Consider the following 144,179-nt stretch of genomic DNA (forward strand, 5'->3'; position numbering starts at 1 on the left):
ACAAATGCTAAAGCAGTCAATACTCTGTTGGGATGCTTATCTCAATCAGAATTTGTAAAGGTTATGCAATATAAATCCGCAAAAGAAATATGGGACAAGATTGTCTTGAGCTACGAAGGAGATGAACAAGTAAAGCGTGCTAAACTTCAAACCCTCAGGATTCAGTATGAGAATCTCAGAATGTATAATGATGAAAGTGTGGCTAACTATTTCCTTAGGGTAGATGATATTGTTAACTGCATGAAAAACTTGGGTAAAGAAATAAAAGAGGCTATTGTGGTTGAAAAAGTTCTAAGATCCTTGTCCCCCAAGTTTGAATCTAAAGTGTCCGCCATAGAAGAAAAGGAGAATCTACGAACTCTCACCATGTCACAGCTGCATGGAATTCTAACTGCTTATGAAATGAAAAAAGGAGGTCCTTCAGACAGGAGAGAAGCTGCCTTCAAGGCTTCAGGCAAAGGAGAGTACTTTGAATCAAATCATGCGTCTGAAGAAGAAGAAGAATCAAATTTTGTCAGAAATCTTCAACGAGGTACTGGCAGATTCAGAAGTAAGTTACCCTTCAAATGTTTTGCTTGTGGAAGAGTAGGTCACTATGCTGCCAAATGTCCTCATAAGGATAAGATTGACAAGGGAAAGGAACCTGTTAGATGGAACAAGAAATAGAATGCAAATAAGAAGAGCTATTACACCCATGAAGACAGTGATGGTCTATCAAATAGCGATGAAGATGAACGAGGTAATCCCTATAAACTTTTAATGGCTTTTGAAGATGATGATTACATGGATGCTCTAGATATAGATAACTATTATGAGAAGATGTCTAGACTCAAGACATGCTTAGAAGAAAAGAATGTGATCATTGAGACTCTGCAAATCCAACTTGATGAAAAGGAACAATCTCTTGAAAAGTTAGAATGTGAAATTGTTGGGCTTCGAAAAGAAATTGAGAAAACAAAGGCTCTCAATCTTAAATTTGTTAAAGGATCTGAAACTTTGGATGAGATCATCAATGTACAGTGCTCTCCTCTAATTAAGACAGGTCTGGGGTATAATGGAGAAACATCTCAAGCATCCACCTCGAAGAGTTATCTCGATGCTGCAAGAAGATATGAGAAAAAGCCAAACAGAGATCACCAGGTAAAACAGGGACACATTTCATCAAGAATAAACAGAGACTACCAGACAAATCAGGGACAATTCACCTTAAGGATGAACAAAAGCTACAATCAGCCAAGATCCTCTCAATTTACCTCAAGAATGGATGAAAATAGAAATCACAATCATATGACTAGTAAATTTGATAATCGCAGAAGTTTCTTCAATGGCCGATGTTTCTCTTGCCATAGCTTCGGTCACAAAGCAGCTCAATGTGTTGCCTACAAAACAATCATGACTAGAGAAGCTCAAAAGCAAAGAAGTATGACTGGGATTACAAAAAGGACCTATAACAACCTCTCGGCTCTTGAAAATGAAATTGAATGCTCTATCTGTAATAACTTTGGTCATGAAGACTCTGAATGTAGGAGTAGGTTTCGGCAAACAAAGGAACAAGATTCAAGCACCAGAACATGGAGAATAAAGGAACCTCAACCAAAAAGATGTGGGATAGCATTTTATGTAGAAGGACAGGAAAATCAATGGTACATCGACAGAAGATGTTCGAAGCATATGACAGGTGATAAAGAAAAACTTGAATCATACACTGCTTTAGAAAAAGGAAAGAAAGTTTCATTTTGGAATGATACTCCTGCTGCCATAAAAGGAAAAGGTATTGCTCAATTGAAAGAAAAGGTCAAAGCAGGAAATGTTTTGTACGTTGATGGATTGAAACATAATCTTCTAAGTCTCAGTCAGATGTGCGATCAAGGAACCGAGGTAATATTTAGATCAAATGGATTTCGTGTTCGTGATCTTGATACAAGTGAAACAGTGATCAAAGGCAAAAGAACTCCAAACAATCTATACATATTTGAAGAAGGACAACAACAATGCTATATGAGCAAGGATGGTGAGCACTGGTTATGGCACCGGAGGTTGGGGCATCTAAGTTTTTCACAAATAATGAAAGCATGCAAGTATCAGGCAGTTCGTGATCTTCCAGATATCAAAATTCCAGAGAATACAATATGCAAATCATGTCAGCTTGGTAAACAAACCAGGACTAACTTCCCTGAGAAGGAAGGATCAGCTAGCAAACCTCTCGAACTTATTCATACAGATGTATGTGGTCCATTTAGGACAAGGACACCTCGAGGAGAGGAATACTTTATATTATTCATTGACGACTTCTCCAGGTTTGTTTGGTTAGGACTTATGAAACACAAAGACGAAGCATTTGAAAAATTCAAATCCCTCAAAGCCTTGGTTGAAAATGAATCAGATCACAAAATTAAGTGTCTCAGGTCTGACAGAGGTGGGGAATTTACCTCAAATGAATTTTTCAATTTCTGTGAAGAGCATGGAATAAAAAGGGAATTCTCTACAGCAAGGACTCCTCAGCAAAATGGAGTGGTGGAAAGGATGAACAGAACAGTCCAACAAATGGCTCGTGCCATGCTTGATGAGTCTGGAACTCCCGCAACCTTCTGGCGTGAAGCTGCAGATGCCACGGTTGTTATTCTCAACAAAACAAATGTCCGAGTGAACAACACTCAAACTCCTCATGAGCTCTGGTATGGTAAGACTCCTTCGGTAAAGCATTTTAAAATTTTTGGAAGCAAATGCTATATTAAGAATACTGATGAACAGCTTGGCAAACTTGAGCCTAGAGCAGATGAAGGCATTCTCCTTGGTTATTCGCCTTATAGTAAAGCATATAAGTGTTACAATAAAAGACTTGGAAGAATTGTTGACAGCATTGATGTAGTGGTTGATGAAAAAGGATACATTCCTAGGCAAGTAAATAATGAAAATATCGAAGAAGATGAAGACTACCCTCAAAGACAGAATGATGAAGAAGAAGAACCTCAAGAAGCACCAGAGGAACAGATAAGGATAGAAGAAAAGACTCCATCCAGGTATGTACAGAAGAATCATCCAGAATCTCAGATTTTGGGACAAAAAGAGGCAAGCATACAAACTAGAAGAACAACTGCAGAAGCTTCAAGCTATTTGGCATTACTCTCCTCCACTGAACCACAAAATGTAAGAGAGGCATGCAAGGATGAATGTTGGGTCAAGTCAATGGATGAAGAACTTGAACAGATCGAAAAGAACAACACTTGGGAGTTGGTTCCTAGACCAAAGGATAAGAATGTCATAGGAACAAAATGGATCTTCAAAAATAAGTTGAACGAAAATGGGGAGGTAATTAGAAACAAGGCGAGACTGGTGTGTAAAGGGTATGCCCAGCAAGAAGGAATAGATTTTGAAGAAACATTTGCTCCTATTGCAAGACTTGAGGCCATCCGAATTTTCCTTGCTCTCTCAAGCTTTCAAAAGTTCAAAGTATTTCAAATGGATGTGAAATCAGCTTTTCTGAATGGAGACTTAGAAGAAGAAGTATACATTGAGCAGCCAGATGGTTTCATTCTTGGGAATGATCTAAATCTTGTATGCAGATTAAAAAAGGCTCTCTATGGTCTTAAACAGGTTCCAAGGGCTTGGTACTACCGTTTGGACAAATATCTTCATCAACAAGGTTTTTCAAAAGGATCAGCAGATAGCAATCTTTATATAAAAATTGAAAATGACAAGTTGCTAATACTTGTTGTGTATGTAGATGATATTATCTTTGGCAGCAATGAAGAAGCTATGAGTCAAAACTTTGCCTCAGTAATGCAGAAAGAATTCGAAATGTCCCTACTAGGTGAACTGACATACTTTCTTGGATTGCAAATCCAACAAAATAAAGACGGTATCTTCTTGTCACAAACCAAGTGCCTCAAGCAGATTTTGAAGAAGTATGGCATGGAAGATTCAAAGCCAGTATGTACCCCCATGGTTACAGGATGCAGTCTTAGTGCGAATGATGAATCAGTTGCAGTTCATCAACCAACATACAGATCTATGATTGGAAGTCTTCTTTATTTGACAAGTACCTCACTAGACATCATGCATGCAGTTGGAATAGTTGGAATATTTCAGGCAAATCCAAAGGAAACTCATCTTCAGGCAGTAAAGAGAATCTTCAAATATCTTCAAGGAACTCAAAACTATGGTTTATGGTATCCTACAGACACAGATCTCACACTTCATGCTTACACAAATGCAGATTGGGCTGGAAGTGTGGATGAAAGGAAAAGCACAAGTGGTGGTGCTTTCTTTATGGGTTCCATATTAGTATCATGGTTCAACAAGAAACAGAGTTCAATTGCCTTATCTACAGCTGAAGCAGAATATGTAGCTGCTGCATCTTGTTGAACCCAACTTCTTTGGATGATGCAGACCTTACAGGATTTCCAAATCACTTGTACTCCACCTATCTCCATCTTATGTGATAATACAAGTGCAATCAGCATTTCAAAGAACCCAGTCATGCATTCAAAAACCAAGCACATACCGATCAAGTATCATTTTCTCAGGGAACAAGTGCTTGAACAAAAGGTCAAGTTGGAATATGTTTCTTCTAAGGAACAAGTGGCTGATATATTTACCAAACCATTGCCCAGGGAGACTTTTGAATACCTCAGGCAAAAGCTGGGGGTTGTCGACGCATCATCCTGTTGTTAATTCTCATATTGATGCTTGTACGCAAGGTTCGTATGGGGTATACGTGTACAAGGTTCAGGGGGAGCATAATTCATTATTGGCATTATCGTATTACAGAAGGAGGAACATGTTGGGTAAATGAACTGTATCTATCCATGGCAATAAAGATGCTGAATTATATTATATGTAGGCAGTATAGCGTGGTTCCTATTTTATATATAGCCAGAATAGCTCGACTTTCTGTCCTAAAGTCAGAGGGGAAAAATCAGGAGGAGCAAGCTCTCAGGGGGAGAAATAGTTAGGAGAAGCAGATATCCGCCCTTTGCCCTTGATGTCAAAGGGGGAGAGTGCTTTTTGGATGATGTTGTTGCCATCAAGTCCAAAGGGGGAGTTGTTGGCATTATGGCATTATGAACATATGTTGAACTTGATGGCAACCCTCTCTTAGACGGTCAATTCTCTTATATACACCATGATGGGGACAAGAAGAGCCAAGAGGAGAAACGAAAGGCCATATACTCATGTATTAGAGAAGAAAGGCCATATACGCATGTATTAATGTTATCGGAGGTATTTGGGCACCTAAAACCCATATATACATGCATTTATATTATCGGGAGTTGGTTGGGTGCGTAAAACCCATATATATATATATACTTTTACAATAATCAAAGGCATTTTTCCTTTTTGGCGGAAACAACACAAGTTAAATATGTTTTGGCACATATGGACCCAATGGCATATCGCAACGGACCTGATGGTGGCATTAAAAATTGGTTTATATTAATATCGCATCCATGCGCGTCGGGGGTCCGGCTAAGTGACTTTGTTGAAACCTCCGATTGAGAGTGGACCCGATGAAGGCATCAAAACATGGTTTATAAAAATATCACATCCACAGTATATCGAAATACATAAAGGGTCGCCCACCCCAATCCTCCGATTGCGATAAGAGGGGTCTGACCCGATGAAGGAATTAAAAGCATTTCATATTAAATCGCATCCGCGGTAGCGATGAAAGGAGCGGACCCGATATATAAATAAAGACTGGTTAATGGGGCATATCGCATCCGATCCATCGGATCGGACGCCGGGCATGTATTGTTAGCGATGAGGAGGGGACCCAATATATAAATAAAGGCTGGTTAATGGGGCATGTCGCATCCGATCCATCGGATCGTACGTCATGAATAAACCATGAGATGGGCAGGCGCCGATAGCAATAAGGATTGGACCTGATATATTATTAGTTTGGATGCATTAAGTTAAAAGCCCACCTTTTGTGGTTTTGGACCGCTATCATAGTTTTCCCGCTTAAGCCTTCTCTTAAGAGAATTGGTCAAAACAGTTGCGCCTCAAGTTTCGGATCCTCTGGTTTCGATTCATGGTATTATCAAAAGCATGACTATATAAAGAAAAAGGGGATCCGGTGGCAAGGCATCGATTATGAATTGAAGATCTTAAGGAAACTATGCAGCCGCAGACACGCAAAAGACAGAAGTCTCTTCGGGTGTGGAGAATCGCTATTCAGGAGGTGATGTGGGAGCGGTCACCCACAGGTTCTTTTTAACAAAGCTGCAATCATTTCTTATATATGCTCTAGCCGCTTCTGCTATTTACTAAAGGGTTCTAAGTGCGCAATATTAAGTTTTTTCTTGTTTAGCCTCCGGGTGTGCAGCAGTATGTAAATCCTCTGTTTGGGTCTTAATATCAGCCTCTGTTGACTAAATCGGGTGATAACTGTCATGTATATGGATCTGATGCTTGGGTAACTAGATCTGATTGTGATCATACATACTATCCTTGTAAAGTGTATTAATCTGGTGATTGGGTGATTCAAAAGAATTATGTGCTTCAATGATATTAAAGGGTCCAGTATGAAAATTGGATGAAACGTGGCCTTTCAGATTATGTATTGTGCTTCAGGTGTATCCAGTCTGAAAATGTATGAAACATGGTACCCGGAAGAGAGAAGATTGTAGGCTGGCACCTACGTACTAGTATCTTAGCTAGTACAAGAGCTAAGGGGGTGGTAGCTCCCTTCTAGTAGCAGTTGAGAACTTTGGAGCATTGTAGCAGGTAGCAGCCTGCGTACTAGTACATCGGCTAGTACAAGAGCAAAGGGGGTCGTAGCTCCCTTCCAGGAGAGTCTGGAGAACGAGAGGAGGGTTGTAGCTCTCTGCAGGTAGAAGCCTGCGTACTGGTATAAGACTGCACCAGTACATAAATATTGTAAAAGGATTTTCTTATTAAGAAGAAGATTGAGATGACTTGCAGCAGGTGGTTTTCTCCCACATTGGGTTTCCACCTTATATCATGGTGTTCATGTGTGTGACTTATGTGTGATGATCTGTTCTATTTTACTGCACCAGTTTACTGTTAATATGGTTGATAATGTTCTAATGCACTCATTAAGGATCAACTAACTGAATCATAAGAAGTTGTGGAAGTAGCATATATGAATCTGAATATGGAAATGAAAAAGTTTTATTAATGTGATAACACTGATTCACCCCCCCCCTCTCAGTATTATTTCCAACATCCTCTCGATGGTGGCAATGGCGGCGATGGCGGCTCTCTTCTTAACAGTCGAGCGCCTCCGGACCTTATGGTCGAGCACCTAAAGGTCCTTGCCTTAACAGTCGAGCCTGCTTACGCATCCTTATGGTCGAGCGATAAATCGATGGTGGACTTAACAGTCGAGCCCCTGCCGGACCTTATGGTCGAGCGATAAATCGATGGCGGCCCGGGGGTCGAGCGTTCGTTACCTCACCCTCACCATATGAATAGTGAGTGACTCCGTCCCTCTGGTCCTCTCCTTAACAGTCGAGCCCCTGCCGGACCTTATGGTCGAGCGATAAATCGATGGCGGCCTTGACAGTCGAGTGTACTAACGCACCCTCACCATATGAATAGTGAGTGACTCCATCCCTCACCCATATGATGAGTGAGCGTTAAAACCCTCACCATATGAATAGTGAGTGACTCCGTCCCTTTGGTCGAGCACTGCTTCGCACCCCTCATGAGCTGGGTCACAGAAACTGACATTTTGGTGTTCCAATAGGGTCGTTCACTAATGGCTCTGCCCATAGCACTACCCCTCACACTATAGCCTTAACCCCTCCCTACAAGCGACCCTGCCTCTTTCCCGATCGATTTCATGTGGGCAAGCAGCTTTCGAAGGGAGTAAAGTAAGCCCCAAGGGTAAGAGAGAGTCCTTGGAAACCTACATACAACCCATAGCTGTAAAGTGAATAAATAGAAAGGTGGGGTGAGAGGCAAAAGGCTATAGGTTCGAAGAAAGGTTACAGCTGATATGATATTCTCAAGGCTCTTGGCTTTTGGCTACTAGTTCCTGGCAAAAGGTGAGAGGTTTATGATATCAAATCCATTGGAATATTCACATCAGTATTACCATAACAATGGGCTCACCACATGTAATTGACACAAATTGAATACGTACGTGTTCTTAGTGTGTGGAAATGTTTCTATAGGGTTAATATTGTCTGTACTTGTTATTTATTATGGAAGACACACTGCTCTAGTTATAGCTCTTACATATCACAATCTACCTATTTAGTGTGATCTAAGAGTTAAGCTAATACCTAATGACAATGGGGTAACATAACTTCATTCACTTCCGCTTCAGCTTCAGCTTCTGCACTGACTGGCAAGCATGGGGAATATGGCTCAGACTGTCGGCTATGATCTCCTATAGCTGTAGTGAATAATCTCTCTTTCTCATTAGCTGTTCAATCTTAAAGATAGAGTGAAAAAAGCTTCCTGAAAGGTATCCATTCTTTGAGGTCCCCATTCCATGGTAAAAAGAAAGATCAAAAGAAGCCCGTGCCTGTGCCGTAATTAGAAGCCTTAGTAAGGTAAGTAAGGTTCCCGCTGAGGTAAGGTCCTCATCCTTAAGTTCCAGTTTCCCTGAGCTCCAGCGAATAAGAATCAGGTATTGCCTTAGTAAGCTATCTGTAAGGTATTAGCCATAAGGTTCCCGTAGTCCCAGTAGTCCCACAACCATAGAGATAAAAAGAAAGTAATAGTTCCATAGAGTGCGCCGCGAATAAGCCTTATGAAAGTTCTAGCCTTAAGAGACACTAGCGGCCGTCTTACTCATAAGGTACTACTAGCTCTAGAGAAAGTCCTATTAGCTCTAATCAGTACTAGCTTTCTTGACTTCCTTCCATAGCTCTACGGGTACGGTAACGGTGATAGACTTCAGGTCTTGCTTACTTACTTGAATTAGCTTCAGTCTTACGAGTAAGGTCCATGCACTTTAGACTTACTTAAGGTGCTCCATCATGGTAAGAAGCCTTAATAGACTCTCTTAGTCCATGCACTTAGTTCCATGGAGTGAAAGCCTTAATAGACTTGCTTTAGCCCAATGGTATCCCTGTAGTGTAGTCCCTAGTCTTAGCCTTAGTCCAAGCAGTTAGTCTTAGCCTATTGGACTGGACTAGCTCCAGTTATTCTAGTCTTATTTATATATTTGAACTACTGATTCCATTGAAAGGGTTCTGGCTGCTTCTAACAAAAGGGAAATGGTTCTATTAAAAGGTTACATGCATCTTTCTATTGGGCCTATTTATTAGGCTTTTGGGGCTTGTGATGAAGGCTGAAGATGAAAGGTTCAAGGCTATATCTGTGGGACCAGGTTAAGCATCTATGGGACTTGGTGTACTTGGCAAAAGGCTCCTTCAAGGCATCATCTTTTTAAAGGTTCCTGGGTAAAGGCAGCTTCCATTTGTTGGACCTGGTTAGGCCAAAGGTGACAGTTGACAGGTTTCTTCATATGTAATGTGATATGACCACCGGTATGGTGAAGTATTGTCCTATTGGAGTTAGGCGGGTGTCCCATTGTCGTTGTGGGCAGATTAATTGTGTAGGCCCTGTGGAAACTTTCTCTTACTTGCCCTAAGGCCCCATATAGAGTCAATTATTAGCAGTAATCTGAAGTTGTAGATTAGAACTACTAGTTGTAGAGTAGTAGCGGTAGAGTAGGTCTACAGGCTGTAGATTCAAGGTTGAGAGGTTCAGTCAAAAGGTGAAGTTCCTTGCCCCCCGGAGGGACAAGCGGCTTCGCATTCCTTGGTTAGAGAAGCGGGTAGGTTAACTAAGGTAGGAACTATGGTTTCGTAGGGGTACGCCGCCCCGTCCAAATATGGGGACCTTCTCCTTTCGGCAATGACTGATTGACTATGATCGGCGGTGGATCGGCGGTGGCTATAAGCTAAGGCAACTGGGCTATGATCGGCAGGCAATGACCTTCCTTCTGGCAATGTGACTACTGTCAATGAGACTGTCTTGTCTATTGGTGACAACCACCTCCTGTCTATGATTGGCTGCTATGACTCCTGGCTATTGGCAACGACCCTATGAAGGTAAAAGATATCAGCAAGCATAAAGGCGCTAAACCGTGAAGCAAATGAATGCATCCCGGCTCTAATAGGGAAACGCTCAAAAAAGGTGCGAAGCCGCCAGAGGAGAAAAAGGAGGGGGCTCTCGGAAGAGCAAGCGATGAATCCCTTCCTCAGGCAAGGGCACTTCAGCTTAAATAATTAGAATAGTACTATTCTTATCTATTGTTAATACGTCTTACAGTTTATAGAAAGGGAGGGATTTGATGAGGAATGGTTACTGCCCTGTTTACTTCCTCCCTTAGAAAGAGTTAGTGCAATCTTTCTTAGTTAGTGTAAAGAGGAGACCTTTAGTATATTGTGAAAAATAGATAATAGACTCTACTTGTTGGTTGGGGGGGAGCTTCAATGCCTGGAAAAAAGTGAAACAGGTCGGGAGGGGTGACATGAAAACGACTCTATTTATCCCACCCCGATTCGATTGGTCTTCGCCTTCTGGGGGAAGGCGATCAAGATCAACCGATGTTCAAGCTTTTTCGTACATTCTTGGGTTGGTTGCTTTGACGGGTGGGAGAGGGAAGTAGCTAGCTTTGTTTTATAGGGCAGTTGAGAACCGACGACCGACTACCTGCTCTAGATAAGACGTAAGCAGCTTTCGAGTTCAAGGGTGGTGGACTCTATTTGGTGTTGGGTTCTGGGGTCTGCCATCCACCCCTCATCCTTACTCAGAACGGGGTTGGGTGGTTTCAGTGAGTCTCTATAGCTCTATAGAATAGATAGTAGCTCACCTTTCTCGAAAAGTGAGCAGGGCATGCTTGCGGGAGCAGGACTCAAACCTACAGTATCCAGGTCATGAGCCTGGCAGCGAGTTGACTGATTACTCCATCCCGCTTTCTGAATAAATTGAATGCATATAGAGTGGATGCCAAGGTGGGTGGTACAAGAATTGAGGATGCTTTTGAAAGGGTAAGGGTATATGCCCGCCTATTTCATATGTATGTCCGCTGCCATTCTCAGAATCAGGTGAGTCACTCCATTAAGGGTACCAAGACCCGTGCTCCCCACCACATTGCCTCTGCAGAGGAACAACCACAAACCAAAGGTATAACTAGACTGAGGATGGTGGGATGATTTGTCCCCACCCAAACTCTCTAGACCCGGAGTGGTACCCCTAGTTGCAATTGCTAATGAATTCCTCCCCTGGATCCCATGACCAAATTGGCTGCAGATTCCAATCCTCCACATGTCCGCATTCATCGAGCTCTCCTTACACTATCACCCCAAGCCATAACTTGAGCTAGGATGCCAATACCTTATTTCTCTATCTCTCTTAGAACTTTCTCCTTATCGCCCAACAATTACAACTGACCACCCTCCTGCCTATGATGTGCATTATGTAGTACTTGCAAGCATAGGGTCTAGATCCCAACAACCCATTAACTCATTCGTGTGGTGCATGGAGGCCCATCTGGCTCCACTCTCCAATGCACCTCCATCTATCTCTTTCCTTGGTCACCCCCATTGGGGAGAAATCCCTTCTAATGTTGAATGTTGAAAGGAAAAGTGTTAATTATTATGGATAAAGGTAAAAACACTCTACAAGTAAAGCCTTAATGTTAAAACTGTTGAATGTTAAAGTTAAGGATAAATAACTAAGGCATAGTGTAAGAAGTGAAAGGTTAAGATTTGTGTTATGGATGAAGTTTAAAATGTTTAAATATAAATAATTAAGGCATTGCATAAGGAGTGAAAGGTTAAGAGTTTTGTTAGGGATAAAGGTTAAAATGTTTAGATATAAGAGGGCATAAATGTTTAAATATAAAAAGGATAGCATTTATCAAATAGGGCTTCAAAATAATATTTTTATGAGGATGTCATATACCAAGTGGGAAGGTTTAAAAATAATATAAGGCATTTTACAAAGAAACTAAAAGATGAAGTGGTAAGGGTTAAAAATAGTACTATTTCCTTGTATCTATTATGGAGCGATATGTTTACAAACCAAGATGTATAACTGCATAGTAGCATACTCCCTGTCTTTTTGGTATTTATTGATCCATAGATTAGTTTATATATCAGTTCTTCTCTAGTATTCCATGGAAATTTACGATTATGACTTATCTGTGAGTCAGATGTCTAGTTTTGCACTATCACTGTTCCCAATTCGATCTGGCCTAGTCTAGCTATTAACTTTGCTTGACTCTACTCAACTCGAATGGTATGCCCCTTCTAGAATTTATTCAATCCATATCATTATCTCAAGTATGCATGATTATACATGAGAGTATGGGGAATACTCTCCTTGTGATGGTCCCCAGTTGACAACCTCACCAATCTCAATGTCCGAAAAATGGTTTGGATTGTACCTAGTTCAACCCCTAGGTTTATAACTTTCTTCAACAGATTCTTAACTAACCTCAACTTTTGATTTCACCTTTCCCAAAATTATTACCATAGGAAAAAAGGGTTTCTTGGGCACCAAAATGGTTCTCGTTACATGTTTTCCTCATTTTCTATGTACTTCTCAATTTATGCATAACTCAAGTTCTTGGTCATCTATCTTGGTGGAAACTAGGTGCTTTGGACTTGTATGCCTAGATGGTGGCCAAGTGCTTTGTATTAGGTGGGATCTCAACTGTGATGGCCATATTTAACTCCAAGATATCAACACTTTAACTGGCATGAAATATAGAATGATCAATTTCTTGCTAAAGGTATAAGAGTTTCTTTCCCTAAAAGGTATAAGAATTTATCTCGCTGAACTATTTTCTCTTAATTGAGGCTATTGAACTAAATAATTGAATTCTCTCATCTACTTCGTAGGCTTAAGGACCATACCAATATAGGTGTAGGCCAATTTATTTAGTTATAACACCAATAGTAGGACAAAAATCATCTCGCCTAGCATAATCCCTGATTCATTATTGTCTAGTTTCCATTGTCTCATGATGTTTCCACTAACAAATATTTTAGATGGCATGGTATTCTCTTTTGAATCCTAAATAATAATAACACTAACAAGAATTCTAAATCTCTCCATCACTTAATGTGGTGATCTCTTCTCTCCAGATCCCACTAATGGTGGTGCACCTTGCTTAGTCTTTGCCTTTGCCTTTATTTTCTTTTCCTCTGTGGGATCTATTGAGCTATATCCATGGATTGGAAAGAAATTACCTTTCGATCAATCTAGACATGAACAGCTGAAAGAGGGTTCTTGTTTTAAAAATAGTTCTACATATCCACCATCCAAAGTAACTATTTTTATCTGTTATAGTGAAAAAATTAATCTCTCTCACCTACATCCCTATCACTAGCAACCCGTACACTATCAACCATGTCAAAATGAGTGTATTATTGTGGAACCAACTCTTGAAATCCCAATAAAATTTTCTGAAAATCTTAGAATAGATAGAATTTCCTAAGTTCCAGTAAGGTAAATAGAGCAAGAAACTTACAATGGTCAGCAAGAGCACAAATATGCTTCAACAAATATGACAACATAGCCAAGATCTAGGGTTGGAATTTGACAGGAAAAATGCCCGTCACAGTGAATTTGATTGTATTTGAATTTTAAAAATCTTGTATAATCCTCTTCCCTAATGTGTTGTGAAATTTGTGAAACATATTTTTGACGGTTTATTATTTTTCGAAAACATTATTAATACTCTATAAAACAACTTTGTTCTATTTGGGTTGGGGCCTGTCAGTGTCATTACCATAGAAAATTCATAAGATTCATTGAATTTTTTCGAAGCTTGATGTTTTTTCATTTGATGTTACGCTTACCTATAATGCAAGGTATCAGATGTCCCTTCCTTTTCCTCCAAAAGGTGTAGATTAGTTGTTTTTCTTTTCGGTTTTCACATTAATCCAAATATTTTTGCATACATGTTAATTTATTTAAGCATGAAACTCTCTTCCTTTAGGTTCTATATATTAGGCATCCGGATATCGAAGTGGGTTAAATACCAATGGCATTTGTTGTCAGGAAGTCAAACAACAATCTCCATGAAGATGATATAATAAATTTTGCTACAAAATGAGTGAATGAAGAACTTGAGTTTTTCTTTGTTTCCTTACCCACTCTCAATCTAAAACTTAAAATTTCTTTTGTTTAAGACATTAATTTTAAAGATAAAATATCTGATATGGTTGAGGGCAAGTTTCACCATACAAGAATATAAGTCGAGTAGAATTTGTCAATTAAATTCCTAAGTGACCATTTGGTAAGATCTTAAGAAAATATTTGATTGATTAGTCCTTTTCCACTAATAGATTATGACTCCCTTAATCCAACATTAATCTCTATGAAGCAGTCACCTACTAGTTTTCAATTCAACCAATGTATTTTAAAACTATGTGTTTAGGTTGTGTAATCTCATAAAGTCAATTATGAACATATAAGAATTCATCAAGTTGTTTGATCATTTCTATCATGTAGACTATAGTTCTGTATTCTAAATTCCTTGGAATTTGCATGCATAGATAGTAGAAGAACTCTTCAAAAATATTTAATCGTCACTCCCTATGCTTTGTGACAACTACTTCTGTTTCTTATCTTCAGAACAACTAAACATACATATAGGCTCTGTTCGCATTAGTCGTGGATGTGCTCATCAGTATGACTAGCATTTAGTGTAAGAGGAAAATTAGCAGCGCTTCTTGAAACCATCTTTGTTTGTTATACAAAAATTTATTGATCCTACTTTTGATATTACAAAAGAATACTTCTTTAGAAAACAAAAGCAAGTTGTGTCAACTTTCTTTTGTTTTTCATCTAGAAATTTAATTTTATTGAATCTCTAAAATTATTAGATGCTCACCTTCTTTCCAAAACCTACCTCTAGGAATGAAATGTAACAAGGACATCATCAAGTGACCAGGGGTGTGCTTAAAATCGAAATAGTTGATGGTGATAGTGACTAGGATCTCACTTAAATCATGAGGGTGGATATTAAAATCCCTTTTGCGAAGGTATGTTGAATGCAGATTTGAGAAATAGAAGGGGCATAAAAAAATCAAATGGTTAATTTTGCTCTGATCTCTGAAATGTCTGTGATCAACATAAAGATGATTGTTGGAAAACATGTTTAAGCTATTTAAAATGTTGAAAGAAAATTACCTGTATTATTAAATTTATTTTAAATCTATATGACTTTCACTATTATCTGTTGTATCCCGTCAATACGACACCATTAAAACATCGAAATATCAATTGTCATAGTTGTTTCCAAATCTCAAACAATGAATTTTAGTGTGAGTGTTCCATTGGATTTCAAACCTATTCTTAGAAATTAATAAGTCATTTGTGTCTTATGGTAGTTTTATTCTTTTCTTATAATAAATATATGAATTTGTTTAACATACTGTGTTATAATTTTTTAACATATATGCATTATTTAAGGGTAATTTATTAGTCAAGATTTTATTAGTGAAGGGTTAATTTATTATCAAAAAATCACCGATGAAGGGAAAAATTTTAAACATAATGTTCCTTATGGGAAACATAAAAACTCAAAACATCAAAAAAAATTGTTTGATGGTTGAAGAGGAATCCAAATAGCAACCTTGCCAAGCTCTTTGAAGGAGTGTTATATTTTGAGGAAAATATCCCTTCCATTCTTCTGAAGTACTAAACCCATTAATTCAAAATATTCACTAATATTTCCAGAATTGATTATTGAATTATTTTTGCAATCTTATTAGAGATTCAGAATCCAAAACAAATTTTCCATGTGGCTCACATTCTTTCTCAAATTTACTTTCCATATTATTAAGTCCTTTATCAACAACATTTTATTTTCCATAATTTTACGTTCTTCATCAGTAAGATAAAGCCGTTTATTATTAGCACTCTAATATGGGAATTACATGATATCCTTTTCCCATAGAAGAAAATAATAGGAACGCTCCCTTCACCAGACCTATATGACATAACCATTCATTTCGTAGGCTTATTACAGGGGTGTCATATGTTGGGGGGAGATAATACAGGGATAAAAATGCAGACACAAACCATGCAGCGAATTTAAGGATGCAATTGGAGGACATATGTGATGGTGGCATATGAATATTGCGTTAATTATTTTAATGTAATGATTATATAATTGTAGACGTTCACCACATAAATAACTCGTGAACTTTTATATGTCACGTGTGCAAAACATTATTTACAATAATGTCATCCCATCTATGTGTTTATCACTGTAGCTATCCTTAGCCACAAGTTATAAAATTAATTATTTACAATATTCATCCCATCTATGTGTTTATCATTGTAACTATCCTTAGCCACAAGTTATAAAATTAAGAGTTACCATGTGGAGTAGCAATGGTAGCATGTCTCCTATGCCATAGATTTTAGAAACATCAACGTTGGAATAACGGTGTCTTTTACCTAAGGAGATGAGTCCATCCATTGCTGCAAATATGTCATAAACTCATATGATGTCCCTTTGTCCTTTTCTCCTACATATATAATAACATCTTTAACAAACTTGAAGCATTGTTTTCCATATTCATCCACTCAACCCTAGCTGGATCATTGGATCTAGTAGTCAGTCTTACATCAATTGTAATTAAATATTTTGTGGCTATGTTGGCATTCAATTTTCTCTATGGTTCAAGGAGAATATTTTCAAAAAATTATGATAATTATCAATTAATCCCATGATATGAAATCTTGCCTCCAAATTGACAATTCTTCAAAGCAAACTTGTTGTTGTTCTAGGCCAAGCGCCCTCACAAAAGCTATTTTGAATTGGAAACTAAAATACTATGTCCACCATTCTAATTTTCTATAGATTTTACCCACTAAGATATTGGACATGATAAAGTGGTGCATTGGATATTGGTAAATCGGTATGAGAAAATGATATGATGTAAGAAAGAGGGCTAGTTGGACCATAAGAAGTTGGAGCCCTGATTAGCTCTAGGTGATATGGAGCCATATAACAATGCATGGAGATGATTCATCATTCATAGTGATTATTTTCTATTCTAATAAGCATAAAACACTAGCAAACCCTGTTAAACTATTAGATACAATAAACTTGTTTTGTATCACTCATCAAGAATATGAATGTCCACAAAGCTATATTGTAGATTTAACCTAGTATATGGATGCTTTGTATCTCTACAAAATGAGACTTGATCAAATGAGTGCATGAAGTCTCCATCTTCCCTTTAAATCTCACCACCACTCCCAAACCAACCATAGAATTAATTCTATTATTATTTTGTGGGACTTTAGTTGCTTATGTTACCTACTACACCCTTCTACCTCATCTCATGGCTTAGAAATGGAATGAAAACCACTTTCAACCCTAGTTCCCGGAAGCGATTGTTGGGCCCTCCGCAAAGTGGTTTTGGAATAGCTATGTTGGGGGCTAATATCAAATGAGGTAAGGCCATGTCAAGAAGGCAGTAGGGGCCATCCTATGCATTGGGTCACTTAGAGAAATTAATCACCACCCTATTTTGCATCTGATGTTTTTTGTCCGTCTTTAGATGTATTCCACTCACCACATTCCATATTGATGGGGGAAAACAATGTAAACCATTTGAGAAAGGCACCAACTCTAGCGACACCTGCTAGCCATGCATAACCTTCTTGATAAAATGTTGATGGATATAGGAACTATATGGATAAATGAAAATTTCGAGTCTCATTGTGAAAATTTCAACTATTATGTTGTTTCAATGAACTTAGAGACATTGTTGATGGCACAACCACCTTAAAATAACATATTCCCCAGTTTGTCTGAAGTGAATCCATTTATTGCATGCATTTTGTCATCTAGTTGATGACTACTAGTTGGTAGGTGGAGGTGGTTTGTTGTCTAGGGACCTCTGTATAATTCATATTCATACTCCAATTCCAAATAAACAACATTCATGCAAAACTTGTGTTTATATTTTGTGGTTGTGTTATGAATCTAGCTATGGTATTTGAACTGGGTTGGAAATTTCAATTTGCTTACTAATTGAGGTTCTCAATCAAGCCTTACCTCTATTGGTACAAATAATATAGATCATAGCTAAATCAATAGGTATATATACAATATGGTCATGAGATTCCACATATGCACTAAAAACAATTCCTGAGAGTGGAAAGGGTGACATGATAGCTTGAACTACAAGTTGAACTTGTGCTCCTCATTGAAAGTCTATAGGACACTTTGGGTTAAAACCTGTAATGTTCTTGAAAAAATTCATTCTGGCTTGTTGCTGCAATATAACCTTATTGGGCTTGAAAGAAGATATATTATACAATGACAATACAATAATATTCTCTTATCAATCCATATGCTCTCTAAATGTCATTTCCATCCTTACTTTTGGCTTGTAGTATCATCGATTGTTTTGATACTCATGAATGCAAAAACCTTATTTCAAGAAAACTCTTTACCCAATATGATGTGGTAAATCTATGGGGTAAATCTAAAGTTGGTGAAGTGTTTGTGAAAGTTCTGCCTCATCATATTTAATCATGAATATTATTTGTTGGCATTTTTCTTTTGATGGATTTATTGTGCAAAAGGAGGGTTTGACTTGGCATCTAGAAGCTTAGTATTTTTTTTGTGGTCATGGGTCTTGGGTATCTCTCTTTGATGTAAATTCTATAAGAAGATAATTTTATGGGCTTTTCCCCTTGAGGGGATTTTCCCTAGCTTAGAGCCTATATATTATTTTTTCTTGTGTATTGTGATCTTCATGTTTTATGTTTGGTAATTGCTTAGTAAAAAAATCAACATAATAAGAAAATTCCAAAAAATTAACGAGTAATTATCAAAGAAAAGAGGAATCTAATTTTAATATGCTAGCTTCCTGATTTCTCAACATGGTATCAGAGCTTTGGTATGAAGAAATCATTATTTATCAACATGGTATCAGAGCTTTCGTATGAAGAAAGAAGACCTGAAGATCACTCTGTTGGCATTTTAACTCAGTTTTGTTCGGTGGTGTCTTGGAGAAGATTGCTTTACAATAAGGTTCAGATCTATTTTGAAATCTCACATTATAGTAATAAGCTCGCATTCTGTGTGGATCATTTTTGTGGAAGGCTTGCACATTCTGTAGCTCGGTCCACACAACATAGTCTCTGATGCTCACCTTTTTAAGCTCAACAACTCACACTATTATTTATGAGGGATTCTCTATGGATCGCTTGTTTTCCAGAAGCTCGTAATTTTATCTATGATTTAATTTATGTTGAAAACTAAAAACAAGGTAATGTAAATAATGTAATCGTGGGTAAATATGTTTTGTAACAAAAAGGAGTTATGTAACAAAGTAGCCCATATTAATTTGGATTTCCCAAGAGGCTTGTAAGATGGAGAATTATCCTTGATCAATGAGATTTCCAATCCCTTTCCCCGTGGAGATTTCCTTGACACATTATTAGGCTTTTACCACATAAATTTCTTGTGTTATGTTGTGTGTTTTGATTTAGTTTCTCATTCAGTTTCCTATATATATTTCTTCCTCGTTTATTTTTTATTTATAGATTTAAGTACAAGAAGTGGTATCAGAGCTAGTGAACCACACAAGGAGTCTACAGAACTTTCCAGAAAGAAAGTAGAGAAAGGGCTGCCGATTGGAGATTGAAAGACATGAAGGACCATTTTTTCAAAGCCGCCAAGAAAAAATCAACTGCTTTTGGAACAAAAACTGACTACTAGTGTTGAATATGAATTGCTATCAGTTCTCGGTTGAGGGAGCAGTGTCGATAAGATAAGTGCCCATTTCTCTGTCATTGAAGAAAACCATTGAATAATAGACATCGTGGAAAAAGAGAGAAATATGATGCAGAGCTGAATGATGCCACTACCGAAGACAAAGTATGATGCAAATTGGAACGCTCGAGTTTTAGGAGGAAGTCGTATTGTGCTAGTTCAATCAACAAAAAGCCCATGTCTGAAGTCTGGGTAATTTCTTTTTTAATTTTTTAATGACAAAAATTTGGAATTATGTTGAGCACTGGTGAATTTGTCAAAAGATAAAGGAATAGGGTTTGAAGTTTTGGGGAAACTCTGGAATTTTTTTGGTGGAAATCTCAAGATTTTTTTTTTAAATATGTGAAGTAAGGTTTAAATAATTGTATTCAGAAGCTGGAACAAGCTTGAAAGAAATACTAGAAATTTATTAATAATAAAAAAACGGGGGGAACAGAATCATAATTAGAATCAAAATTTTTTGTAGGAAATCAAATTCAGAAAGAAACCCTAGTTGAAAGCATAAGATAAACCCTAGAAGGAAAATATAGAAGCAAAATTTCATTAAGCCTATAGGAAGAAAATGGAGAAAATGACGAATATTACTAAATTTGAGCTGGAGAAGTTGACCAACAAGAACATTTTTTCTTTATGGAAATTGAAAGTTAGGGATTTGCTGGTACAACAAGGGTTGTACAAAACTTTAGATGGGGTGAAGAAGAAACCTACTAGCATGACATATTTGGATTGGGAGGACTTGGATGACCAAGATCTCAGTACCATCACGTTGTGCCAAATGGATGAAGCTCTCTTTAATATTGTTGAAGAAACCTCAATAACAGGTTTATGGGGAAAACTGGAAACATTGTATTTCACCAAACCTTTAACCGAAAGAAATCATCTTAAAAGGAAATTGTACAGTCTTCAACTGAAGCAAGGTACAAAAATTATAAAACATTTAAATTTTTTTAATACACTTGTTTTCTAATTTTCAGATATGCAATTTAAATTTAGGAATAAGGCAAAGCTATCAATTTATTCTGTTAGGTGCTCGAGTCGTGGGAACACTTCGTAACTTCTATCAGTTTGAGCACAATTGAGTATTTGGAATTTGATTCAGTTGTGGGAGCTCTATTATCTGAAGAAGTAAGGAGGAAGTCCAACATTGAAACCTCCGCTTCAGAAGCCATGGTAGCCTAAGGTTGGTCAAAGGAAAAATGGGAGAAAGCAAGGAGTTCTTCCAGATCAAAATCAAAGGGAAAAAGGTGTAAATCCAAATGCTGGTACTACAACAAAATTGGACACCTCTGGAAAAAATGTTGGAAAAGGAAGAAGTCCATTAAAAACCTAAAGAAGGAAGAAAAACAAGTTGAGTCAAGCATACTTGATGAAGTTATATCTATTGAATTGGGTATGGTAGGTGAAGCTTTACCTTCTTGTAATGTCTATCAAAGTTATGAAAATTGGTTGTTAGATTCTGGTGCTTCTCATTACATGAGTCCGCACAGAAATTGGTTTACTTAATATGAAGTTGAGAATGGTAGTTCTATATTTATGGGAAATAATGTATCTTGTCAGACTACTAGGATGGGAACTATAAGAATTAAAATTTATGATGATACAGTTAGAACATTAACTGATGTTAGAAATGTACCTGGATTGAGGAAAAAAATGATTTCTATGGGAGTATTGGACTCGGAAGATTACAAGTTTACAAGTCATAATGGGGTGTTGAAAGTTTCAAAAGGCGCCCTAGTTGTTATGAGGGAAGAAAATATCATAAATATTTGCAGACTCAAAGGAAGTACTGAGGTTAGTGAGGCAACAACTATATTAGATAAAGTAGAAGAAGGTATTCACCCATGACATTAATGGCTGGGTCACATGAGAGAGAAGGGTATTAAGGTATTGATGAATCCCAAGTTGCTTCTTGATTTGAAATCCTTGAGGTTGGATTTTTGTAAAAATTGTTTATATGGTAAAAAATGTAAACAAAAATTTAAAATTGGAAGTCATACTAGTAAAGAAATTTTGGACTATATTCATTTGATCTTTGGGGACCATATCCTTTTGTATCTTATGGAGGTACATTGTACTTCTTAACATTTATTGATGATTTCTCTAGGAAAGTTTGGGTCTATATATTGAAAAGAAAATTTGATGTATTTAATGTTTTTAAGCAACTTAAAGCTATGGTGGAAAATAAAACAGATAAATCAATTAAATGTTTAAGAACTAACAATGACGGTGAATTTAATTCCTTAGAATTTAAACAATACTATAAGGATGAAGGGATTGTTAGACATAAAATCGTTGTTTATACTCCTCAACAAATTGACGTTGTTGAATGCATGAATTAGACACTTATGGAAAGAGCCAAAAGTATGATCAACAATGCTAACTTGCAAAAGGAGTTGCAGTAAGAAGCAATATCTACTACTTGTTATTTAGTTTATAGATCACCTTCTATTACCATTAATTGTAAAATTCTTGAAGAAGTTTGGTTTGGTCAGTCTTGTGATTATTCATATTTAAGGATTTTTGGACGTGATTCTTATGCTCTTATTCCCAAGAATCAACATTCAAAGTTAGACGCAAAAGAAAAATCTTATGTATTTGTTGGGTATGACTATGTGATGAAAGGATACAGGCTGTGGGATCCTTCTTCATGGGATCATTAATACATATGTAGCATCTTATGAATCTTCTCTTATAAAATTAGATGTTGAAAAAGTTGGACAAAAATATGTATCACCGAATCAACAAATAAACCCTTTCTAGAAAGTTGAAAGGAAGGAGCGACTTCTAAAGAAAAAGGTGAAGAACATACAAAGGAAACTGTTGAAGTTCCAAAACCAGTTTAACAGCCAGTCCCTCTAAGAAGGTCTACAAGGGAAAGAAAAAAACCCAAAAGGTATGAAGATTATGCTTCATCTATTCCATTGATTACTAAAGATGGGGAACCTTCTTATTATCAGGAAGTAGTAGATGACGCAGATAGTGAAAAATGGAAAAAGGCTATGGAAAAATAAATGGGTTCCTTAGCCAAGAACAAAACTTGGGATCTTGGTGAACTTCCTAGAGGGAGAACTGTTGTTGGATGCAAATAGGTCCTCAAATTGAAACAAAAATTTGATGGAAGTATCGAAAGGTATAAGGTGAGGCTAGTTGCAAAAGGGTATTCTCAGGTTGAAGGTATTGATTTTCATGAGATTTTTTCACCAGTCGTAAAATTTGTTTCTATCTGTACTGTGTTAGTACTAACTACATTGCTTGACCTTGAGTTAGAACAGTTAGATGTTAAAACAAATTTTCTTCATTGTGATTTGGATGAAGAGATTTATATGGAACAGCTAGAAGGTTTTGTACAAGTTCGCAAAAAAATATTAGTTTTCAAGCTCAAGAAATCATTATATCGCTTGACGTAGTCTCCTAGGCATTGGTACAAGAAGTTTGACTCATTCATGGTGAGCCAAAAAATTACTAGAAGTGAGTATGATCATTGTGTATATTTTAAGAGTTTCAATGGAATATTCATTATCTTGGTCTTGTATGTTGATGATATTCTTATTACAAGAAAAATCATCAAAGAGTTCAACATGTTAAAGGCTCAACTCTCTAGGACGTTTGATATTAAGGATCTTGGAGTAGAAAAACATATCTTGGGAATGGAGATACACATAGATAGGAAAAGTGGTAGGCTCTGCTAATCTCAACAGAAATATGTGCAGAGAGTACTTAAAACGTTAGGTATGGAAAATGTGAAACATGTTAACGTTCCATTAGCTTCCCATTTTAAACTTTCTTCGGTTTTGAGTTCTAGAAGTAATGAAGAAAAGAAGTATTTGTCTCGTGTACCATGTGAAAATTTGATAGGAAACTTAATGTATGCAATGGTATCTACAAGGCCTGACATTTCACATGTAGTTGGAGTTGTCAACAGGTTCATGGAAAATCCAAGAGAAGAACACTAGTGAGTAGTGAAATGGGTGCTTCAGTATTTGAGATGCACAAGTGACCATTGCATCATCTTTAATGGTAGTGAAGGATTAGTTTGTGGATATGTGGATGTGGATTATGCAAGCAATCTGGAAAGAAGGAGATGTAATTTAGGTTATGTCTTTACTCTAGCAGGTGGAGAAATTAGCTTGATGTCAAAGCTTCAAGAAATAGTCTCTTTGTCTAGTACTTAAGTAGAATGTATAGTTGTTTCAAATGCCAGTAAAGAAGCAATCTAATTGAAAGGTCTACTTGATGAAATTGGAAGGACGCAAGACAAAGTGAATGGATTATGTGACAGTCAGAGTGTTTTTAATTTGGCTACAAGTTCAGTTTATCACAACAATACTAAGCACATTGATATCGGGTACCATTTTGTGAGACATGTGATCGAAGGCGACAAAGTAGCTCTCAAGAAGGTCCATACACAATAGAATTCTACAGATGTATTCATGAAGCCAGTTACATTCAAGAAGTTGTGATGGTGTTTGGATTCTCTTGACTTGAAGAAGAGATGATGAATGGATATGGGCAACGAATTATGAAAATTGTTGTCAAAGTGTAGATTGTTGAAAAGTGACAACAATGTAATGTAAATTATATAATTCTAGGTAGATATGCTTTTATCATTCATTCAATTTTGTAATGAAAAGAAGTTATGTAACAGAGTAGAGCATATTAATTGGGATTTCCCGAGAGGCTTGTAAGATGGAGAATTATCTTTGATCAATAGGATTTTCATTCCCTTGCCCTGTGGATGTTTCCTTGACACATTGTCAAGGTTTTACCATGTAAATTTATTGTGTTATGTAGTGTGTTTTGATTTAGTTTCCCATTAAATTTCCTCTATATATTTCTTCCTGAGTTATTTTGGTTTTATAGATTTAAGTACAAGAATTTACAGTACATTGAATCTTATATATATAATGTCGTTCGATCCTAAGGCCCAATCGACTCACTTTATATTGGCTTGTATGATTATATCTGAGGATCATATTGAAAAATCTTTGAACTCGTGAATGAATAACCAATTTTGTGGATGGATGCAATACGCATCTGGTTCTGATTTCAGTAGATGAGCTTGTTGACCAAGGTTTCTTAGTAACATTCTAAATCTTGTGGATGTCTCACTCCAGAGACAACAAGTAATACTTTATACTTGGCCTAATTGGTTTAATTGTTACATGACCATGGAAGGCATAGTTCCTAAGATCACATAGTTGGCAGGAGGGTTTAGTTGGCATATAACCAGGAGCATTTCCTTTCAAACACAATGTTCCTAGTTCTAAACTTTGACAAACAAAGGAATTTCTTTTGGTTAGCGAAGGTTGTGAAGTTCAATTATACATAGTGGAACTTTTTGGTGGAGGCGTTGCTTTTGGTTTTAATATGACAATTCTTGTACATGATATAACAAAATTTTGACTGTATTTGGAAAAGGATAATTAAACTTTTGATTATCATATAATGCAAGTCCAATAAGGGAAGAAGACAACACTTTTACTGTGAATTGACATCTCAAATTGAGTTAGTTATGCATGGTCCATGTGGAGATTGATGCATTAGAAGAAAAACAAAAATTCAATAAGATATATATATATATATATATATATATATATATATATATATATACATACATATAATGTTGTCATTATAAATGTGGATTGGCTCCTATTGACACATCGAATTTCACCTGGATACATACATTACACCACGGGAAGATGTACACATCGGTAAATATGTTATTGTATACGATATCGTATATTTTGATATGATCCAAGACATGGGATCAAATCTCGGGCTCTCCACCTTTGAATTCACTTAATTCATAACAAATCTAAATGATATGGATCAATATACAAGTGATAGTTATGGAACACCGACCTAACTATGAGGATTTCAAATTCTTGTGGATTTGTGAGATTCATACAGTATTCCTGAGTGAGGGATGACTATACTTTGCATCAGCAGTGACCAGATATGGCAGTGGCATTCACACGACAGTCAAGTGATTCTTGAAAATGTTCAATAATATAAGGAAGTAATGTGATACTTAGTGAAAAGTATATGGATCACATCTGAAAAACTAAAAAATATGGCATTAATTTGGACATGGCAATGTAACCTAGACATATTAGTGACAATATTGGAAAAAATACAAGAAAACTCAATTAACATAACCCTGCTGCATAATAATGACTTAAATGGATGACAATGACAGAAGGACTCTTTCAATGACACAAATATAGAGTATGATAATGCACAACCACAATATGATGGGAAACCATAAGATACAATTGATTTCATAAAAAATTTGTAAAGGAAACCAAGAATCTGAAGTATGTGGAGCACATCCCTAAATCTTAATTGAATCAAGATTTTTTTTAAGTTCATATCCACATCATAAATATGAGAAGCAGTCATACACATGGAATAATGAATAACTTCATTAACAAAGTTGACATGAAGAAAATTTTACTAAGATTTGTAAACTATAGATCAATGAAGCTCATTCATGCAATGAAGTTGATTAAGACCAAAGATGAAGGTAGGGTAAGGGTCCCTGAGATACAATTTTACATGCATTTATGGGTTCATATTTTCTAGGTTTTTGTAGTTGTTCATTTGCATCATGGGAATATAAGGTTTGTAGGCCTTACAGAATTGTGAAGTCTTGAAAAAACTTAGTATTTAGGGTTTCTGAACCCTAGTTCAGATTGAGTTAACCCTAGAAGCAAAAAACCTATCCTTAACTATTTGTTCCCTCTAAAGGAATCCATAACTTTTGGGATATGGAATCTAGAGATTTGTAGACTAGGTGTTCTTTGATATTAACATATCTCAAAACCCTACCATAAATGATTCATGGGAGAAAGAATCTAGGGTATATGTTAAACTGTAGTGAAAGTTGGATTAAGTCAATCCTAGGGCTTCAATTCAAAATCCTAGGACTTTGTGCTTCAGTTGAATGTAAAAACCCTAATAAGAGGAATTTCTAGGGTTTGTATCTAGAACCCTAGAATTATGCTTTTGAATAATCATAAAACCCTATATTGATAGAATAGACATCATGCACTTGACTTTATATTTTGTTGTGTTTCACTTGCTGGCGAGATTCACAGGCACATAATAAAGGTTATCAAAATTACAGAAACAAAGATGGAAGAACAAAACAAAGCAATGCTCATGCTTGATGACGACTCTTTGATAATGTTGAGCATGATGGAGAGTGAAAGCTACAAGAACCTTGATGATATTGAAGCTTTTAATCAATGAACATATTCTGGGAACACAATGATGATTTAAAGTCGAAGCCAAAACTTATTACAACATGAAGATAGAACATGCTACAGAATGTTGACTTCAGAGGGAGCAAGTAGAAAAATCTGACATGACACTCTAATTAGAGGATATTATAATTTAACAACTTTAATATTGATAATCATGGGAGATGACTTGGCTCCTTGGTAGGACATATTGCTAAAAAATGTGAAGAGGATGGAAGGAGAATTTGCTTGATGATGTTGTTCCTACAGTTGCAAGGTTTCATCATGGAACACATGAATTATGTGGATATCACTTTTAATGGCTCAATCAAGCATGAGGACATAATTGATATTAGAAAGTTGAGATGCTACTTTGAAGAATATGAGGCAGAACTCTGTTAAGAAGTAAGAAAGCATGTGCTAATGGCTATGAGGAAGATCGACTCCTTGAATATGACAAATAAACTAGTTGATGATAATGTTGTTTGATCAGATACATGAAGCTCGAAGTTTGAGATGATGTGATGTTGTTAAGAGTCGAGAAAACCTGTCATGAAGATGAAATGTGAACGAAGGATGAATCTAAAATATGATGTATTGCGAGTTATGAGTCTTTGCAACTACCATTAAGATCTCCACAAAAGAACAAGTAGTTGATGCATTGATGAAGTATGAGACCAACTAAGGATTGTGATGATGTATCCCAGATTGAAAGGGAGTAAGAAATATCCTCGATGTTTGAGGAGTAAGCATCCCCTCCCTTGTTGACAGGGATTTATGCTGGACACCATATTCTCCACATGTGTCATGAAATAGGCTAAAACTGACCACCATACGTCTAGTATATCACACTAGAAGGGAGAATGGAAAATTGATAAACATATGGGACTGGTACTCCTTGAGGGTTGGGAATCCAAGACAAGAAGTAGTCTCGTGGACCGACACTTTTTGAGGATATGATAGGGTATCCAAGATAAGAGTGGTCAAAGAGGATTGTTATTCTTTCAGGATTGGGAATCCAAGATAAGAACAGTCTTGGAAGGACATACCTTGTGAACATGTGGATGGGGTATGTTCCTTGAGAGGCTGAGGTGTCCATATGTGTGCCTCCGAGCATTGTACTCTAATATTGTGGATAATTAGAGCTTGTTAGTCAAAAGGCCTTGCTATGTTGTAATTTGACAATGTTGGTTATGATGTTGATGCACAAAGATGGCTTATTAGTTTGACTCTTCTTAGATAATATTTCAATTTGAGAAGTATCCTTGTACCGATTATGGAATTATGAATACCTCCCTAGTGAACAAGAAGTGTTAGTAAATGTAGCTAGGTTTGGCTTTCATAATGATCTTTGTACTTATATCATTGTATATTTTATGTAAAATCAAAAGAAAAAAAAGAAGAAAAATAATAATTATTGTTATTATTAAATAATTAGATAAGCATGTTCTTCATGCTTCTAGGTTTTTTAGAGTCAAAGAGTCAAAGTCCTATTTGGACCTATTGCAAAGAAAAAGGAAAAAACAATAATTTGTAAATTGGGTCAAAAACCCATCTAGATGCCAAGTCAGTGTACCTGTCAAGTCAGCCCAAATCCAAAGGAAAATGTGACTATTCACACCCTTATGGAAAGTATAAATAGAGGATGATTTGAGCTAATTTGGACACACACAATTTGCTCATTTCCTTCTGGAATCTCGGAGAAGAAGGAGGGTCAAAGTTTGAAGTTGGAGAAGGGTTTGTGAAAGTTCTGGCTTATCATATCTCATCATGAAGATTAGTTGTTGGTCTGTTGTTGTTGATGGATTTACTACGTAGGAGGTTTTGACTTGGCATCTAGAAGAATGGTATTTTTCTGTGGTCATTAGTCTTGGATATCTCACTTTGATCTCATTATGTAAGAACTGAATTTTCTAGGTTTTCCCCTTGGAGGGGTTTTGCCCTGGTTTGGAGCCTATATATTGTTCTTTTTTAGTTATTATGATCTTCATGTTTTTATGTTTGGTAACTTATTGATGAAAGGCGAACATCATAATAAGAAAATGCTAACAAATTCAAAAGTAATTATCAAAGAAAAGAGAAATCTAATTTAATGTGCTAGCCTCTTGATTTCTCAACGTGTAGTAACACCGTGACTATTGTCATGCAAGTCTGGAGAAAGCTAGAGCATCCTGACATGAAGATTGTATAAAAGAAAAACTCCAAGGTAGAAGTATCCCATCAACTTACACCAAAATTACCACTAGAAGTGCCCTCATAAGTTCACAATCGGAAGTGCCATTGGGATCAATGTTCCTGAGGGGAGTGAAACTATGCCAAATATTGTGTCATAATGGTGATAGTTTAAGGGTGCTGGAATCACATCCAGGAAAAGAGGAATTCTGAGTCTAGAGTAACCCCTCGTCTTTGCTTACATCATAAAGAATTCCCCCCGCAAACCACTCTTCTCCATAAATAAAACTCCATCATTTAATTGTGGTCATTTGGGTTTACACCCCACACAATACATAATGCTTGGTCACTATTGAGGGCAACGAGATAAGAGCACTTGGTCACCACCAGCTCGTGTGACCAAGTGTTGGAATTAGGTACAAGTGAAGCATTGCATGGAGATTGGGGTTCGCTGACAACAACCACGAGCGCAAAGATAATGTTTGGAGAAGGGGTCCCCGTAGGGAAATGCAATCTAGGGGGACTGATCTTAGTCACGAGTTTATCAAAGAAAGTTGTAAATCAAATGGGAAACAATTTGAATATTGTCTAGGCTATCAGAGTGAATGTTTCGTGGATCGGGCCTAAGGCCTTAAACACTATTGTGAAGTTTCAGATGGGTTGTAAGTCATGGGGACGAGAATGAGCTAGAGGATTTGGACCTAGCACAGAGGCACAATGAATAGTCATTTGTGGATGTAGATAAGTGAAGAGCTGAAAATTATTGAAAAGTTTCTGCAGTTTTGGAAATATAGTTGCCAAATGCAAGCTCTTTTACATGTAGAGAGGTTTCCAAAGTAACAAGAATGCAGGGGACTACAATAGTTGGTATCCACTGTGTGTCTTGATTGTAGCATCCCAAGCATTGACCAATGTGTCTCTTCATTGTGACGTCTTAGCTATTGACTATAGCCCTATAATTTCAAAAACTGCAGAACATTATCAAAGCCATTATCATGCCATTATCATGTGATTGTTCAAGTATCAAAGCTATCCATCCACCCACTCAAATAATTTAACTTAATTTCTTTTTTAAAACTAATTTAAATGTTTGAAAAATATGAAAAATAAATATCCTTATACCAAAAGCTATTTAGTCCCATCAAGTATGTTCACCCATTAAAAAACCTAAAATATTAATTTAAAAAATTCCAAAATAAAATTTGGTAATTTAAATAAACAACATTTAGAAAAACTTGAAGTTATCTTATAAAATTGGATGAATAAATCCATGGTCAAATGCCTTTTGATCCTTAGACAAAAGCTATACTCCATGCTAATAAATATTCTTTTGTTTTTTGTATTTGATAAGATTATAGTTTTCACAAATCAGTTGACTACCATTTTTAATTCCTTTTTAAAATTTCAACTTAACTTTGATGAAAATAAAACCGGATTTATTTACATAATTTGATGAAACATATTGCGTGATATCGATAAATTATGAACCTTGACCAAGAGCATGCGAACTGCTACCGTTATCCCGAGTTCTACGGCCAAGAAAACAAAGGGCAGTAACTGTAGTCGTAGCATCTCCTTATTATTCTGGGTATCTCTCCGATTTTTGCGAGATGGAACTGCCCGGTCCCATACCAAGACTTCCCCGACGTGGGGACCTGCGGCAGCCCTGTATTCAACTCTCCGAATGGAACTGATCACAACAATGTGGCGACTTGGTAATGTCATAACATAATGTGGCGACTTGGTAATGCCATAACATAATGTGGCGAATGGGCAGTGGTTAGTGCCATGTAACATTATAATATTAATGAACATAATAATTATTATTATGGTTAGATCATTCTATTCGTCACTCTCGCTGGTTTTACTTTATTGTGATGTCATGTCGCCACATCGCACGTCCTAATCACTGAACTGGTCTCACTATAGAAATGCTTCCAAACTCCACTTCCCTGCATGATCCATCCATGCCTGCCTGCCGGGCTCGGGATTCGGCGCAGGCCAGAAATTATCAAAGTGATTAACAAGGATCATGCCTGCCTGCCTGGCTCGGGATTCGGCAAAGGCCAGAAATTATCAAAGTGATTAACAAGTTGACAAACAACATAGACCAAAAAAGTCCACTGTTCTCTTTTGTTTTTGTTCTATTTTTATATCACGCGTCCCTACAACTCTAGCAATTAATCTAGATCAAGTTTGCTTGTATAGTGGCGCTCACAAAAGGCGTTGGCGTACACATTGAACATTAAAAAAACCAAAAGAGCTAAAGTTCCTTCATACTCAAAATAAGAATTTGGTTGCTATTCTAAATGACTAAATTGTTGTATAAAGCTTGGACCAAAGTTTCGTAGTTATGTGACATAAATTTCTATATATGAGAACCTATAACACAATACAAGTATAAAATACTTTTTTAATTCTATTATATATACTTTAATCTTATAGCTTTACATTAAAATAAGAATCATTATTTTTATTTTTATATTTAGGTCATTTTCTCATATTATTTAGTAATAAAAACCCAATGGGATGAAAACCTTCAACACCATTTTCACTAATATCGCAAATATTAAAATCATTAATTGGTAGAAAGTCAAGTTAGTAAACTTATTCCACTCCTCATCCAATACCATAAAATGATCAATTAATGAAAACCCAATTCAGAAAGTACGTTAGTGTCATTTCTATTCAAGTTCTAAAACTTCAAATCATCAATTAATTAAAACCCAATTCAGAAAAACCCTTTAGTCATTACAAAAAAGCAAAACTTATATCTTTGAGAAAATCCAATACAAATTTGTAAATTTTAAATAGAAAATCATTGAAATCAATATTTTAAATGGTGGTTAATTGCTACAAAGTAGAGACAAAGTGTGTAATCAATCTAGGAATGCCTATGATGGAATTCTCAAATACAAAGACAATGAGTTAGAGACAAATGAGATAGAATTAAATATTCCACAACTTTAAAAGCATTGGACTTTGATTAAATGGAAAATCAATATCCTAAAATATGCTAGAGAGCATATGAAAATATATACAAAAAAATTTAAGGTTTCAAATCTTATGGAAGTTGAATTTTAAGAAAAATAATAAGATCTAGGTGTGAAAAAATATTAGACTAGTTACTTGCAAAAACAAAAAAGGGAGAAATTGTTGATAAATTGACATATGAACCAAGGAAACAATTTCAATTACTCATAAAATATAATGATATATTGTTTTTAAACATGAATACAATATATAGGTCCTCAAGGAGGTCAAACCTAATTAGGTTGGGATTTCATGTGTATGCACTCAATATAACTCAAAAAAATTTCCCTGTATAAAACGCAAGTCAAAAATAGACTAGGAGACTCAAAATTAGCAAAATATCCTCAAATATAGAGAGCTAGAAGTAAATGGAGTTAAAAATCAATTAGAACTGACTAAGAGTGATCACATGCGAAATACAAACCAGTTAGTCAGAGAGAAAAATGGTGGTTTATTGCTACAAAGTGGGGACAAAGTGTGTACTCACTCTAGGAATACCAGTGCATGAGTTAGTATGAATTTACAATTTGAAATATCCATTGCATCCTCCAACTAGTGTCTAGTTAGAACCACATGTCATCCTAGGCACCACCACCTATTAAAGGTAAAAGGACCCTAAAATTACAAATCAACAAACTATAGGGAATGTCTAATAATGAATAGAAAGTAGTCATATGTGCCTCTCATAAAGTGTGGATGAGGGTCCAATGGTGGAAACCAAATAGGTCTCATTGAAATACTAAGTGTGATTAACCCAACAGCCCCCCATGAAGCCCAATTGAGGAGTATGCTACTGTAAGAGTCCCAATAGTTCTCAACCATGTTAGGGACTCATGTACCAAAAAAAAAAATCAATGAATCTAGATAATTTGCAGCTATGTAAGGTGCTAATGAAACAACTTACGCAATACACCATATAAGAAAGTTGAGGTAAAGAGGGAACACCATGTGGAAATAAAAATCTTTCCTCTAAATACAATGCATACTACGTCAACTATAGGAAATTGCTATGAAGAACAATGGTGTTATTAATTAACCCATCATGAATCTATCATGATATCTATCCAATACCATCATATGAGAATCTTTTTTCTATTGTTTTATCCTTGTACTTTCTAATAATAACAATGAGAGCTAGTGGAGTACCAAGAAAACGAAAGCTAGTTCGTTGTTGCTTAGCAGTTTCATCCATTAGCTAACTAGTTGATTGTAGAGTATGATGTTCCTTTCATAGCCTTGATAGACTTCTAAATTATATCCTAAAATCTATTCAAAATTTTGATTTGAAGAGTATGCAATGTCAACAAAAACATTTTGGCTTGGTAAAAAATAAAATAAAATAAAATAAAAAATAAAAAATAAAAAAAATGAAAGAATAAGAAGCACAAATATGTGGATAATTAAAATTATATATAAAAAATTACTAATTATAATTTCAACTATAAAATTATTAAGTTAAATTAGACTATAAAATTATTGTGGTTTAGAAGCCCATGATATTGCATAGTCCATAGTATTTGTTATAATGAAGCATATTTAAAAGTTTGAAGAAATTCAGAAATTCATTAAAGAATGTAACTTGATCCCTTCTAAGCTTGGTTGATCCAAATATAAAATAAATTTAAATTGGTTTATACATCATAATCAAATTTATTTTGTTATTAATATTTTTTTAAATATTAAAAAAATTATATACATATTTATATTGATTTTTTTTAATTACTTCATCTCCTTTTCTTTTCTTTTTTACAAAATTAATATTATATATATAAAAATGATATATTAATATCATATCATGTAATCTAATATTTTTAACACTAATCATTAATACTTTAAAAGTATTGTATAATTTAATTTCTTATTAAAAATTAAACATATTAAATTAATAAAAAACTAAACCTAACAAAAATTCATAAAATTTTAAAAGAATGATAATATAATAACATGGATTATTATTAACTTTAAAGGATTCCGGATGTGTTTGTTTTTTCCACTCAAAACGTTTCTTCTTACTAAACACGAAGTTGTGGCCCTCCATCTCCATCGAGTCCCAAATATTTTGGTGGACCCACCCGACATGCTGATTCAATCGATACGCCAATCGGAGCGTTCGATTACACTCAATTTCAATTTTATATATCTATATATTCATGCTTCTTCTTTTCTCTCCAAATTCATGTAATAGTGTCAAGTTGCACACGGTTTCTGGGTCCCCACGCCGCCGCCACCGCCACCGCCGCCGCGGCTGAGATATAGTTGCATAAGCGATTCCCTTGGGCTCCTCGCATGACAACTGAGATAGAAATGGGCGATTAAATTATTTGGTTCCTAGGGCCAGAAATTGATATTCAATTGATTTATTATTAGCTATTTCGATTCTTAGATATAGTCACAATAGTCACATACTTGTCTCATATATAGGTGGAGTGTTGGGTTAGTCTCAATGTTCATTGGAAAAGTTATTTATTTAAAAATAGGATATTCTTAATAAGATTAAGTAAAATTGGATTGAGTTTAAATATTTTATTTTATTAGATAATTTTAATTTTATATCTCGTTTTTACTCTCTATTTTTCTTCATAAAATTATTATTTATATTAAGTGTCAAAATACCAACACAACCCAGTTTACAAATTTTAAATATATAAAATTTTGACGAATTCTATTCAATAAACACTAAATTATAAATTGATTGAATGTATCTCTTAAAATATATATCATATAGTGAATTTGATTTATATATATATATATATATATATATATATATATAATTTTTAAATAAATGTGTTTAAATTATTGTTAAAATTATGTTTTAGAAAATTAGGAAGGTCAATGTTATAATAAATATTTTGAAATTGTGATTTAATCTAAGTATATATAAGATAAATTTAAAGGAAGTGTTGTTTATCTTTAACCTTCTTAATATTACGCCCACGGGGCTTTGGATTGACGGTGAATGGGTGCGCTGTTAAGGCACTCCTTGTGATAGCTCACCGGTTCAAATCCCCCGTCGGTACTTAGGTTAGTCTTAACTAGAAAAAAAAAAAAAAAACCTTCTAAATATTACAAATATAACAAATTCTTTTGACTCATAATGCTTTAGAAATTCTCCAACGTCCTCTTATACCATGGAGCTTGTGAGAGTTTGTTTTTATTTTAGAAATGCTAATTTTCTTCTTTACACTAAATCAAGAATAAAGAGATATTTTTGGTCTTTTACTTTACGATTGAGGGTCTTCTTAAATAATATCTTAATTTTTGTCTATCCTCTACCCAGGGTCTTCTTAAATAATATCCTAATTTTTGTCTATCCTCTACCCTTTGCTCTAGACAAAAGTTGTTTTTGACTATAGTTCGAAATGATCTTAAGAAACCCCTCATCGTCCATGTTGTTTATCTTGTTTTAGTACATTAGGTACATAGCGACATTCATGCTTTGAATGCGTAAAGACTAGCTTCTATGGGGAGGATATGATAGGGCATATTATTTTTTGTTTTGAGCTTATAAGTTATAAAATGATTTTGGATTTGCTCTATCTTTCTCCATGATTCTCAAGATATGTTGCCTCCTAAAACTTTATAGTCATATAAGATAAAAAGAGTGGCAAGAGTCTTAAAGAGAAGTTTATTTTTATTCCATGGCCAAAGGTCTATTATTTTCAAGTCCTTAATAAGCTCTCCATCCTCCATTTATCATTTTCTCAATGCTATAGTTCTAGCCAAGCTTTGGATGAAGATCAATTTTGAGATATTTGCATGAAGTTACTTCTTCCACATTGTTATTGTCATACGTGAATTGGGTATAAGTGATCCTTTTGGATTTATTATATTTTTCTTTGTTCTCTCAATGTTAATAGTCATACCCATACTAGAGTAGAAATCATAGATAATTTTAAATTGCTCATTGAGATCATGAGGATTCCTTTACATAAAAACAATATCACAATGCAAAGAAAAAATATAATTACTATATTAGAAAAAGTCTAGCTAACACAATTTGTTTTTTCAAAAACTCTCTAACTTGTTAATGTATATACCAAAAAGTATAAAAAATAAAAAACTTGATTAATTCCTATATTACAATTAATTTATTTCTAGTAACCCTTAATATTTCTTTATTCATAAACACAAACAAAACTAAAAATAAAACCAAACTGTAAAAACTAATCCCATATAATTGTGAAAACAAATTTTCATGAGATAATTAAGGGTTTCTTACAAAAAAGAAAAAAGAAAAAAAGTGTTTGGTTGGTTGTTCATCTACCTTTAGAGAGTTGCAATATTGATTTTTAACTAATAGTTGATAAATTAAATATATGGAAAATTTGTAACTTAATAATTATTGTTTTTTATTTTAAAAGATATTTATCATTTTAACATTGGATTGATATCACAATTTGACCATAGTTAAAAAAGTGTGAAACTTATCTCTTTTTTAATTATAGATCTCTCAATCTTTAAAATCACAATATTAATTCCCATATTTAAAATTATAAGCATTTTTTATTTAATTAAAAAAAATCAAATTATTAAGTATAACCATATATATTTTTTAAAATAATAATATTTTAGTTAATTTATTCATAAAATTATTAATTCCTATATTTAAAATTATAACAAATTTTTTATTTAATTCATAAAAAAATTCCAGTGATTGAGTATAACAATATCTATTTCTTAGGTTTAATATAAAAATAATTATTACATTAAAGTCCACCAAAATATCAGAAAACCAACATATAAATCTAATTAAAATAAATGTTATATTAATTTATTTTTATGTTTATTTTTAAATATAAAAATAAGTAATTTGAAAATATTTAAAAATTTATAACTAAAAAATATGGTTTAAAAATTTGTAACTAAAAGATATGATTTCAAAAAAAATTATAAAATAAAAGCTGAAAAATATGATTTAAAAGAAGTTTATAAAATAAAAGACAGAATTCATTATAGTTATCTCAAATGTATTTTTAAAAGATTTTTCAAGTCATTTCTTTTTATGTTGTTTTTATTATTATTTATTATGGCAAGTTTCATTAAAGATCGTTAAAATGTTTATTTATATATATAGATAGATATAGATATAATCCATTTTAATAAGTTTATTAATTTTTTAAATTTAAAAATAATAAATAATTATTATTTTAAATTATATATTTAAGTTTAAGTTTTTTAAAGGGTGTGAATAATTTATATTTAAACTGGTAGATTTTTAAATGATATGGATAACTTATATTTAATATGGTATTTCAAAATTTATCGATATGAATATGAATATGATTAAGATAAATTTGAATAGTGATGTAAGATGTTTTAGTAGATTAAAATGTTTTTTTTTTAATTTTTATTTTCAAAATTTTGTTAACTATAAAATTTAATATTTAACTAAAAAATATTTAGAAATTTATATTTAAAAAAGCAGTAGTCTAATCAGACAATTTTTTTGTCTTGAAAATTATGGAAGTTGTGGTCATATTTCGGTAAAATTTCCCAGAAATTTTTCTAAATCCAAGTTATAGTTGTGAAAATTGAATATTTTGGGTGCTTTAGAGGTTTTTGATGGTGTTGAATCCATTTCCACCATAAAAAACATGATTCAAACACTACTACTACAAGATTTTTTGAATTTTTTTTGCCTGAATTCCTGTCACTCTTAGCTATCTGCCCAATTCCTCCGCCTCGGTCGACGTCTCCTTAAATAATATCTTAATTTTTGTCTGTCCTCTACTCCTTGCTCTAGCCAAAAGTGGTTTTGACTATAGTTCGAAATGATCTTAAGAAACCCCTCATTGTCCATGTTGTTTATCTTGTTTTACTACATTAGGTACATAGCGACATTCATGCTTTGAATGGGTAAAGACTAGCTTCTATGAGGAGGATATGATAGGGTGTATTATTTTTTATTTTGAGCTTATAAGTTATAAAATGATTTTGGATTTGCTCTATCTTTCTCCATGATTCTCAAGATATGTTGCCTCCTCAAACTTTATAGTCATCTAAGATAAAACTAGTGGCAAGAATCTTAAAGAGAAGTTTATTTTTATTCCATAGCCAAAGGTCTATTATTTTCAAGTCCTTAATAAGCTCTCCTCCTCCATTTATCATTTTCTCAATGCTATAGTTCTAGGCAAGATTTGGATGAAGATCAATTTTGAGATATTTGCATAAAGTTACTTCTTCCACATTGTTATTGTCACACATGAATTGGATATAAGTGATCTTTTTAGATTTATTATATTTTTCTTTGTTCTCTCAATGTTAATAGTCATACCCATACTTGAGTAGAAATCATTGAGAATTTTAAATTTATCATTGAGATGATAAGGATTCCTTTACATAGGAACAATATCACAATGCAAAGAAGAAAGATAATTACTATATTAGAAAAAGTCTAGCTAACACAATTTGTTTTTTCCAAAAACTCTCTAACTTATTAATGTATATACCAAAAAATATAAAAACTAAAAAACTTGAATAATTCCTATATTACAATTAATTTATTTATACTAACCCTTAATATTTCTTTATACATAAACACCAACAAAACTAAAAATAAAACCAAACTATAAAGACTAATCCCATATAATTGTGAAAACAAATTTTCATGGGATAATTAAGGGTTTCTTACAACAACGAGTGTTTTGTTGGTTGTTCATCTACCTATAGAGAGTTGAAATATTGATTTTTAACTAATATTTGATAAATTTAAATATATGAAAAATTTGTAATTTAATAATTATTGTTATTTATTTTAAAATATATTTATCATTTTAACATTGAGTTGATATCACAATTTGAATACAGTTAGAAAAGCCTGAAACTTGTCTCTATTTTAATTATAGATCTCTCCATCTTCAAAACCACACTATTAATTCTCATATTTAAAATTATAATCACTTTTTATTTAATTAAAAAAATAAATACAATTATTAAGTATAACAATATCTATTTTTTAAACTAATAATATTTAAATTAATTTATTCTTTATAATGATAAAATTATTAATTCTTATATTTAAAATTATAATATTTTTTATTTAATTCATAAAAAAATCCAATTATTGAGTATAACAATATCTATTTTTTAGGTTTAATATAAAAATAATTATTACATTAAAGTCAAAATATCAGACACCCAACATATAAACCTAATTAAAATAAATATTAAATTAATTTATTTTTATGTTTATTTTTAAATAAAAAAATAAGTACCCCGGATGCGGGTGATTGAGGCGGCATTTACGGTGAAGAGACAGGACTGGGGCGAGGCAGTTCGACACCTGCCCACCCAGTACAAAGAGTTAAATACTTGTAAGATGGAGAGTGTCTGGCATGCGCGCAGTGTAAGGTTAAATAGCTCACATTCCAGTGGCTCTGGTTTATACTTCTTGTCTACCACGACGACTCTCCCCTCCGCACACTCTGACCTGCAAGAGATGATGGTGTTCTTCAATGCTGCAGTAATGGAAGAGGCATCTTGAGGCATGCTTTGGAAAGGTTAAGGCCAGGCTCTATCCTGGGTTAGTAATGAAGTCATTTGGGTTGTTTCACTTGGCTCATTCCCTCGCCTCAGGTCTCATTTTGGTTTGCAGGCTGTCTGAGGTTGGCTCTGTTTTCTTTGAGGTCTCTCGGCACTTGATGGGAAAAGTCTCTCTGGAGCTTGGCTCGGCCCTCCTGGAGCAGCTCCTGCTGCTCCTCTCGTTCCTCCGCTAGGTTTCGAGCTATTGTCTGGTGGTCTTAGTCTCGACATTTCATCATCCGGTCTCAGGTCTTGTCTCTGGCTTCGGGTGGTGGGTTTTGAGTTGTGTTTTCATAGCCTCTGTCCCGACGGTTAATCATCTGGTTTCAAGCCTTGTCTCTGATACAGGGTGGCGGGAGATTGGCCCTGTCAATCCTAAGGTCGCTCAAACTTTCTCTGGAGAGAATCACTTAGTGTTCAATTTGGTTTTGCGTGCGAAGGGTATCCACAGGCTCCCCTCCTGGTCTCAGTGTCTCTGTTGCTCCGCTTGCCTAATAGCTGCTCGGCCTGTTTGGCATCTCACTGCCGCACCCTCACAGATGCCTCGACTTCGCCAAAGAATGGGGTGCCGAAGAGGCCAGCCCCTGCGTGCGCCAACAAGCTAGTCCTTTGATTCGCCTTCCCTCTCCAGTGAATTGTTTACCGGACAATACCCCAGCACGCGCAGTGGGAGAGGGCAGCTCCGTGCCTCCAGACACCACCCTGGGCCTCCTTCCTTGTCTGGCTCTGTAATTTTCTCTCTTAATAGCTCCCTGCATCAGCCTAGGATAACGGCTCACATTACGGTGGTATTCCATGAGACTACTCAGATGGTGGACTTTGATTCTCATCCGGGAGGATCGGGGCAGTCTGTGTTCCTTCTCCTTCCATCCAGTTGGGAATTGGAAATGTGCCTCGACAGGATTTGAATGTTCCGGGTTGTAGCACTCAGGATGCGGAGATGATGCCGGTTGACCCTGGCCCCTCTGATCAGAACGTTGCTCAAGCTAAGGATGTGCCAGAATATGGATGGTGCCGTATCGTGGAAGAACCACAAGATGACTAGCGCGCTCTCCCCGATGTCGTTTTTTTGGTTATGCTATGTCTATCACTGGGCAAGTTTGCTATGTAAACTGTGTTGTGGATTTCTTGTGTTTTTTGATGTTTTTGTTAACTATGAAGCACCAGGAGAGTATCATCCCGGTCCCCTGCGCAGGTTCTGAATTCTGTCTTCTCACCTGTTTTTTCCTGACAGTTCTGCCTCTCATCACAACAAAGTCTTCACTTCAGTCTCTATGTAATTATATTTCTCTACTTTGTTAATAGAATTAATCTTACTCAGAAGAATAAATAAATAAATATAAAAATAAGTAATTTTAAAATATTTAAAAATTTATAGCTAAAAGATATGATTTCAAAAAAGAATTATAAAATAAAAACTGGAAAATATGATTTAAAAAAAAAATTATAAAATAAAAACAGAATTCATTATAGTTATGTGAAATGCAATTTTTAGACGATTCTTCAAGTCGTTTCTTTTATTTTGTTATTATTATTATTTATTATGCCAAGTTTCACTGAGAATCGTTAATCTATATATATAACCAATTTTAATAAGTTTATTAATTTTTTTTAATTTAAAAATAATAAATAATTATTATTTTAAATTATATATTTAAGTTGAAGTTTTTAAAATGGTGTGGATGACTTCTATTTAAACTGGTAAATTTTTAAACGGTACGGATAATTTATATTTAATATGGTATTTCAAAATTTATCCATATGAATATGATTAAGATAAATTTGAATAGTGATGTAAGATGCTTTTAGTAGATGAAGATGATTTATTTATTTTTATTTTCAAAATTTTGTTAATTATAAAAATTTATATTTATTTAGAAATTTATATTTGCAAAAGTAGTAGTTTAATCAGACTGTTTTTTCGCCTTGAAAATCATGGAAATTTTGGTTATATTTTGATAAAACCTAGTAGGAATTTTTTTAAATGGAAGTTATGGTTGTGAAAATTCAATATTTTGGGTGTTTTAGAGGTTTTTGATGGTGTTGAATCCATTTCCACCATAAAAAACATGATTCAAACACTGCTACTACAAGATTTTTTGAAGTTGTTTTGGCCAGATTCCAGTCATTTTTTGTTGTTTGCGCAATTCTTCCACCTCCATAGAGGACTCCTTTAAAAAATATATTTTATTAAAAAAATTAGTAAAATTCTAATTTATTATGATAACATGAAATAAATTTATACATACTTTAAAACATATTTATTTTGAAGTATTCTTTTTATTCAATTATTATTTTTTTTGGTTTTTTTGTTTAAATATATATATTAATAAAATTTACAAAGTATCTCTCATTTATCGAAATTATTAATGATAAGCAATTGTTTTTAATAACTTTTATATAGTTACACCATTTCAAATCATTTAGATGACAATAACAAAAGGTTTTGAAGGTCTTTAAATCTATATACTACTTCATTTAGGAAATCTACAAAGACCTTCAAAACTCTCTGTTTTCTAAAAGATTTGAAATATGTTGTTCATATTTTCCTGGGTTACTTATTCCTGCTAAAGGGGCATATGCAAGCTCCTAGAGGTTTATAGTGGAATTTCCATATAACATCCACTTAAGACCAAACATAAACCCCATAAAAAAAAATATTATTACTTTTACTAACACCCTTCAACACACAACAATTTAGTCAAGAAATCGGGTTATGATTTGTCAAGAAATTGGGCTATGGTTCTAATGCATGATTTACAAATACTATAATGTCATTCCTTTACATAATTAAACTCTATTAGGGGCATTCATGAAGGACCCTGTCTCATATTGACTTATGGCACAATGTAATATTTATGAAGTAAAGAGAGAGTAAGTTTGTTGTATAATTTTCTTAAGTTTTTCTAACCCTTGGAATGCACCTTGATCCATGGTGAGGACGATCCTTTGGAGTATTCTTATGAGTCAAAGTTGGGTTAATTGCTAACATATGGCATCATATCTGCCCCTAGGCAACCCTAACATCTATGGTCAAGGTGTTCTGAAGTGGTTTTGAGGTAACTACCTCGTAGCCATGGGTGGTCTTCGCTCTCATTCCAACCCTCTAGCTCGAGTGGAGCATCTAGACAAGGTTCAACAAACCCTATCCCGTTCTATAGAAGGGCAGTTGTGACCATCCTTTGGCAAATTATTTACTCTTTTGAGGTTTATGGATTCACATTGCTGAATTTAATCCTGGTGCATGGAGTTTAAGATTATTAAGCAGTAGGAATGGTTTCCATAAGTTGAGGTAGGCAAGGTTTCAGCAACCACATCTTTGAACAATATTAGTGCTTCATAACGACCTCCAACTTACACAGGTACGCTCAATATTATCAGGAAGAAGACTTTTCCTTTCCTTATTATGCTTATATATTTCGTTGGTTAATTTGGTAGTGTAATGAGCAAGTTCTCTATTCTGGTTTTGGGGAAAAACCTCATGTAGGAATGCCATATTTTCTAGCTCATGTACCCTTTTTTGTTTATGAAAATTATACCTTTCCTATCGGCAGATAAAGTTTTCCAATTTTCGGAACTTAGTTGCAAGGGTTCTTCCTTGGTTCAAAGGATGAATATTCGGTTTCTCTCTATGAGCACTAACAGAAATCACTCACGACTCTGAGTTTCCGACTAGTTGCAGGTTCTTTTTAAACTTCTATTGTTCAATATTTTTCCTTGTCAAGCAAATTTCCATCTTAAGGGCATTGCTCATATATTTTGTAGAGTTTAGAATAATTATAGGGTTCAAAGGGAGCCTCAGTATCTTGGAATAATTTTTATTAAAATGGTGCTGTGAGTCACACCTCTTTTGTAAATTTTAAACGTTTTGTTGTGATCCTCCCTCGGTTACGAGGGTAATATTCGATACAGGGAGTCTGAGAGGGTATTTAGCAGTAGAAACTCTTTTTGTGAACAGTTTTTGGAATTTTTTAATATGATTTGGTTCGTATTGCAACCATTGGTTATTTGTTTAATGTTGTAGTTCTATTACTTGGAATTCTTAGAGGTGGATCTTCAAAATTAAGTTAATTTCTTCTCAGGAAATCATATAGCTATGGAGTTTGGTTCTTTTATAGTTAATTTTAAGTTTCACATGATTATTATGTATGATATCTTAATTTATCGATTTTTCATTATTCCAAGAGGTTTTTTCTCGGTAAGGGTTTTAATTGTTACGTTGGACTAGGATTGTTCAAGGGTTGTTGGGTCATTGGTTGGGCCCATTGTCCAACCTGGTAGTTTGATTTCTTTTAGGAATAACGTTTACATTATGTGTTTATATATTCCATGAGCTTGGAATTACCATAGGACCCGCCTATCCATTGTGTTCTTTTCATTTTTGTTATTCTGCCACTGCATTACATCCGTAATTTAACCTATTTTTTTAGTACTATTGAAACATTTATTTTAAGACCCTCATAGCAATACTAGTTAGTACTTGTTCCCTCAGGAATGTCTAATGGTGTACAATGGTTAACTACCAAGTTTAATTAGTTTCCAAATAACCTAACATTCTTGCCAGGGTTACACTACCCTGTGTGTATTGCCTTACAATTCATTGAAAAGTTTAGTCCCAAGTTCACTTCACCCTGATATCAACCAATGTGTTTTACATACAATAGTTCTCACTCAATAGTGCAATGTACGAATAGGTACTTTGGCAAGATTTTTGTAACAGAACTTTCCCTATGAGTACATGGTTATCTACTTATTAAATATTTATGCATGATTCATTAACTACAAAAGAAAACAAGGAAGATTCAATTCCACACAGTTACATTATTTCAATGTTTCTTTGTTTCTATATCATTCATATTACTACTCTATAAATAATTACATTGTTAAAAAACATAATTAACATAAAATATGAGTTTGAATATACTCATATGGTAATTCAATCAATCAGGGAATTATTTCAGGATTAAGACCCCTCAACCCAACCAATGAGTTTGGTAATGACGTCCAAAACACACCCCGAGCCTCTTGATTTCCAGAATATCTTACAAACAATAGTTTGGTCTTAGCCCTCAAGACTCCTAGTCGATCTTAGAACTTTTAAAACTTGAGGGCTTCCACTAGCTCTTATCTAACTCAAGAATACCCTTTAGAAACATTCTTCTTCACCTTGGAAGCATCCCATTTAACGTCTATTTTGTCCTTCCGATTGTCTTCCTTTCCTCTCTCCCTTTCTTTTCCCAAACTTAGATGTTCTAATCTCTATGGGAAGAGAGAATAATCTGTCGCCAAACAAGGGGCACATCACCATTCCCAAAATTAGGTGAGTCACTCCAGTAAGGGGACCAAGACCCGTGTTCTCCACCATGTCGCCTCTCTAGAGGAACAACCAAAAACCAAAGGCATAACCAGACTAAGGATGGTAGGATGATTTCTCCCCACCCACACCCTCCAGCCTCGGACTGGCACCCCTAGTCGCACCTGCTAATGAATTCCTCATGTGGATCCCATGGTCAAATTGAATACATATTTGAATCCTCCGAACGTCCTCATTCACCGAGCTCGACCTACACTGTCATCCCAAGCCACAGCCTGAGCCAAGACGCTAACACCTTGTTGCTCTGTCTTGCCCAACACTCTCTTCTCATCGCCCAAAAATTGCAACTGACTGCCCTACTACCTATGTTGTGCATTATGTAGTACTCGAAGGTGTAGGGTCCAGGACTAATGCAGGAGCATCCAGCACCCTTGTACAAAGGGACGAATCCAAAGCAAGCGAACGTGGGCCACTGGAGAAAAACAGAGGAAAGTCTATTTTAAAGCAGAAAAATAGATTTAAAGTGGATAAGATGGATACGACTTACTATTGTTATCTGCCGTGCATGTGTTATGGAAGTCTTTTGTTGGAGAAAAACAAGGAGAGGATCCGATCGATCCTTCCAATCTAACACTTCTTGTATATATATGTGACAGAGATAGAGTGCGTAGGATATAGAATAATAGATAGGCATTTGTGAGTGGCAGGATGTAACCGAGAGCGAGCTTGTTCTAAGGATGCAATGCCTTAGATGTAAGCGATTTTTGTATATAATTAAAATAATACATTCTGTTGATTTCCTGGGTGTCGAGCTATGGATTTTGTAGTTTAAATCTATGAGTTAATTTCTATGTGAGAGTTTGTTGATCGACATTGATCACTTACAGGATCAATGGCAATCTGAATTATTGCGTAATTGTTATATATATGTTGGCTGAATATAATTGTGTGTGTATAATGCAATTCGGTTTAATGTCGAATTGCCTTAGTCGAACTTCGCATCGGAACCCAAAGGTAACCAATATCACAATAGATTGGACACAAATTTCTATAAGTCAGGTTGGAAATCAAGTCGGATCCGGGAACTTCGGATCGGAGCAGTGTAGAATTACATCAGCGTTGTGAAATTGGCGTAAGTCAGAATTTGGATTTCTTCAAATAGTTATTGATATCACATCAGTGCGCATTGGAGTATAGAGGTTGCATTGGGCTAGAATGGTGGAATCGGACGACAATTAAGTGGCATTCAATCCTAATGATTGAGACCGTCGATTGATATTATGTCAGTGCAGATCGAAGTTGGAGCGCATTGCAGTTGAGAAGGTGTAGTAATACCGTATCAAATCGTGTTTAAACGCCCAGATTCTTGTGGCATATCGTAATACAACAATTGGCAAATCAATTCGTCATCAAATAAATGAAATCTGGGTTGTTGCAATTTATGTATATATGAAATTGGTTTGAAAGCGTTCAAAGATTACTTTCTATGATAAGGGATAGTTCAATATTTAATAAATATCCATGTTTTAAAAGTTTAAAACACTTCCAATAAGGCTTTGTGGGCCATAACCCACAGGCCCAGGTTCGAGATTTTTACATGAAAAGGGATTTTGGGCTTACACCAAAACCCTTTTCATCATTTTGGTACCAGAGCAGGGAAAGTTTCCTACGAGGAGAAGGATTCCAGAGAGAAGGAAGAAGAATGCAAGCAGAAGGGGAAAGAGGTACAGTTGTGTTAAAGCTGGAGAGGTTGTGGTCTTACTGTCGTGCAGATGGTGGCAGCGGAAGGTGAGAAGATTTGCAGCAACCTAGAGAAAGGTGTGCTCAATTGGTTCCAGAAAAGAGAACTAGAAGGATGCCAAAAGACCGAGCGCGGAGGGCTTGGTGAGGTATCATGTAACAGAGGAGACTGTTACTGCAGAGGTTGATTGCAGCTCATAGAAGACCATGAAGGCAGTTCCACTAAAGATATGAAGTGGGTAGAATTGCTAAGGACAAGGAGAAGCATATGACCAGGAGGTCATAAACTTTTGTGCCTCGAGAGTCTGATGCAGGAGCATCCAACACCCTTGTACAAAGGGAGGAATCCAAAGCAAGCGAACGTGGGCCACTAGAGAAAAACAGAGGAAAGTCTGTTTTAAAGAAGAAAAACAGATTTAAAGCGGAAAAGATGGATACGACTTACTATTGTTATCTGCCGTGCATGCATTATGGAAGTCTTTTGTTGGATAAAAACAAGGAGAGGATCCGATCGATCCTTCCAATCTAACACTTCTTGTATATATATGTGACAGAGATAGAGTGCGTAGGATATAGAATAATAGATAGGCATTTGTGAGTGGCAGGATGTAACCGAGTGCGAGCTTGTTCTAAGGCTGCAATGCCTTAGATGTAAGCGATTTTTGTATATAATCAAAAAAATACATTCTGTTGATTTCCTGCATGTCGAGCTATGGATTTTGTAGTTTAAATCTATGAGTTAATTTCTATGTGCGAGTTTGTTGATCGATATTGATCACTTACAGGATCAATGGCAATCTGAATTATTGCGTAACTATTATATATATGTTGGCCGAATATAATTGTGTGTGTATAATGAGATTCGGTTTAATGTGGAATTGCTTCAGTCGAACTTTGCATTGGAACCCAAATGTAACCCATATCACAATAGATCGGATGCAAATTTCTATAAGTCAGGTCGGAAATCAAGTCGGATCCAGGAACTTCAGATCGGAGCAGTGTAGAATTACATCGGCGTTGTGAAATTGGCGTAAGTCAGAATCTGGATCGCTTTAAATAATTATTGATATCATATCAGTGCGCATTGGAGTCTAGAGGATGCATTGGGCCAGAATGGTGGAATCGGGCGACAATTAAGTGGAATTCAATCCTAATGATTGAGACCGCCGATTGATATTATGTTAGTGCATATCGAAGTTGGAGCGCATTGCAGTTGAGAAGGTGTAGTAATACCGTATCAAATCGTGGTTAAACGCCCAAATTCTTGTGGCATATCGTAATACATCAATTGGAAAATCAATTCGGCATCGAATAAATGAAATCTAGGTTGCTGCAATTTATGTATATGTGAAATTGGTTTGAAAGCGTTCAAAAACTGCTTTCTATGATAAGGGATAGTTCAATATTTAATGAAGATCCACGTTTTAAAAGTTTAAAATGCTTCCGATAAGGCTTTGTGGGCCATAACCCACAGGCCCAGGTTCGATATTTTTACATGAAAGTGGATTTTGGGCTTACACCAAAACCCTTTTCATCATTTTGGTATCAGAGCAGGGAAAGTTTCCTGCGAGGAGATGGATTCAAGAGAGAAGGAAGAAGAATGCAAGCAGAAGGGGAAAGAGGTATAGTTGTGTTAAAGCTAGAGAGGTTGTGGTCTTACTGTCGTGCAGATGGTGGCAGAGGAAGGTGAGAAGATTTGCAGCAACCTAGAGCAAGGTGTGCTCAATTGGTTCCAGAAAAGAGAACCAGAAGGATGCCAAAAGACCGAGTGCAGAGGGCTTGGTGAGGTATCGTGTAACAGAGGAGACTGTTACTGTAGAGGTTGATTGCAGCTCACAGAAGACCATGAAGGCAGTTCCACTGAAGATATGAAGTGGGTAGAATTGCTAAGGACAAGGAGAAGCATATGACTAGGAGGTCATAAACTTTTGTGCCTCGGGATTTTGATGCAGGAGCATCCAGCACCCTTGTACAAAGGGAGGAATCCAAAGCAAGCGAATGTGGGCCACTGGAGAAAAACAGAGGAAAGTCTGTTTTAAAGCAGAAAAACAGATTTAAAGCAGATAAGATGGATACAACTTACTATTGTTATCTGTCGTGCATGCGTTATGGAAGTCTTTTGTTGGAGATAAACAAGGAGAGGATCCGATCGATCCTTCCAATCTAACACTTCTTGTATATATATGTGACAAAGATAGAGTGTGTAGGATATAGAATAATAGATAGGCATTTGTGAGTGGCAGGATGTAACCGAGAGCGAGCTTGTTCTAAGGCTGCAATGCCTTAGATGTAAGCGATTTTTGTATATAATCAAAATAATACATTCTGTTGATTTCCTATGTGTCGAGCTATCGATTTTGTAGTTTAAATCTATGAGTTAATTTCTGTGTGTGAGTTTGTTGATCGACATTGATCACTTACAGGATCAATGGCAATCTAAATTATTGCGTAACTGTGATATATATGTTGGCCGAATATAATTGTGTGTGTATAATGCGATTCGGTTTAATGTCGAATTGCCTCAGTCGAACTTCACATCAGAATCCAAAGGTAACCCATATCACAATAGTTCGGACTCAAATTTTTATAAGTCAGGTTGGAAATCAATTCGGATCCGGGAACTTCAGATCAGAGCAGTGTAGAATTACATTGGCGTTGTGAAATTGGCGTAAGTCAGAATCTGGATTGCTTTAAACAATTATTGATATCATATCAGTGTGCATTGGAGTATCGAGGTTGCATTGGGCCGGAATGGTGGAATTGGGCGACAGTTAAGTGGCATTCAATCCTAATGATTGAGACTGCCGATTGATATTATGTCAGTGCAGATCGAAGTTGGAGCGCATTGCAGTTGAGAAGGTGTAGTAATACCGTATCAAATCGTGGTTAAACGCCCAAATTCTTGTGGCATATCGTAATACAACAATTGGCAAATCGATTCGGCATCGAATAAATGAAATCTGGGTTGCTGCAATTTATGTATATATGAAATTGGTTTGAAAGCGTTCAAAGACTGCTTTCTATGATAAGGGATGGTTCGATATTTAATGAAGATCCACATTTTAAAAGTTTAAAACGCTTCCGATAAGGCTTTGTGGGCCATAACCCACAGGCCCAGGTTTGAGATTTTTACATGAAAAGGGATTTTGGGCTTACACCAAAACCCTTTTCATCATTTTGGTATCAGAGCAGGGAAAGTTTCCTGCGAGGAGAAGGATTCCAGAGAGAAGGAAGAAGAATGCAAGCAGAAGGGGAAAGAGGTACAGTTTTGTTAAAGCTGGAGAGGTTGTGGTCTTACTGTCATGCAGATGGCGGCAGCAAAAGGTGAGAAGATTTGCAGCAACCTAGAGCAAGGTGTGCTCAATTTGTTCCAGAAAAGAGAACTAGAAGGATGCCAAAAGACCGAGTGCAGAGGGCTTGGTGAGGTATCGTATAACAGAGGAGACTGTTACTGCAGAGGTTGATTGCAGCTCACAAAAGACCATGAAGGTAGTTCCACTGGAGATATGAAGTGGGTAGAATTGCTAAGGACAAGGAGTAGCATATGACCAAGAGGTCATAAACTTTTGTGCCTCGGGAGTCTGATGCAGGAGCATCCAGCACCCTTGTACAAAGGGAGGAATCCAAAGCAAGCGAATGTGGGCCATTGGAGAAAAACAGAGGAAAGTCTGTTTTAAAGCAGAAAAACAGATTTAAAGTGGATAAGATGGATAAGACTTACTATTGTTATCTGTCGTGCATGCATTATGGAAGTCTTTTGTTGGAGAAAAACAAGGAGAAGATCTGATCGATCCTTCCAATCTAACACTTCTTGTATATATATGTGACAGAGACAGAGTGCGTAGGATATAGAATAATAGATAGGCATTTGTGAGTGGCAGGATGTAACCGAGAGCGAGCTTGTTCTAAGGCTGCAATGCCTTAGATGTAAGTGATTTTTGTATATAATCAAAATAATACATTCTGTTGATTTCCTGCGTGTCGAGCTATGGATTTTGTAGTTTAAATCTATGAGTTAATTTCTGTGTGCGAGTTTGTTGATCGACATTGATCACTTACAGGATCAATGGCAATCTGAATTATTGCGTAACTGTTATATATATGTTGGCCGAATATAATTGTGTGTGTATAATGCGGTTCGGTTTAATGTCGAATTGCCTCAGTCGAACTTCGCATCAGAACCCAAAGGTAACTCATATCACAATAGATCGGATGCAAATTGCTATAAGTCAGGTTGGAAATCAAGTCGGATCCGGGAACTTCGGATCGGAGCAGTGGAGAATTACATCGGCGTTGTGAAATTGGCATAAGTCAGAATTTGGATCGCTTTAAACAGTTATTGATATCATATCAGTGCGCATTGGAGTATAGAGGTTGCATTGGGCTGGAATGGTGGAATCGGGCGACAGTTAAGTGGCATTCAATCCTAATGATTGAGACTGCCGATTGATATTATGTCAGTGCAGATCGAAGTTGGAGCGCATTGCAGTTGAGAAGGTGTAGTAATACCGTATCAAATCATGGTTAAATGCCCAAATTCTTGTGGCATATCGTAATACAACAATTGGAAAATCGATTCAGCATCAAATAAATGAAATCTGGGTTGCTGCAATTTATGTATATATGAAATTGGTTTGAAAGCATTCAAAGACTGCTTTCTATGATAAGGGATAGTTCGATATTTAATGAAGATCCACGTTTTAAAAGTTTAAAACATTTCCGATAAGGCTTTGTGAGCCATAACCCACAGGCCCATGTTCGAGATTTTTACATGAAAAGGGATTTTGGGCTTACACCAAAACCCTTTTCATCAGGGACCCAACGACCCATTAAGTCATTTGTGCAGCACATGGAGGCTCATCTGGCTCAACTCTCCAACGTGCCTCCATCTATCTCTTGCCTTGGTCACCCCCATTGGGGAGAAATCAATTCTAATGTTGAATGTTGAAAGGCAAAGTGTTAATTATTGCAGATAAAGGTAAAAGCTTTCTACAAGTAAAGCCTCAATGTTAAAATTGTTTAATGTTAAAGTTAACGATAAATAATTAAGGCATAGTTTAAGGAGTGAAAGGTTAAGAGTTGTGTTATGGATGAAGGTTAAAATGTTTAAATATAAATAATTAAGGCATTGCATAAGAAGTGAAAGGTTAAGAGTTGTGTTAGGGATAAAGCTTAAAATGTTTAGATATAAGAGGGCATAAATGTTTAAATATAAAAAGGATAGTATATATTAAATGGGAGTGCTTAAAAATAATATTTTTATGAGGATCTCATATATTAAGTGGGAAGGATTAAAAATAATATAAGGCATTTTACAAATAAAGTAAAAGATGAAGTGGTAACGGTTAAAAATAAAGCTATTTTCTTGTATATATTATGGAGTGAGATGTTTACAAAACAAGTTGGATGAATGCATAGTATCATATTCCCTGCCTATTTGGTAGTTATTGATCCATAGATCAGTCTAGGCATCAGGTCTTACCTAGTATTCCAAGGAAATTTACGATTACTCATCTGTGGATCAGATGTCTATTTTGCACTATCATTATTCCCAATTCTGTCTGGCCTAGTCTAGGTATTAACTTTGCTTGACTCTACTCAACTCGGATGGTATGGCCCTTATATAATTTATTCAATCCATAGCATTATATCAAGTATACATGATTATATATGAGAGTACGGGGAATACTCTACTCGTGATGGTCCCCAGTTGACCACCTCACCAATCTCAATGTCCCAAAACTAGTCTAGATTGTACCTGGCTCAACCCCTAGGTTTACAAATTTCTTCAATGGATTATTTACTAACCTCAGCCTTGGATTTCACTTCAACAAAAATTATTACTATAGGAAAAAAAGGTTTCCCGAGCACCAAAGTGGTTCTCGTTATAGGTTGGCCCCAATTTCTATGTACTTCTCAATTTATGCATAACTCAAGTTCTCAGTCATCTATCATGGTGGCAACCAAATGCTTTGGGCTTGTAGGCCTGGATGGCGGCCATGTGCTTTGTATTAGGTGTGACCAAAAATATGATGGCCATCGTTAACTCCAACATATCAACACTTTAACTAGCATGAAATATACAATGATAAGTTTCTTGTCAAAGCTATAAGAGTTTATTTCCATAAAAGGCATAAGAAGTTATCTCATTGAACTATGTTCTCTCAATTCAGGCTATTGAACTAAATGATTGAATTGGCTCTTCTACTTCCCAAGCTTAAGGAACATACCAATATAGGTGTAGGCCAATTTATTTAGTTATAGCACGAATAGTAAGACAAAAATCATCTCACCCAGCATAACCCCTTATTCATTATTGTCTAGTTTCCATTGTCTCATGATGTTTCCACTAATAAGTATTTTAAATGGCATGTTATTCTCTTTTGAAGGCAAAATAATAATATAACTAACAAGTATTCTAACTCTCTCCATCACAAAATGTTGTGATCTCTTCTCTCTAGATCCCACTAATCGGTGATGCACCTTGCTTAGTCTCTACCTTTGGATTTATTGTCTTTGCCTCTGTGGGATCTACTAAGCTATCTCCATGGACCAGAAAGTACATTTTGATCAATCGAGCCATGAGTAGTTGAAAGAGGGTCATTTTTTAAAAATGTTTTCTACATATGCACCATCCCAAGTATCGATTTTTATGGACTATAGCGAAAAAATGATCTCTCTCACATACATCCCTATCACTAGCAACCCGTACACTGTCAACAATGTTGAACTAAGTGCACTATGGTGGAACCAACTCCTGAAATCCCAATAAAAAAAATTTACGCTCTTGGAATAGATAGAATTTCCTAAGTTCCACCAAGGTAGATAGAGCAAGAAACTTGTGATGATCAGCTATAACACAAATCCGCTTCAGCAAATATGACAACATAGCCAAGATCCAGGGTTGGAATTTGACAGGGAAAATGCCCGCCACAGGGAATTTTTACCATATTTGAAGTTTAAAAATCTTGTATAATTGTCTTCCTTGATGTGTTGTGAAATTTACAAAACGTATTTTTGATGGTTTATTATTTTTTGAAAACATTATTAATACTCTATCAAACAACTGTGTTCTATTGGGGTTGGGGCCTACCAATGTCATTACCATAAAAAATTCACAAGATTCATTGAATTTGTTTGAAGCTTGATGTTTTTCCCTTTGATGTTACACTCACCTATAATGCAGGGTATCAGATGTCCCTTCCTTTCCCTCCAAAAGGTGTACATTAGTTGTTTTTATTTTCGGGCTTAACATTAATCCAAATATTTTTGCATAATACATGTTAATTTATTTAAGCATAAAACTCTCTTCATTTTGGTTCTGTATATTAGGTATCCTGATATCAAAGCAGGTCAAATATCAATGGCATTTGTTGTGAGGAAGTCAAACAATAATCTCCATGAAGATGATAAAATAAATTTTGTTACAAAATGAGTAAATGAAAAACTTGAGTTTTTGTTTGTTTCCTTACCCACTCTCAACCTAAAACTTAAAATTTTATTTTGTTTAAGACGTTAATTTTGAAGAGAAAATATCTGTTATGGTTGAGTGCAAGTTTCACCATACAAGAAGATAAGTCAAGAAGCATTTGTCAATTCAATTTCCAAGTCCCCATTTGGCAATATCTTAAGAAAATATTTGATCGATCAGTCTTTTTCCACTAACATATCGTGACTCCCTTAATCCAACATTAATCTTCATGAAGCAGTCACCTGCTAGTTTTCAATTCAAACAACGTATTTTAAAATTATGTGTCTAGGTCATGTAATCTAATAAAGTCAATTATGAACACAAAAGCATTGATCAACTTGTTTGATCATTTGTATCATGGAGATTATAATTCTGTATTCCAAATTCCTTGGAATCTACATGCATAGTCAGTAGAAGAACACTTCGAAAATATTTAATCGTCACTCCCTATACTTTGTGACAACTACTTTTGTGTCTTGTCTTCATAACAACTAAACATACATATAGGATTTGTTTACATGGGTCTGATCCAGATTTAAACAGGAATGCAATAAATTATAGAGATAACAATAAACATAGAGATGCAGTAGAAATAATACTTCATTTCATTAATGTAAAATACTGAAATATGCTTACAAACAGCAATGGAAATAAACCAGCTAGGTCGATGGTAGCTTATCTCTGAGAAGAGATGTGGCTACTACATGCCTCTGAACTATGTTACAATGAGGCTCGAAGGCCTATTTATTGTTGAGAAACAAAGGAAAACCATAAACATCCAAAAGCCTAACCCTAGAAGATGAAACACCAAACTGTGGGCCCTATTTGGGTAAATTGGTACATCAACTTCCTGGGGTCATAACTTTGGCATACGATGTCCATTTGACGCATACAATATCTCGTTAGAAAGATCTATCCAAGAACTACAACACTAGGAGAGCAACATTTGGCCATGGACCCATGTTGCTCCCAGTTTTCCCAAAAATCGTTGTTTAGGGCCTCAAAACGGCTCCGGAAGTTCAGGACCCAAAAAACAGCTAAAAATAGTAAATTGTGCTACAATTAAGGAAACTGAAAAGCTGAAAGAAACAATGGTAGCGGTCCATGTGGACTTGGTGGGTGGCCACCAATATCCACCTGGATCAGGGTCATGGATGTGTTCACTAGTATGACTAGCATTTAGTGTCAACGGAAAATTAGAAGCAATCCTAGAAACCATCTTTGTTTGTTGTACAAAACTTTATTCGTCCTACTTTTCATATTACAAACCAATAATTCTTTATAAAAAAAAAAAAAAAAAATAAAAAATTGTGTCAAAAATTTTGTTTTTCATCTAGAAATTTGATTTTATTGAATCTCTAAAATTATTAGATGCTCACCTTCTTTCCAAAACCTGCCTCTAGGAATGCAATGTAACAAGGGTATCATCAAGTGACCAGGGGTGTGATTCACATCGAAACAGTTGACGGTGACAATGATCAGGATCTATTTCAAATTGTGAGGGTGGATAGTGAAATCCCTTTTGTGGAGGTATGTTGAATGCAGATTTGAGAAATAGAAGTGACATAAAAAAATCAAATGGTTAATTTTGCTCTGATCTCTGAAATTTCTGCGATCAACATAAGATGATATTTTGGCAACATGTTTAATCTATTTAAAATGTTGAAGGGAAACTGCCTATATTATCAAATTTATTTTAAATGTATATGACTTTCGCTATTATCTGTTATATCTCGTCTATAAGGCACCACTAAAACATCGAAATAGAAGTTGTCGTGGTTGCTTTTGACTCACAAATGATACATTTTAGTGTGAGTGTTCCCTTGAATTTCAAACCAATTTTTAGAATTCAATAAGTCATCTATGTGTTATGGTAGTTTGAGTTTTTTTCTTATAATAAATATGTGAATTTTTTTAACATAACTGTGTTATAATATTTTAACATATCTTCATTATTTAAGGGTAATTTATTAATCAAGATTTTATTAGTGAGGGGTTAATTTATTATCAAAACATCATTGATGAAGGGAAAATTTTTAAACATAATGTTCCTTGACGGGAAACATAAAAACTCAAAACCTCAAAAATAAATGTTTGATGCGTTAAGAAGAATCCAAATTCCAACCCTGCCAAGCTCTTTGATGGAGTGTTAGATTTTTAGGAAATTATCCCTTCAATTCTTTTGAAGTATTGGACCCATTAATTCAAAATATTCACTAATATTTGTAGGCATTGATTATTGAGTTATTTCTGCAATCTTGTCGAAGATTCATAATCGAAAACAAATTTTCCACTTGGCTCACATTCTTTCACAAATTTACTTTAAATATTATTAAGTCCTTTATCAACAACATTTTATTTTCCATAATTTGATGTTCTTCATCAGTAACGTGAAGCCCTTTATTAGTAGCACTCTAATATGGGAATTACATGATAACCCTTTCCTATAGAAGCAAATAATAGGAACGCTCCCTTCACCAGACCTATATGACATAACCATTCATTTCATAGCTTTATTACAGGGGTGTCACATGTTGGGTGGAGATAATACAAGGATGAAAATGCAGACACAAACCATGCAGGGAATCTAAGTATGCAATTGGAGGACAAATGTGATGGTGGCATATGAATATTGGGCTAATTAGTTTAATATAATGATTGCATAATTGTAGATGTTCACCAAATACATAACCCGTGAACTTTTATATGTCAGGTGTGCAAAACATTATTTACAATATTCATCCCATCTATGTGTTTATCATTGAAACTATCCTTAGCCACAAGCTATAAAATTAATAGTTACTGTGTGGAGTAGTGATGGTGGTGTGTCTCCTATGCCATAGATTGTAACAACATCAATGTTGGAATAATGGTGTATTTTACCTAAGGAGTTGAGTCCATCCATTGTTGCAAATATGGTATAAGCTCATATGATGTCTCTTTGGCATTTATTCCTACATATATAATAACATCTTTAACAAGTTTGAAGCATTTTTTTCCATATTGATCCACTCAACCCTAGCTACTTCATTGGCGCTAGTAGTCAATCCTACATCAAATATAATTAAATATTTTGTGGCCAACTACGCATTCAATTTTCTCTGTGGTTTGAGGAGAATATTTTCAAAAAATTATGATAATTATAAATTAGTCCCATGTTATGAAATCTTTCCTTCAAATTGACAATTTTTCAGATAAATCTTATTAGTGTTCTAGGCCAAAGACCCTCGCAAGAGATATTTTGAATTGGAAACTAAAATATTATGTCCACCATTCTAATTTTCTACATGTTTTACCCACTGAGATACTGAACATGACAAAGTGTTGCATTGGATATTGGTAAATCGGTATGAGAAAAGGATATGATGTAAGAAAGAGGGCTAGTTGGACCATAAGAATTTGGAGCCTTGATTAGCTCTAGGACATATGGAGCCATATAACAACGCATGGAGATGAGCCATCATTCATAGTGATTATTTTCTATTCTAATAAGCATAAAACACTAGCAAACCCCATCAAAGTATTAGATACAATAACCTTGTTTTGTCCCACTCATTAATAGTATTAGTGTCCACAAAGCTATATTGTAGATTTAACCTAGTATATGGATGCTTTATATCTCTACAAAAATGATATTTGATAAAAATGAGTGCAGGAAGTGTCCGTATTCCCTTTAAATTTCACCACCACTCCCAAACTAACCACATAATTAATTCTATGCTTATTTTCTAGGACTTTAGTTGCTTATGTTCCCTATTACACCCTTCTACCTCATCTCGTGGCTCGGAAATGGAATGAAAACCACTTTCAACGCTAGTTCCTGGAAGTAATTATTGGGCCCTCCGCAAATTGGTTTTGGAATAGCTATGTTGGGGAATGATATTGAATGAGGTAGGGCCATGTCAAGAAGGTAGTGGGGGCCATCCTACCCATTGGGTCACTTAGAAAAATTGATCACCACCTTATTTTGCATCTAATGTCCACGGTCTAGCTTTAGATGTATGTCACTGGCCGCATTCCATATCAGTTGGGAAAAACAATGTAAACCATGTGAGGAAGGAACCAACTCTACAGACACCTGCTAGCCATGCATAACCTTCATCATAAAATGTTTATGGATATGGAAACTACATGGAAAAATGAAAATTTGGAGTCTCATTGTGAGAATTTCAACTATTATGTTGTTTCAATGAACTCAGAGACATTGTTGATGACACAACCACCTTAAAATAAGACATTCCCTAGTTCTTCTCAAATGACTCCATTTATTTCATGCATTTTGTCGTCTAGTTGATTACTACTAGTTCGTAGGTGGTTTTTTGGCTAGGGACCTTTGTATGTTTCATTTGAATACTCTAGTTCCAAATAAACCACATTTATGAAAAACTTGTATTTATACTTTTGTGGTTGTGATGGGCCTCTAAATTAGACGTAAATTAAGGCCTATGCCCCTAAACTAGACATAAATTGAGGCCCATATGACCATCCTTCAACACATTAAACCTCTCTTTTTTCATTAGCTAATGTATTTTTAACTTTAATATGTTCACTAGGAAGGTTTATGTATAATTGCATATTTGTGCCTAATATTATTTATTTTTGTGCAATATTGTGATAATGTTGGGAAGATTATGAAGATTTAGAGGAGGAGATAATCTAGGGGCATGCTCCCTACTACATGATTATCAATATTAAATAATAAATCAATAAGATATTCTAGAATTATGGCATAGATTGTGGAGCTCCAGTGATTGAGAAAATCTAGGAATGTGTTCGCTGCCATTTAATCCAGATTCCTAGTATTGTGAAACAGATCCACTAATCAAGGGATTTTGTTGGGGAAAGCTTCCTCCTTTCATGGGGAATGATTCCTAAGCATTTGTTAAAAGTACCAAGTCGAATTTTCCTCTAGCGGTTGATTTTTATTAGTGTTCTTGTGGAGGGAACTCGTATTTCTGCAGCTCCACCTTCATTTCTTGCAGGGATGTAATTGTATTGATGGAAATAATCAAGATTGTGTTGTGGGGAAAAGTATCCGACTCGGAATGACCCTATCCCGACTCTAAGGGTGATAGTTCCTTAGCAACAACTGAAAGTAAAGCTTTGATAGTTTTCCTTTATGAAAATACAGAGAAGGAAGAAAAGATTGACCAACCGATGTCTTTCGCTTTTGTCGATCCCGTCTTCTCTCTTTGCCTCTTGCTCCCAGCTCCTTGCTCTCTTGCCGGCCCAGCTACACACAGATCCTGCAAAAACGAGAGAAGGAAACTACAAGAAACATGTACTCATAACTGATGCATGGATTAGGATGAATCAAATATACAGATGAAAACAATACATCATTGCAATACAAGTATATAGGAGAACATCAAAAGCTTTATTGATAGAAGAAAAAGGTTCTGAGAAGGTTACAACCATAAATGGCTCCAATCCAGCAGCACCTCCCCAGCAGCAAGAAATCTCCTCTTCTCCTCTATAAAAGCAATCACCCAATAGCTCTAACTGTAAACCAACAGCACTTCCTTGCTTTGCACAAAATTCCAGCCTCCCTAGACCTCATAGAAGAGCTCTATATATAGGGTAGAAGGAGAAAGGATGAGTCAGCTTGAGACTGACATAAAGCTGCCTTGTGTCCTCTCCCTCTTCAGTTAAACTTCAGTTCTTGAGTCCACTTGGAGATCCTTGCTTCCACATGGAGATCAAGTACCTCTTACTCATCATAGGGCGAATTCCTTGAACCAAGTGTCAGTTTGGAAGCTTCCTGGGCAGTTGACACCTTGCAGAATGACTGTGCCACTTGGCCAATCTCGCCCAGCGCAGGTAGCCTTCATTGGTTTTGACTTTCAGCGCAGGTACAAGGAGGAGCAGTTGACATTCAGCGCAGATGCTCAGTGGAGCAGCTGACATGATCCAAAAATAGCCTGTTTTTGAGTGTTTTCAGGTGGAGAACTGATAGGAAGTGCTGTGGTTTGCTGACCTTGTTCCTCTAGGGGTAAGAACAACATGTTTAGGGACTGAGGATCCCTGTAATTATTGACATTTCATGCTCCATGTTGCGAGGCACAAAAATGTCTATAACAGTTGCCCCCTAAAGTATGAGGCCGCTTATCGGGTGAAATGCTTTATCCAGAGGGTCCGAAGTTCATTCAAGTGCTGAGAGGTGCCCTGTAATACAATACAATACAATACATTATTTTTCATTCTGTTTTCATGATCTAGCTGAGGCGGGCATTCCCATGCTCAGCTTTATAAATACATTTTGGTACATAGAACAGACGATCGTCTGATGGTAGACTGATAATTCTCTGCTGAAATTATCATCCTTGAGTAGGATGATCATCTGCTGCAATGATGTACATGACAAATGCTTTTATATTTCCTGAATATGTATCGCAGCCCGGATGGATGAAACTAGATCCGGGGTCTTCAAACTCGTTCGATCTTCACTCTAAGTACAAGTCAATCCATGTGAGAATTTCGCTGAAGTCGAACATGGAAAGACATCGCTTGATTACCGGTCAATGATGAAAACCGTTAACAAGCGCGAGAGGAATCACCGATAATGATAATGACCCTCAAGGTACTGTAGTACAATTCACGTGGCGTGAATAAAGGACTTGGCGTCGAACGCCACGCAAAATCTTCTGGTCGAAGGTCATTGATGTATACCTGTCGCCGGAAGTGAGAAACTTGCCATTGAGGCATGCAAGCTTCAAAGTACTGATGGGGTTGTTCCTAGATCAACTTCTTGGATAATGAGCTGAAGTCGACAAGAAGCGATCCGTCAAAGGAGGGCCTTAATGAATCCCACATCAATGACACGGAACGGAGCTAATGATTTTAGTGGAGGTGAAAACAAACTGTGACATATGCTTCAGGGTGGCGATCATGAATGGATGAAGGATAATGTATGGCAGTGGATGGGACACGGTTGACACTTTCAGAAAGACCTCTCTTGAACATATAACGACACTGATGCGATGGATCGGTAGCATTACCCCAAAATGTGGATGGTTTGGCGAAGACCATGGTGATGAGACCGGTGAATGAAACAACCCAACCCGATGTGGTACGGAAGAAAAGTGTCATGTTCAAGAGCGACTTGCTACCATTAAGCTTTGATGTTCTCCCAATTTTTCCCCAGTCATTTCTGACCAGTACCTCTTTATTTTTGTCAAGCTTGAGGAGGATAACATATGCTTGTTCTATAACCTGCCCTTCGGGCAAGCCCATCGCTATGATTTAACGAGCTTAGCGATAGGGAAACTCGTTCTCGTCTAAAGACAAGTTTGTCGCTATTTAATCATTTTAACGAGTCTAACGACAAGGAAAACTCGGTCCTTTTCATTTTTAGAGAGTCTGAAAAGGTACAGAAAGTTAACTCCATAATTCCTTTTTCGTCATCTAATCCCTTAAGTCCGAAAAAGTATAAAACAATACAGAAGGGATGGGTGTTCGGTACTTTTAACGAGCCGAACAAGACAGGCGCTCGATCTTTTTGTGTAATAATCCCTCAGGTCCAAAAAGATTAAAGTCTAAAAGAGGGATAGCTCTTTCGGTCCCTTTAACGAGCTGGAAGGCCAGAACTCGGCAAACTTTTCATATTTTACGAGTCAGAAAAGAGCTCAAAGATGACTCGTCTTTTGAGGAACGAGTGATAAACAGGGATAGCAACTGATTCCAGGTACAAATTGGAATTTTCCAATCACGGTAGTTCCACAAGGATGGCTAGGTGAAATCACTCTTCGCACCTGTTCCTCAAAATGGGTAAACAATCATATGGGGGTGAACGACCGGCCAAATGACGGTGGAGGTGATGGATGAAAACACGACCAAGGCTTTTAAGGCTGATAAATTTACGATCGCAATGGTTATTTACTGGGATAGGTTTATTTTTTAATGAGCTTGAACTCTGGTGGAAACTTTTGCTCACACTTTTCTATTTTTTAACGAGCATAAATTCCGCGGTAAAACTGCTCGATTCATGGTCAAATTTGATTTTTTTACTTTTACTAGCTTTTCTCTTTTCAAATGTAGTACTTCACCTTCAATTGCTGCAACAAACTTTGTTAGAAATGGACAATATTTGCATGAAAATGAGATTATAACCTTAATATTTAACTTTAAACTGTGTAAAAAGTCATAAAAAGGTGTTTTTACCTCTCACTTACCATTTCATTTGCATTTTGCTTGTTGGAGCTCTGGAGGTGCCTCTTCTTCCTTGTTTTTCACCAGCTGATTCCGGGAGATTCTGTGGACGATTTTCGGCGCCGTTTGGACCAGGTAGGAGCTAAACCTTAGCCCTTCACTTTCATGGTTTCCTTTTTCAGTTTCATGCACATTTTTCAGGGTTTCTGAGCCTCAGGGGTTTCATCAAGGCGCCCTGGCATCAGCGCAGGTTCTCCTTTCGAAATCTGCGCTGTATGTCAGGTTGTCTTAAGGCAGACTGCGCCTCAGCGCAAGGGAGAGACTCTCTGCCTGCGCTGGGCCTAGAAAAACTGATCCTGCATGTGATTTTCGATGATTTTTCGCCAGTTTTTCATCAAAATTAGGAACTTACTCCTTCTCTTGTTTGCTTGCAGGGAACTTTGAACAAAATGTCCCTTACATGGCGAGAACGAGAACATGAAGCAGAGGACATGGTTGCACTCCATGACCCGGTCACGGTGAACGCGCTTCGGAACTGTGGCCTACTGAAGTTCTTCCGTATCTCTAGCATGAGAGCACAGATTTCTTTACTGCAGTATATGCTTGATGCTTGGGATCCTGTTAACCAAGTATTCCAGATTAGGGGGAAAACCATCCCCTTGACCATAGAGGACATGTACTTCTTGACTGGGTTGTCAAGGCGGGGTGCCCCCATTTCTTTGTCAGGTACGGCTCGAGGGACTAATTCCACCAGAGACTATATCCGTCAGTATTGCCGGGAAGGTTCACAGCCGAGCAAAGACGGCAAGATCAATATCCGTGACATCACTGACAGGTCTCTTAGGTCCATTCTGTTTACCATTGGTAGGATGGCCGGTAGCGCAGCTTTACATGTTGCCAACAGATCTTACATGCAGCACGCCTTGGAGTGTCTCCAACCGAAAGTGTTTAACTGGTGTGATGCAGTACTTGTTCAGATGAAAAGTCAATTGACCAAGGTAAAGGCCGGGAGGCTGAAGAACTTTGGATTTGGTTCTATTCTGACTGCCTTTGCCTTGGAGAAAATCCCATTGATGCAGCCTCAGTACATCATACTTGACTTGCCTTCTCCGACCGAGCCACGCATGCAGAGGTGGGTTGACCACATGTCCCGACATGCTGGTCAACCTCAGATTACTTTCACTGAGGCCTTCTTTAGGTGGTTCGAGCGTCAGGAGATGGTGTTTTCTGAGTATCCATATGTGGGTATGGACTACCGAGGTGATCCGGACTTGGTGCTACCGGATGGCGAGCAATGGGGCGCTATTGGTAAAATCTCTGACCATATCACTGTTTATTGTTTTTACTCATGATGTTACTGTGCAAAACTAATCAAACTCTTGGGTGCATGCAGATGTTGGTCCTGTTCGTCCAGCAGCCCGTCCACGATCGCCCGCTGCTGCCCCAGCAGCAAAGCCTGCTAGGAGAGTTGTTATTCGCAACCTTGGTGATACTGAGATACTTACAGCTGTGCAGGAGCAGGTTGAGAGCCTTACTCGTGGTCTTCCGGATGTACAGATTGACGAGTTACCTTTACAGTTGCAGCGGCACACTATTGGCGTGCCTAGACGATGGACTCGTCTCTTGCGCATGATTGCACAGACCGTGACGTACTATCATGAGCACCACTAGGCTAGGGTGCCCCCTAGCATCTTTTTGAGTTCTAGGTCATACGACCAATTTTGTTTTGATTACAGCACATCATGTACCAACTATAAACAGCTTTATATATTTTGATTTTCGGGGTTTATTCTGGCTTATTTGTGATCCACTTGCATAGCACCGATGCATCTCTTTTTATATATGTCGTAAATGTCTATCTAATACATAGTTTGCTAATGAATCTGTTAATGTGTTCAAGTTTCTGGAAATATGTTGGTATTGAATTGAATCAAACTCTCTTTCCAAAATCTTAACCCTTAGAAACATTCGATAAATAGCTGGATTGCGGACTGAATATATACCAGTGAGTTGTAGTATCACAAGCTGTGAGTCTAGCCTAACAATTAGTCGGCGTATACCATGAGCGATGGTATCAGAGAGGAGTTCAATCAACGCGCTATACTCAGCGATGTTGTTCGTTGACTGCCCAATACACACACCTCTGAAACTCACTAACTCGCCGCTTGGATCAAAAATGGCCTAGGCTGCGAAGGACAAATTCCGCGTACTACGACTCGCTCCGTCGGCATATCCTACATATGTCTCAGAAAAATTCGACATCTGCAACAAACGAGAAGGGTGGATTACTAAACCGAAACAAACACTTTAGCGAAAACAAAATACAACAAAAGCACTCAGGTTACTATTCAGGCATAGTAACGCTTGAGGTACAACCTGTTGCGGGGTTGCGCCAGTGGTATCCCGTCATAATCCATTAACTCGTAGGCTCCTTTTGCTAACACCCTTTTAACAATATAGGGACCCATCCATAAGGACTTAAATTTTCCTGCTCCTAATTTGTCGGATTCTTGGTCGTAAAGCAAAACCAAGTCATCCTCAGAGAAGATACGAGGTTTGACTTTCTTGTCGAACTGTGCCTTGACTCGTTTCTTATGGGCTTCGTTCGCCAAAGCGGCGTCACGACGGTTTTCATCCAACTGGATCAATTCCAAGAAACGAGCCTCTTCTTCTGAGGTTCCAGGGAGGAGGTCAATTGCGAGTTTAAGAGACGAAATTTCACACTGGATCGGTAAGACTGCCTCCAGGCCATACACCAATTGGAATGGTGTGAACCCAGTGGCGTTCTTTACCGAGGTTCGGTAAGCCCACAATGCTGAGTACAGGAGTAGGTGCCATCTTCTTTTGTGAACCCCGATCATCCTTTGCAACATACGCTTCAGGACCTTGTTGATTGCCTCAACTTGTCCGTTGGCTTGTGGATAATATGGGGTAGAGCTGTCGTGAGATAGCCCTAGTTTGGCAGCTAATTCAACCATCATGTGATTGTGAAAATGCGATCCATGATCTGTCACTATAGCCTGCGGAACGCCGAACCTGGCGACTACATGATTAAAAAAGAAAAGGGCAGCTGTTTCACCAGTGTTATCCAATGTAGGCATTGCCTCGGCCCATTTGGTAAAATAGTCAACAGCGACTATAATATACCCATGCCCCCCGGTCGAGGTGGGGTTACATTGCATGAAATCGATGCCCCACTTGGCGAAAGGCCCAACAGCAACTATAGGTTGCAAAGGTGCGGGCGGTCTCCTGGTTTTGCTATCAAAGATCCGACACGCATGGCAACTCCTGACAGCTATTATGCAATCTTTAAACATAGTTGGCCAGAAATATCCTGCTCGTAAGATTCTTTGTGATGTTGCATATCCAGATTGATGCCCCCCGCACGCGCCTGAATGACAATCATTCAGGGCTTTCTCGGCCTCCTCATGGGTAAGGCACCTCCTCAGAACCGTATCGACACCACGACGGTAAAGTGTATCACCGACGATCATGTAGTCTTTAGATTGGTATCGTATACGCTTCTGTTCCGAGTGTGAGGTATTAGGCCTAAATTTTTGGGTTTGGAGATAAACAATGATGTCTCCATACCACTCATCGCTTACTGATATCAGAAACAAATTTTCATCCACGATTGACTCTTCTGATGTTTCATCGTTGGATGACGATGGGAGATCGCATAATAATTCTGCGAAAACTAGAGCTTTCTTCGATTTGGATTTTACAAAATCCAAATCAAACTCTTGAAGGATCGCTATCCATTTTGAATATTTGCCCCCAAGCAACTGTCGCGACAGTATATACGTCATGGGGTTGCAATCTGACAGAATGGTAGTTTTCTTAAAGAGGACATAATGTCGAAACCTTTGAATCGCTTGAACAGCAGCAAGCGCTAGTTTTTCAACATAGGAATATTTACTTTCTGTGTCATTTAAGTTTTTACTTAAATAATAAATAGGATGTTCAATTCCATCGACTTCTTGCACTAAGACCATCGCAATGGTCGTATCTGCTGCAGCTAGATACAGGTTAAAATCTCTTTGATAGTCTGGGGCGTACATTAATGACGCTCTTACTAGGGAATCTTTCAGAGCGTCAAAGGAAGCTTGCGCAACCTGGTCCCAGACAAAAGGTACATCTTTTTTCAAAAGACGAGTATAACCTTTGGCAAGTTCTGCGTAATTTGGAATGAACCTTCTCAGAAAGTTTGCTTTCCCTTGGAGTTTCTGAATCTGAAGCAAATTTGAAGGTGGAGGCAAATTAATGATTGCCTGAACCTTACAGGGGTCGAGACGAATCCCATCCTTAGAGACTACAAAGCCAAGTAAACGACCAGAACCGACGCAAAACACACACTTGTGCGGATTGAGTCTTATCTTGTAGTGTCGGCAACGTAGAAATATTGCTCTCAAATGCCGTGGATGATCAGTCCGCTTCCGCGAATGAGCCGGAAGATCGTCGAGGTAAGGTTGAACGATGTTCTTGATGTCATGGAAGGCATAATTCATTGCCCTCTGAAACGTCGCCCCTGCGTTCTTTAAACCAAAGGGTAATTTTCGATAAGCGAATGTGCCCCACGGACAAATAAATGCAGTCTTAGACTGGTCCTGTGGGCGGATATTTATTTGATTATACCCGGAAAATCCATCCATAAAGGGAAAGATTTCACATCCGGCGCATTCATCAATTATCTGGTCGATGAAGGGTGTAGGGTAGTTGTCCTTTGGACAAGCTTGGTTTACATCCCTATAGTCGACGCACACTCTTATCGTCCCTTGTTTTTTCATAACAGGGACAATATTCGATACCCAATCGGTTAGAGGAACCGGGTAGATGAATCCAGCATGGAGAAGTTTTTCAACTTCTGCCTTAATGGCAGCGGCTTTCTTGGGGTGCACCTGCCGAAGCCGTTGTCTTACTGGTTTGACATCAGGATACATTTTAATCTCATGTTCAACTATGCTCGAGTCAATGCCTGGCATTTCATCATATGACCATGCAAAGACATCTCTAAATTCGCGAAAGAGAGCACCATATATTTCCAGTTCTGAAGGGGAACAACTTTTGCCGACATGAATATTCTCTACAACATCAGGTTTTGTCGAGATGTTTATGGCTACAGTCTCTTCAATATTGGATAGGTTTCGCTCTGAATCCACCGTATTTACAGTATTTGTTAGGAATTCAAACACTGAAGGGTGATATAGGTCGTGTTGAGTTTCTTCTTCACACTCTGGAAGAAGGGAACGATGGTGGTGATCATTCCATGGTGCCCCCTCAATCATCATTGATTGTAAGATTCCTTCGTCAGTCCCATGAACTTTTGACCATGGATCTAATGGGGTACCATATTCTCCAGACCTATCTACCCAAACGCTTGACGAGCGTTGATTTGGGCTCGCCTCCCATGCCTGAAACATTGATTGCTACAATATTTCTATAGGGCTAGGTGGCAAAACCACTTGATAATCCATGACGACTTTGTCTCCTGCGACCTTCGAAGAAGATACCATGTTGCATGTTGCTACAAACAGGATATCCCCTACATGGAAAGGAGGTGGCAATGCGAAAGTTCCCATCATTGTGGGATCTTTTAGCAAGCCTACTCCGATATCTTGCACTGAATGGTCGCTCCCATGGATCATGGGAATGCTTCCAGTAACTTGTGAACCATTAGGGAGGAAATTCTGTTGGTCGACGATCGTAATCCCTCCTTCAAACGGGAATGCGATCTTCCTAAAATATGTCGACACTACAGCTGCCATGGCATATATCCATGGTCTTCCCAGTAGGATGTTATAGTCAAGATTGCCATCAATGACTTCAACATCAATTTCCACTGTTTTTCCTCCTAGTTCAACCTTAAAGTTATTTAGGATACCGTACGGAGTGTACGTCCTACCGTCAAATGCTTTCAATGTCGTCGAAGATCGCGACAAGGTTGGAGATCCAAGAGTTTTCCAGCAACTCATCGACATGATACATGTCGATGCTCCCTCATCAATAATCGTTCTATGAACAGTTTTGTTGAGTGCTTTCACTTGAATAAGGAAAGCTAGTTGCGCTGGTAACTGAGGATCATATCCTCTGTGATCAAAGGATACCAGATTGGAATCTTTAGGATCCACTCCACCAATTGCTGATAACAATGCCTGCCTTTGGGATGGACAATTCTGCAGTACCTCAAGAGTCGACATAGCAGATGGCGATTGGGCCAAATCTTCCACTATGTTATAATGCTGCGCCGCTCTGGCGCGAGGATTAAATGTCGACTTGTGTACTACTCCCTTAGGTGGCTTTATTGTTAATTCATGCGTGAGGGGGGTACAGCTTCTGCCGAAGTTGTTGTCGAACTACTGGGTTGATCTTTCCCTTTGTCGTTCGACACCAGCGGATTCCCATAATCTTTATTCCTGGTCGAGATCAAAGCATCATTTTGCTTAGAAACCGACAACATAAGCACTTGTGACGGGGAAGCATTTCCACTATCAACCATATTTTGACCTGGGGTGGGAAACGGATCAGTCAACACAGCTGAAGTTTGGGAACTTTTAAAGAACCTCTTTAACTCAGCTTTGAACGGACAGTTCTTTGTCGAATGATCCTTTTCATCGCATATCTGACATGGATAAATTTCTTTCCCTTGCCCAGGAGGGTTTGAAGGAGTTTTTTGAGGGGATGACTCACCCTGTTTCTTCTTCTTCCCTTTCTTTTGTTTCTTCTTGCTTCCTGGTTGATTGGAGTTTTTGCCTTTATCCGTAGATACAGCATTTACCTCCGAAGCAAGAATCTCTTGATTTGTTTTTTGATTCGAAGTCTTACGGGCTTTCTTATTTGAATCCTTTGTCGACTTAGCGTTTGCAGTTCCAATCACGCCATCACCGGTATGAGAGTCACTATTCGATCCGGGAGGAGGAGGGATTGAAAATTCCGGTCTGGGGGCGTCAGGTATCTTATCATAGAGCGTGCCCGACTGAGTATATACTAAGTCCAAATATTGAGCACGAGCAATAACCTGCTCCTCTGTTACGACGCCTCCCTTGGCCACATCTTCTGTTATCGCAGGAAGAAGCGACTTTATAAACCACTCAGCTAATAGCTGATCTGGAACATAGGTCTTTACCATTCTGCGACGACGACGCCACTCATGTATATGATCTGATATATGTGTGGCCGTTGTCTACTTGAAATTGGTCAAGATCTCTGTTCCAGTTTCGTACCTTATAGGTAACTGAAAGTGTGTTAAGAAAGTCGTGGCTAGGGAACTAAAATTGTCGAAAGAGGCTCTAGGTAATTCAATATACCATTTAGCCGCCGGACCAGTCAATGTCCTCTGGAAAAGGCGAAGCCTTATCGAATCATTATTCAAGGTATTCGACGAACACCACAGATGGAATGTCATCACATGATTCGACGGGTCTTCGCCAGGATTTCCATTGAATTTAGGAATGTCCGAAGGAAGTTTGTGAGGAATCGCTGGCCACCAATGGGCATAGGCGATTGGATCGTTCGTCAATCGATGTAAATCTGGTAATTCTAGAGTTGCCACGAATGGCAACTACTGATTCAGGTTTGGCGAGGCATACCCAGGATACGATGGAATCGCCTGAGCAGTAGGCCTTTGCATACCAGCATAATGCAACTGATGTTGATATGACTGATATGGCTGGTGGGCTTGGCCACTGTAAAGTGGTTGATTTAACCCGTTCTGAATATAGGGTTGCCCACTATTCGCAAAGATCTGTTGTTCAGATCCCTGGTACACCTGTTGAAACTGAGGTTGTTGGTATTGCGCCATCCATGGTTGCGAAGCCATGTTTTGCTGTGCGATACTAACCGACGGACCAAGATGCGGGGTTATGGTTCCCGTTTGTGTCTGTGTCATCCCGGCAGTTGGCGATTGTGGTTGTGTTGCAGGTTCAATGGGCTGTTGCATTACAACTTGGGGTTGACATACAACAGGCATCGATTGAACTTGCGACACGGTTACAATTGCTGGCGTCGTCGGGATACTAGACATAGGTACACACTGTTGCATGGAATATACAACTCTTGGTTGTTGGGGTAACATAGGTACCCAACCACTCGTCGTTACTTCAGTCAAACCTGAATGTTGTTGAAAACTGCCGTATGGGTATCCCCCCAGAAGGGGAAGTGAAAGGGCATATTGCCCCCCATATGGTAACAATCCGGAACTCAAGGGTATAGATTGCCTTTGAGGACTGGATGGCCCAAACTGATTTCCAAAGGGATCAATTTGTCTAGTTTCAACATAAGAATTACCGGGTATTATACCGGAAGAACAAACTGGAACAGACCAAGTTGTCGTAATAGTCCCTGGGTGGACTCCTTCTAGCTGATGAGAGCTAGTCGGGACAGCTGGTATGCCGGCAAACATCGTTGGAGTGATAGCAGGAGTTTCTGCTGTCGCTGTGTCATTTGGCACAGTCCTAGATGTCGACGGTTGCTCAGACATTTTAAGTCTATCCAATAAACCGCCTAACGATTCTACAGGAACTTCCAGTGGCGATGGACAAACTTCTGATGCAGAAGGAAAAAGAGTGGCGCCTACTCCAAAATGAGTTGGAGTATTTGCTTGCTGGTCCTCTACGATTTCCTCTATTGCAATCAGACCAGGAGGAAGAGGAAGACCGTCAGGTCCGTAAAAGATTTCTGGTGCCGAAGAAGGGGTTGCTTCGACAGCGACTGTTGTTTGAGCAACAAGACTCTGTGGACCGGTTTCAGATGGAACTGGTTCAGTTATGCAAGTACTTGTCCTCAGACTAGGATCAGTACAACTGTCCCTCTGTTGCTGTTGAACTTCTTCAATAGAGGCAGGGATTCCAGAAATATTAGGAGTGACCAGAATCTCAGATGTTGTCGGAACTGTTGTTCTAACTTTAATGGGAGATTTTGACTCGGTCAAGCGAGTTCGCTTCGTCCGTACTACTCTCGATTCCAGAGACAAAGACGGTTGACTCGCGAGTCTCCTCGAACGACGGAGTTTTAATTGACTTTCCTCCACGGTTGCGGATTACTTGATCAACTAAAATACAAAAAGGGGAATTATGTTTCCGTATTGAATGAATTTTATTAGACGCTTTTAGACACAACTTTGCTTTTTCATGTTTTAAGAGTCGAGAAAAAGCTAAAGATGACTCTAGTCGCCTTCGATGTATTAACGAGCCCGAAGTGACAAATGCTCGGTTGGACTTTTTCAGTTATAGAGTTTGAAAAAGGCCAAAAGAAACTGCTCTGGAGATCTAGGCAGAGGGTGTGCCAAACCTTTCGCGAAACCACAGAATACGTTTTACGGTACGGGTGGTCGATCTTCGTGAATGCTGTGTTCACTGCATCGCGATCAGTAGGGCGGCCGACACGGCTTCCTAAGGATAAAGGATAAATGCCTATAGGGGTCTCCCAATATACGCGACGGTACGCGGGAGCACAAGTCCGTATTAGTGCTATCGTCCCTCAGGAGGAATCACCCACCTTCGTAGAGATCGACAGTCACTACGTTTAATGACGCCGGAACACGTCTCTACCTAGACCTCTATTGTGAGCGTTATGTTACAAAGCGTTTTTAGATTCATTCAATATATTTTAAGTTGATCTTGTTTAGCAGTTTGTCTTTCAGGATCACCACGAGATGTATTGGTACAAATTCCTAAATGCAGCTAAAATGATAAGCAAGCTTTACAATCTTTTTAGCTTTGAAAATCCTAACTACTGAGGGGAGAGAAAAACATTATCTTTCCACACAGAGCACAAAGCACAAACTAATGCACTTTCCCCTAGATCAATCACGCAAACTTATCAAAAAATGCAAATGCAAGATGCGTGTATTTCTTTTCTTTTCCCTTAATGTTGATGTGGACAAAAAGAAACTGTCGTATAATTTTCGAATTCAATTTGAAGCGTAAACAAACAAGTTTTGTCTAAAATCAAAAGACGCCTTACAGGTACTTGTTTCGACACTAAAAATGTATGAATTCAAACCATAAAATGAAAAACAAACAAACTCAAACAGCCATGAACAGTAATAAAACTAGCTCTTAAGATCACAAAGACACTTTTACAGTTCAGGATCTAAGAGGCCACAGCTATACTGGTTTGCTTTTCACAATGGGAAACTGTAACTGAAACAAGAAATACTAAAAGAACAATCACAGTTTCATCACACAACTGAGGCGGAATAATGTCAAGGAAAGTTGGTTTACAGCAAGTACAAATGACAAGCAATCAGCAGCAAAATAACAGTGAAAACAGGGCCAAGGCTCAGTGGGAAACCTCAGGAAGACATAGCCTAACTGGTTCAGCGCAGGCTCTGGTCTGTCAAACTGACTCTCAGCGCAGTTCCCGAAGGGAGTACCTGCGCTGAAATGCAAACTGCCTTTGGACAGCCTGCACTGAGACACGAGAGTTGCGTTTACAAGGGTTTCCGGGTCATAAAAAGCTCAAAAATTCACTGTTTTTGCTGAAATAAAAAGCTATAGGTCAAGTACAAGCTAAGGGATGATCAAGAGGATGAAAAGCTATCACAAAGAGCACAAGAGTCCTTGTGGATCAGCTCTTCAAATCATAAACTTGCTCAGAAACTGAGCCAGAGCAGCTGCCCTCTACTTTGCAATTGAAGGACTCAATTGCAGTTCGATTTGGTGCTCTCCTTGTTTATGAGATGAATAGCAAGAAACACAATAAACCAACAAAATACTAGTTTCCCCAGCGGAGTCGCCAGTTTGTTGTGGGGAAAAGTATCCGACTCGGAATGACCCTATCCCGACTCTAAGGGTGATAGTTCCTTAGCAACAACTGAAAGTAAAGCTTTGATAGTTTTCCTTTATGAAAATACAGAGAAGGAAGAAAAGATTGACCAACCGATGTCTTTCGCTTTTGTCGATCCTGTCTTCTCTCTTTGCCTCTTGCTCCCAGCTCCTTGCTCTCTTGCCAGCCCAGCTACACACAGATCCTGCAAAAACGAGAGAAGGAAACTACAAGAAACATGTACTCATAACTGATGCATGGATTAGGATGAATCAAATATACAGATGAAAACAATACATCATTGCAATACAAGTATATAGGAGAACATCAAAAGCTTTATTGATAGAAGAAAAAGGTTCTGAGAAGGTTACAACCATAAATGGCTCCAATCCAGCAGCACCTCCCCAGCAGCAAGAAATCTCCTCTTCTCCTCTATAAAAGCAATCACCCAATAGCTCTAACTGTAAACCAACAACACTTCCTTGCTTTGCACAAAATTCCAGCCTCCCTAGACCTCATAGAAGAGCTCTATATATAGGGTAGAAGGAGAAAGGATGAGTCAGCTTGAGACTGACATAAAGCTGCCTTGTGTCCTCTCCCTCTTCAGTTAAACTTCAGTTCTTGAGTCCACTTGGAGATCCTTGCTTCCACATGGAGATCAAGTACCTCTTACTCATCATAGGGCGAATTCCTTGAACCAAGTGTCAGTTTGGAAGCTTCCTGGGCAGTTGACACCTTGCAGAATGACTGTGCCACTTGGCCAATCTCGCCCAGCGCAGGTAGCCTTCATTGGTTTTGACTTTCAGCGCAGGTACAAGGAGGAGCAGTTGACATTCAACGCAGATGCTCAGTGGAGCAGCTGACATGATCCAAAAATAGCCTGTTTTTGAGTGTTTTCAGGTGGAGAACTGATAGGAAGTGCTGTGGTTTGCTGACCTTGTTCCTCTAGGGGTAAGAACAACATGTTTAGGGACTGAGGATCCCTGTAATTATTGACATTTCATGCTCCATGCTGCGAGGCACAAAAATGTCTATAACAGATTGGTGACATGTTAAGATTATAAATATTGGTCTCCTCCATAGGAATCTAATTTTCCTTAGGCTTGGATATGCCAGGAGCCTCAAATCCCTTCTGTATCATTTATTTTTCTTCTTCTCACTTCTTATTCGCATGCATCTCTTGTTCTTCTTTTTTTCTATTTCTGCATTTATTATTGATGACTTTTTGTTGTAGGATTAGGTTAAATGGTTTAAGTAAGTTATTTTCAGGTTCAAAAGGATCATTTCATCTTTGGAACAACTTTTGAAGGTCATAGTAATCATTGATTTACTCGGATTAGTTTTCTTATTCCCAAATCTAGATTTCTGAAAGTCCTTTCTGGCCAATAACAGTAAATCTCTGCTATTTTTTAGAGCATGCTAGCGAGCTTAAATCAAGTTTATTCCAATTGAATTATATCAAACGAAAATTCTAGTTAATAACAAAAAGTACCCCATTTCATTTTCACTTGATTAGGTTATCCATTTGATAGATTTACTAGCTCACTAGTTCTCGAATTTCTAGATTTTAGACTAGTAAATTTTTGCCATTTTTTAGAATGGGTTAACCGAGGTCTTTTTGAGTGATTCCACCTAGAGTGGAGACCTAAGACATCCTAGTCAATACAGAAAAAATTCCCATCCAATTTGTATTTGATTTGGTTGGTCATTCAGTGAATTATAACTCCCTATAGAAAATCAGTTGTTTCATGTAGTAAACTATAGGAAACCCTGTAGTAGCCTTCCGACATGTATATACTTGCCCATATTTCCTCAATAAGCTTGGTTATTGTCCCTTAGGGTTGAATCAAAACCCCTAGGATCTAAATCAATTATTAGGGAAGACTAAATACCACTTAGGACTTTCCTCTTTACCCAGGCAAAACATTTCAGCGATTTGGGTTAATGGACAAATTTATGAATTGGATAATACAATGATGATTTTCTTGATTCCCACATCCAATAACCTGTGTTAATGGATCTAAAATATTTGAAATATAATGGTTGACATTTAGTTCATGATATTTACTTTATGCAATTAGAATAGGTTTCTTTCGTTGTATTTTCTTTATTGCAATAGATTAAGGTTTCCATTTCCAACATTTCATTTTCCGCATTTAGTTTAGGATATGATTTTATTACATTCACTCCATTACATCATGACATCAAAGGAAGGAAACATTGTATGTTGCACATATAGTGTTGATATGTCTTAAGTTTTTACGAACCCTGGGTTGATAATTAAAGTTGGTAGCCTTAGGAGTTGCATCATTCTTGTTGCAATATAGAGGCTCGTCACTTTTTTGCACTGTTGTCGGGGTGGTGTCAAAGTATGCATTGTTTTCTTCCCTAGTTGACTCATTTTTTTATTTTTTTTTTGCAAAAACAAAAATAAAATAAAATTTATTTAGGCATATTTCATTTCAAAAAGAGAAAAGTGCATTGCATTAGTGTTTTCATTCAATCATAAAAAAAAAGAAAAAAAAAGAAAAAAAAAATTCTCCAACACCAACCCCCCCATTTGATCACGTGTTGTAGTAAGAACCACATCACCATTCATTTTTTTAGGTAAAAGAAGAAAAGATGGTAGAGAAGGAAGAAGAAATGGATGGAATGATGAAAATGAGGAAGATCCTCTTCGATTTCCCATTCAAGATTATGAAGTCAATGTGCATATGAAAAACACCCCTCCATCTTTCCTTCCAAAATTTCATGGTCTAAGGTCAGAGAATCCAGAAACCTTTCTCTTTGAATTTGAAATCCTTTCTAGATCTTATGGTTACTTACTAAACACTCAAAAGTTGAGATTGTTTCAGGCAAAATTGAAGGATAGAGCTCTTAAATGGTTCACGAGTTTAAGGACTAATTCAATAGGATCATGGTATGATATGCAAAATATATTTCTAGAAAAATACAAAGATCATGATCTTAAATAAGAAATATTTAGAATGTGTTATCACAAAACCAGTACTAGGGGCTGCAACCAAGCAAGGTTTCATGTAACTGTTTCAGACCAGACTTTAGACTAGGAATTAGCCTTCCTAATCAGAGAGGGCTCTCTCACAGGCTTTTGATAGAAAATTAATCACAACAACAGAGGGCTAACTCTTCACACATTTATAAAAATATAGCTGGCTGGACATACATCAAATTAGTCTTCATTGGGCTATGGAGTCTCTCACAGTTAATAAACAAAATCACAGTCATCTCATGGAAGTCAAGGCTCTTTGCATCATCAGATGTTCAAACATAATTTACCTAAATCAAAGCTTGCTAAACATACAGGAAGTCAGAGCATTAAAAATGAATTCTGAGTGATGTTCAAACATGCTTCACCAAAACCCACAGCTTGCCAAACACACAGGAAGTCAGAGCATATAATATGAATTCTGAGGGATTGTGCTATAACAAGGCTGTAAAAAGAACATTAAGAAACTAAACCATCATCACATTTGAACACAGTGATCCATTGAGAATCTTGAGAAGAAACAACCTGTTTTACCATTACTGTAACAGTCTTTACATATGCTCAAAAAAAACTCTGTTTTTGTATATACAGTCCAACCCTTTTTACATCCTACCTTGATCCATATATAGGCAAGCAAACTAAAACACCTCGAGCTTCCTCCTCCAGCATGAGGGGAGCCTCGAAGGTGGCTATTAACTATTCCTACATGCTACTAACTAATGCATTAATTACAAACATGCTGGGCTGTAATTACATACAATCCTAATCAAACTAAAACATTAATTCTTTTCTCCTCGCAGGCTTGATGCTTTCTTGAATGCTGTGACAGCTGTCCTCCTTTAGTTAAGTTGAGATGGTTGAGCTTACAGATGCGATGAATGCTGACTTGGGATGCTTGAAAGCGCTGATGGCTCATTTAATTGACCACAAGATGTGCTCCTATTTTAACGGTCTCTGTCTCCCAGCACTTTCCGAAAGTGTAGAAGTATGTTCCCAACTCTTTAATAACTTTGAACGCTGCTACCAAATACCATACCATGTCTTCAGATGAGCTGTATTCTGCCTTGATGTACAAGTGTCTCTCCTCTAATCATTCCTGGTCAAACTGTTCATTTTGCATTGAAAACATCACCTACAGCAGTTTCGTAGCGCGCTACGAAACTGCTGTGTGATTTAAAAACACAGTCCTCCTCACTGGTTTTCTTCTAACACTGTGCTACATTTATTAATGATCTCTTCATTCCATCAAATGAACAACAATTTGAAAATAATCCTGTTTAGCTACCAGGCTTCAATGTCAATAGCTTTTCCTAAAAACAAAACTCAAACGGCATGCCCAGATTCCTCTGCTTTCTTCATATCCAACAAAGCTACCTGTGTTTCCATAAGGCATAACTGGAGCACCCCACATACTTGAATCTGGAGTAGGTGTAGCACCATTGCCATATAACCCTCCATTCCCTGCAGTGTCTACTCCGTAGGCAACAGGACCTCCGTAGCTAATGGGTGCTCCTCCATAGATTCTCCCAGTGCTAGAAATATTGTTTACAAAACTAGTGTTATCATAGCCATTACCAGTAATGGCAGGTCCATATCCTGCAGCAGTTCCATAACTGGAAACATTAGACCCAGCAGGTCCATATGAAGAATAGCTACCTGTTTCTCCCACTGCAGCACTATAACCAGTGTTCATTGGAGGAAAATGGCCCGCTGAAGGAATTGGAGTAGAATTGAAGTCACGCGCATTGCTGAAACTAAAATTCCCTCCTTTACCTACAGGAAAACGACCATGGCCAGTAGAAAGTTCCTTGGGCACTGATCGTTTGACTTCAACCATCTTCCCATTGAGCTCATAAAAGGGTGTTTGCACAACAATATCTACAGTATCTTCTGAGTTAAATGTGATGAAGCCAAACCCTCGAGATGATTGAGTTACAGGATCATACATCACAACTGCGTGGGTGATTGTACCAAACTGGTTAAAATATTCCCTCAAGTCATTCTCAGTAACAGTGGGTGGTAGGCCACCCACAAATATCTTCTTTGTCCTACTTTGATTTTGGCCACTATAACCATGTGTAATATCCCTACTCCTATTTATGTGATTCTGCTCATCTCTGGAAATTGCTTTTCTAACTTCCACTATTCGGCCATCGATGTTGTGCTTGGAATCCAAGAGAAGTCTTTCTGCCACAGTTGGATCTGCAAAAACAAGAAAGCCAAACCCTCGTGACCTGCCTGTGAACTTATCCTTCATGATCACCACTTCCACTAAATCACCAAATGTCATAAAATAATCCTTCAGTCGCTCCTCTGTTGTCTTTGAAGATTTCAGAATATCTTTCCCAAAGGCCATATTGCCGGAACCTTTCAGGATGATTGAGAAATAATTTGTTGATGTGGCAAGGCTTGGGATCTGGAATGAAAAATTCTGAATATATGTTAATTAAGCCTTCTTTCATATAGTCACCAAGAACACCCGGCACCCAACCATAGAGATTGTAGGTACCAAAGCCAACATTTTCTATAGAGAAAAGCCCATTCTCATCAGCCTGACTCCAAAATTGGTAGCTCTTACTCTCTTTTTGCCAAGAGCCCTTTTCCCCAGGTGTGGACAATCCCAGAAAAGCAAAACGAGCAGGGTGAACATCCTCAACAGCATATTTATCATGTACTAACAGTTGTCCAGTAATATATCCTCGTTCTGGTCTCTTTCTAAATAATGGAGATTCAGGCCACCCATAAGGCCAACTTTGTACCTCCTTTATCATCTGTAACTTTGCATCTTGCTACAAGGAGAATGGGTGAGCCTCTCTTGATGAAGAATTAAGATAAATGAAGACTGGGCCAAAAACCTTTTGCCACGCTTCTCCAGAACGAAACTTAGGACATAGCTCTTTACCTGCATAATGAGCACTATGAAACATTGCAAGCGATGTTGGCCCAACATGGGATGTCAAGTTTTGTTTTATTGGACCTCCATTACGAAATTCATCGCTAGGAGTGATGACCCAGAACCCAACCATGGAATCAAAGCTGATCCATCCATGGACTCTGTTCTCCCTATTGTCACATGAGTACTGGTACTTATCATCGACCTCGCCTTGAAGACTAGGGTTCCCAGGATTTGAGAGAAAAACTGCTTCAGGATATGTAAATATGTTGCATCTGTTTGGCATCCGATCATCCGGGGATGGCATCAATCTTTGCTTGTTATCAGCAATTACCATGTAGTGAAATCTGTCTTTCCTCAATTTGAATGTAATACGAGTTTGATTGAGATTAAAATCTGGCCACCCCGTTGGACGCTCATGTATCGCATAGGTGTAAAACCCACTGCTCTCTTGATGGAAAAAACGACGGTAGCCTCTGATGAAACCAACTCGTCGTTTGTCATAGTGGAAACCCGTAACCAAACTCCCGCAGAACCATCTCCTCCGCCTTGCCGTCGACCTCCCTTCTTTCTCAGCAGAAAACGCAAGATAGAAACTTTACATCTTCGGAAATCTGAATTCATAGACTTTACGATACCAGTCACCAGTATTCATTGCTTTTTCTCTAGCAGATACAGTCACAATACCGTTTGTATCAATGTGCTGGTGGAATGACTTTAACTAATACGATCCCTTTTGCGCAATCTGCAGATGGCAATGAAAAACAAATATCAACCAGGTGTCTCTGACTTTCATCGGTGGCAGAGCAAATGAATGAACAGCTAATATCTTCGTTTGCCACATCTCTATCCCGGTGTCATTAATCATGGCGACCCTGTGGCAATCAAAACCTTTATAAAAACCACTTTACATTTGGCATTTAATCACTGCATTGCATAAGAGAAAATTCGAATGCTGATATTGTCAAACAGTTAATGCGCATCCTCCATGCTAGTTCACGGACATGGCAATATATAGCATTCATACGCGCCTTATGATCAAATGCGCCACCCTCAACCTTTGCTCTTTTTCTCATAAAATGTGCCAGGTCACTATTAATATCAAGAAGCATTGTAACCAGACTCTGTAAGTGCGGGAAGTCTTTTCTGCACTATGGCTAGTTTGGTTTTACAATCATCATCAGCTGACCGAAATGACTGAGTCATTCACTGAATCTTCTCTCCTATTTCCCATCAAGGCTCCTCATGACAATGCCATCAACAACGGGAGACTTTCTGACCTCTGCATTAGCATTGTCAGGCCCGAGTTTAAATACCTTAACATCTGTTCCCCCAGTGGGCATGAATTATTCATGTCTGTATGACCCTTCTCTTCGTACATTTCTAACATCTTGACAAAACTCACATGAATGATTTCCAACCTTTTGAAGTAGCTTTTTTCATTCCTCCACCAGCAGAACTTGGATAGTAAATCATAACACTGTGATCATATCCATGAACTGGTTTTTTCACAAAAGGCTTCATAATTCACTTTTCATGGACTTGAACAAAATCCCTTGCTCCACAAAATAGTCCAACTCTTGATAGAGGTAATCCCCGTTTACAAGTGCATACTTGGAGTGGGAATGCCAAAATTTTGAAGGCGCTCATATACCTTTTGACTATCATGGAGAGGATGTTAAGATCTAAGCTCATTCAGAAGGAAAAGCTTTCAAAGAGTAGCATAAGCTTCAACTTTTTCAAAAGGATAGCTGGTTTAATAAAAAACAATCACAAATTGACCACTTCATCGTTGTTTCTTCAAGAATGGTGATGTCTCCAAATATTATGATCTCAAATTCACCAAATTCCCTCAGCCAATCCAGGATGTACTTCTTGGCAGCAGAAGGAACCTTCTTTTCCATTACGCATACTCCAACTATGATTATGGAGGAAAAATCACCGACATTCATCTCCATATTTCTCAATTCCAAAGATTTGAAACAACAACTTGATTCCTATGTTGTTTATGTAGCTGGTATGAAGGAATGTTACTGTGCGATGCTCTTTGGCCACTGTGAGGAACTACACCATCAAATGCCTTGAGAGAATCGACAATCAACCCTAATAGCTCTTCAGATTGTTCTGGCCATTTTGCAAAATCCATAGATCAGAGTATCATATGCAACAACACCAGAGTTATATTCTTTAGTCAACCTTAGACCTTTAATCACATCAACTTCATCCACAGCAGTTGTAGTCAGCGTACAACAGACATGCTATGATTCGGGCCTCCACTGTAAACTCGAACAAATTCCCAGTTTCGTAGCACGCTACGAAACCACTCAAACAGGTAGCGCTGCGAAACTGCTAAACAGAATTCAGGCGCTGCGAAAACACCCTGACTTTAAGCTAGACTAAAAAATTTTGACAACGGCATTTTCAGTGATAACAGAATGAATCAAAATGAAGATGAGAACCTTGAGAATCTAATAGAGAGGTTCATGTATAATGTTAAGAGGGGGAAACTACATCATTTAGGATCCAACACACTAAAAACCCTCTTACTAGAATAATTAGGGATGAGTGGATTGATCTTATTCATCTCATGAGTAGAGGAGATGTATATGAATTATCATTTGAAGAAATTTTTGAAACATGCAAAAACATATCAAGAGGGAGGGAAAGAGTAAGTAAATCAACATCAAGATATGTAAGTCAAGCTAAACTCGAAAATTTGTTTGATGACTTTAAAACATAAATTCTTAGAAATCTAACCAAACAGGTAGAAATGTTAATAATGCGAGATGAAGGAAGACAATATGATGATATTTTTGTTATTAATTCATAATCACATGTTAAATATTTCCCCTCATTACCAAGGTTGAAGGAAGTTTACGAAGAGAACGATGGAGCAAGTCAATTGCTGAGGAAACTATGTTATGTTACTCCAAGAGGACCATGGCAGCCTATTCAACCTAATATGAGGCAAGAGCCTAATTCACAATTTCAATACTATGCACATCCATCTCAAAGTAATTGGAACGCACATTTTCCTTGGAAACCTTGGCCATCTCAACCCCTAAACCAATGTTGGCAACAAGGTTGGAAAGGAACTTATGGGAGCGATCCACAATATCCTCAATATTTTCTTCAATATCCTCCATACTCTACTCCATGTTATCCCTAACATTCACCTCCACGACAACCACATCCATTTAAAATATCCACTCACACTCAACTACATGTACCACCATTTCTGAACCCACACAATGAAGTACCTCAACCCACTTACAATGCTGAGCTACAACACTTCCAAACATCTCCTCTTGATCTAAATGGTATTCATCTTAGCTCAAGAAGAGTATCACAAAAAAAAAAAAATCTTGATATCATTGAAGGACAACATGTAGAAAAAGAAGATTCAAATGAGAAGACCAAATAATCATGGGCTTCACTTGATGAAGAGAAAAGATTTGAATCAGAGTTTGGGAAAGTGCCCTCATGTTTACCATCAAATCCTCTATGTGTTCAAAATAATAACCAGTGAAAAGAAGAAGATCTAAATTTCATGGAAATAGAAGACATCCAAGATGAAATCAATAAGTGCACTAGGGGTATCACAACTATATTGAAATATGGTTCCAGCAAAGTCTCAAGTTGCAACAACCCACTCTTCTTCAACAATTCCTAATCTCATCTCATTCAAAGAATTTGGTCTCTTACATTCAAGTCCATGTCAAAGAATATGTTTCGAGCCTACACATGATTTTATCTGTCATCCAGCTATGCAAGTGGATCAACTGGAAGCATTCCTACACTGGAAAATGATTTTGTTTTTTTAAGTAGAGTAGGATAAGAAAAGAAATAAAAATTGAAAAAGAAGGGAAAAAAAAATCTTAGGTGAAAACCTCCTTTGAGGCGGCTGAGATTGTCTCATTGATTGAAAACCTTCATGAGGTGGTCAATGGGTTGGAAAAAAAGAGAAAAAAAGGAAGAAGAAAAGATCCTAGGGGAAAACCTGCTTTGAGGCACCTAAGAAGACCTACTTGTTGAAAACCTCATTGAGGCGGCTAGTAGGAAGAAATAAAAGGGAAAAAAATAAAAAATATTTTCTCCATGTATCTCTCTGATGATTGCAGGTTCTCTCCAACATATGCAAGCAACAAAAACAAGTTGGAACAAAAAAAAAAAAAACTGGTCAAAATTCTAGTCAAAGGAAGTCAAACTTGGACTTTCTCCTCCTTTGCTCAGATGCTCCAAAAGGACCAATTCCATGCCAATCCATCACCCTCATCTATTTCCACCATCCACACATCATTCTAAAGATTTTCCCATTCATTTTCCTTGTTTTCCTAAAATACTACAAGAAGGCTCAGTTTTACTAAAGGGAACTCAAATACATAGAGAAAACAATAAATTTTTCATATCCTGAAAACCATGCATACATTAGCCAAGATGTTTTAGGTGGAGACTCATAGGGATGATGGTAACATGATCAAGCAATTTCAGAAAAGTCTAGTGCACAATTTTCGAGAAATCGACATCCATCACCTACAGCCAATTTTAATTTTGTCAATATTCGTGCATCCATTTGCAAAGGTGTTTCATGGGGAGATAAATATGGATGATGGTAACATGCCAAAGAAATTTAAGCAAATTCTAGTGCACGATTTCGAAGAAATCAACCTCCATCATCTTCATCCATTTTTAATTTTTCTCGAGATTCATGCATCCATTGGCCAAACTCTTTTTATGGAGAGGTTCATCAGGATTATGAAAACATGCTCAAAATTTTTTAGGTCAATCTAGTATACCATTTAGGAGATATGGGTTTAAACAAGCTATTACAAGGTTTCCTGTAGTTCTATAGGATGTCCTTGTTTACTACAGGAAATAGGTCAAAAGCTATAGGAAGGTACGAAAGGTGAGATAAAGTGTGGGAAAGGTGTCTAATGGTGGAATAGGTTATAGGGAAGGTGAACATCACCCATGGCCAAGCCCAACACTCTAAGAAGACCGTATTTGACTCAATCGCTTTCTCATGGTAACTGGGAGATGAAGGTTTGAAATCACCAAGCTATGAAGACACGTGTAGAAGAAAACAAAGGAAATTATAACCTCCATAGGACGATGGATCGATCATTAACTTAGAAGCAACATGCATGCCTCTCCAAAAATTATCAGGTGGGTAGAGGTATGAAATATTCTCGACCTCTTCTCTTGAACATATTATAGTTAGAAATGTGTTGTCAATGCATGAGAGATGAGGTTTTATAAGATAAGGATGGTTCAAAAGTCTCGGTCACCTTCAAATAGTTCATTGCAGTTCACTCCTTTACTCATGTAATGTGGAAAATCCAAATTAGGAAGGGTGATGATTTCGAGGAATGGGGACAACAGTTAAAAGAATAAATTTCTGCAAAGGCCAAGTCACCATAGCACTCCAAGTCCTCCATTTACTTTGTATCCACTATCTAGCCATCATTCATCTATCCCATTTCATAAGAAAAAATATATATTTTTCAAGAACAAACCCTACACTCTGTCTCTGGCTGAAAATTTCTTGAAAAAACAGACAAAGCACATCCTCTTGATTTTCACATTACACTACTCCCTCTATGCCCTAGCATCAACATCCAAACCCTCTACAAATTTTAGAAGAGCCTGAAAGAGGAGGAATGATTGCTACAGGAAGGAAAAATGCTGCCACAAGAAGAAGGAAAGGAACAAATTGTTCTAAAAACAAAAATGGCAATGCCTAAGAGAGACCTAATTTAAATAGAGAACTCCAAGGCCATTAGGCAATCATATAGGCCACAAAAGAGAAGGATAAGGAAACAAAAGGCAAGAAGGCATTCACCATCAAAATAGAACTTAAACTGCAGTGATGAAAAGACGCTTTCCAAGAGGTCTCTAATCTCTTTCTAACTTTTTTTCGAGGCCTAAAAGATGTTATAGAAAGGGAAGAAAGGCATGGAAGTAAAGTTGAGGGCCTACCCTAGGCTCAGACAATCATTTCTGCTCAAACATGTTTAAACAGTGTGCTACAGGGATTCCAGTAGCTACTACAAGAATTACTATAAGATGTCCTAGTTCTCATCTAAAGGTGTTCTGAAGGTTTGAGAGGTGTCCAAATGGTGGAAAAAGGTAGCAAGAGGTTGGAAAAGGATGTGGAAGGCCTTGTGAAACTGAAAAACGTTCAAGAACCCATCTTAAATAAGGGAAAGAAGGCAGACTAATGGTCTCCAGAAACACTATGAATTTTTCCATGCAAAAATAGTTTTGGAAAAATGAGTGAAAATGGAATGAAGGTTTCAAGGGAGAGGATGTGAATGAAATGGATCTGCAAGCCAACAGAGTTCACTTGCAAAGAGGAAAGTTATGTTTTTTGCTTGAAATACTGTTAAACAATCATGAAAAGAACAACTATATTTTTGTGCTTGTCCTTGCAGAACTTACTACCAAGATACTTAAGAGAAAGGTCTGAGGAATACACAAGAGAGAGGCCACCATGGCCATGAATGAGGCACAATTAGTTCACTAAGTTTCTCAGAGGATGAGCAACACTTTTGACATAAGGTATGATGGGCCTCTAAATTAGATATAAATTAAGGCCCATGGCTTTAAATTAGACATATCTTAAGGCCCATCTGACCATCCTTCAGCACATTAAACGTCTCTCTTTGCACTAGATAATGCATTTTTAACTTTAATATGTTCATTAAGAATATTAATGGATAATTGCATATTTGTGCCTAATAGTATTTGTTTTTGAGGAATATTGTGAGAATATTGGATAGATTATAAAGATTTACAGGAAATAATCTAGGGACCTACCCCCTAATATAGGAGGACCAATATTAAATAATAAATAAACAAGATATTATGGAATTATGGCATAGATTATGGAGCTCCAATGATTGAGAAAATCTAGGAATGTGTTCCCTGCCATTTAATCCAGATTCCTAGTATTGGGAACCATATCCACTGATCAAGGGATTTGGGTGGGGAAACCTTCCTCCTGTCATGGGGAATGATTCCTAATCATTTTTTATAAGTACCAAGTCGAATTTCCCTCTAGGGGTTGATTTTTATTAGTCTTCTTGTGGACAGAACTTGTATTTCTGCAGCATGAATCTCATTTCTTGCAGGGATGTAATTGTATTGATTGAAATAATGAAGATTGGTGACATTTTCAGCTTCTAAATCTTGGTTTCCTCTATAGGACTCTAATTTTTCTTGGCCTTGGCCATCTCAGGAGCCTCAAATCCATTTTGTATCATTTATTTTTCTTCTTTTCACTTCTTATTCACATGCATATCTTGTTCTTATTTTTTCCTATTTTTGCATTTAGTATTGATGATTTCTTATTGTAGGATTGGGTTAAATGGTTGAAGTAATTTATTTTACAGGATCAGAAGCATGATTTTATCTTTGAAATAGATTTTGAAGGTCATACCAATCATTGAGTTACTTGGATTAGTTTTATTATTCCCAAATCAAGATTTCTGGAAGTCCTCTATGGCAAATAACAGTAAACTTCTGCTATCTTTTAGAGCATGCTAATGAGTTTCAATCGATTTGAATCCAATTGCATTAGATCACAAACAAATTCTAGTTAATAAAAAAAATTACCCCATTGAATTTTCACTTGATTAGGTTAGAAATTTGATAGATTTACTGGCTCACTAGTTCTCGAATTTCTAGATTTGAACTAGTAATTTTCTGTCATTTTTAGCATGGGTTAATAGAGGTCTTTCTAAGTGATTCCGCTTGGAATGGAGACCTAAGACATCTTATTCAATAATAAAATTCATCAAATCCAATTTTGATTTGTTTTCGTTGGTCATTCGGTGAATTATAACACCCTATAAAAAATTTGTTGTTTCGTGTAGTAAACTACATGAAACCCTGTAACAACCTGCCAACATGTGTATACTTGCCCAGATTTTCTCAAGAAGATTGGATATTGTTATGCTCTAAATAAATTATTAGGGGAGATAAAATACCACTTAGGACTTGTCTCTTTACCCATGCAAAACATTTCAACAATTTGGGTTAATGGAGAAATTTATGAATTGGATAATACAATGATGATTTTCATGATTTCCACATCCAATGAACTCTGGTAATGGATCTAAACTCTTTGGAATATAGTGGTTGATATTTAGTTCATGATATTTACTTTATGAAATTAGAATAGGTTTCTTGCAATAGGTTAAGGTTTCCATTTCGAGCATTTTATTTTATGCAATTAGTTTAGGATATGTTTTTATTACATTCACTCCATTTCATTATGAAAAGAAAGGAATGACAAATTGTATGTTGCACATATAGTGCCGATACCTCTTAATTTTGTACGAACCCTGGGCTGATAATTAAAGGTGGTATCATTGGGAGTTGCAACATTCTTGTTGCAATACTGAGGCTCGTCAGGTTGTGTTATGAATCTATCTATCGTATCCAAACCAGGATGGAAATTTCAGTTTCCTTACTGACTGAGGTTCTCAATAAAACCTTGCTTCTATTGGTACAAATAATATACCTAATAGCTAGATCAATAGGTATATAGACAAGATGGTCATGGGATTCCACATATGCACTAAAAATATCTCCTGAGAGTGGAAAGGGTGACATGATAACTTGAATTACAAGTTGAACTTGTGCTTGTAGTTGAAAGTCTATAGGACACTTTAGGTTAAAACTTGTAATGTTCTTGAACAAATCCATTTTTTCTTCCTTCTGCAATAGAATCTTGTTGTGCTTGAAAAAAGATATATTGTACAATGACAATACAATCATCTTCTCTTATCAATCCATATGCTCTCTAAATATCATTTCCATCCTGATTTTTGGTTTGTAGAAACATCTATTATTTTGATACTGATGAATGCAAAAACCTTATTTCAAGAAAACTCTTTACCCAATATGATGTCATTCTATGAGATTGATTACTATTAATATGTTTATTCTTGATGAGTAAATTGATGATAATTTAGTGGGAAACCCCACTGAAACTTTCAATATAGATGCTCTTTAGGATTTCCAAATTTATATGAACTCTAAAGCTTGTGTTGTATAATATTTTTACATTTCAAATAGAGAGAAATATAGCAATAAATAAAGAAGACAATTAATGAAACCTAACAATGGAAAAAATGTAGCCAATTTATGATTATACACCAACTATTTTCCATGAACTCATGAATCTATTTTGAAAGGTATCATTGTTAAAAAAAAACAACTGAATTCCAACTTGTATAGCAATGAATCAGCATATTTTCTCTTTTGCATTATAAAATTGATAATATAAATCACTGGATTTTGCATAATATTGGACTAGTGTCTTCTAAATCAGTAAATGTCTAGCATAAAATCCCTCATTGCTCAATTTGTTGGGTTGTGTTATATTCTTTCCATGACTAGTTGCCCTGGTTAACTGGGGGGTTAGAGGGGGGGTGGTTAGCCCCCCTCTATGGGGTTCGGGACAGTGCCCTAGGGAAATTTTTTCGGACCCTATATTAGGCGGGCAGACCTACCTATGATTTTGTGCATGGTATTGGATGCCTCGTCATGTGTATCTATATATATATATATATATATATATATTGTAACATTGAAAGGAAAATAATGAAAAATCAATCTGGTAGTCTCGATTTTGGGATCTAGGGGAAAATCTCTCTTATATTTGTTTTATATGTTATGATCTCATTATTGTTTATTTTTTGTGTGTTAGAATTCGCATGCATGTAATATTTGTACGGGGTTAAAACCTACATTTGGTATCAGAGTTGTTTTGGCTTCAAGTGGATGCCTTTGTTGCTGAGGGGTTTCGTTCGGGCCTGTGGTAGGCCCTATTTAGTGGGAGATCTGTGGGATCGATTCTGGTGTTGAAAGAAGATGGTGAGCAATGGATAGGTAGAGATCAAGAAATTTAATGATTAGAGTTTTGAGTTATGGATGCCCAAGATGGAGGATCTTTTGGTAGATAAAGATGAGTGGATCGTAGTAGATCCAAGTACTAAACCAACGGGAGTGTCCTATTAAGAATGGAAGAAGTTGGATTGGAAGGCAAAGAGCACAATACGATTGTGTGTCTCAGATTTAGTATTGCTGAATGTATCAAGGTAAGCTACGTCTAAGGCTTTGTGGGACAAGTTAGGGACTTTGTACCAATACAAGTCTCTGGTGAATAAACTGTTCCTACAGAAAAAACTGTATAACCTGAGGATGAAAGATGGAGACTCGGTGACAGATCATCTCAACACATTTAATACTGTGGTAAGTCAGTTATTATATTTTGATATTAAAATTTCAGATGAAGATAAGTGCATAATTTTGTTGTGTTCCCTACCAGATTCATGGGATAGTCTGGTTATTACAATAGGTAGCAATGCAACTACCTTGCAGTTTGATGAAATAGTCTCATCCTTACTGATGAAGGAGATGAGACCGAAAAATATGGAGAGCTAGAATGGTGATGCCTTGTATGTACGAGGAAGGTCCTAGAACAGAAACAAAAATAAGTCATCGAGTGGGAGATCTAAATCTAGAGGGAGATCTAAATCTCTAGGAAAACCTATAAAGGTGTACTGGAAATGTAGAAATGAAGAGAACTACAAACGGGACTCTAAATTTAAAGATCCTGACAAAGGAAAGGGATCTGATGATGCTCCTTCTACAGAGGTGAAAACCACCTCAAATGAATGTGGGGATGTGTACTTGGCTTCTTCAAGTACACATGTATATCATGAGGCATGGTTGACTGACTCAGGTGCATCCTTCCACTTCACTCCCCATAGAGAGTGGCTCTGCGAGTATGAGAAATATGATGGTGGTGATGTCTTCTTGGCGGATGACAGGAAGGATTAGAGAATTGTTTTTCGCGGAAAAGTAAAGTTGTAGTTGCAAGGTGGAAGGGTTAGAACACTTTAGGTGTTCTGCATATACCTGCATTGGCCAGAAATCTGATTTCTGTAAGAAAGCTGGATGATGCAGGTGTAAAAACATTGTTCAAGAAGGATACCTGCAAGATGGTTCAGGGAGCACTGGTATTGATGCGGGGAGTTCAATTGGAACTTTGTACAAGCTGCGAGGTAGCACTATTGTTGATGGGTGCAACAGTTCTGTGGTTCCTGAAAGAGGAGCAGAAAATCTAGTGGTCTCTAGAGAAAAAAACCATGCTATGGCATCAAAGGCTTGGACATACTGGAGAGAAGGGATTTAGAATACTTCATGGTAAAGGTATGGTAGAAGGTATGACTAATAGCTCTCCGGATTTTGATTTCTGTGAAAATTGTGTATATGGGAAGCAAAATCGGGTGAGTTTCCCCTCTGGTGGTAAGAGAGTGAAACATATATTAGAGCTTGTTCACAGTGATGTGTTTGGACCTATGAAGGTTCCATCATTAGGTAAGTCTGATTACTATGTATCATTTATAAATGACTTCTCAAGGAATACATGGATATATTTCCTTAATAAGAGATCTTAAGTCTTTGACATGTTTAAAGAATTTAAGGCTCTGGTGGAAAACTAGACGGAGAAAAAGATAAAGGTGTTGAGGACAGATAATGGTGGAGCATTTTGCAAGAAGGAATTTGAAGAATTCTATAAGAAGTGTGGTATAGTATGGAAGAAGGCTACCCCATACACACGAGAGAAAAATGGAGTTGTAGAAAGAATAAACAAGACATTGATGGAAAGGGCAAGAAGCATGCTCAGTGGTGCCAGGTTAGGACAAGAATTATGGGCAGAGGCGATGGAGATTGCATGATACCTAGTTAATAGATCACCTTCATCAGTGTTGGAGGATAAGACTCCACACGAGTTATGGACTGATAAGAAATCGTCCCTTTCACATCTGAGGGTATTTAGATGTGATTCATATGTACATGTTCCAAAGGAGAAAAGAACAAAGTTGGATAGTAAATCTGAAAAGTGCATCTTTATTGGGTATAAGGATGGTTTAAAGGGTTATAAGCTTTGGAACCCAGTAACAAGGAAGGTTTTGTACAACCAAGACGTGGTGTTCAGAGAGGTGAAAGATGTTATTAAACATGAATTCCCATCAAAGGAACCTGAGAAGATAGAGTTTGAGCTTAAGGAGGAAGAATCAAACCCTACATAAGAAGAGGAATCAGGAGATGAAGAGCCACAAACTCTAGTTGTGAGAAGATCAGTTCAAGAAAGAAGGCAGCCAGAAAGGTATATTCCATCTACTTTCTGTTCAAATTTTGCTTTATCTATCACTGATGATGATCCTAGAACTGTGAAGGAAGCAGTAGATTCAAACGATGGCGAACTCTAGAAAGAGGCCATGGTTGATGAAATGGCATCTTTGCAAAAAAATGAGGCTTGGGATCTGGTGGAGTCGCCAGCTAGAAGGAAACCCATTGGCAGCAAATGGGTGTTCAAGAAGAAGACAAATGCAGAAGGAAAGGTGGAGATATACAAAGCTCGGTTGGTAGCAAAAGGTTATTCCCAGGTGCTAGAAATTGATTCTGGTGATATTGTTTCTCCTATTACCAAGTTACCTTCTATTAGATTAATTTTATATGTTGCTGCTGCTTTTGATTTTGAGGTGGAATAGATGTATGTGAAGATATAATTTCTTCACGGGGATCTCGAAGAAGAGATCTACATGAAGCAACCTGAAGGCTTTATGGTTAAGGGTAAGAAAGAACTGGGATGCAAGTTAAAGAAGTCTCTGTATGGATTAAAACACTCACCAAGGATGTGGTATCAGAAATTTGATACATTTATACGGGGACTTTGCTTCACCAGAAGTAAAGCAGATCACTGTGTGTGTTTTCAATTAATTGGTGACTGTGTTATTTATCTGGTCTTGTATGTGGATGATATGTTGTTGGTTGGAAACAACAAAGAAATTATCCAGGATTTGAGGACCCAATTGTCCTCCAAATTCAACATGAAAGATCTTGGTGCTGCAAACTATATTTTGGGCATAGAAACTAAAAGAGATCAGGCAAAGAGGAAGCTCTATTTAAAGCAGAGGAAGTATGTCAAGACAATACTGCAGAGGTTTAATATGTAGGATAATAAACCGGTGAATGTTCCCATTCCTGTAGGTCTAATGCCATCTGCTGAACAGTGTCCCAAGACACAAGAAGAGGAAGAGGACATGTCATGTCTTCCATATGCAAGTGCAGTCAGTAGCCTGATGTATGCGATGCTCTGTACTAGACTAGACATTGCACATGCAGTGGAAGTATTGTGCAGGTTTTTGTCAAAACCAAGGAAGGATTATTGGACAATAGTGAAGCGGGTTTTTAGGTATTTCCGTGGCACTAGTCATTATGGTATGTGCTACCAAGGAAGACCAATATTGGACAGAGTTTTGGATATTCATGGATTTGTTGATGCATACTGGGCCGGAGATCTAGATAAAAGAAGATCTACAAGTGGGTATGTGTTTAACCTATTTGGAGGTGTAGTTAGTTGGATGAGTAAGAAACAATCTGTAGTGGCACTATCACCTACAGAGGCAGAATACATGGCCACCACTCATGCAAGCAAGGAAGCAGTTTGGTTGCAGAGATTGTGTTTAAGTTTGGGGTTAGTACATGGAGCTATAAAGATAGACTGTGAGAACCAAAGTGCAATTTTCTTGGCAAAGAACCCTTCTTACCATTCAAAGACAAAGCACATTGATGTTTAGTATCACTTTGTGAGGGATATAATAGAAGACAAAAGGGTGTTGCTGGTAAAGGTGGACACTTTGAAGAACACTGTAGATGAATTGACAAAATATGTGAGCTCTCAGAATTTTGCTTGGTGTAGAGAAACAATGGGCATTGCAGGGTTGGATAAATATCTAAGCTCTCCTATGGCCCCTTGTGGAGAGAAAACAACAAGTAGGAGAATGTTAGGTTGTGTTATATTATTTCCATGACTAGCTGCCCTGGTTAACCGGGGGGTTAGAGGGGCAACAAATCCCCCCCTTAGTTGCACCAATTGCATACCAGGGGGGTCACAAGGAGTTTGAGGGGTGTGTTTAGCCCCCCTCTATGGGGTCTAAGGCAGTGCCCTGGGGAAATTTTTTTTGGACCCTATATTAGGTGGGCGAACCTACCTATGCTTTTCACACATGGTTTTGGGCATGATAGTTTTTGGTCCATGGTATTGGATGCTTCAGCATGTATATATATGTATTTTAACATTGAAAGGAAAATAATGAAAAAACAATCTAGTAGTCCCAGTTTTTGGATCTAGGGGAAAATCTCTGTGTATATTTGTTTTATGTATGTTAGAATTTGTATGAAGGTAATTTATGTATGGGGTTAAAACCTATAGAATTTTTCATCTCGATACGAGGTCAAGGTTGAGTCGCAACACCAACTACTATAGGGTAAATCTAATGTCAAAACAAAACTAATCCCACAAACCTATGTAGTAATAGAAAATATAACTATGTTTGGTCTTCATAATGATGTTTGGCTTATATCATTATATATTTTATGTAAAGGAAAAGAAAAAAAAAAGCGGAAAATTATTTATTATTATCATAGTTTTATTATATAAGCACGTTCTTCATCTTTCTAGGCCTTCTTGAGTCAAAGAGTCAAATTCCTATTTGGACCTACTTTGAATAAAAAAATGAAAAATAAATATATAATTTGGGTCAAAAGCCCTTCTAGATGCCAAGTCAACCTACTTGTCAAGTCATCCCAGCCACAAAGGACATGACTATTCACACCCCTCTCAAAAATATAGATAGAGGATGAATTGAGCTCATTTGGTTCCAAAATATCACAAAAGAAGGATGGTGTAAGTATAAAGTTGGCGAAGGGTTTGTGAAAGTTTTGCCTCATCATATTTCATCATGAAGATTATTTATTGGCATTTTTCTCTTGATGGATTTACTGTGAAAAAGGACGGTTTCACTTGGCATCTAGAAGGCTGGCACTTTTTTTGTGGTCATGGATCTTGGGTATCTCTCTTTGATGTAATTCTATAAGAAGATAATTTTATGGGTTTTCCCGCTATAGGGGATTTTCCCTTGCTTGGAGCATATATATTATGTTTTCTTGACTATTTTGATCTTCATGTTTTTATATTTGGTAATTTCTTAATATAAAAAACAACATAATAAAAAAATGCCAACAAATTAACAAGTAATTGTCAAAGAAAAGAGAAATCTAATTTAATCTGCTAGCTTCCTCATTTTCAACATGGTATCAGAGCTTTGGTATGAAGAAATCTTGAGAACATGAAGAAATCCTGATTTATCAACATGGTATCAGAGCTTTGATATGAACAAAGAAGACTTGAAGATCATTTTGTTCGCATTTTAACTTAGTTTTGCTATGTGGTGTCTTCGAAAAGATTGCTTTACAATAAGGTTCAAATCTATTTTGAAATCCCACATTACAATAATAAGCTTGCATTCCCTATGGATCATTTTCTTGGAAGGATTACACATTCGGTAGCTCAGTATACACAACATAGTCTCTGATTCTCACCTTTTTAAGCTCAACAACTCGCACTATTATTTTTTAAGCATTCTCTGTGGATTTTTTTCCAGAAGCTCGCGATTTTACTTATGATTTGATTCATGTTGAAAAGTGAAAACAATGTAATGAAAATAATGTAATTGTGTATAAATATGTTTTGTAACGAAAAGGAGTTATGTAATGAAGTAGACCATATTAATTGGGATTTCCGAAGAGGTTTGTAAGATGGAGAATTATATTTGATCAATAAGATTTCCAATCCCTTTCCCTGTAGAGGTTTCCTTGACACATTGTCAGGGATTTACCACATAAATTTCTTGTGTTATGTTGTGTGTTTTGATTTAGTTTGCCATTTAATTTCCTTTATATATTGATTCCTCGTTTATTTTTTACTTATATATTTAAGCACAAGAAGTGGTATCAGAGATAGTGAAACGCGTCGTTAAGTATGGCCAGCGAGTCTGCAGGATCATCTAGAAAGAAAGTGGAGAAAGGGCTGACAACTGGAGATTGAAAGACATGAATGATTCTTTTTTCAAAGTCGTCGATCCAAAATCAATCGTTTCCGGAACAAAAACCAACTGCTGTTGTTGAATCCAAATCTCTATCAGATCTTGGTTGAGGGGGAACCATCGATGAGGTAGAGATCCCATATCCATGCTATCAAAGAGAACCATTGAATAATAGCTGTCGAGGACATAGACACAGTATAACCCATTTTGGGGTGTTTCCACTGGTTAAACTACAGTTGAATAAACCCTTCTTGCATGAGCAGACGCCGAAGGAGCCACTGAAACAAAAGAAAATTTCTACTATGAGCCTGCCATTCAAGAGACCATTCGATATACTACTTCCCCCTGAGAGAAGGAATATGGCACAGAGTTGAACGTTGCCACTGCCGAAGAGAAAGGAGGATGCAGAGTTGAATTCTCAGGTTTTAGGAGGAAGTCATATCGTGTAGTTCGATCAACAGAAAGCCCCTATTTGAAGTCCAGGTATTTTTATTTTTATTTTTTAACAACTGAAAATTTGGAATTCGATTGGGCACTGGTGAATTTTTGGAAAGATAAAGGAATAGGGTTTGAAGTTTCGAGAAAATTCTAGATTTTTTTTTTTGTGGGCAATCACAAGATTTTTTTTTTTTAAATCTGTGCAGTAGGGTTTAAATAATTGTATTCATAAGCCTGAAAAAGCTTGAAAGAAATTATGGAAATTTATTAATAATTTAAAAAGGTGGGGGGGGGGGGGGACAAAATTAGAATTAGAATCGAAAGTCTTTGTAGGAAACCAAATTGAGAAAGAAACCCTAGTGGAAAGAAGAAGATAAACCCTAGAAGAAAAATATAGAAGCATATTTTTATTAAGCCTATAGGAAGAAAATGGAAAAAATGATGAATGTTAAATTTGAGGTGGAAAAGTTAACCAGCGAGAACAATTTTGCTTTATGGAAACTGAAAGTTAGGGATTTGCTAGTGCAACAAGGGTTGCACAAATATTTAGATGGGGTGAAGAAGAAACTTGTTGGCATGACAAATTTGGATTGGGAGGACTTGGATCCTCGAGCTCTCAGTACCATCACGTTGTGCCTGGAAGATGAAGTTCTATTCAATATTGTTGAAGAAACCTCACTAATAAGTTTATGGGAAAAACTGGAAACGTTGTATATGATAAAATATTTAACCAATAGAATTTATCTATAAAGGCAATTGAACAGTCTTTGGATGAAGGAAGGTACAAAGATTGCAAAACATTTAAATGTTTCTAATACACTTTTTTTCTAAGTGTCAGATGTGGAAATTAAGTTTTAGGAAGAAGAAAAGGTATCATTTTGTTGTGTTCTCTGCCCGAGTCATGGGACCACTTCGTATCTTCTATCAATTTGAGCACAACCGAGTCTTTAAATTTTGATTCAGTTGTGGGAGCTCTATTATCTGAAGAAGTAAGGAGGAAGTCTAGCATTGAAACCTCCACTCTAGAAGCCATAGTAGCCTGAGGTCGGTCAACAGAAAGAGGGGAGAAAGAAAGGAGTTCTTCAAGATCAAAATCAAATGGAAAAAATGTGTAAATCCAAATGATGGTACTACAACAAAATTGGACACCCCAAGAAAAACTTTTGGAAAAGGAGGGAGTCTGTTGAAAACCTAAAGAAGGAAGAAAAAAAAGTTGAGTTAGGTATAATTGATGAATTTTTATCTGCTGAATTTGGTATGGTAGATGAAGCTTTACCTGTTTGTAATGTCTCTCAGAATTATGAAAATTTGTTATTAGATTCTGGTGCTTTTGATCACATGAGTCTGCATAGAAATTGATTTACTTCATATGAAGTTGTGAATGGTAGTTCTTTGTTTATGGGAAATAATGTATGTTGTTAGAATATTGGGGTGGGAAATATAAGAATTAAAATGTATGATGACACAGTTAGAACATTAAATGATGTTAGAAATGTACATGAATTGAGAAAAAAATTGATTTCTTTGGGAGTGTTTGACTTAGAAGGTTACAAGTTTACAGGTTAGAATGGAGTGTTGAAAGTTTCAAAAGGTGCCCTCATTGTTATAAAGGAAGAAAATATCAAAAATATTTACAAACTCAAAGGAAGTACAAATGTTAATTAGGAGGCAACTATATCAAAGAAAGAAAAAGAAGGTATTTTCCTCTGGCTTCAATGACTGGGTCACATGAGCGAGAAAGGCATTCACATACTGATGAATCGCAGGTTTCTTCCTGATTTGAAATCCTTGAGGTTGGATTTTTGTAAACATTGTGTATATGGTAAACAATGTAAACAAAAATTTAAAATTGGAAGTCATAATAGTAAAGAAATTTTGGACTATATTCATTCTAATCTTTGGGGACCATATCCTATTGTATCTTATGGAGGTGCATTATGCTTCTTAATGTTTATTGATGATTTCTCGAGGAAATTTTGGGTCTATATATTGAAAAGAAAACCTAATGTTTTTAATGTTTTAAAGAAATTTAAAGCTATGGTAGAAAATAAAACAGACAAATCAATTAAATGTTTAAGAACTGACAATGGTGGTGAATTTAATTCCTCATAATTTAAACAATAATGTAAGGATGAAGGGATTTTTAGGCATAAAATTGTTTTTTATACTCAACAAAATGGAGTTGTTGAATGCATGAATTGGATTCTTATGGAAAGAGCCAGAAGCATGATGAACATTGCGAACTTGCAAAAGGATTTGTGGTCAGAAGCAGTATCTACTGCCTGTTATTTAGTTTACATATCACCTTCTGTTACCATTAATTGTAAAATTCCTAAAGAAGTTTGGTCGGATCAGTCTTATGATTATTCAAATTTAATGATTTTTGGTTGTGATGCCTATGCTCTTATCAAGGATAATTTTAGGGGCGAATGTTCGCCCTTTGGCGAAATTAAGGGGTTTTAAATTTTTAGTGGGCGAATATTTTGTATCATAGTACATTTTTACAAATCACCTCAAATAGCCCACCTTATTTTAAGGGAGAGGGTAAAAAAGGTAAATTTAGCCCTTGAAATTAGGACTTACAACCTTCCATTCGCCCATTTTCAAGAATAGGTTTTATTTAAGTGAATCCTATGGGCCAAATACCATATTTATAAAAGAGGCATGGTAAATTAGTAAAAATATAAATAAATGAGAGGTATGGTAAATAAATAAAACATTTTTTATATTTACTCCATAAGTCACCTTATATACATGTAAGGGTGTAAACAAATAAAAATATAAGTAAAGTGGAGGTATGGTAAATAAATAAAACGTCTTTTTATACTTACTCAAAAGGTATGGTAAATAAATAAAAATATAAATAAACTAGACATATCGTAAATAAATAAAACCTCTTTTTATATTTAGTCCATAACCCTCGTTCTATTTATGAAGGCTCAAGAAAGAGGTTTTATTTAAGTGAATCCTATGGGCCAAATACCATATTTGTAAAAGAGGTATGGTAAATTAATAAAAATATAAATAAACGAGAGGTATGGTAAACAAATAAAACATTTTTTTATGTTTACTCCATAAGTCACCTTATATTTACGAACACCCAAAAAATGGGTTATATTTAGGTGAAACCTATGGCCAAAATACTATGGGACAAATACCATGGACTAGATTGTTATTAATACCATGCAAAAAACCATTATTAACCCTAATATTAGAATTAATAAAAATAAAAATGGCACATGGTATTGACCCATGGTATTCACCAAAATGGCACATGGTATTGACCCATGGTATTCACCTGGAATGTAGCCTATTTAAATGGGGGAATTAAACCAGCATGTAGCCTATGCTAAGATTCACTAGGACTTTACAAAGTTTGATTATTTAGTGAAAGACTCGCCAAGATCTTACAAGATTTTATAATTGAGTAAAATATTCGCCATGCATGGTGAGAGATTCGCCAAAAAATTATATATACATATTATATTATTGATAAAATCGCCTTCCATTTTTCCTATATACCATGGAGGTTCGCCCATTTATTATATTTATAAATTTAGGGGGGGTTCTTAAAATTTTCGCTGGCTCTTATTCCCAAGAATCAGCACTCAAAGTTAGACCGAAAAGAAAAATGTTATGTCATTTTTGGGTATGACTATGTGGTGAAAGCATAGAGGTTGTGGGATTGTTCTTCACAAAAGATATTCATTAATGGAGATGTAACATTTGATGAATCTTCTCTTCTAAAATCAAGTGATGAAAAAGTTGAATACAAACAAGTATCACTGAATAAGAAAATCCAGTTAAAGGCTAAACCTTTTCTAGAAACTCAAAAGGAAGGATACCTCTAAAGAAAATGGTGAAGAAGATGCAAAGGAAATTGTTGAAGTTCCAGAACCAGTTCAGTAACCAGTCACTCTAATAATGTCTACAAGGGAAAGAAAAAGACCCAAAAGGTATGAAGGTTATGATTCATCTATTACATTGATTACTAAAGATGGGGAACCTTCTTTTTATCAAGATGAAGTGGATGATGTAGATAGTGAAAAATTGAAAAAGGCTATGGAAGAAGAAATTGATTCCTTAGTCAAGAAGAAAACTTGGGATCTTGTATAACTTCCTAAAGGGAGAAGTGTTGTTCGATGCAAATGGGTCTTCAAATTGAAATTGAATTTTGATGGAAGTATCGAAAGGTATAAGGTGAGGCTAGTTGAAAGAGGGTATTCTCAGGTTGAAGATATTGATTTTCATGTGATTTTTTCACAAGTCATAAAACTTGCTTCTATCCGTACTGTGTTAGTACTAACTGCATTTCTTGACCTTGAGTTAGAAAAATTAGATGTTAAAACAAATTTTATTCATGGTGATTTGGATGAAGATATTTATATGGAACAACCATAAGGTTTTATACAAGGTTGCAACAAAATATTAGTTTGCAAGCTTAGGAAATCATTATGTGGCCTGAGGCAGTCTCCCAGGTAATGGTACAAGAAGTTTTACTCATTCATGGTGAGCCAAAGCATATTAGGCCCTAAGCATATGAGGCCCAATGAGGTCCTTTTTCACTAGATCACTCCGACTGATAGGAGTATTATGTTTCCTCCCATAGAGAGCCTCAAATGGATTCATTTTCAAGGATTCTTTATAACCATTATTATAAGCAAACTCCACAAGTGGAATATACTCTTCCCACTTCCTTGGTTGGTGCATCACATACATTTGAATCATGTCCTCCAATATTCTATTTTTCCTCTCTATTAGCCCATCCATTTGTAGTGGGTATGTTGTGTTAAATGCCAACCCTATCCCTACGGCAAAAATAACTCTTTCCAAATTTTTGAAGTAAATTTAGCATCTCTATCTAAGATAATTATCTTGGGCGCTCTATGTAGCCTCACAACTTCTTTTAAAAAAACTTGAGCCACGTCACTTTTTGTATAAGTTGATTTAACAGCCACAAAGTGAGCAACCTTGCTCAATTTGTCTACCGCTACTGCATCATTGTGTGGCCTGAGGCAGTCTCCCAGGTAGTGGTACAAGAAGTTTGACTTGTGTATATTTTAATACTTTCAATGGAATATTCATTATCTTAGTCTTGTATGTTGATGATATGCTTATTACAAGCAAAATTATGGAAGAGATCAACGGGTTAAAGGCTTATCTCTCTAGGAAGTTTGATATGAAGGATATTGGAGTGGAAAAAAATATCTTGGGAATGGAGATACAAAAAGACAACAAAAATGGTAAGTTCTACTAATCACAACATAAGAATGTGGAGAGAGTACTTGAAAAGTTAGGTATGAAAAAATGTGAAACCTGTTAGTGTTCAATTAGCTTCCCATTTTAAGATTTCTTTGGTTTTGAGTCCTAGAAGTAATGAAGAAAATAAGTATTTGTCTCGTGTACCATATGAAAATTCAATAGGAAACTTAATTTATGCGATGGTATCTACAAGACTTGACATTTCACATGCAGGTGGAGTTGTCAGCAGGTTCATGGAAAATTTAGGAGAAGAACACTAGTGAGCAGTGAAATGGGTGCTTCGATATTTGAGAGTCACAAGTGACCATTACATCATCATTAATGGTAGTGAAGGATTAGTTTGCATATATGTGTATGTTGATTATGAAAGCGATATGGACAAAAGGAGATCTACTATAAAATATGTATTTACTCTTAGAGGTGGAGAAATTAGCTTGATGTCAAAGCTTCAGGAAACAGTTCCTTTGTCCACTGCTGAGGAAGAATATATCGCCTCTTTAGATGCTAGTGAAGAAGTAATCAAATTGAAAGGTCTGCCTAATGAAATTTGAAGGATGTAGGAGAAAGTGAATGTATTATGTGATAGTTAGATTGTTATTCATTTGGCTACAAATTCAGTTTATCACAGCAAGACCAAGCACATTGATGTCAGGTACCATTTTGTGAGACATGTGATCGAAGGCAGCAAAGTAGCTCTCAAGAAGGTCCATACACAAGAGAATCGTGCAAACATATTCACGAAGCTAGTTACAATAGAGAAGTTGTGAAGGTGTTTGGCTTCTCTTTGCTTGTAGAAGAGATGATGAATGGGTATGGGAAAGGGATTAAGAAAATTATTGTCAAGTTGTATATTGTTGAAAAGTGACAAGAATGTAATGTAAATAACCTGATTATAGGTAAATGTGTTTTTACCATTTAGTCAGTTTTGTAATGAAAGGGAGTTATGTAACGGAGCAGCCCATATTAATTGGGATTGCCCAAGAGACTTGTAAGATGGAGAATTATCTTTAATCAATAAGATTTCCAATCCCTTGCCTTGTGGAGGTTTCCTTGACACATTGTTAGGGTTTTACCACGTAAATTTCTTGTGTTATGTTGTGTGTTTTGATATAGTTTCCCATTCAGTTTCCTCTATATACTTCTTCGTTATTTATTTTTGTTTTATAGATTTAAGTACAAGAATTTACAGTACATTGACTCTATATATATATATATATATATATATATATATATATATATATATATATATATAATGTCTTTTTTCCCTAAGGCCCAATTGAATCACTTTCTATTGGATCATATGATTATATTAGACAATCGTATTGACAAATCTCTCAAATCGTGAATGAATAGCCAATTTTGTGGATGGGTACAACATGTATTTGGTTCTGAGTTCAGTAGATGAGCTTGTTGACTAAGGTTTCTTAGTAACATTTCAAATATTATGGATGTCTCACTCTGAAGACAATGAGTAATACTTTGTGCTTGGCCTAATTCATTTCTTGTTACGTGACCATAGTAAAGAAACTTTATTATATGTAGCATATACCATAAAATTCCATGGAAGGAATAGTTCGTAAGAGCACATAATTGGTAGGATGGTTTAGTTGCCATATAATGAGTAGCATTTCCTTTCGAACATAGTGTTCCTAGTTATAAACTTTGACAAAAAAAGGCAATATTTTTGGTTAGCGAAGGTTGTGAAGTTCAAGTATACATAGAAAAAAAAATTGGTGGAGGAGTTGGTTTTTGTTTCAATATGATAATGCTTGTACATTAATGCAGGTCTGGCTATATTTGGGAAAGGATAATTAAACTTTTTATTATCATATAATGCAAGTCAAATAAGGGAAGAAGACTTAACATTTTTATTGTGCATTGACATCTCAAATTGAGCTAGTTATGCATGGTTCATGTGGAGATTGATACATCATAAAAAAAAATATATATATATATATATATATATATATATATATATATATATATATATATATATATATATATATATATATATATATATATATATATATATATATATATATATATATATATATATATATATATATATCTGTGTGTGTGTGTGTGTGTGTGTGTGTTGTCATTAGAAATATGGATTGGCTCCTATTGACACATCAAATTTTACATGGATACATACATTACACCAAGAGAAAATGTACACTTCTGTCAATATGTTTTTGTATACAACATCGTATATTATGATATGAGCCAAGACATGGGATCAAATCTTGGGCTCTCCACCTATGAATTCACAAATCTAAATTATCTAGATCGATATACAAGTGACAATTATGGAAAACTAACCAAATTGTGAGGAATGTCAATTCCTTGTTGGAAATAATGTTGAGAGGCGAGGGGTGGGGGGGGGGGGGGGGGGGGGTGGGGGGGTGTGAATAAGTATTTACAATTAAATAATTTTCAATTCCTAATTAGATTTATATATGCTACTTTAGTGAAATGAACTTGTGTGTGTACTCCACTGTGATTAAAGATACCAGCGTATACCCAGAGAACTTATGATTTAGTCAATTTATCATGTGTTGATCCTTAATCAGTGCATCAGTATAGTAATTATGTGCAACAATAACATAATAAACCATCACACATAAGAAAAACACATGAACACCAATATTTAAGGTGGAAACCTAATACGGGAGGAAAACCATGTGTTGTTGTCATCTGTGTCTTCTTTTAATATAAAGAAAATTTGTTTACAATATTGTTCTGGTGCAGACTCATACCAGTATGTAGGCACACACCTATAGAAGGCTATAACCTTCTCTCGTTTTCCAGCTTCTACTAGAAGCGAGCTACAATCCCCTAGCTCATGTACTAGCCGATATGTTTACTAGTACTTAAGCGCTAGCCTATAGAAGGCCACGACCTTCTCTCTTCCTCCTTGGACCACGTTTCATTAATTTTCAGATTGGATGCTCCTGGTACATAACAATACAATATGAAGCCTTCGTCTCATCAAATTTTCACACTGGACCTATCAGAAACTTAGAAACTCAAACTGCATCAACCAACAATCAGTTAATATGAATAATTAGATCACTATCACCAGAACACTGTGCTGACCCAGAAACCTACATCATCATTCAGAACCAGCTACAACCTCAAGAATAATACATCAGAATGTATATGCTACCTTGATGAAAGCAACCTATGTGTATATGCTACTTCCTGAAACAAAACTTGCGTATACCTCCAAAACTATTGAATCATAAAATCTTCTGAATCAAATTTGTACTAACCAATAATATTCTAAACATCTACTATCAATTGCAGAGATCTAGACAGAAAACAACAAAGATAACTCTTCTCACTTAATCGATCAATCAATTATGTTAGCACAAAATCTGACCTTGATAGCTGCTGATCAAGTAGACTTTGAGTAACTCTTTCAAACCAATCTTTTGGTTGAGGCTTAACCTCCTCAACCTAAGAGGACTCTCTCAATAGGTTTAAGATTTTTTATTAATGATTAGATGGCTAACTCTAGGAACAAAATGGTCAAATGTATAACTAGTTGACTGGTTGAATCAAAGATTAGCAAACATCTATTGGGCTATGGAGTCAAGATAGTCTTCAACAAAACAACATGATTAGAAAAACATGGAAGTCAAGGCACTTAGAGTTTATGTTTATAAATAAAACAGTAACATAGTGAACCAACACAGTTTACAAGCATGTGAAGGAAGTTAGAGCATTTTCCAATGAATTCTAAGTATCACAAGCTTATACCACTGCAAATAAGTAATTAAAAAGGGCCATAAGAACATCAAACACATAAAATCCTTGTGAATCTTGAGTAGTCAAACTGATGATTGTATTAAGTTTGAAAACCACAGTTTCTTACAATAACACAACTTTCTTTTGCTAATGAAATTCCCAACCATGAGGAATTCGATTCTCAAGCTTAATATAGAGTTTTTACAACCTTGGATACTATGATCCATCTCTAGGGGAATTTGAATTCCTAACATTCACACCTATCTAATCATAAAACAAACTACTTAATTACAACTTGACAACTAGTTGTCTTTAAGAGTCCTAATACAAATAGGAGTGAAACCCCTAAAACATGCTTTCAACAACCTTATCTATGAATTAAATACATTCTTTAATCAACTGCCAATCCATGTCTTCGAGCTTTATGATGTCTCCATTATTGTTGCAAACCGTGTTGAGTCATGACCTAACTATTCCTAAAAAAAAGAAGATAGAGTTCCTCCTTTTAAGGCCCTTAATCCTTTATGCTTATCTTCGAGCAGTTTTGCTAGTGTACATGTGGCATGTATTAGTGATACATCAAAACTCCATTTTCCACCTGTGCAAAAAGGGAAGCTCGAACGTATTAAGGAATGTATGAAACATGACTATGTTATGAAAATAGCCTGTTTTTGTAGCACAGCTTTTATATCACTTATAGAGTACTTCTTGGAACTCTGCTTTCTGCACCACTACCATCTGAAACATCATATATGATCCCATGTCTACCAGCAACCTCAAATCTTGGAATTAATCAGACCTTACCTTCGAAATGCATCTATAAAGTGCTAATTGGTCACCTTCAGTAGTTTCATAGCACGCTACGAAACTACTGTGTATGCTATTTTTCCAATACAGTTTTCAAAAATTTGTAGTTTGAGAATTTCCAAAATTTCATAAAGACCAAAAATCAAAACAACTTACCCTTATAAGATGTTCTTCTTCACAGATGACCTTCTCAAAACTGTTTTAAGATATATCCTTCACCGCCATTTTTCATCACCCTGTTTCATTATTACTGTAGCCTTTCTTTAGCTTTTCTTAATTGTATTTCAAGGTCTTCAATTTGTCTTTTCAATCTCCTATTAGTAGCTCTCAACTAAACATTCATCCTCCTTACAAATCTGGCTTCTTTAATTGCAGGAACAGTCCAAGTAAAGTACTGAGTTTCACTGCTGACTATTTCTGGTTTGGAAACTTTTTCAACTTCCCAGAGAGCCTTTACCCTTTTGAAATTTGCCTTTTCAGTAGCATGCCTTCTTGCCTTCATCCTTAGTCTAGTAATTTCTTTATTAGATGCTCTTAACTTTTCTTCCATTTCTTTGTAATTGGCTTTTCCTGCTTGAGTGGACAAAACTCTGTTTTTATCACCTTTAGAACTTGGTGGTGAAAAGTCTGCCAACTCTTCCTGAACAACGAAGGCTTCTTCTATTTTCCCTAACTCAATATTGGACTCTTGCATCTTTTTGGATTGCCTGGTTAAGGGATTTCTGGGCTTGAAAACAATAGGCTATAACATCATCCTTAAAATCCAGTTTCTTGGAGGGTTTCATTTTCTTTGACTTTCCTTTATCAAATTCTATGACATTTGCCTACACCAAAGGGGATTCTATAATATCATTGGCTTTTAAAATATCATTTAAACTACCCTTCAAGCTTGAGATTTCTCCTGAGATCATTGATTTATCCTTCTCCTTTGCAATCTGACTTCTAGTCAATCTCCTTTGAACTGGTTTGTTGGCTGATTGTTCATGTGTCATTTGTTTAACCTCAGATATCTTTTCCTTTGTATATTTAGGAGTTTTAAGAATAACTACTAGTTTTTTTCTTACTTGCTCTTTCACTTGCTTCCTAGATTTCAACTTAACAAATCTTTCTGCCCTAGACATTACAAACTTGCTGGTTTCTGCTGATGGAGTTCCTTTATCCTTAGTGCTAATGCCTACATCTTGACTTTCTGCTCCAAAATCACATAGAAACAAAAATGAAGACCAGTATTTGTTGATCCTTTTGAGTTCATCTAGAACTATCAGTTTAATTAGACCATGACGAAAAAGGGAAGTTTCATGTCCTTGAGATTTCAATTGCACTTTATCTGTCATCTTAGCTACACTTCGATACAGGAAGTAAGGCAAATCTAAAGAAATCATACCAGTAAAATGCAACAGGAGTTTAAAATGATATGAATAAACCTTTTGATATCTGCCCTCATAGGTAAAATAACGTTGAATGCTAAAGAGAAAGTTGGCATAGCTGTCCTTGATGTAGTTTCTAGGAACTACCTTGGTTAGGTCTGTTTCTGCAAAATATAGCTTCAGAAACACTTTACATGGTTCCATGTTGAATCTGAAGTTCTTAAACCATATATCTTGCCCCCTAGGAATCTCTGTCACCAAAGCTATGAGCTCTAGAGAAATTTTCAAGTTTAGGATTCCAACCTTTGTGCTTGAGCCAGTGAAATGTAGTGCAAACTCCTTTGTCACCTGAGTATGTCCTCCCTACAAGTTTTTACAAAACTTCCAACATCTTGCTTTCTTGAAGGCTTCTACAACTGATTTATCTCTGACTAAGACCTCGGTGCTTTCAGGCTTTGTCCTTAAACAATGATCAGACCTGTGAATTCACTTCCCTTCTGTCATTTGTGCTTCTGAATTCCTGTAACAAACCGGCCTCGCTTGAAATCCTATTGATTAGCCTCACATGCCTATGGTGGTCAGCCTCACTTGCTTATGGATGAGAGAAAACTTGGTAATGAATTACCAAAAGTTTACAGTTCAAAAAACGATTGTGTTTGAGGGTTTCCATGCAAACTACAATCAGAAACCAGCCAACCCTTTCAAATTTGAAATTACCTATCATGATGAGCCCTAAATTCTAAATGATGAGTTTTGGATGGCGGCATGCTTAAGAACTAACTCCTAGCTGACACCTAATAATGAAAATTTAATAGAATCTCAACATATTGGTGCGTTGACAAGATTGTTCTACGAATCCGCGCTTTTGTAGCACGCAGGGAAAAGTGCTATGAAAAGAGCAGCATTTTCGTAGCACAAAATAGACATTTTACACTGTCTGCACTAAGAAAACATGGTTTCAGGCTAATTCCAAAAATTTTCAAAATGATTTAAGTTATGGGTTTCTAAAAAGAATGTAAGAATCATGAAATATGGAATAAGGCTATTAGACTTTATTTGGATATGAAAAATGAGACCTATAAGACTCCTAAGCTATCACCTACCCTTTAAAACATAGAATGACTTGACACTTACCTAAGACCATGCTTAGGAAAAATGTAAACTCTTATTTTGGTGATAACAAATTAGACACAAACTCCTTATTCATTTAGTTTTACTTTCAGATCTAAGAAGACTTCATTGAAAGAAAAAAATAAAACAACAACACTGATCAAATAGATCAGTTATTTCTAAGAAACAAGATTTGCTTTTGCGTACGCTACTTGGAAGAGTTGAACTTGCATGTATACATGCCTTATCCAAGGCAAACCAGTGTATAGATCTGCAAATATTAACTTACAACTTCGTTTCTATTCCTAACTTCAGACATACCTAGATCATGCCATTAAAAGAATAAAACATGCGTAAGCAATAGGATCTAGCCCAATCAATATTAGATCATACAAAGATAAGTCATTTCAGGTCTCATGATCCTCATCCAACATTGTATCCAAGATGCACAAAATATTTCAGATCATATCATAATCATATCCCCTACAACATAAAATATACTTCAGATAGAAGTATTCCTGAGAAGCCCTTTCACTTGCACACTTCGCCCTTTGATCTTCTCCTCCTTTTATATCTTTTGGCCTTTCTCAATACCTCAGACCAAAACAACACTTTGAACCTATGGTATTCTTGGATGGGATCAAATAGTCATTACTCCACTTAATATTGTGGGCTAATATCATGGTATTGACCCTTGGTATTGTTTAAACTTGAATTTCCTTGATTTTCCAACCTATACGTGCATTTCCTCTTATGAAAGTGCGTGCATACTCATACACTCTTTTTGTTTTGGTAACCTCTGTGTATACGCTTCTTTGTAAAAGTGAACCTGTTTATACAACTTACACCATCCTTTTCCTTCAACTTCTTGATTCTAATTAGTAGACCTCTGTTCCAACTTCCTATTCTTTTGTACCAATGTCATGCTACCTCTGAATTGACCTATTACGATGTGAGTGAGTTGCCATAAAGGAAAACACTTGTATTGTAATGCCAACAATATCCCCCTTGGACTTGATGGCAACTATATTAGTGTTGATTACTGCAAGCTATCAAAACTGTTAGAGATATTAAAGAACACCAAAATACTCTCCCCCTTTAACATCAAGGTAAAACGACAAACCAAGATATTCTCCCTTTGAGATACACTATGTTGTCCATACTCCCCCTGAGAACATGCAAAGTCTATAGAGAGATTTTTTAAATGAATAACATGACTCTATAACTCAACTATGTGAGTATGACCTTCCTATCACCAATGAATCATACATACATCAATCACCCAACCAAGTAGGGATACACCAAATTTGACTTATCCACCCAACCAAGTGGGGATATACCAATTGTTTATACATGGCTGAAATATAACAATTATTACATCATCCTTCCGATGTATAGTGGGGAAACAAATTACATCATATGTCCAATAGGACTCATTCGAAAATTGACTATGACAGAATGTGACATATTACACCCTAGATCTGTACATGACATATGCAACAATGAATATCTGAAACCATAGCTGAAATCAGCAACCATAATTCCAACAATGCAGAATGTTTGTGAAGGAAAATGCTCCCCCTAAACTTGTGCTACCTCTGCATTGTCAGCAAACCATTCATCAAAGGATCTTCATCAGTCACATAAAAATCAATGAACAAAGCATATTAGTAGACAGTAATCATCCATATCAGACTGAGCACCCATGTCAGATTCTAGCCCACTATTTTTCTATCAAAATAACATATACGCCCTTCAGCCACAAAAACTTACGTATATACGTGACTATCCTTCATGAAACTTGTGTATAGGAACCTTCCTCTGAAAATTGTATTTAATAGTAGGATGATACAGAAACTACTCCCAGCTTTTGTCTGATATATTCAAATGTTTCTCTGGGAAGCGGTTTGGTAAATATATCAAAAACCTTTTCTTTGGAGGGAACGTATTCTAATTTAACCTTTTGTTCAAGCACTTGTTATCATAGAAAATGGTACTTAATGGGTATGTGCTTGGTCTTGGAGTGTGTGACTGGATTTTTCAAAATACTAATGGTACTTGTATTATCACATAGAATGCAGATGGGTGGAGTACATGTGATTTGAATGTCTTACAATGTTTGTATCATCCAAAGTGGTTGTGTGCAACAAGATGCAACAACCACATATTCTCCTTCAGCTATAGATAAGGCAATCAAACTTTGTTTCTTGCTGAACCAAGACACTAATCGTGATCCCATATAGATTGCACCTCCACTAATGTTATTTTGATCATCAATATTGCGTACCTAATCTGAATCTGTATATGCATGAAGAGTAAGATCAATATCTTTAGGATACCATAGACCAAAGTCTTAAGTTACTTGAAGATATTTAAATGTTCTTTTTACTGCATGAAGATGTGATTCATTTGGATTTTCTTGGAACCTTCCAATAATTCCTACTACATGTATGATATCAAGTATGGTACCTGTTAGATAAAGAAAAATTTCAATCATATATCTGTATGATGGTTGGTTCACTGCAATTGATTCATCATTAGAACTGAGACTACATCCTGTTACCATTGGAGTACATATAGGTTTAGAATCTTTCATTCCGTACTTCTTCAGAATCTGCTTGAGATATTTAGTTTGTGAAAGAAAAATAGTATATTTTTTTTGTTGTACTTGTAGACCAAGAAAATAAGTAATTTCACCAAGTAAGGACATTTCAAATTCTTGCTTCATAACTGAAGCAAAGTTCTGACCCATAGATTCTTCATTTCTACCAAAGATGATATCATCCACATAAACAACAATAATTAGTAGTTTATCATTTTCAATCTTTGTATATAAGTTGTCGTCTGTAAATCTTTTTTTAAAACCTTAATGTTCTAGATACTTGTCAAGAAGAGAATACAAGGCCCTTGGAGCTTGTTTCAGACCATATAGAGCCTTTTTGAGTTTGCGTACAAGTTTTGCATCACTTCCTAGAATGAATCGTTCCAATTGCTCAATATGAACAACTTCTTCTAAATCTCCATTAAAAAAGATGATTTTACATCCATTTGATATACTTCGAATTTTTGAAAACTTGAAAGAGCAAGAAACATTCTTATGGCTTCCAGTCTGGAAACAAGTGCAAAAGTTTCTTAAAAGTCTATACCTTCTTGTTGAGCATACCCTTTACAAACATGTATTTCTTTGTTTCTAATAACCTCTCCATTTTCATTCAACTCATTCTTAAATATCCATTTTGTTCCTATAACATTTTTATCATAAGGTTTAGTAACTAATTCCCAAGTATCATTCTTTTCAATTTGGTCAAGTTCTTCCTCCATGGCCTTAACCCAACATTCATCTTTGTTAGCTTCATTTACATTCTGTGGTTCTATGGAGGATAGTAATGCTAGATAACTTGAGGTTCCTATAAAATTTCTTCTTGTATTTACTACAGACTCTTTTTCTCCTACAATTTGAGATTCTGGGTGATTCTTGTGAACATACCTGGATGGAGTCTTTTCCCTATCTATTTTATCTTCTTTTGATGCTTGATTGGTTTCTTCCTCTATATCATTTTGATTTGATATGGGAAAGCATTCATCGTCTTCCTCATTGTCATATTCCTTTGTTGATTTCATATATTCCGTATTTCTGCATGCTTCATCAATTACTACATCAATGCATTCAAAAATTTTCTGATGTCTTTTGTTATAGCATTTGTTTCCTTTACTTCTAGATGAATAACCAAGAACAATTCCTTCGAATTCTTTGGGTTCAAACTTACCAAGCTTCTCATCATTATTTTTGATAAAACATTTGCTTTGAAAAACTCTAAAGTGTTTTACATTATGAGCCTTACCATACCAAAGTTCATATGGAGTTTGATCACAATTTACCCAAACATTAGCTTTGTTGAGAATAGTCATGATAGTAAATGCAGTTTCACCCCAGAAGGTGGTGGGAGTTCCAAATTCATAAAGCATAGCTTGAGCCATTTGTTGAACTATTATGCTCATTCTTTCCACTACTCCATTTTGTTGAGGAGTTATGGCAACAAAGAACTACCTTTTATTCCATGTTGTTCACAAAAATAAAAATAAAAACATTTGATATGAATTCTCCCCCTCGATTAGATCTGAGATGTTTGATTTTTTGATCTGATTCATTTTCAACAAAATTTTTGAAGGCTTTAAACTTTTCAAATGCTTCATCTTTATGCTTTAGTAGACCTATCCAATACATTCTAGAAAAGTCATCAATGAATAAAATAAAATATTCTTCTCCATGAGGTGACTTTTCCTTGTTGGTCCACACAAATCAGTATGGATGAGTTCAATACGCTTACTTGTTGATCCTTCCTTTTCACTGAAATTAACTCTGGTTTTAGTACCAACTTAACATAGTTTTCATATGGTATTTTTTGGGATGCTGATATCTTGAAGATCATAAACTGCCTTGAGCTTGTATGTTTTTCTTATTTGAGAAAACCTTAGATGCCCCAATCTTCTGTGCCATAACCAATTTTCATCTGTTTTGCTTAGATAGCATTGTTTTTGTCCTCCTTTGAGTATGTATAAATTGTTTGGATTACTTGTACCTTTGATTACAGTATTTCCGGTATCAAGCTCACGAATCACACATTTGTTTGATCAAAACACAACTTCATTTCCTTGATCACACATTTGACTGACACTCAACAAGTTATGTTTTAAACCATCAACATACATGACATTTCTAGCTTTAACCTTTTCTTTCAAATAAACAAAACCTTTACCTTTAATGACAACTGGTGTGTCATTTCCAAAAGAGACATTCTTTTCTTTTTCTAAAGCATTATATGAATGAAGTTTCACTTTATCACCTATCATGTGTTTGAAGAATCTGTTGTCAATGTACCACTAATTCTCTTGTCCTTCTGCAAATAGAGCTATGCCACATCTTTCTTATTGAAATTCCTTATTTCTCCATGCCTTGGAATTTGATGATGTTTGCTCCTTTTGAAGTGTTGGCTGAAATTTGGTCCTGCATTCAAATTCTTCATGACCAAATTTATTACAAAACAAACATTCAATTTCATCTTCAAGAGGACGAAAGTTATTATAGGAACTTTTCTTGATTCTTGTTACTCTCCTTTGATTTTGTTCTTCTCTAGTCATGATAGTTTTGTAAGCAACACATTGAGTTGCCTTATGCCCAAAGTTATGGCATGTAAAACATTGTCCATTAAAGAAGTTTCTATGATCATAGAATCTGTTGGCATTGTTTAACTGTTGGTTGATGCTTCTATTAATGTTCATCCTTGGAGTAAATTGAGCATGATTTACCTGATGAGTACTTTTAGGCTTTTGCTAACAATTAACATACTGTTCACTAGTCTATGCTACATTAAGATAGCTTCTGGTGGAGGCTAACGACTTTTGTGATTGGGATGATTCTTAAGTATATCCAAGACCTATATTTATAAGAGGATAACGTTGAACTTTGATGATTTCATTTAATGTTTCTTATCCTTCAACAAACCTAAGATTAAGAGATTTTGTCTTCTCAAGTTCTTTTCTTAGACCCACAACTTCACATTCTAATTTTTCATTGTTCTTTTCTCTTTCAATGAGTTTATGTGTCAACATGTCTATGATCATATTTTTTTCTTCTAAACAATTTTTTTTTTTTTTTTATTTCTTCAATAAATTCTTCCTCTTCTAAGGCATCCAAAAAGTTATCATTGTCATAAGCCATGAGTAGTTTATAATCTCGTTCAGTTTCATCTTCATCACTATCTTCATGGTTATTGTAACTTATTCTGTTAAGACCCTATTTTCTATTTCCTTTTTCATACTTATCTTTATGAGGACATTTGGTAGCATAATGGCCGACTCTATCACAAAAAAAGCATTTGAATGGTAGCTTACCTTTGAATCTTTTGAAACCACGTTGAAGCTTCCTGACAAAGTTCACCTCATCTTCTTCTTCTGAAACATATCCTGATTCATTGTGCTCTTCCTTTTCTTTTCCCTTTGCTGAAGCTTTGAAAGAGACTTCTCTCATATTTGATGGACCTTCTCTCCTCATTTCAAAGGCAGTTAGAATTCCATGAAGTTGAACCATAGTAATAGATTGAAGATCCTGCTTTTCTTTCATGGTAGATACTTTTGACTCAAACTTAAAAGACAAAGATCTCAAAATGTTCTCTAATAAAGTAGCCTCATTTATCTCTTCACCCAGATTCTTCATACAATTAACAATCTCATCTTCACGTAAAAAGTAACTAGCAATACTTTCATCACTATGTATCTTAAGAGTTTCATAATGAATTCTGAGAGTTTGAAGCTTAGCACGTTTTACCTAGGAGTCTCCTTCATAGATATGAATGATTTTGTCCCATATTTCTTTGGCTATATTGAACTGCATGAGTTTGGCATTGGTTTCGTATAACTTCTTACCTGTTGTATCTGTAGGTACTGCTACTGGAAATTGATATCCTCCTTCCACAATTTCCCAAGCATCGGTTCCAAGCAATTGAATATAGGCTCTAGTTCTTATTTTCCAATATACCAAGTTGTTCCCATTGAGGATTGGTGGTCTCATAGATCCCATGCCTTCATGATTATTCATCTTGAAAGATCTCCCTTCAAGCGATCAAGCTTCTTCTGAAGGATTTGCTCTAATACCAATTGTCGGAAATAATACTGAGAGGGGGGAGGGGGGAATCAGGATTTACAATTAAATAATTTCCAATTCCCAATCAGATTTATATATGCTTCTTCAGTGAAGTGAACTTGCATGCCTACGCTACTGTGATTAGAGAAACTAGTGTATACCCAGAGAACTTATGATTTAGTCAATTTATTACGTGTTGATCTTTAATCAGTGCATTAGTATAGTAACTACGTGCAGTAATAACATAATAAACCATCACACATAAGAAATACACGTGAACCCCAAGATTTAACATGGAAACCCAATGCGGGAGAAAAGCCACTTGCTGCTTTCGTCTAGGTCTTCTTTTAATAAAAAGAAAATAATATGTTTACAACCTTGTACTGGTGCAGACTCATATCAGTATGCACGCACCCACCTGCAGAAGGCTACAACCTTCTCTCATTTTCCGGCTTCTACTGGAAGGGAGCTACAACACCCTAGCTCATGTACTAGGCGATATGTTTACTAGTACGTTGGATTTGGCCTACAAAAGGCTACTACCTTCTCTCTTCCTCCAGGGACCACTTTTCATTAATTTTCAGATTGGATGCTCTTGGTACATAACAATACAATATGAAGGCCTCATTTCATCAAATTTTCACACTAGACCTATCAGAAACTTAGAAACTCAAACAACATCAACCAACAATCAATTAATATGAATAGTCAGATCGCTGTCACCAGAACACTATGCTGAACCTAGAAACCTGCGTCATCATTCAGAATTAGCTACAACCTCAAGAATCAAACATCAAAATGTATACGCTACTTTGATGAACCCAACCTGCATGTATACGTTACTTCCTGTAACAAAACCTGTGTATACCTCCAAAATTAATGACTCATAAACACTTCTGAATCAAATCTATACTAACCAGTAATATTATGAACATCTATTTTCAATTGCAAAGATATAGATAGTTAGCAGCAAAGATAATTCTTCTCACTTAATCAATCAGTCAATCGCACACAAACTCCTTATGAATTCAGTTTTAGTTTAAGATCTAATAAGACTTCATTAACAGACAAGAGTAAAACAACAACATTGATTAGATAGATCAGTCATTTCTAAGCAATAGCCTTTCCTTTTGCATACGCTACTTGGAAGATTCGAGCCTGCATATATTCTCTACTTGACCAAGGTGAACCAATGTATAGATATGTAAATATTAACTTACAACTTCGCTACTATTCCAGAATTCAGACATACCCAAATCATGACATTTAAAGAATAAAACATGTGTAAGCAATCATATCTAGCCCAATCAATATTAGATCAACAATGATAATTCATTTCAGGTCTCATGATCTTGATCCAGCATTGTATCCAAGGTGCACAAAATATTTCAGATCATATCATAATCATAGCCCTTGCAACATAAAATATACTTCAGATAGAAGTATTCCTGAGAAACCCTTTCACTTGCACACTTGGCCCTTTGATCTTCTCCTCCTTGTATAGTTTTTGGCCTTTCTCACTACCTCAGACCAAAACAACACTTAGAGCCTGTGCAATTCTTGGATGGGATCAAATAGTCATTACTCCGCCTAATATTGTGTGCTAATACCATGGTATTTACCCTTGGTATTCTTTAAACTTGAATTTCCTTTGTTTTTGAACCTATACGCACTTTTCCTCTTGTGAAAGTGTGTGCATACATATACACTCTTTTTTTCTATTAACTCACGTGTATACACTTCTTTGTCAAAGTGAACCTCCAAACATAGCTTACAACATCCTTTTCCTTTAACTTATTGATTCTGATTCTTTGTCAAAGTGAACCTCCAAACATAGCTTACAACATCCTTTTCCTTTAACTTATTGATTCTGATCAGTAGACCTTTGTTCCAACTTCCTATTCTTCTGTACCAATGTCATTTTACCTCTGAATTAACCTGTTACAATGTGAGTGCATTTCCATCAAGGAAAACACTTGTATCGCCATGCCAACATTCATGTGGATTTGTGAGGCTCATACAATATTCTTGAGTGAGGAATGACTATACTCTGCATCAACAATGACCAGAAATGGTAGTTACATTCATGTGACAATCAAGTGATGCTTGACAATGTTCAATAATATATTGTAGCAACGTGATACTTAGTGAAAAGTATATGGATCACATCTAAAAAATTGAAAAAAATGGCATTAATTTCAACATGGCAATGTAACCTGGACATATCAGTGACAATATTGGAAAAAAGACAAAAACCTCAATTAACATGACCCTGCTACATAATAATGACTTAAATGGATGACAGTGACGGAAGGACTCTCTTAGGGACACCAATATAGATTATGACAATGCACAACCACAATATGATGGACAACCATAAGATAGAATGGATTTCATAAAAAGATATGAAATGGAAACCAAGAAGCTTAAGTATGTCGAGCACATCCCTAAATTTCGATTGAATCAAGATCTTGTTTAAGTTAATATCCACATTATAAATATGAGAATCACTCATACACTTGGAAGAATGACAGACTTCATTAATAAAGTTGACATGAAGAAAAAATTACTAATATTTGTAAACTATGGATTGATGAAGGTCATTTGTGCAATGAAGTTGATCAAGACCAAAGAAGAAGGTAGGGTAAGGGTCCCTGAGATACAATTTTTATGTGCATTTTATGGGTTAATATTTTCTAGGTTTTTGTAGTTGTTCACTTACATATTGGGAATCTAGGGTTTGTAGGCCTTGCAAAATTGTGAGGTCTTGAAAAATCTTAGTATTTAAGGTTTCTGAACCCTACTTCATATTCAGTTAACCCTAGAAGAAAAAAACCTAACCCTAACTATTTGTTCCCTCTAAAGGAGTCCATAGCTTTTTGGATATGGAATCTACAGATTTGCAGACTGAGTGTTCTTTGATATTAAAGTATCTCAAAACCCTAGCATAAAAGATCCATGAGAGAAAGAATCTAGGGTATATATTAAACCTTAGTGAATATTGGATTAAGTCAATCCTAGGGCTTCAATTCAAAACCCTAGGACTTTGTGTTTTAGTTGAAAGTAAAAACCCTAATAAGAGGAATTTCTAGAGTTCATAGCTAGAACCCTAGAAGTATACTTTGAATAATCATAAAACCCTAGATTGACAGAATTCACATCATGCTCTTGTCTTTGTATATTTTGTTGTGTTTCACTTGCTGGTGAGATTCACGGGCACATAATAAACGTTGTCAAAATTATAGAAACAAATATGGAAGAACAAAACAAAGCAAGACTCATGCTTGATGATGACTCTTTGATAATGTTGAGCGTGATGGAGAGTGAGAGCTACAAGAAGCCTGATGATATTGAAGCTTTCAATCAATGAAAATATTCTGGGAACACATTGATGATTTAAAGTCGAAGCCAAAACTTATTACAACATGAAGATAGAACATGCTACAGAATGTTGACTTCAGAGGGAGCAAGTAGAAAAATCTGACATGACACTCTAATTAGAGGATATTATAGTTTAAAAAAATTAATATTGGTAATCATGGGAGATGACTTGGCTCCTTGGTAAGACATATATGTGAAGAGGATGGAAGGAGAATTTGTTTGATGATGTTGTTCCTACAGTTGCAAGGTTTGATCATGGAACAGATGAATTGTGTGGATATCACTTTTAATGACTCAGTCAAGCATGAGGACATAATTGATATTAGAAATTTGATACGCTACTTTGAAGAATATGAGGCAGAACTCTGTTAATAAGTAAGAAAGCATGTGCTAAAGGCTATGAGGAAGATCGACTCTTTGAATATGACAAATAAACTAGTTGATGATAATTTTCTTTGATAAGATACATGAAGCTCAAAGTTTGAGATGATGTGATGTTGTTTAGAGTCAAGAAAACCTGTCATGAAGATGAAATGTGAAAGAAGGATGAATCTAAGATATGATGTATTGCGAGTTAGGAGTCTTTGCAGCTACCATTAAGATCTCCACCAAAGAACAAGTAGTTGATGCATTGATGAAGTATGAGACCAACTAAGGATTGTGATGATGTATCCCAGATTGAAAGGGAGTAAGAAATACCCTCCATGTTTGAGGAGTAAGCATCCCCTCCCTTGTTGAGAGGGATTGATAGTGGACACCACATTCTCCACATGTGTCACAAAATAGGCTAAAATTGACCACCATACGTCTAGTATATCACACTAGAAGGGAGAATGGAAAATTGATAAACATATGGGACTGGTACTCCTTGAGGATTAGAAATCCAAGACAGATTCTAGTCCCGTGGACTGACACTCTTTGAGGATATGATAGGGTATCCAAGATAAGAGTGGTCAAAGAGGTTTGTTATTCTTTGAGGATTGGGAATCCAAGATAAGAACAGTCTTGGAAGGACATACCTTGTGAACATGTGGATGGGGTATGTTCCTTGAGAGGCTAAGGTGTCCATGTGTATGCCTCTTAGCATTGTACTCTAATATTGTGGATAATTAGAGCTTGTTAGTCAAAAGGCCTTGCTATGTTGTAATTTGACAATGTTGGTTATGATGTTGATGCACAAACATGGCTTATTAGTCTGACTCTTCTTAGATAATATTTCAATTTGAGAAGTATCCTTGTACCGATTATGGAGTTATTAATACCTCCCTAGTTAACAAGGAGTGTTAGAAAATGTAACTAGGTTTGGTCTTCATAATGATCTTTGCACTTATATCATTGTATATTTTATGTAAAATCAAAAGAAAAAAAAAAGAAGGAAAATAATAATTATTGTTATTATTAAATAATTAGATAAGCATGTTCTTCATGCTTCTAGGTTTTTTGGAGTCAAAGAGTCAAAGTCCTATTTGGACCTATTGCAAAGAAAAAGGAAAAAACAATAATTTGTAAATTGGGTCAAAACCCCATCTAGATGCCAAGTCAGTGTACCTGTCAAGTCAGCCCAAACCCAAAGGAAAATGTGACTATTCACACCCTTATGGAAAGTATAAATAGAGGATGATTTGAGCTAATTTGGACACACACAATTTGCTCATTTTCTTCTGAAATCTCGGAGAAGAAGGAGGGTCGAAGTTTGAAGTTGGAGAAGGGTTTGTGAAAGTTCTGGCTTATCATAACTCATCATGAAGATTAGTTGTTGGTCTGTTATTGTTGATGGATTTACTACGTAGAAGGAGGTTTCGACTTGGCATCTAGAAGAATGGTATTTTTCTGTGGTCATTAATCTTGGATATCTCACTTTGATCTCATTATATAAGAACTGAATTTTCTAGGCTTTCCCTTGGAGGGGTTTTCCCCTCGTTTGGAGCCTATATATTGTTCTTTCTTATTTATTACGATCTTCATGTTTTTATGTTTGGTAATTTATTGATGAAAGGTGAACATCATAATAAGAAAATGCTAACAAATTCAAAAGTAATTATCAAAGAAAAGAGAAATCTAATTTAATGTGCTATCCTCTTGCCTTCTCAACGCGTAGTACCACCGTGACTATTGTCATGCAAGTCTAGAGAAAGCTAGAGCATCCTGACATGAAGATTGTATAAAAGAAAAACTCGAAGGTAGAAGTATCCCATCAACTTACAACAAAATTACCACTAGAAGTGCCCTCATAAGTTCACAATCAGAAGTGCCATTGGGATCAATGTTCCTGAGGGGAGCGAAACTACGCCAAATATTGTGTCAGAATGGTGATAGTTTAAGGGTGGTGGAACCACATCCAGGAAAAGAGGAATTATAAGTCTAGAGTGACCCCTCGTCTTTGCTTACATCATAGGGAATTCCCCCCACAAACCACCAATCTCCATAAATAAAACTCCATTTAATTGTGGTCATCTGAGTTTACACCCCACACAATACATAATGCTCGGTCACTATTGAGGGCAACGAGATAAGAGCACTTGGTCACCACCAGATCGTGTGACCAAGTGTTGGAATCAGGTACAAGTGAAGCACTGCATGGAGATTGGGGTTGGATGACAACAACCACGGGCGCAAAGATAATGTTTGGAGAAGGGGTCCCGATAGGGAAATGTAATCTAGGGGGATTGATCTTAGTCACGAGTTTATCAAAGAAAGTTGTAAATCAAATGGGAAACAATTTGAATATTGTCTAGGCTATGAGAGTGAATGTTTCGTGGATCGGGCCTAAGGCCTTAAACACTATTGCGAAGTTTCAGACGGGTTGTAAGTCATGGGGACGAGAACAAGCTAGAGGATTTGGACCTAGCATAGAGGCACAACGAACAGTCATTTGTGGACGTAGATAAGTGAAGAGCTGAAAATTATTGAAAAGTTTCTGCAGTTTTGGAAATATAGTTGACAAATGCAAGCTCGTTTACATATAGAGAGGTTTCCAAAATATCAAGAATGCATGTGACTACAATAGTCGGTATCCACTCTGTGCCTTGATTGTAGCATCCCAAGCATCAACCAACGTGTCTCTTCATTGTGACGTCCTAGCTATTGACTATAGCCCTATAATTTCAAAAACTGCAAAACATTATCAAAGCCATTATCATGTGATTGTTCAAGTATCAAAGCTATCCATCCACCCACTCAAATAATTTGACTTAATTTCTTTTTTAAAACTAATTTAAATGTTTGAAAAATATGAAAAATAAATATCCTTATACCAAAAGCTATTTAGTCTGTTCACCCAATTAAAAAACCTAAAATATTAACTTTAAAAATTCCAAAATAAAATTTCGTAATTTAAATAAAAAACATTTAGAAAAACTTTAAGTTATCTTATAAAATTGGATCAATAAATCCATGGTCAAATGCCTTTTGATCCTCAGACAAAAGCTATACTCCATGCTAATAAATATTCTTTTGTGTTTTGTATTTGATAAGATTATAGTTTTCACAAATCAGTTGACTACCATTTTTGATTCCTTTTTAAAATTTCAACTTAACTTTGATGAAAATAAAACCCAATTTATTTACATAATTTGATGAAACATATTGCGTGATATCGATAAATTATGAACCTTGACCAAGAGCATGCGAACTGCCACCGTTATCCCGAGTTCTACGGACAAGAAAACAAAGGGCAGTAACTGTAGTCGTAGCATCTCCTTATTATTCTGGGTATCTCTCCGATTTTTGCGAGGTGGAACTGCCCGGTCCCATACCAAGACTTCCCGACGTGGGGACCTGCGGCAGCCCTGTATTCAACTCTCCAGATGGCGACTTGGTAATGTCATAACATAATGTGGCGACTTGGTAATGCCATAACATAATGTGGCGACTGGGCAGTGGTTAGTGCCATGTAACATTATAATATTAATGAGCATAATAATTATTATTGTGGTTAGATCATTCTATTCGTCACTCTCGTTGGTTTTACTTTATTGTGATGCCATGTCGCCACATCGCACGTCCTAATCACTGAACTGGTCTCCCTACAGGAATGTTTCCAAACTCCACTTCCCTCGATGATCCATCCACGCCTGCCTGCCTGGCTCGGGATTCGGCCCAGACCAGAAATTATCAAAGTGATTAACAAGTTGACAAACAACATAAACCAAAAAAGTCTACTGTTCTCTTTTGTTTTTGTTCTATTTTATATCACGCGTCCCACAACTCTAACAATTAATCTAGATCAAGTTTGCTTGTATAGTGGCACTCACAAAAGGCGTTGGTGCCCACATTGAACATTAAAAAAACCAAAAGAACTAAAGTTCCTTCATACTCAAAATACAAATTTCGTTGCTATTCTAAATGACTAAATTGTTGTATAAAGTTTGGACCAAGGTTTTATTGTTGACTAAATTGTTGTATAAAGCTTGGATCAAAGTTTCATAGTTATGTGACATAAATTTCTATATATCAGAACCTATAACACAACCCAACACAAGTATAAAATATTTTTTTAATTCTATTATGTACACTTTAATATTATAGCTCTACATTAAAATAAGAATCATTTTTTCTACTTTTTATATTTAGGTCATTTTCTCATATTATTTAGTGATAAAAACTGAATTGGATGAAAACTTCAACACCATTTTCACTAATATCACAAATACTGAAAATAAATTGGGAGAAAGTTAAGTTAGTAAAATTATTTCACTCCTCATACTCAATATCATAAAGTGATCAATTAATGAAAACCCAATTCAAAAAAGTACTTTAGTGTCATTTCTATTCAAGTTCCAAAACTTCAAATCATCAATTAGTCAAAACCTAATTCAGAAAAACCCTTTAGACATTACAAAAAAACAAAACTTATATCTTTGAGAAAATCCAATACAAATTTGTAAATTTTAAATAGAAAATAACTTAAATCAATATTTTAAATGGTGGTTAATTGCTACAAAGTAGGGACAAAGTGTGTAATCACTCTAGGAATGCCTATGATGGAATTCTCAAATATAAAGACAATGAGTTAGAGAGAAATGAGATAGAAATAAATCTTCCACAACTTTAAAAGCATTGGACTTTGATCAAACGGAAATCAATATCCTAAAATCTGGTAGAGAGCATATGAAAATATATACAAAGAAATTTAAGGTTTCAAATGTTATGGAATTTGAATTTTAAGAAAAATAATAAGATTTAGGTGTGAAAAAATATTAGACTAGCTACTTGCAAAAACAAAAAAGGGAAAAATTGTTGAGAAATTGTTGAGAAATTGACATATGAACCAAGGAAACAATTGCAATTACTCATAAGATATAATGATATATTATTTTTAAACATGACTACAATATATAGGTCCTCAAGGAGGTCAACCCTTATTAGGTTGAGATTTCATGTGCATGCACTCAATATAACTCAAAAATATTTTCCCTATTTAAAACGCAAGTAAAAAATAGACTAGGAGACTCAAAATTAGCAAAATATCCTCAAATAGAGTGAACTAGAAGTAAATGGAGTTAAAAATCAATTAGAACTGACTAAGAGCAATCACATGCAAAATACAAACCAGTTAGTCAAAGAGAGAAATGGTAGTTAATTGCCACAAAGTAGGGACAAAGTGTGTACTCACTCTAGGAATGCATATGCATGAGTTAGTATGAATTTACAATTTGAAATAACCATTGCATCCTCCACCTAGTGTCTAGTTAGAACCACGTGTCATCCTAGGCGACACCACCTATTAAAGCTTAAAAAAACCCTAAAATTAGAAATCAACAAACTATAGGGAATGTCTAATAATGAATAGAATGTAGTCATATGTGCCTCTCATAAAGTGTGGATGAGGGTCCAATGATGGAAAACAAATAGGTCTGAATGAACTATTAAGTTATTAACCCAACACCCCCCGAAGCCCAATCGAGGAGTATGCTACTGCATGAGTCCCAATAGTTCTCAACCATGTTAGGTACTCGTGTACAAAAAAATATCAATGAATCTAGATAATTTGCAGCTATGTTATGTGCTAATGAAACAACTTACGCAATACACCATATAAGAAAATTGAGGTAAAGAGGGAACACCCCGTGGAAATAAAAATATTTCCTCAAAATACAGTGCATACTATGTCAACTATAGGAAATTGCTATGAAGAACAATGGTGTTATTAATTAACCCATCATGAATCTATTGTGATATCTATCCAATACCATCATATGAGAATCTTTTTTTTATTGTTTTATCCTTGTACTTGCTAACAATAACAATGAGAGCTAGTGGACTACCAAAAAAATGAAAGCTAGTTCCTTGTTGCTTAGCAGTTTCATCCACTAGCTAGCTAGTTGATTGTAGAGTATGATGTTCCTTTCATAGCATATCTTGGATCTATAATGGGTTGTTGATAGACTTCTATATTACATACTAAAATCTATTCAAAATTTTGATTTGAAGAGTATGCAATGTCAACAAAAACATTTTGGCTCGGTAAAAAATAAAATAAAATAAAAAGTAAAAAATAAAAAGAATGAAAGAATAAGAAGCACAAATATGTGGATAATTAAAATTACATATAAAAAATTACTAATTATAATTTCAATTAGAAAATTATTAAGTTAAGTTAGACTATAAAATTATTGTGGTTTAGAAACCCATGATATTGCATAGTCCATAGTATTTGGTATCATAAAGCATATTTAATGATTTGAAGAAATTCAGGAAATTCATTAAAGAATGTAACTTGATCCCTTCTAACCTTAGTTGATCCAAATATAAGATAAATTTAAATTAATTTATAAATCATAGTCAAATTTGTTTTGTTATTAATAATATTTTTAAATCTTAAAAAGATTATATACTTATTCATATTGATGTTTTTTAATTACTTTACCGCTTTCCTTATATAAAATTAATATTTTATATATAAAAATGATATATTAATATCATATCATGTAATCTAATATTTTCAACACTAATCATTAATACTTTAAAAGTATTGTATAATTTAATTTGTTATTGAAAATTAAACATATTAAATTAATAGAAAACTAAACCTAACAAAAATTCATAGAATTTTAAAAGAAATGATAATATAATAACATGGATTATTATAAACTTTAAAAGATTCCGGATGTGTTTGTTTTTTCCACTCAAAACGTTTCTTCTTACTAAACACGAAGTTGTGGCCCTCCATCTCCATCGAGTCGCAGATATTTTGGTGGACACAACCGACATGCTGATTCAATGGATACGCCAATCGGAGCGTTGGCTTACACTCAATTTCAATGCTTCTTCTTTTCTTTCCAAATTCATGTAATAGTTATCACGTTGCACACGGTTTCTGGGTCCCGACGCCGCCACCGCCGCGTTCTCTGAGATATAGTTGCATAAGCGATTCCGTTCGGCTCCTCGCATGACAATTGAGATAGAATATGGCGATTAAATTATTTGGTTCCCAGGGCCAGAAATTGATGTTTAATTGGTTTATTATTAGGTATTTCGATTCTTAGATATGGTTTCAATAGTGACATACTTGTCTCGAATATGAATATATATAAAATATATATACGTGGAGTGTTCGGGTTATTCTTAATGTTTAATTCAAAAGTTATCTATTTAAAACTACGACGTTATCAATAAGATCGTGTAAAAATAGATTGAGTTCAAATAATTTACTTTATTAAATAATTTTAATTTTATATGTCATTTTTACTTTCAATTCTTTTCCATAAAATTATTATTTATATATAAGTCTCAAAATACCAACAGAACCCATTTTACAATTTTTATATATTATTTTACAAATTTTATATATTTAAAATTTTCATTAACACTAACTTATAAATTGATGGAATGTATATCTTAAAATATATATATCATATAGTGAATATGATTTATATATATATATATATAAATTTTCAGTAAATGTGTTTAAATTATTGTTAAAATTATGTTTTAAAAAATTACAAAGGTCAATCTTATAATAAATATTTGAAATTGTAATTTAATATAAGTATATAAGATAAATTTAAAGGAAGTGTTAGTTTATCTTCCGCCCTTTTAATATTTCAAATATAACAAATTCTTTTGACTCATAATGTTTTAGAAATTCTCCAAGACTCTCTTATACCATGGAGCTTGTGAGAGTTTGTTTTTATTTTAGAAATGCTAATTTTCTTCTTTACACTAAATCAAAATAAAGAGATACTTTTGGTCTTTTACTTTACGATTGAGGGTCTCCTTAAATAATATCTTAATTTTTGTCTATCCTCTACCCCTTGCTCTAGCCAAAAGTATTTTTGACTATAGTTCGAAATGATCTTAAGAAACCCCTCATCGTCCATGTTGTTTATCTTGTTTTAGTACATTAGGTACATAGCCACATTCATGCTTTGAATGGGTAAAGACTAGCTTCTATGAGGGGATATGATAGGTCGTATTATTTTTTATTTTGAGCTTATAAGTTATAAAACAAATTTGGATTTCCTCTATCTTTCTCCATAATTCTCAAGATATGTCGCCTCCTCAAACTTTATATTCATATAAGATAAAAGGAGTGGCAAGAGTCTTAAAAAGAAGTTTCTTTCTACTCCATAGCCAAAGGTCTATTGTTTTCAAGTCCTTAATAAGCTCTTCATCCTCCATTTATCATTTTCTCAATGCTATAGTTCTAGCCAAGCTTTGGATTAAGATCAATTTTGAGATATTTGCATGAAGTTACTTCTTCCACATTGTGATTGTCATACATGAATTGGGTATAAGTGATCTTTTTGGATTTATTATATTTTTCTTTGTTCTCTCAATGTTCATAATCATAACCATACTAGAGTAGAAATCATTGAAAATTTTAAATTGCTCATTGAGATCATAAGGATTCCTTAACATAAGAACAATATCACAATGGAAAGAAGAAAGATAATTACTATATTAGAAAAAGTCTAGCTAACACAATTTGTTTTTTCCAAAAACTCTCTAACTTGTTAATGTACATACCAAAAAACAAATTTTCATGAGATAATTAATGATTTCTTAAAAAAAAAAAAAAGAAGGAGGTTTTTGTTGGTATTCATCTACATTTGGAGAGTTGCAATATTGATTTTTAACTAATAGTTGATAAATTAAATATATGGAAAATTTGAAATTTAACAATTATTGTTGTTTATTTTAAAAGATATTTATCATTTTAACATTGGATTGATATCAAAATTTGAACATAGCTAAAAAAGCGTGAAACTTATCTATATTTTAATTATAGATCTCTCAATCTTCAAAATCACAATATTAATTCCCATATTTAAAATTATAATCACTTTTTATTTAATTAAAAAAATAAATCCAATTATTAAGTATAACCATATCTATTTTTTTAAATAATAATATTTTAGTTAATTCATTTATTTTTTTAAATAATAATATTTTAGTTAATTCATTCCTTATAATGATAAAATTATTAATTCCTATATTTAAAATTATAATATTTTTTAATTAAATTCATAAAAAAATTCCAATTATTAGGTATAACAATACCTAATTTTTAGGTTTAATATAAAAATAATTATTGCATTAAAGTCCACCAAAATATCAGACAACCGACATATAAATCTGATTAAAATAAATGTTAAATTAATTTATTTTTATGTTTATTTTTAAATATAAAAATAAGTAATTTAAAAATATTTAAAATTTTATAACTAAAAGATATGGTTTAAAAATTTATAGCTAAAAGATATGATTTCAAAAAAAATATAAAATAAAAACTGAAAAATATGATTTAAAAAAAGTTTATAAAATAAAAACAAAATTCATTATAGTTATGTGAAATGCATTTTTAGATGATTTTTCCATTTCTTTTATATTGTTTTTATTATTATTTATTATGGCAAGTTTCATTAAAAATAGTATATATATATATATATATATATATATATATATATATATATATATAATTTTAATACGTTTATTATTATTTTTGGATTTAAACATAATAAATAATTATTATTTTAAATTATATATTTAAGTTTTTCAAATGGTGTGGATAACTTATATTTAAACTGGTAGATTTTTAAATGGTACGGATAACTTACATTTAATATGGTATTTCAAAATTTATCCATATTGGTATTTCAAAATTTATCCATATGGATATGTTGAGATAAATTTGATAGTGATGTAAAATGTTTTAGTAGATTAAGATGCTTTCTTTATTTTTATTTTCAAAATCTTGTTAATTATAAAAATTAATATTTATCTAAACAATATTTACAAATTTATATCTAAAAAAGTAGTAGCCTAATCAGAGTATTTTTTTGCCTTGAAAATCATGGAAATTCTGGTCATATTTTGATAAAATTTACCAGTAATTTTTCTAAATCGAAGTTATAGTTGTGAGAGTGCTTTAGAGGTTTTTGATGGTGCTGAATCCATTTCCACCATAAAAAACATGATTCAAACACTGCTATTACAAGATTTTTTGAAAATTTTTTGCCTAAATTCTTGCCACTTTTGGCTATCCGCCCAATTCCTTTGCCTCTGTAAACATCTCATTAAATAATATCTTAATTTTTGTCTATCCTCTACCTCTAGCCAAAAGTTGTTTTGACTATAGTTTGAAATGATCTTAAGAAACCCCTCATAGTCCATGTTGTTTATCTTGTTTTAGTACATAGGTACATAGCGACATTCATGCTTTGAATGGGTAAAGACTAAATTCTATCAGGAGGATATGATAGGGTGTATTATTTTTTATTTTGAGCTTATAAGTTTTAAAAGGATTTTGGATTTGCTCTATCTTTCTCCATAATTATCAAGATATGTTGCCTCAAACTTTATAGTCATAGAAGATAAAAAGAGTGGCAAGAGTCTTAAAGAGAAGTTTATTTTTATTCCATAGCCAAAGGCCTATTATTTTCAAGTCCTTAATAAGCTCTCCATCTTCCATTTATCATTTTCTCAATGCTATAGTTCTAGCCAAGCTTTGGATGAAGATCAATTTTTAGATATTTGCATGAAGTTACAACTTCCACATTGTTATTGTCATACATGAATTGGGTATAAGTGATCTTTTTGGATTTATTATATTTTTCTTTGTTCTCTCAATGTTAATAGTCATACCCATACTAGAGTAGAAATCATTGAGAATTTTAAAGTGCTCATTGATATCACAAGGATTCCTTAACATAAGAACAATATCACAATGCGAAGAACAAAGATAATTACTATATTAGAAAAAGTCTAGCTAACACAATTTGTTTTTTCCAAAAACTCTCTAACTTGTTAATGTATATACCAAAAAATCTAAAAAATAAAAAACTTGATTAATCTCTATATTACAATTAATTTATTTCTACTAACCCTTAATATTTCTTTACCAACAAAACTAAAAATAAAACAAAACTGTAAAAACTATATTACAATTAATTTATTTCTACTAACCCTTAATATTTCTTTACCAACAAAACTAAAAATAAAACAAAACAGTAAAAACTAATCCCATATAATTGTGAAAACAAATTTTCATAAGATAATTAAGGGTTTCTTACAAAAATGAGTGTTTTGTTGGTTATTCATCTACCTTTAGAGAGTTGCAATATTGATTTTTAACTAATAATTGATAAATTAAATATATGGAAAATTTGTAATTTAATAATTATTGTTGTTTATTTTAAAAGATATTGATATCACGATTTGAACATAGTTAAAAAAGCGTGAAACTTATCTCTATTTTAATTATAGATCTCTCAATCTTCAAAATTACAATATTAATTCCCATATTTAAAATTATAATCACTTTTTATTTAATTAAAAAAATAAATCTAATTATTAAGTATAACCCTATCTATTTTTTAAAATAATCATATTTTAGTTAATTTATTCTTTATAATGATAAAATTATTAATTCCTATATTTAAAATTATAATATTTTTTTATTTAATTCATAAGGAAAATCCAATTATTGAGTATAACAATATCTATTTTTTAGGTTTATTATAAAAATAATTATTACATTAAAGTCCACCAAAATATGACAACTAACATATAAATATAATTAAAATAAATGTTAAATTAATTTATTTGTATGTTTATTTTTAAATATAAAAAATTAATTTAAAAATATTTAAAAATTTATAACTAAAAGATATGGTTTAAAAATTTATAGCTAAAAGATATGATTTCAAAAAAATTTACAAAATAAAAATTGAAAACTATGGTTTAAAAAAAGTTTATAAAATAAAAACAAAATTCATTATAGTTATGTGAAATGCATTTTAGATGATTTTTCAAGTCATTTCTTTTATATTGTTTTTATTATTATTTATTATGGTAAGTTTAATTCAAAATCGTTAAAATGTTTATCAAATATAAATATAAATATAAATATAAATATATATAAATCAAATTTTTTCCTTAATTTAAAATTAATAGATAATTATTATTTCAAATTATATATTTAGGTTGATGGTGTGGATAACTTATATTTAAAATGGTAGATTTTTAAATGGTACGGATAACTTATATTTAATATGGTATTTCAAAATTTATCCAATGGAATATGATTAAGATAAATTCGAAAAGTGATGTAAGATGATGTAAGATGTTTTAGTAGCTTAAGATGTTTTATTTATTTTTATTTTTAAAATATTGTTAATTATAAAAATTAATATTTATCTAAAAAATATTTAGAAATTTATATTTAAAATAGCAATGGTCTAACCTTTTGCCTTGAAAATCTTGAAAATTCTGGTCATATTTCGATAAAATCTGCTAGGAATTTTTTTAAATCTAAGTTATAGTTGTGAAACTTCAATATTTTGGGTGCTTTGGAGGTTCTTGAATGTGCTCAATGAATTTCCACCATAAAAAGCATGATTCAAACACTGATACTAAAAGATTTTTTGAAATTTTTTTGCCGGAATTCCTGCCACTTTTGGCTATCCACGCAATTCCTCTGCCTCAGTAGACATCTCGTTCAATAATATCTTAATTATTGTCTATCCTCTACTGCTTGCTCTAGCCAAAAATGGTTTTGACTATACTTCGAAATGATCTTAAGAAACCCCTCATCATCCATGTTTTTTATCTTGTTTTAGTACATAGGTACATAGTGACATTCATGCTTTGAATGGGTAAGGACTAGATTCTATGACGAGGATATAATAGGGTATATTATTTTTTATTTTGAACTTATAAGTTATAAAACCATTTTGGATTTGCTCTATCATTCTCCATAATTCTCAATATATGTTGCTTCCTAAAACTTTATAGTCATATAAGATAAAAAGAGTGGCAAGAGTCTTAAAGAGAAGTTTATTTTTATTCCATAGCGAAAGGTCTATTATTTTCAAGTCCTTAATAAGCTCTGCATCCTCCATTTATCATTTTCTCAATGCTATAGTTCTAGCCAAGATTTAGATGAAGATCAATTTTGAGATATTTGCATGAAGTTACTTCTTCCACATTGTTATTGTCATACATGAATTGGGTATAATTTATCTTCTTGGATTTATTATATTTTTCTTTGTTCTCTTAATGTTAATAGTCATACCCATACTAGAGTAGAAATCATTGAGAATTTTAAATTGCTCATTGAGATCATAAGGATTCCTTAACATAAGAACAATATCACAATGCAAAGAAGAAAGATAATTACTATATTAGAAAAAGTCTAGCTAACACAATTTGTTTTCTCCAAAAACTCTCTAACTTGTTAATATATATACCAAAAAATATAAAAAATAAAAAACTTGATTAATTCCTATATTAAAATTAATTTATTTGTACTAATCCTTAATATTTCTTTATTCATAAACACCAACAATACTACAAATAAAACCAAACTATAAAAACTAATCCCATATAATTCTGAAAACAAATTTTCATGAGATAATTAACGGTTTCTTAAAAAAAAAAAAGAAAAAAAAAGAGGTTTTTGTTGGTTGTTCATCTACCTTTCGAGAGTTGCATTATTGATTTTTAATTAATAGTTGATAAATTAAATATATGGAAAATTTGTAATTTAATAATTATTGATGTTTAGTTTAAAAGATATTTATAATTTTAACATTTGATTAATATGACAATTTGAACATAGTTAGAAGAGCGTAAAACTTACCTCTATTTTAATTATAGATCTCTCAATCTTCAAAATCACAATATTAATTCCCATATTTAAAATTATAATCACTTTTTATTTAATTAAAAAAATAAATCCAATTATTAAGTATAACAATATCTATTTTTTTAAATAATAATATTTTAGTATTTTTTTTTTTTTGGGCTATGGTTCACAGACACCTTAGTCAAGTGGTGGTCGCTACTACGTCCACAGAAAAATTTGGGCTGATTGACCTCAAAGGGGATCTAGCCCAGCGGCACAGCCCACTAGCAAGTGCCTAACCCCAAGGGCTTCAGGCAGAATGGACCCTGTGACCTCCCCAACGAAGAGGCACTGATTTTGACCAACTAAAAAAACCCTTGGGGCTAATATTTTAGTTAATTTATTCTTTATAATGATCAAATTATTAATTCTTATATTTAAAATTATATTTTTTTTATTTAATTCATAAAAAATTATGCAATTATTGATTATAACAATATCGATTATCGATTTTTTAAGTTTGATATAGAAATAATTATTACATTAAATTCCACCAAAATATCAGACAACCGCATATAAAACATATAAATCTAATTAAAATAAATGCTAAATTAATTTATTTTAATGTTTATTTTTATTTTTAAACATAAAAATAAGTAATTTATAAATATTTAAAACTTTATAACTAAAAGATATGGTTTAAAAATTTATAGCTAAAAGATATGATTTCAAAAAATAATTATAAAATAAAAACTGAGAAATATGATTTAAAAAAAAGTTATAAAATAAAAACAGAATTCATTATAGTTATGTGAAATGCATTTTTAGATGACTTTTCAAGTTGTTTCTTTTATTTTGTTTTTATTATTTTTTATTATGACAAGTTTCATTAAGAATGGTTAAAATGTTACTTATATCTATATCTATATATATATATAACTAGGTTTGCCTATTCTGAACACCCAAATAAATCACTATCAGTTCTCAGGATCTAATGTTATTGATCTTATGATTTTTTCATTAGTGCAGATATAGAGATCAAGGAAGCCTTCGAATAACCGGCTTGAACCCATTGCTTAATCCTGCTCATGAAAATATGGAGATTTTTCCTTATGAAGGAACGAACTAGATTGCCCTTTGATAATTTGCCCTTTTATAATAAAGTGATGGATAAAACTGCCATTAAAAAGCTTATTAGCAAATTAATAGATCACTTCGGAATGACATATACATCACATATCTTGGATCAACTCAAGACTTCAGGTTCTCAACAAGCTACTGATACAACTATTTCATTAGGAATTGATGATCCTTTAACAGTACCTTCCAAAGGATGGCTCGTCCAAGATGTAGAGCAACAAGGTTCTGTTTCGGAGAAACAAAATCATTATGGGAATGTACATGCAGTGGAAAAATTACGTCAATTGATTGAGATATGGTATGCTACCAGTGAATATTTGAGAAAAGAAATGAATCCGAATTTTAGCATGACTGATCCCTTAAATCCAGTACATGTGATGTCCTTCTCAGGAGCTAGGGGAAGTACATTTCAGGTTCACCAATTAGTAGGTATGAGAGGATTAATGTCAGATCCTCAAGGACAAATCATCGATCTACCCATTCGATGGAATTTACGCGAAGGGCTCTCTTTAACGGAATATATTATTTCCTATTATGGAGCTCGTAACCCCGAATCTTTCTACGGAATGGAAAAGACCCATTAACCTAGAGACTTTTTTCACTATTCTTTACGTCCGGGATTATGTCCTAGATCATTCGATAGAAATCCAAAGATAAAAAGAGAAATGAAAAATACCACTACTGCGTAAACGAACAGCTTAAGAGTAAGCATTAGGTAATCTCCGAAATCTTGATTATAAGTACAACAGAATAGATCATCAATCTTTGTACCATATATGGATACTTGAATACCAAACAATAATATTATTGTTACAAATCACGAAATTATTTCTCCTAATCACGTGTGAAAATCAATTTGAAAGAAGGATATAATTTTTCTCTTTGTTTTCAAAATGGTCTTTTTTCCCTCTTATTTTTTTGGATCAACTAGTTATTGAATATTTATGAAAATAAGTCATTGGTGATCATATCAATACGTGACCCAATAGCCCGATCCGAAGTGAGCAGTGGGATCGGAAGGAATTGATGAAGGTGAGTGGAAAAGTGTTTATCTGGGAGAAAATAAGGTATCTGAATTTGGTATCACAAAATCAATTGATCATATGATCTGCTTATTAACAGATCAACTCAACTTGTCATAAGATGGATGAAAGGATTCATGTTCTAATTTCTTCTCTTCATGAAAAAAAAAAAATAGCGAGGTAATAGAATCGAGAAATTAGAATGGATTTGAACTAATGGAATTGGAGAAGATAGATCAATCCGTTCAGGAACGAACCTAGGTGGGGGTAAAGGGACTTGAACCCTCACGGTCTATAAAGCCAACGGATTTTCCTCCTACTGCAATTTGCATTGTTGTTGACATTGACATGTGGAATTGGACTCTATCTTTATCCTCGTCCAACCATTTATTCCAAAAAAGAATTCAATTCTCCATCTAGAGTAGATAAGTTTATAATTGGATTACTTAATGTCAAATCAGTACTTCAACTTGAATCTGGCATCTATCTTATGAATAAAATGCTTGGAACGATTCAAGTTCTGATCACCAGTTCTGTCTGATGTTATATAACATCTCTCTCCATTTTTGAGGTGTAAATAGATCGTTCTATAACTACAGTATTGGACCAAATGAGATTCATTCATTAGAATAGCTTCCATTGAGTCTCTGCACCTATCCCCTTCCTATCTTAGGAGAAGAAACATTGTCTTCATGAACTGGATTTGGCTCAGGATTACCCATTCAAAATATCCCAGGGTTCCCTGGATTTGGAAGCTATCACTTGGTAGGTTTCCATACCAAGGCTTAATTCAATCAAGTCTATAGCATCTACCAATTCTGCCATATCCCCTTCTCAAAGCACAAGATCATACCTTGATCTAATCCTATTTTGTAATATCCATCAACATTATTCATTGGATATTTGCTCAATATTGGGTGGGAGAAATATCCTCCCCTACTCCCCTTCTCTCCCCTTCTCTCCCCTTCTCTCCCCATCTCTATCTCTACCCCAATCGAATATGACTAGGAATCATTATATTATTTATCCATTTGAAATGCAATGCTATTATCCTCCCCTAGTTGATTTGGAAGAGTGAGTAAAATGATCGATATCAATTGACCCTTACTTCTTCCTTCTTTGCCTTGAAAGAATCTAAATTCAAAAAATGTTCCGTTATAATCGTAATCTGGATTGCGTTATTGAATCCTATTCACGCTATAATCATTAGGATTCTAAAGGAATCTATGGATCTCACCCCAATGAAATGGGGAGTGATATTCCATCGAGCCTATTTAGCTCAGATGCGATGGTCATCTTTTCGATCCCTATAGCTGTCTCTTTTCTATTCCTCTCATTTCCATAATCCACAAAGTTTTGTTAGGATCAAGATGGAATGGAGAATACTCTTACAATCGTTCATACTGTACAATTTATCCCCATAGATATGGTCTAGGATAAACCCAAATAAATGTAGAAATATAGTAAATAAGTAATGTACATGTTATGATGAACGATTCATTCCTTATGAACAACAAGAATACTCTATATTTGCGACTGTGATGGAACCTTTTTTGGGACTACTGCGGAAAACGAACAAATGTTGCAGATACAATATCTTATCATATAGTTATCTCAATAGGAAGTTCTATTCTATTTGAACTATTCATTTGCAGATAATATCCACATTCTTTACAAACACTTTGATTCTCTCTCAAGAATCTGAGATATAGCAAGTTCTCACAATTATCTCATTGAGCCCATAACTTCTTAATTTTAGCGTAATCAATACTTTTATTCTTGTTTTTCTCCGTCTCATTGGCATCCTTACTATCCCTTTCGACCGAATTTTTTAGTAATGCAGTTATTTTACACTTGTCTTCGAACCACTCATTTATAGACATAGAGTTTTCCTTCCATATAAAGGTGAAAATTGTTACTTTTCCTATCTTATTTTGTATGAAGAGAAGTCGTATAAGTATAAATACACTGATGAAAATTATTAATCAATAGTGGAATGAATCATTGAGAAATCATTTCCATTCAATATTGATTAGGAATCTAAAGTATCGATCCGGGATTATGATAGAATATTTTATTCTATTATAAAGAAAGATTCTCTCCTATACCACGATGGAAAAGAATTTTCATTTAAAATACAACATATTTTGGGCTAGAAGGGATTTGAACCCTTGACTTCACGGTACGAAACCATGAGCTCTGATCCACTGAGCTACAAACCCTATCGAATGATCGCTTGTTCCCAATACTCAGTAGCTTGATTGAACCAAGCCCGCAGTTTCAGGATCTCCCTATCGAATGGCCTATTCTCCTCAGTCGGGATAGGTAAACTTGGAAAAGGTTTCTTCCCTGAGAACTGTACTTGAGAGTTTCCTACCTCATACAACTAAATCCACTATTCTTTAGTCCTCTACCAAAATTTCCAAAGAATTGGAGATGATTCATTGGGATTTCATATTAACCAAAGGACCAAAAAAAGTCAATGACATGAGTTTCTAATTTAACTTCCAATCAATTCAATGATCAGGTTCTATCTTTTCTCCTACCCTCAAAAAGATGAAGTATATCTCTTTCTATACATCAGATTGATTGTCCAAATCAAATTCTTTTTGCAAGGTAACTATCTCAGTTCCGTATAGAATTTTTGGAGAGTACTCTCTGGCTGGAGTACTTCACATCTTTAGGATCTGATGCTACACCGCTGCTCAATAGCTTAGTAGATCAACTCTATTACATAAGTTGATTCCTGATTCTTTTTAATGAGCAGATTTGATCGTATATGCCCGAACCTTCTTTCAATAATTGATCTTTATGGTGCTTCCATCATCAATTGAATTTATTATCCATGGAATATTTAGGCTCTATCTATTCATATTCGGGCTCCTATGAGAGAATGCTTTTTTTCGGGCATATATGTTTTGAACAAATCCCATTTTGAAAAAATACTATCTATTTGAGAGATCCTATAAATATTCTGTTCCTCTTTAGATGAATTAGAAAGGGTACTCCTTCCATCTATGTCTTCGTTTACTATGTTTTTTTAAACATTCGGTTACAAACCAATCTTGAATACAAGGAAAATTTTCCTCGTTCTTCTTGGAAAACATTTTAGATAGTAAATCATCTTGATAAGATCGAGTTTGAATAAGACACACGTTTGAACTGAGACCCCTTTAAAGCACTGATCAAAGTTGTTTTCTTCTGAATCGGATCTTTTAAAAAAAGGTTGGCAAAATGTTTTTTCAAAATTGACTATTTGTTCTTTTGTTAAAGGCATTGTAGAAATCTCTTCGATCGAAGAAAGATATCTCTTGTCACGAACAAATGGATTCAATTGAGTTAGTAAATTGAAGGATCTGTACAAATCATAGATTAATACAAACATTTGGTCACCACTTCATTTTAAATATTTAGGTAATAATATGTTAGATACTTGTGATTTGATGACTGAAATAGTCTCTTTTTCTGGGTGAATGAGTCCTATTTCACCAATGGGCAACGAAGATGGATTGTTGTGGATGATCAAAAGATTGAATAATTGTCTATATGTAAAATTATTCCTTTTTATATAAAATCTTTTCATATCAGAAGGTAATCTATTCCTATAATTTGGCTGAGTATGATGCAAATAATCAAAAAATTGGAGCGTATTTGCTCTGTGAAAAGAAGCTATCAATGAGCTCTAGTCAGATAGTTTCACAGGATTCAACCAATTTTCATTATCGAAAAAATAAATAATCAATGGATTAATTGGTATCTTATTCGTAACAAATGGTGCAATTGTTCCTTCATCAATCAATAATTTCAATCTTTGTGAAAGATTATGGTCATACAAAAGAAAGATTTTAAATTTTTTTAAACGAATGATTAGAGTACCAATTGGATCTAACAACTGATTTAATAGTCTATAATTTAGACTTTGGAGCCCATGAAATGCAAAATCAAAAAATGAAATTAAAATATATCAAACTTAGAATTTAAGTTCGAAATGATATCGAACAACAATTGGAGCAGAGAATGAAATTGCATTATAAGGTTGCAATTGTATAGATCGAGCAAGTTCAAATTGACGTACATGAAACCTATTAGACCGAAAGCACCGTGAAGAGCAACGAAGGTCCATAGACCACCTAATTGACACCAACGAGTCAAATCTCCTTGTGCTTTGGTACCCCATAATAGCAGCAAAGAATGTGCTAAACTATTAGCAGGAGTAGAAACTGCGGCAATTAGGAAATTACAACCTTCCAGATAGGAACTGGCCAATCCATGAGTATACCATGAAGTCACAAAGGTTGTACCCGTGAACCATCCACCTAAGGCAAAATAGGCACAAGGAAAGAGCAATAGACCGGACCAACCCACAAAAACGAAATGGTCTCTACGTAGCTAGTCATCCATAGTATTAAATAAAGTTTTTTCTTCTTTAGAAGACTTTCCAAGGGCTATAGTCATAGCGATCCTCCTATTTCACTATTTCAACCATTTCCGAGCACCCTATATGATTAAAAGGTATACGATGAATTGGGGACAATTTTTCATCCATCATCCTTCCAAAAACAAATAGGATTCCGAAGATTCATTGTCGGAACAAATATTTGAAACTGGACCAAACCAATTCAATATAGGTAATTGCATGATCGCTCGATCCCGAGTTTTCAGAGTTCCTATCTGATCCTCGAATCACCTATTGAATAACATCGATGGAACAATTTAAGGGGAGGGAAGTGCGCTTTCTTCCTTCCATTGACCGAATTCTATTCACAATATATATTCCATTCAATATTTTTTATTCATTCTCATCTTGAACCTTCTACAATGCAACAAAATGAAAAGGAGTATTTCTATTCTCTCTCATCCATCTCTATGTATACTACATCATGGTCCGATACGAATGAGTCTACAGGCAAGAACGAGTCAATTTTTTCATAACTCATAGAGCTAAATGAAATGACTCCAAAGTTCTTCTCCTTCTATAGCAAGAAGTTATATATTGAACCATTGTGATCCAAAAGTGAAACCCTTTTTTTCCATTTTGTTTTCTCTTCTATTTGGTATTCTTCAGACTCCTACCCATTGGTGTAGTTTCGATCAGGAACCTATGGCCTTGAGCAACTGATATCTTTACAATAATGTATAAAATAGATAGAGAACCCTAAATAGATAGTGAACCCTTCAATATCTAGATAATAAAATTTGATACTAGAGAGAAATAAATGGACTAATCCATGTAACGCATTTAGTCAAACTGATTGGGGAGGGAATGAGGATATGGTAATAGAGGTTCAATTTTTGATAGATTTTTTTCTTTCTTTTACAGCAGGTATTCTAGCTCTGAAATTAGGTCAAGCACTGTATGACTGATTTTTTCTACTTTTCTTGGCTTGGCTGATGGTCAGGCCAAGAAAAGCAGAGAAAATCAGTCATACAGAACTATTTTTAATGAAATTAACAATACGATTGACTGGATTATTCTTTATCCAACTGAATAATGGCAATATTCATTATATTTCCGATACAATCTGTACATACTATGGTATACACCTTTACTCCACCATTCATTTTGTTACACATGAACTCTTCCATCTTGGAGAGATGGCTGAGTGGACCAAAGCGGCGGATTGCTAATCCATAGTACGGATCATCCATACCGAGGGTTCGAATCCCTCTCTCTCCATTCGTCCACTATTGATCCTGAAAATGAATAACCCCGAATCTTTCTACGGAATGGAAAAGACCCATTAACCCAGAGACTTCCTATTTTGACCTTTTTTTCATTGCATAGCACAAAATGATAAAGTTATCATTTTGACTGAGCATTTGAACTCAGTATTTTATTTCGAGCAGATCTCGTCCTTTCCATCTTCTGAAATTAAGACTTTCGATGTCATTTGGCATACAATAACCTCTATATGCTTATCACCAATTCGTACCCCTTGGGATCAGTAAACTTTTTGAATTTGATTGACAAAATGAATCTGACTTTGTTCCATAGTTATCCTAGTGCTTATGAATAACCCCCAAAGACATCCAAGAAATCTTATCATATCTCCGGTCCAATTTTCAAAAATTTCTTTCAGATTCATCTATATTGAATTATTCAAATGGGCTTCTAACAATTGTCCAACTTTAGGAAGACCTTGAATTATATCACTGCATTTGAACCTTTCATATATCAATGTTATCAATGTATCTCCTTTGTCAAGAATTTCTCCATAATGACTATGGACAGTTGCTTTTCGAGTAGCCAAATAAGGTTTAGCTGATCTAATGACTAAAGATTCATCATCAACTCCTATAATTTGACCAGATTCGGGGAGTGGTTCATCCTCATATATCCATACACTTTCAGGAATCAATTGTCCAAGAATAACTACTGGAAATGTTTTTTCGCAAAATTCGAATTTGGATGAGGAAGAGCACCAATTTGGACCCAATAGATTGGAAATTACGTTCCTGCACAGATCGAAATGATAAATTATCATATTTTCGTCCATGAAATAATATTTAGGTACTTGGAAAGTATTGAAAGAATTGTGGAAAATGGAATGTTTCTTTGATAATACTTTTTTATAAGTTAGAAAATGGGAGGATGGAAAATGGTTGGTTATACTATGGAAATTACCCAAGAGACCTGAAAATTAAATGATTTTTCTCATAGGATCATTTCTATTTGATTGATTTCCCATATCATGACATTTAGAATCATTGAATAGAACGATTCAAAAATAGTCGGATGGTGATAGAACCATAGAAGATCCACTGTCTTCTTCCCCATTAGATAATGAACAAATAGTTCCTTGATGCTTACTAATTAATTGACTCACCCCATTGGAAGATAAAAGATTAGTGTGGTCCAAATTGTTATGGAACATGAAATTTGAACTTGTTTTATTGTCCCTTATCCCCATGAAAAAAGGGGGTATTTCATCAAGCTAATTTGAACCATATTGTTAATGATCTTATTTGTTCTTACTGAAATAAGAGAAACATAAGCCTCAGATTCTATGGAATCTATTTGTTCCCAATCAAATCCTATACAAGTTCGAACCAATGGAATACTTATATGACTCATTACTTGGATTAGTTCACCATCTTCATACGAAATAGAATAACTAATTTGAATCTACAAGTTGTCCCCTTCTCTCGATAAATCTAGGGAAAAGGGTGTTGTCATATTTGACCCATCAAGTATTCCATGTTATACATTAGAATATCCAAAAATGGAATTTCTCTGTAGAATACCACTTTTGGGTATTCTAAGAATCGCATCAGGACAAGGTATTATTCTTTTTTCCCATTCTTTATCACACTGCAACGAGACGATGAATTGATTCATTCTATTTTTCCCCTTAATATTGTCATTATTAGGGTAAGAGACATAAATAGAGTCTCGATGCTTGTTGGATATGGTCCAATCAGTTTCAGTTTCTGAATAACTGAAGATTTGTTCTTCCTTCTCATAGCAATTTGAGTCACCTGTTCTATGTTCCACTTGATCCACGTAAGAATCGGAAAGTGATTGATGTTTGGTAACAAAAGGTTGAACATATACTTGATCCTGATACTTATGAAATGGAAAGGATACTACACGGGATCCGTATATACCTCCCGATAATATCCATAGATAACCCATCCTGACTATATGATGAACATTACCCTGTACATATTCAGGTGCATGACACACATTGGTACTCTAGTGCATTTCTCCTTCTAAGTCAGAATATATATTTTTGTGAACTTTTTCCTTGAGGGAAGATGTTCTAGCATGAACCTCGACAATAAGCTGTTCCGATTCCACATATTGATCATTCTAAACCAAAAGCAAACTTTGTGGAAGAATGACTAAGTTTTGTACTTGATCCTGACCATCAATAGTAATGGATAAATTATTATGACATAGATAAGCAGGATGTCCATTATGTGTACGTGCGGGATAAACCAAATTTTCATTGAATTCAATCTTTCCATTGAAAGGGGCTCGTATATGTTCTGCAATATCACCAGTAAATACCTCCCTGGTATGAAAAGCCCTTAGTGTTAGTTGAGTTCTTGGTTCTCGAATGGATTGGCCCGCAATAATACCTACTACTTCTCCTAATTCAATGAACTGACTGTGAGTAGTACTCCGCCCATAACATAATTGACAAATCCGAGATATACTCTTGCGGGTACCTTTTTTTTTAAATTTAAAAATAATAAATAATTATTATTTTAAATTATATAGTTAAGTTTAAGTTTTTAAATGGTGTTGATAACTTATATTTAAACTAGTAAATTTTTAAATGGTACGGATAACTTATATTTAATATGGTATTTCAAAGTTTATCTATATGAATTAAGATAAATTTGAATAGTGATGTAAGATGGTTTTAGTAGATTAATATGATTTATTTACTTTTATTTTCAAAATTTTGTTAATTATAAAAATTAATATTTATCTATAAAATATTTAGAAATTTATATTTAAACTGTTCTTTTGTCTTGAAAATTATGGAAATTTTGGTTATATATTTTGATAAAATTTGGCAGGAATTTTTGTAAATCCAAGTTATAGTTGTGAAACTTCAATATTTTCAATGCTTTAGAGGTTTTTCATGATGTTGAATCTATTTCCGCCATAAAAAACATGATTCAGACACTGATACTACAAGATTTTTTGAAATTTTTTTACTCGGATTATTACCATTTTTAAACATATTTAGTTTTAAGTATTTTTTTTATTTAATTATATTTGTTTTTTTGGTTTTTTTTGTATATATATATATATATATATATATATATATAGGTAAAATTTACAAAGTATCTTTCATTTATCTAAATTATTAGTGATAAGCAATTGTCTTTAATAACTTTTATATAGTTACACCATTTCAAATCATTTAGATAACAATAACAAAAGGTTTTGACGGTCTTTAAATATATATAATACTTCATTTAGGAAATCTGCAAAGACCTTCAAAACATTCTGTATTTTAAATGATTTGAAATATGTTGTTCAAATTTCCCTAGGTTACATGTGCTTGCTAAAGGGGCATATGTAAGCTCCTAGAGGTTGTAGTGGAATTTCCGTATAACATTCACTTAGACCAAACATAAACCCCATAAAAAAATATTATTTGTTTTACTAACACCCTTCAACACACAACAATTTAGTCAAAGAAATTGGGTTATGGTTCTAGTGCATGATTTAGAAATACTATAATGTCATTCCTTTACATAATTAAACTCTATTAGGGGCATTCATGAAGGACCCTATCCCATATAGACTTATGGCACAATGTAATATTTATGAAGTAAAGAGAGAGTAAGTTTGTTTTATAGTTTTCTTATGTTTCTCCACCTCTTGGAATGCACCTTGATCCATGGTGAGGATGATCCTTTGGAGTATTCTTATGAGTCAGAGTTGGTTAATTGCTAACTGATGGCATCATATCTTCCCCTATGCAACCCTAATATCTATGGTCAAGGTGTTCTAAAGTGGTTTTGAGGTAAATACCTTGTAGCCATTGGCGGTCTTCGCTCTCATTCAATCCTCTAGCTCCAGCGGAGCACCTAGACAAGGTTCAACAAACCCTATCATATTCTATAGAAGGGCAGTCATTGTGGCCATCCTTTGGCAAATAATTTACTCTTTTGAGGTTTATGGATTGACATTGCCGAATTTAATCCTAGTGCATGCGGTTTAAGGTCATTAACCAGTAGGAATGGTTTCCATAGGTTGAGGGAGGCAAGGTTTCAACGACCACATATGTGAACAATATTAGTGCTTCATAACGACCTCCAACTTACACAGGTAAGCTCAATATTATCAGGAACAAGACTTTTCCTTTCCTTATTATGCATATATATTTCGTTGGTTAATTTGTTAGTGTAATGAGCAAGTTCTCTATTCTGGGTTTGGGGAGAAAAAGCCTCGTTTAGGAATGCCATATTTTCTAGCTCATGTAGCCCTTTTTGTTTATGAGAATTATACCTTTCCTATCAACAGATTAAGTTTTCCAATTTTCGGAACTTAGTTGCAAGGGTTCTTCCTTGGTTCGAAGGATGAATATTCACTATGGTTTTTCTCCGTGAGCAGTAAGGGAAATCACTCACGACTCTGAGTGTCCAGCTAGTTGCAAGTTCTTTTTAAACTTCTATTGTTCAATATTTTTCTT

Source organism: Pinus tabuliformis, chromosome 1_2 (genome assembly GCF_031772625.1).
Source record: "Pinus tabuliformis cultivar Carrire ecotype Pingquan chromosome 1_2, CPIR1, whole genome shotgun sequence".
NCBI lineage: Eukaryota > Viridiplantae > Streptophyta > Pinopsida > Pinales > Pinaceae > Pinus > Pinus tabuliformis.